The sequence below is a fragment of the Dromiciops gliroides genome, chromosome 4 (genome assembly GCF_019393635.1).
Source record: "Dromiciops gliroides isolate mDroGli1 chromosome 4, mDroGli1.pri, whole genome shotgun sequence".
Lineage (NCBI taxonomy): Eukaryota > Metazoa > Chordata > Mammalia > Microbiotheria > Microbiotheriidae > Dromiciops > Dromiciops gliroides.
The window spans coordinates 235,278,374-235,400,269 of NC_057864.1; the positions used below are offsets into that span (position 1 = coordinate 235,278,374).

The 121,896-nt window shown below is 39.2% G+C and overlaps 1 protein-coding gene across 8 annotated transcripts; it reads left to right on the top strand.

Annotated features, from left to right (window-relative positions):
- The first annotated feature begins 46,319 nt into the window (after window positions 1–46,319).
- NDEL1 (nudE neurodevelopment protein 1 like 1) lies at window positions 46,320–121,534 on the top strand. Of its 8 annotated transcripts, XR_006356229.1 has the most exons (12): window positions 46,343–46,713; window positions 59,013–59,065; window positions 85,713–85,810; window positions 91,304–91,457; window positions 93,297–93,445; window positions 98,266–98,402; window positions 100,380–100,553; window positions 102,426–102,517; window positions 104,732–104,883; window positions 118,670–118,737; window positions 119,585–119,660; window positions 120,377–121,534. XR_006356229.1 is itself a non-coding variant. In XM_044000017.1 (11 exons), the coding sequence occupies exons 2-11, from the start codon at window positions 59,063–59,065 to the stop codon at window positions 115,456–115,458; spliced, it is 1,026 nt and encodes a 341-aa protein (XP_043855952.1). In that variant the 5' UTR covers window positions 46,338–46,713; window positions 59,013–59,062; the 3' UTR covers window positions 115,459–115,473. The 8 variants fall into 8 exon arrangements, 6 of the variants coding, with proteins under 6 accessions (XP_043855948.1, XP_043855949.1, XP_043855952.1 ...); XM_044000017.1 differs by lacking the exons at window positions 118,670–118,737; window positions 119,585–119,660; window positions 120,377–121,534 and adding exons at window positions 111,579–111,613; window positions 115,427–115,473 and having other exon boundaries at window positions 46,338–46,713; XM_044000018.1 differs by adding an exon at window positions 111,579–111,613 and having other exon boundaries at window positions 118,670–121,534.
- Window positions 121,535–121,896: the final 362 nt, after the last annotated feature.

A 121,896-nucleotide genomic window follows, 5' to 3' on the forward strand; every position in this document is an offset into this window, starting at 1 on the left:
TGTACTCAGGTGGGGCAGGGTGTTCTAGAACAATGAATCTATGCTTTGCCATCTTTGAAAACAGAAACTGGTTGAAAGAGATGAATGTATAGAAATGGAAGGAGGACATGGAGAGTATTCTCTATGATATCAGGTGCAATAGGGCTGTTTGTGCCCAAATGGACATTTGGGAAAAGAATTATTGGGAAAAGAGATGGAGACATTCTTGGTTGGTTTTAGAGTTGAAATCAAAAGCAAGGAAAAATGAATGTTTATGGGACGCATTCCAATTTTCTGGATAGTTCTTGTAGAATGGCCTCGGCTTATTCTTTCAAGAGAAGGAACTAAGGCCTCATAGAAATGATAATAATTTTTTCCTTGAGATTTTACATATGAAATGTCCATTCAAATTGAATAGGTAAGGGGGAATAAATTTCCAACTTACAAATATCTTAATGAGAGCAAAGGCCTTCATTACTAAAATATCTATATATAAATGTGTATATGCATATATGTTCAGTAACAAGTAATACTCTTCTACATTCTTCAGAATGAGGAAGCATAGAATTTACAATTATAAAATTCTAAAAAGCAAAATCATATCTTTGTGCACTTAATAAAAAAGGGTCATAGAATTACAGAGACCAGGCAGTATGGAAAACATTTAATTAATTAAAGATTTGTTGGCCTTGCTCCATTTGGATATCTCTCATTCTTGCCACCTAACCAGCCAGACTCCTTTGCATAAATTTCTGGGACGATAATTTTCACACTGCTTCTTTAAGGCAAAGTTTTAATTGGGGATGTGCTGAAGCTTACTAGTATTCGGTGCCAAGTTTGTACTAAAGAGGGATATTTTATGCATAGCAATGGGATCCATATTGCTCTGATATTTGGATGACATTGAGCTTATTGCACCAAGCCTTGGAACAATACAGAGACTACGAATGAGATGCATTGTTACTAAAAATAGTTTAGCCTAACTATCCACATGGGACAAACCAAGAAGAAAAAGAGTGTCCATTGTCTAGGCTATGATATGCTCTTGGATGTGGCAGTTTTGACTTTGTTATCTTCTGAGTTTGTGTTTTGATCTTTCCTTTCATAATAGTAACTTTCTATATTCAGGATCTTGTTTTGCTGTTTGCTCACTTTTCCAGCCTATTTCTTGACTTTTAATTCTATGCTAAAGTGGGGCTCTGCTTCCAGAGTGGAGGAGGCATTGTCCCAAGCCTCAGGTTTTTTATACAACTGTTTTCACCTGTAAGTTTTTGGTTCTTCCAAGATGGTGTGATATAGGGAGAGGGATGTGCTCCTGGCCTGTGCTCTTTCCTTCACCTGACAAATTCAACCAGTTGCTAAATCTTGCCATTTGTTGCTCTGCAACATCTCTAATATATGACCCTTTCTTTCTATTAACAGAGCCACCACATTGGTTCAGGTCTTCATCACCTCTGGCTTAGACCAGGGCTTCTTAAACTTTTTCCATTCGCAGCCCTTTTTTGCCTGAGATATTTCTATGCAACCCTGGGTATATTTATATATATATATTCCTTTCCCCTCCCTACTGATGATGCTAGAGTACCAGCTTATTACTCATCTGGATAGGCATTTGCCAAATGAAGGAACTGAAATGTATGGAAGAAACTGATTGAGTCTCCTCATTTTTAAGTGTCTCAGACTCAAGAAGCTCTCGTTTCAGTTGCTGAAAGGAGAGGACTGAATTTACCAATGGACAGTTTATTTGCTTCATAAATATCCATATAATATCAAGAGATCTGGAGTAAAGTGCCCAGAACATTTGGAAAGACTTCATGTGAAGTATTTGTGGAAGAACCTGGACAAGAGTAATGTGGGGGGGGCAGCTAGGTGGCGCAGTGGATAGAGCACCGGCCCTGGATTTAGGAGGACCTGAGTTCAAATCCAGCCTCAGACACTTTACACACTTACTAGCTGTATGACCCTGGGCAAGTAACTTGACCCCAATTGCCTCACACACACACACAAAAAAGAGTAATGTGGGGGGCGGGGGGGGGGCGCAGCTAGGTGGCACAGTGGATAAAGCACCGGCCCTGGATTCAGGAGGACCTGAGTTCAAATCCAGCCTCAGGCACTTGACACTTACTAGCTGTGTGACCCTGGGCAAGTCACTTAACCCTCATTGCCCCATTTATATATAAATATAATAGGTATACATAACCTTTTACTGTTGCCAAATTTTTTGCAACCCCCACATTTGGTTATGCAACCTTATATGGAGTAGCGACCCACAGTTTAAGAAGCTTTGGCCTAGACTATCTCAATGGCCTCCTATTTGGTTTCCCCGCCTCAAGTCTCTCTTTACTCCAGTCTATCCTCCACAGACCTACCAAAGTGATTTTCCTTAAATGCAGCTGTGACCATGTGATATGTCTCTAGGATAAAATATAAACCCCTCTGATTAGCTTTTAAAGCCCTTCATAACCTTCACCCAACCTATCCCTTCAGTCGCAATGAATATTACTCCCCTTCCCACATCCTACAATCTAGCCAAACTGGTCTTCCCTTTGTTCTTCACACATGACATTCCATTTCCTGTTTCTTTGTCTTTGTACTGGCTGTCTCACATTCCAGGAATCCATTCTTTCATCACCACTTCATAGAATTTTCCTCTTCCTTCTGAATGCAGCTCAAGCAAAAACCTTCTATATGAAGCCTTTCCTGATCCCCCCAACTAGCTGGGCCCTCCTTCCATAACTACATTGTCTAACAGTTTTTCTATCAAAGCATTTAAGAAGTTGAGATGAAGTGTGTTGGACACAATGGAAATCTTCAGTTTGCTTTTTTTTAAATTTTTTTTTATTTTTAGGCAGGGCAATGAGGGTTAAGTGACTTGCCCAAGGTCACACAGCTAGAAAGTGTCAAGTGTCAGAGGTTGGATTTAAACTCAGGTCCTCCTGAATCCAGGGCCAGTGCTTTATCCACTGCTCCACCTAGCTGCCCCATTTTGCTTTTAATCTATTGACCAAAGAGGAACTATGCCTTAAGGAGACAGGGTTAGCTTCTGTTATGGGAGAAAGGGTGAGGTCAGACTCACTCACTAATAAGAGAGACATTGAGAGAAAGAGAGGAAGAAACAGAAGTAGACATACAGAAAAAAGTAGGTGGGAAGACTGGTCATTGATAAAGTTTTCAACTTGGAGAACTGTTTTTTTTTTTTAATAAACATTTTTATTTAAAGTTTTGAGATCCAAATTCTATCCCTCATTCCTTCCCTCCCCTTTCCTCTCCCCAAAGCAGCAAGCATTCAGATATAGGTTATTATGTAATTATGTAAAACATTACCATATTAGTCATTTTGTATGAGAAAACTCAAAGGAAAAAGGTAAAAATAGCACGCTTCAGTCTGTGTTCAATCAATATCAATTCTTTTCTTTGGAAGTGGATGGTATGCTTCATCATTAGTCCTTTGGGATTGTCTTAGATTCTTGTATTGCTGAGAAGAGTTAAGTCATTCACAGTTCTTCACCAAACAATATTGCTGTCACTGTGCACATTGTTCTCCTGATTCTGCTCACTTTACTGTATACCAGTTCATATAAATCTTTCCAGGCCTTTCTGAAATCATCCTGCTTGTCATTTCTTATAGTGTAATAATATTCCATTATAATCATATACCACAACTTGTTTAGCAATTTCCCAATTGATGTACATTCTGTTGTTTTCCAATTCTTAGCCACCACCAGGAGAGCTGCTATAAATAGTTTTGTATAAATAGGTCTTTTCCTTTTTGGGGATGTCTTTGGGATATAAACCTAGCAGTAATATTGCTGGATCAAAGGGCATGCACACTTTAAAGCCCTTTTGGGCATAGTTATTTGGAGAACGATTGCCAGATGGTGATTGACCTGTCCCTCCTCTCTGTCAACCTGAGAGTAAATGTTAAACCCAAAGCTTGCCTGTCCTTCAAAGTTTGTTTACATTTTTGTTCAAATAGCATTGAAAGGTGGCATAAGATAAGAGTTTGGTCACCCAATAGCAATTTCTGAAATAAACATATATACTGTGTGTGTGTGTGTGTATATATATATATATATATATATCTATATATCTATATATATATGTATATAGATATAGATATATATATATATATATTTTTTTTTTTTCCCTTGGAGGGTGGGATGGGATGCAAGAGAGAGGGGAAGCATCCAGGCTGTTACCTAGACAAAATTGACCCTCTGTCAGAAATTGCTGGGGATTTTCCTGGCTGGACTCTGGAGCCAAATGAAAGAGAATAAATTTTTTTCTTTTTAAAGTAATAAATATTTTTGTTTATCATTTTGAATTCCAATTCCTCCCTCCCTTCCCTTCCCCCTCCCTGAGGCAGCAAGCAGACATGGGTTATACACGTATGATTATGTAAAACATTACTATATTAATCATTTTGTGCAAAAAACTTGAATAAAAGAAAAAAATGAAAGAATAAAAAATAGCATGCTTCCATCTGTGTTCCATTAATATCAGTTGAAAGAGGATATTTATTGATTTACATTCTATAGCTTCTCAAAGCTGGGGAAAAGTGTAAATCCAATTTTTTCCCTGGCAAAGGGCAAGCTCATCAGTAGTTTCTCTTTTGTGTAGGGTGGGGTGAAATTATTATAACAGGCCATGTGACCTTCCTCATTGGTCAACTCTACATTTGTTTAAGGAGCAGTGATTAAAGAAAAGGTCATGCCCACCAAGAAAAGGTCGATGATATCCACATTCATCAGGACAAGGGGGAGGAATAAAGATCCTAATCTCTTCTATCCTGTAGCTGCCCAGCAGAATCTTTTCACTTGATACAAATAATTGCTCACAGAATCATAGTTCCTTTTTTGGGTCCATGCCACCAGCTCATCCAACTCAGAAGGCTGCCACTGCTCTCAACAGTGATGGGGAACGGTCTCTCCCAGAATCCAGGTTGCTACTGCAGGCTCTGAAACTGAGTCCCTAACATGAGACCAGAGGGAGAACATTCTCCTTACCTGCCTTCATCAGCAGAGCTCTTCCCTTCCATAGAGTAAGTAGACTCTGCTCGGATTCATTTCTCCGTGATTATTAATCTCTTCCCTTTCCTTTTCCCCATTCCTGCAATACTGAGTCCCAGACTACTGCTACCTACTTTTTTATTTCTATCCACCCTAAATCCTATCTTCCCCAATGTCCCATTCCTTATCCACCCAAACATTTCACCATGGCTTTTGGAATTCCCATTTGATAATAAATTTCCTTTCATTTTACAGATCTTCTTCTCATTTTCTGTTTTTCACTCAGACCCAGACCTTCCCAGACCATTCTTTCCGGTACAAGTTGTATCTGTTCTCATTCTTCTTGACTCACTAGACAGTACCTAAAGTGGAGGTTGAATACTTCGTTGTCCCTCCTTTTCACTTCCAGAGTCTCTATCTCTTTGGTGGTAGCTTCTGGCCAGTCCAGTGGTTGAAGCTTAGAATTGGGACATAATGAAATATCTGAAAGCCATACAGATTTAATAATATTGAAAGGATATTCACCAAAGACATAGCCCTGATTCAGGTAAAGACAGCATCTCCAACCTCACCCCAACTCTCCTCACTGTTTCCATATGGAAACACATCTGATCAGAGAGTATGTTGATCCATGTGATGGTAGGATAGTCATCAAATCTGAGGGGCACTCACTTTTCATGGGCAGGCCTTCTCATGTCCTATATGACTGGAAAGTTGGATCAACCAAATCTCAGGAACAGTTTCCCTGTCCACCAGGGAAAAACTAGCATGGACTAGCAGCAAAAACCATCGTCAGTATTGCTCCCAGCGCACACTGCTCCTTGGTAGTAAGGCCCTAAAGGTCTTCTAGAGGATCTTTTGCCACTTAGAACAGCCTTAGAACTAGACAATACTGACATTACGAATGTGAGAAGGGGCGGGGGGCAACTAGGTGGCACAGTGGATAGAGCACTGGCTCTGGATTCAGGAGGACCTGAGTTCAAATCCGGCCTCAGACACTTGACACTTACTAGCTTTGTGACTCTGGGCAAGTCATTTAACCCTCATTGCCCCGCAAAAAAACCCCCCAAAACAAAAACAAAACAAAAACAAAGAATGTGAGAAGGAAGGAGGGAGGGAGGGAAGGAAGGAAAGGAGGAAAAAAGGGAGAACAGCAGTACTTATTAGGTATTAATTATGTGCCAGGCACCATGCTAAGCAGTGAGGATACAAATACAAACAAAATGGAAGACATTCCCTGCCCTCGAGAAGTTTACTTCTAATGTTGGAAGACAACACACAAAAGGAGCTGAGAAGTGCTGTGGAGTCATGCTTTTGAAGTCCCAAATCCAAGAAAAAGGCTGTCAGGGGAATGAAGACCTGCTTGGGCACTTATACAACATGGAGTCACCAGAAGGAAGCTTTGTATGGGCAAGAACTAGAAGTTCTTCCTTTTGGAGGAACCAAGTCTTGGATCTTCCGTGTGGTTAGTAATGTTGAGGGTAATTCCCATGTATCTCCCAATATAATGTAATGATGATGACGGTTCCAGGACAGTCACTGAAGCCCCTCACAGATTGGGGCGATCTGTTGTAAGATTGTTTAGAGGTCGTCATGCTCTTGCATGTAGCCCTTCCCCTAATATTTCCTAGCCCACCATCCAGGACTTCCCCATCTCTGGTAGCCCCATCAATGATCCTCAGGAATTTGGTCCTCTTAGGCAAGGGTAAGGAAGATAGCAAAAGAGAGAAGGCAATAGGTTGGGACTGAAGGTCTCTGGTAGAGTAAAAACCTGTTCCTGAACATTGCCAGCAATACTACCTACTCACAGTGCCCATGATGCTGCCCACTCTGTGAGGCTGCATCAGCCTCCACTCTGTTGAGGCCTATGCTACTGCTGGCCTCCACTGCCAGTGTTTGCTGTACAGGCATGCATCAATATTTTGGACTATATCCAGAATCATTTGGGCTCCCCTTTTCCCCTGTGTCCCCCAAAACTTAAATGAGAAAACTTGGACCCTGATTTTTCCTAGGATTGATGGCCCATCCTTTGTCTCTCATTTGGGCCATTATCCAATTAAGGGTAGTCTGGTCCAGTCAACATTACATCATCAGTATTGTGGCAGAGGCCTTCAATGAGTGAGGTCCCTTTGAGGTCTCTTCCCATCAGACTGTGACAGTAAGGAGGCGTTCAGATAGCTCTAGATAAGGACAGTAAAGGTGTACTAGACTACCTCCTTGATGAAAAGAAATGACTCCTGACTCATCTTAGCCACAGGAATGAGAAAAAAAGACCTTAGCAAAGTCAATAAACCTAACCCACTTGCCCAGAGCCTGAGAGACCTGGTCTACTACATTGATAAGGTCAGAAACAACTTGAATAACTGGCTTAACAATTTTCTTCATCTCCCTGTAATCCATTGTAATACATAGGTATCATCTGCCTTCTTGACTCGACACACGGGGATATTGTAAAGGGAACTGGTATTATGGAGTATTCTGGATTCCTTCTTCTCCATTGCTATGGAGGAGATAGCATTTACCTTTTCTGGAATCTGGTATTGTACAGCATTTACTAAACAAGATGCCTCAGGTAACCACAAGTTTCCATTTGGCCCTACCCACAATAATTGGCATAGAGGGTGCCATTAAGCACTCAAAGAAGCCCTGATTCCCAAGAACTTATGGTGTCTCTTCTCTCAGTGCTCTAGTTCCTAAAATGCATCATGGAAGATAGAATGCCTCAGTGGGACCTTTGGAGTCACCCAGGCTGCTTGGTGTCCTGAAGCCCTTAATATCTGAAGGGGAAGAGGACTTTAGTGTGTGCCTTAGGTTTGGACAAAGGGTCCTCTGACTGATGGGTCTTTACTCCCCTCTGATAATGTGGTACAGTTTTACTACCCTGCCCACATGCTGGCCATCAGTTTCCTTATTAACTTATTTCATGAGTCACATCCAAAGCTCCTTAGGGGAGTGGGTACCTTCCTCCCATCTAGCAGAGCATTGGGTGTATTGATTCCATCTCCATCCTCAGAACACTTATCTGTGTGGTTAGCCACTGTGGCTGGTCCAATATCCCTTTCAGATTTCTTTTTCTTTTAAAATTTTATTCATTTGAACTTAAATACAAAAAGACAAAAAAAAGAACATTTCCATATATACAGCACAAGACAAGAGGATTCGATTTAAAACCACGAATTTCCATTTTACACTGTTTACCTTAAAAAAAGCTGTGTAATAAATACTACACATCATTTTTCAAAGCTGCCCTGCTTTTGTTTTCTTTCTAAATCTTTTGTTCTCTGCTATGTACTTTTTTTCACCTTTCCTCCCCAACCCACCCTAGAGAAGGCTACCATTAGACACAAATATATATATATATATATGTACATGCGTATGCACACATTTCTCTCTATATTTCCATATGTACATACATACATACATACACAAACACACACTATATGCATATGTATACATATCACCATACTATATATACTCCTATTTAACAGTTCTTTCTCTGGATGTGGATAGCATCTTCCTTCATAGGTCCTTTGTAATAGATTTGAGTGTTATAATACTCAAAACGACTCAGTCTTTCAGAATTCTTCTTAAAACAATGTTGCTCTTACTGTGTACAATCTTACCTTGGTTCTGCTCATTTAACTCTTCATTATTTCATGCAAGTCTTTCTACATTTTTCTAAAATCAACCTGCTCATCATTTCTTACAGCACAGCAGTATTCCATCACAATCATATACCACAATTTGTTTAGTCATTCCCTAACTGATGGGCTGCTATAAATATTTTAGTGAATCTGATAGGTATAAGATGATATCTCAAAGTTATTTTAAATTGCATTTCTCTGATCAATTTAGAACATTTCTTCATATGACTAAATATAATTTTGATTTATCAAAAAACTTCCTGTTCATATCCTTTGACCATTTATCAATTGAGAAATGACTCGTCATCAATTGATGTATGGTGATACAGTGTGGGAGGCCCATAGCTAAACTTTCAAGCCACTTGGGTGGGGCTTTACTCAGAAGACAGGATCTAATTGTCTCATGGTTGGCTAATCATAAGGGGTATTTGTGGAGGAGGGTATATAAATCCAAATTATCAAAGTCATCTTTTATTTTAATTAAATTTTTTCAATCAATGAAAATCTGTCTCATCTCTCTTCAAATTTCTACTCTGCCTCCCACCTCCATTAATTAAAAACAAAACCCCTGTTACAAACATATATAGTGATAAAAACCTGCCCACTCTTCAACTCTCCTATAGAAGAAGCTAAACCCCACCCCCACCTTATGAGGAGTCATCATCTTGTTCCCCTGTTATGGGTGGGGAGAGACTGAGTGAGGTACAGAGAAACAGAATGGGAAGAACTTCTTTGGGAGATTCCTGTAATTTATCTTGCAAAGACAATGAAGAACATAGTTATTGTTCAGTCATTTCAATTGTTTAACTCTTTGTGATCCCCTTTGGGGTTTTTCTTGGCAAAGATACTGAAGTGGTTTGCCATTGCCTCCTCTAGCTCATTTTACAAATGACAACTGAAGCAAACAGGGTTAAGTGACTTGCCCAGGGTCACAGTCTGAGGTCAGATGTGAACTCAGGAAAATGAGTCCTCCTGACTTCAGGCCCTTGTTATCCTAAATGGTATGGAATGGTGTTCTCAGATGTGAAGAGAAGTCTTTTGCAGTTACAGTAAGGTTTTGAGGTAAGTACTGTGACCTTAACTACTAAAACATAATTACCTATGACTATAATTATCTAAGTAAATTGCTAATAAATTGTACATTTTGTAACTAATATTTAATTTTATCCTATAAGAATATTGTGTTTAATGTATAGAGAAATATGAGTAATTACTATGAAGATAGAAGGTTATTCCAGTTTTTAAAATAAATAATATTTGATGAACTGGGGTAAGGCTCTGAGCTTAGTTGATTGAGAGATATGTCCAAATTTTATTAATTAATGAAAAAATATACAAACATGCCACTAGATCACCCTAGAGCCTGATATAACAGGATCAAATATGGGAACAAATCAATAAGTGGCAATCTGAGGGGGTGACCTATGTGTTTAATTTCTCACTCTCACCACACACATGTAATCCATTACCACATCCTGTTGCTTCTATCACCATAATGTCTCTTGAATTTTTTTCTTCTCCACTCATACTACTCCTACCTTATCACCTCTTCCTAGAGCATTCCTATTCCAGTTGATCCTCCACACTTATCAAATTAATTTCCCTAAAGTGTAGGTCTGATATATTAAACCTAACTTTTCAGTCTTCTTATATATTACTCCCCTCTTTGAACTCTGAAGTCAGCAAAGTGACCTACCCATTCTTCAATATGTGATAGTCCATCTTCCATCTCTGTGCCTCTGAACTGGCTTTCACCCCCCTATTCTTGGAATGTATTCCCTCACCTCTGGGATTTCTATTTTCCTTCAAGGATCTGCTTACATGCCATCTTCTACATTAAGTCTTTGCTGATCCTCCAACTCTTAGTGACCTCTCTCTCCTGTGTGTGTGTGTGTGTGTGTGTGTGTGTAGTGCCTGACATATTTGTTGTTGAGTCATTTTAGTAATGTCTGACTCTTCATGACCCAATTTTGGGGTTTCTTGGGAAAGATACTGGAGTTATTTGCGAATTCCTTCTCCAGTGCATTTTATAGATGAACTGAGGCAGAGAGGGTTAAGTGACTTGCCCAGGATCACACAGCTAGAAAGTGTTTGAGGCCATATTTGAATTCATGATGATTAGTCTTTCTGATTTTGAGCCCAGTGCTTTATCCACTGTAACACGTAGTTGCCCACCTGATACCTTGTAAACATTTAATCAAGGTTTACTGATTAAACCACCTTATGATTTAGTATGTGCAATATTGTAGATTTGCTCTACCAAATCTACTCTCAGGTGCAGCTGGCCACATTTCTTTTCTCATGATTCTAGGGGGTAACACCTGAGAGGTAATGAGGGCTGTCTAAAGTTATCAACTTAAACCTGAGTTTTCCTAATATCAACTGCCTCTGGTTGCTGCTTCAATGTTATTTAATCCACTGATATCTTCTTGATATCAAGTAATTAACATCTATTATCTTTTAAAAAGGGATATTTACTGAAATTAGAAATCAAAAACATCAGTACAATGAAATGGGAGCACTCTCTCCTCTATTCCAAGTTAACAAGGCTTCTAGCAATCATTTGCCCCACCAATCTCACTTCTGAGGGTGGCAGAGCTGCTGGATGGGGCACTCTCTTGCCTGAAAGGCATGGCTTCTCCTCTGCTGGGTGGATTCACCTTTAGGCTGGATCTTACAGGTCACTCCTCATGAATGGTCTAGAACTTCAAACTGCTCAGGCTGCAGTTTCTCCAATATACTCCTGTTACTGAGTGGTGGCAATTTCTCAGAGCCTTTGAAGCTTACAAAAGTCATTCTGTGTCCAGTACTTTCACCTAAGAACAAGGAAAAAATAAACAGACAGAAGGTAACATAGCTCACCAAGTGTTCAAAGCCATTTGTTACCAGTAGAGGATGGGCCTCCTCTACTCAAATATTACAGCATCTTTTTCTTCTCACTCAAACTCCAGTGAGTGTGATTTGGCCTTTTCACAGCTTCTGCACCCAAACTCAGTTCTGCCTTATTATCAACTATTAAGTTTTTTTCTTAGCCACACAAGTAAAGAAGCTTCCCTGTTGTCAGCCCATTCATGAACACCAGTACCACACAAAAATGCTTCTCCCCCTCCTTTTTGACTTGTTGATGTCCCTCTTTCAGCTGGAGAAATCTTCATTTCCTCCTTTTTCAAATAGTCTTCATAAGCTCTTTAATTAACCATCAATTCTTAAAAGGGCATTTAGAAAATGTTAGCTCTTAATGTGAATAACCAGGATATCATACTAGTAGCAAAGTTCCTGCTTTTCCTTTGCAAACCAGAGATGGCAGCAAAGACTGATAAGCTCCTGAACTGTTATTGCAGCCCTTGGCCAATGAGGTCTATTCTCTCCAACCAATCCAGAACACCTTGATTGAAGATTCTAAACAGTCACAGCTCCAAAGAAGCAACTTTTCAGACCCCCTGCTGAGTCTTCAACTCTTCAGGTTCCTTTTCTTGTCTTGCTGCCCACCATGACATCTACTGTTCTTTCTCAGCAAATGAGGGACTCCTAACTCTCTGTGACTCACCTTTCACTTAAACTGTCACAACTTTTCAAATTTCCCATATCAAATTTATAGTCCTTTAAAAATCTTATCTCTATCACCAAATTTTTTTTGATTTCCCATTTTCCCCACTTTTTGATTTCCTATTTTCTTTAATCATAAAACATCTATATGCAAATTAGGAGAGGTTCCCATCATGCCTCAGTTCTTGGGAAGTTCTCAACATGGTAGTTTATTTCTTTGGTGCTCTTGTAACTGTGTTTCTTCATACCTGTATTTCTCTAATTTTTAATTAATAAGGGCTTTTCCTCTGCCTATCAGAAGTTCAGGTAGTTCCACTAGCCATATTGTATCCTTATAACATTAAACTCTTATCAACTTATAACATTAAACTCTTTCCATTCTTGTGAGGCATTGTTCCATATTATTAACAAAGAGATCCCAGTCCTCAGATCCACATCATAGTTCATTTTCTCTTCAGAACTGTTCAAAGTCCCATCTGAAAGCTGTGTTTCTTCATATACATGTGATAGCAGTCTATCTTAAAACAAAGTTCTTTTTCTGCTCATATTAGCTATCAAAATGTTTATACATTACAGGGACAATAATCCATATCCTTTGACAATGAATACAAGTACCTCTTTTACACAAAAACACTTATGTCCCTTTCATTATTAATAGTTCCTTATAAAAAGAGAACACACACACACACGCACACGCACACATACATATATTCTTCCCCAAGTAAAAAATTTGGAGTTCTCTAAAAATTGAAATGTCAAGATAGAAGAGGTGTGAAACATCATATAACTGCCAAAATATGTCAAATATTAACATAATTTACATTTAAATAATATGGCATCAATTTTTTTCATTTCAGATGAGGAATATATAGACAAAAGGAAATATTCTCATTAATGACCATTTCTATGGATACATATTGTAATGATTGGAATGACGCCACCTACTGGACACTTACTATAGAAAAGCTCCACCATGAAGGAAGGTCTTTGAGGGCAAGACCATGCATCTTTTCTTTGGTGTCAGGAAGTGACGTTTGCTGGTGGGAGGAGGAAGGGGGAGCCGGGCGCTCTGCCTCTCTCTCTTTTTCCTGAGGATGCTGGTGGAGAAGGGAGCTAGAAATGTGCTCTCCCTTTAATAGATAGATGAATGTAGGCCTTTCTCTCTCTCTTTACCAAATTCTTATTCTCCTTAAATGCTTAAAAGCCTAACTCTTGCTAAAGCTTATAATTTATTGGTGACCACTCATTAGATATTTTAGACAGTTTAGCTAGAATTTTAGCCTTTAACAATATAATTATATTAGCAAATAAACAAATACGTAATTCACATGTAAAATACATATATGCAAATACAACAATAATACACACTTATCCCGACTTTTGATCAACCAATATAACACATCTTAACAAATGGCATAACATACAATGTCAGAAGGTAATCATATAGCAACATACATCATACATTTGCCACATAATTATGTTTGGTTATGGGAATTAAACCTGTCTAGAATTTCCTGGCGTATCATATGTCTAATAACTAACAATATTTCTTACCCTCTTATGCTCTTAGTTTCTAAATGTCTAGGTGCTTTATTACCAACATTATGTGATGGTAATTCTATACTCTTAGATAACTTAAGCTACTTATTATAGTCCCCTACTAATGTAGTCTGTTTTCTCTCTACAACTGGTTATACAGACGTACACACACACACACACACACACACACACACACACACACATATATATATATATATATATATATATGTGTATGGGCATGTTTATGAGTGTATATCCACATATATCCAGTGTAAATGGGAGTTACTCTCTCATTATCTCTTAAACTTTTATTCCAATTTGGTTCTCTCTTTCTCTCTCTCTCTCTCTCTCTCTCTCTCTCTCTCTTGTTGCAATATGGCTAGTGGAACTACCTGAACTTCTGATAGGTTCCAATGTTCAATTAAATCATCATCATTTGAACTGGATTCTTCCTCAGATCTAGAAACTGTTTTTTGTTTTACCCCAGTAATATCTTTTCATTTTAGTTCTCTTTATTCATTCTGGGATACATTGATTTTCATAAATTTTGGGGGGGTGGGGCAATGAGGGTTAAGTGACTTGCCTAGGGTCACACAGCTCATGTCAAGTGTCTGAGGCTGGATTTGAACTCAGGTCTTCCTGAATCCAGGGTTGGTGCTTTATCCACTGAGCCACCTAGCTGCCCCGGACACATTGATTTTCTTTTTTCTTTTTTTAATTTGACCATATATTTAAAAAGTGTACACAAGAGAAGTTCAAGGTTTAATGTCCAATCTTCTTTTTTTGTTTTTTGGATATAGAAATGTTCTTATGGACTGATGAACAAGTTCACAATAAGACAGTCTTCCCTTGCACCTAACTCAGAGAGTCTCTTTTTTCCATAAAAGTATTTTATTATTTTCCAGTTACATGTAAAGATAGTTTGCAGCATTTGTTTTTATAATATTTCTAGTTTCAATTTTTTCTCTCTCCCTCCCCTCCTTTCCCCCCAAGACAGGAAGCAATCAGATATAGGTTATGTATGTACAATCATATTAAACATATTTCTGCATTAGTCATGCTGTGGACACATTGATTTTTTTTTTTGGTGGGGCAATGGGGGTTAAGTGACTTGCCCAGGGTCACACAGCTAGTAAGTGTCAAGTGTCTGAGGCTGGATTTGAACTCAGGTACTCCTGAATCCAGGGCCAGTGCTTTACCCACTGCGCCACTTAGCTGCCCCCGACACATTGATTTTTAAGAGTCTGGTCTCTGCTTCAGTGTAGCAGCTTCTTCTGGTCTATCATTTGGTTTATGCTTCCACAGGCTATCTCATTTTGGTGTCTCCAATTCTAATTCTTGAAATTATATACAGGTTACATTTGGAGTTTTATGCACATTACTTTCAAGTTATTTCTTGATTTCAGATATGTCATCATTAAGATTTTTCAATTTTTTCAAATATTTCATGAACAACAAAGATTTTTTTTTCTTTCTCAAAACTTTGTAATCTTATTTTTCCTTTTGGAAACAAACTTTGACCTCACACACTATAAATTTGCAACACTAGTTCCAAACCAAGTGAACCTTTTTAGTGCATGTAACAAAATTAGGATCAAGTGGTCCACAATTATAACAGACAATTGTTCTTATTTTCTGATGATATCTTGATGGCCATGTTCCTATATCAACTAGTGGGGATTTAGTTGAGGATGAGGTCATTTTTATTGTGTTTGGGTTCCAGGATGACCTAAATCCCTGATTTCTGTTTCTGTTTCTCAAGGTTGACATCTCACATACTAAAACTACATTTCTCTTATTAATATATCCAATACTTTTATGTCCATCCAAACCATAGTTAAGAGAAAAGATGCTTTTTTGTTGTTTCATTGTTCATTCTGAGCTAGTGGTCTTCTGTCAAAAGGTCTGGATCTTTGTCACTTTGCTCTCCAGTAACTACAATTGGATTAGTATGGAATGTTGTTCTGTTTCATATCAGAACCTTCATTCATTTCTCCTTCTGAATTTTTGCAATCTGAAGTGATATCTTACTTGATTTCTACAGTACACTCAGGAAATGATGTAACAGAACTGGTATTAGAGCAGTTTTCACCTTGTTAATACTCATTATTATCAATAATACATCAATATTTGGTACCTTTCTTCATAGCCCTGATGAACTAGATATACCATTAAGTATTGGAAATATACCATGCCTCAGCACCCTTGCTCCATTTTAATGACATCTGTTTCTTTTGATCCTTTTAATCTTTAAAGTTAAAGCAACAAATGCAAATTTATAATTTACAAGTGCAAAAGATCTGTCATCTCTTTTCTGTATAGTATATTGAAAAAAATCACATCTATATTTTTAGATGTCTCACCTGCACAAAAGTGCTTTGTTTATTTCTATAAACATTCTTGCCAAATTATTTCAGGAGCTGCAGTTTTTATGTCCTGAATGATTCCCAAACTTCCTATTAATCTCTTTTCTCTGCTTCAGGTATTTTCCAAGGTTGTTATACTTCAGTTATGCTTCTAACCCAAACATTCCATATTTCCTCCCCAGAGAAAAATCCTAATTTAGGTCTATAGCTTGTGTGGAGAAGCTTATAAATATAGCCATTTATTTTGCTTCCAATGGTTTTTCTTCCAATTTAATTCTGATAAGTTGTCTCCTGATATTCCCTCATTAATGCCATTTTAACTCTATTTAGTACTTTCTCCTCTTCTCTGATAGGCTTTATAATCATATTCCATTTCCTCCCTGAAAACTGTATTCTACTAGGAATTTTTAATGGTCTATAGACCATTTAAATTACCATTCCTTTGGTAATTTGTAGAAAACAGAGAATATTTTATTTTTTCAAATCTCTTACTTATTACTTCATATTTCCCTACATTCTCTAACAGAGCCTTTTAAAATATCTTCAGTATCTTTATCACTTAAGTTAGATGCTACTCCCTTAGCTAATAATACTCTGTGTAGTTCTGTGCTATTAAGCACCAGTATTCTAAATATATTCATCATATTCAATATTACATCAATATTCAAAATCACAAGTTTTAATATATAAACCATTAATTTATATCACAGAAAGTGTGTCTTATACTTATCTATGTGCTCGTCTCTCCAGATGGAATACAAAGTCCTTGAGAAGAGGGCCTGTTACATTCTTTTCATTGTATCCCCAGTGGCATGCACATAGTAAGTGCTTAATAAATGCTTATTGATTGAGTAGTGGCAGCAAGGGGAGCAGAATTTTAATTATCTACTTCCCCCCAAATCTGGGTGTCAGGCAGAGCCATCCTTAGGAGGCTGTGGGGGCAAACATGATTTGCTAAGTGTATGCTATTAACTTTTATATAGGAGAGATCTGATAAAAATGAAAATTAAGGACACAACGGAAGGAGGGATATAGAAGGGAAGAGACACAAAAAACAGGTAAATTTTCATAAGTGAGTGTGCTAAAAAGAAACAACCCATAATGCACATTTTGTGATCCCCCAAAAGGACCATGAGTTCTTTTAGTATTGGATATAAAAGTATTATGCCCTGAGACTGGCAATTTTACCTCCAATGATGGCTGTTTCCCCTTCTCTGTAATAGACTAGCTGGAAAAGGAAATGGTAAACCACTCAAGTATCTTGCCAAGAAAACTCCAAGTGGGGTCACAGGGAGCCAGATAAGATGAAAACAACTCAACAACAAAATAACAGCCTGGTCTGCCTGGAACCAAGTTCCCTAACATTCCTCTCCCCAGCCCCCTCTACCAGTTTACAATCCAATCTGAGGACTTGCAAGAGGACTTCAAGTCAGGAACAAATTAGTTCCTGTACTATAGGTTGTGTTTCAATTTATCCAGTGGAAGCACCGTCTAAGACTCCTAGCAGCCAGGATGCTGTTCTGTCTTCAGGTCTTCAGAATTACAGAATGCTTATCGTGGGAGTCAAAGCTACTCTGTACCAGCTGCCTTCCGATGTCCCTGTAACAAAACCCACTGAAATGGGGCAAGGCTGCTTCCTTTACCTCAAACCAGACAGGGTCCCTGGGGCGGCTAATCCTCTGATACTAACTGGTAGTTAAGACCAACTTAAATAAGTTGTTGTTGTTCAGTCGTGTCCAACTCTTTGTGACCCCATTTGGGATTTTCTTGGCAAAGATACTGGAGCCATTTGGCAAAGATACTGGTTTGCCATTTCCTTCTCCTGCTCATTTTACAGATGAGGTACTGAGGCAAATAGGGTAAACTGACTTGCCCAGGGTCTCACAGCTAGTAAGTGTCTGAGATCGGATTTGAGCTCACATCTTCCTGACTCCAGGTACAGTGCTCTAACCATTGTACCATGTAGTTTCTCATTAATTACTTTTACTCAAAATTGATTAATTCTGTGACCAGAAGACACCTCTGTTCCTAGTTGGTTAGCTGGGTAACTTGATAGAGCTGAGGTCAGGGGAGGAGGTCATGCTAAATGCCCAATCAGGGCTCTTCTGTGTACCACCTCCTCAGTCCCAGCCTCCCTATGGAGAGAGTGCTGGATGCAGTCTATTTGATTATGGGCAAGTTAATGAACCTCTCTGAGCCTTTCTCAACTACAAGATTAATCCATGTGTAAGAATTTTTAGGGACTTATTATGTGCCAGGTATTCTCAGGAGGAACCAACATATATATAAATAGTTGCATAAAAATATATATATATATAGAGGGGGCAGCTAGATGGTGCAGTGGATAAAGCACCTGCTCTGGATTCAGGAGGACCTGAGTTCAAATCCGGCCTCAGACACTTGACACTTAACTAGCTGTGTGAACCTGGGCAAGTCACTTAACCCTCATTGCCCTGCAAAAAATTTTTTTTAAATATATATACATATAAAGAGGGGGCAGCTAGGTGGCACAGTGGATAGGACACCAGTCCTGGAATCAGGAGGAGCTGAGTTCAAATCTAGCCTCAGACACTTACTAGCTGTGTTACCGTGGGCAAGTCATTTAATCCCAATTGCCTCAAAAAACCCCAAAAAGATATCCAGAGGAGATGGAAGGAAAGACATTAGAGGGGATAAGGAAAGGTCTTCTGCAGGAGACCTGAACTGAATCTCTAAAGGAACCAGGAATCATAGGTGGCAGATGTGAAGTGACAGAACATTTCAGGTATGAGGAACAACACGTAAGCCAGTATGGCTGGACTATAGAGTATATATGAGAGGCATTAATCTTCCAAAAAGCCTGGAAAGGTAGGAAGAGCCCATGTTGTGAATTGTTTTAAATATCAAAGGAGGGCTTTATATTGCATCCTAGAAGTAAGTAGGTAGTCCCTGGAGATTATTGGGGAGGGGGAGAGAGGAAGACACAGATTATCAAGCAAAGGCTTGGCAGAGGTAACATCATAGGATTTGGAGGTGAAAGTCACCTTGGAGATGATCTCTCCTTGAGATGATAGCAGTGGAAAGAAGAGCAGGAATAGGACCAGGCCAGGGGTTTTCTGTTTAGGGGTTATTCCTGGAGGCTAAGAGGAACCCTTTATGAATAGCAACATCAGGATCTTGGAGAATAGTTGTATGAAGGACAACGTTAGGAAGAGATTTTCAATCTTCATTCAAACATTTAACCTTTAAAAACAGAATCAGAACAACACACTCAACACAATGACTCACTATAAATCGCAGTAATACTGCTATCACGGAAGAGTAGAAATTTAGAAAAAAAACATTGTTGGATCTAATTTGGATATTTTAAAAATTGTAAATAGTTTAGAGGTCATGCCTTACATAAGATCCCATTTTATTCTTTTTTTTTTGGAGGGGCAATGAGGGTTAAGTGACTTGCCCAGGGTCACACAGGTGGTAACTATCAAGTGTCTGAGGCTGGATTTGAACTCAGGTACTCCTGAATCCAAGGTCAGTGCTTTATCTACTGCACCACCTAGATGCCCCTTTTTTATTCTTTTTTTTTTTGAGGAAGATCCCATTTTAAAACCATGTTTGATGTACAAAAATATTTATAGCAGCTCTCTTTATGGTTGCAGAGAATTGGAAATGGAGGGAAGGCCCATCAATTGGGGAATGGCTGAACAAATTGTGGTATTTGAATGTAATGGAATACTATTGTGCTATAAGAAATGATGAGGGGGGCAGCTAGGTGGCCAAGTGGATAAAGCACTGGCCCTGGATTCAGGAGGACCTGAGTTCAAATGTGATCTCAGACGCTTGACACTTACCAGCTGTGTGACCTTGGGCAAGTCACTTAATCTTCTTTGCCCCTCAAAAAAAAAAAAAAGAAAGAAAGAAAGAAAAAGAAGAAAAAAAGAAATGATGAGCAGGTGGATTTCAGAAAAACCTGGAAAGACTTATGTGGACTAATGCTGAGCGAAGTGAGCAGAACCAGCAGAACATTGTACGCAGTAACAGCAACATTGTGGGATGATCAATTGTAATAGACTTAACTCTTCCCAGCAATACAATGATCCAATACAATTACAAAGGACTCATGATGGAAAATGCTCTCCACATCCAGAAAAAAGAACTGTAGAATCTGAATGCAGATTACACCATCTACTTTTTTGTGTGTTTTGTTTTTCTTTTTTGAGCTTTTTTCCTTTTGTTCTGATTCTTCTTTTAATGCAGAAATATGTTTAATGTGATTGTACATATATAACCTGTATCAGATTGCCTTCTCTCTTGGGGAGGGAGGAGGGAAGGGAGGGAAAGAGAAAAAAATTAGAACTAAAAATCTTAGGGGCAGCTCCTTGGTCCACAGTAAATGCTTAATAAATGTGAATTCAGGGACAGCTAAGTGGAGCAGTGGATAAAGCACCAGCCTGGATTCAGGAGGACCTGAGTTCAAATCTGACCTCAGACACTTGACACTTACTAGCCGTGTGACCCTGGGCAAGTCACTTAACCTTTATTGCCTAGCAAAAAATAAAAAAATCTTATAAAAACAAATGTTGAAAGCTACCTTACATATAACTGGAAAATAATAAAATACTTCTATGATTAAAATATCAAATTTTTTAAAAAGTTAAAAAAAATCAAGTTTGAGTAATAATTAGAACCACTGCTGAGGCTAAGGAACTGGGGCACTGTATATTTTCCCCCTCTTCTAAGGGATTCATCACACCTCTGGACTAATGTGCTCAATGAACAGGTTAAGTCTTGAACAAATGTCTTTTTTTCAAGTTCTTTGGTTCATTATATCTCCACTCCTGGACTCTGGAGAAAATTTAGCTCATGTCTAGGGACTCCCTAAAGGAGTAGGAATAGGAAGGTATTTAATGTATAATATAGGTCAGATATGGATTTGCTATTTCCTCTACCAAAAAAGATGCTTAATAAAAAAACTTAAGACCAGATTCAGTAACTTGTAACTACTGTTATACTTTCCTAGAAGGTTTATCAGATCATGGAACACCCAGATGGAGTAGAGAGTAATCACTGGACCAGGAGTTAGGAAGACCTGAGTTCAAATCTTGTTTTATCAACTTACTAGGTTTGTGACTACAGGTAAGTCATAACCTCTGACTGCTCAGTATCCTTATCTGTAAAATGACGATAATAAATAGAACTACTTCCCGGATTTGTTGTGAGGGTCAGATGAGTTAAAGCACTTTGCAAACCTGGAAGTGCTATAAGGAATTTGCAGGATTGCTAAAAAGGCATTTTACATTTCACCTCAGCTTTACCTTAACCATACAACTCTCTCCAGGTCCATGTCTTCCAAGCCAGGCCAGGGTGTTCCCTGTCAGATCAGTGGTATTCACTCCATTGCAGAAACTCTTCCTTATCCAATCAAGGTACCCAGTGTAGCCCAACCTCTTGAACTCACAGTGCTACCTCCAAACGTAGACATGTGGATCACTGTTCAGTCACCTTTGTTCAGGGAAGGAAACACAAGTCAGAAAAAAGTCAGCAAGGGGCAAATCTTAGTCTTGTGTAGGCACATGACAGGCTGCCAGGTGAGCAGCTCAAAAAACAAAACAAAACAAAAAAACCCCAACCCAACCCTGCTTATCTCATGGAAGAGTTGAGAGAAGAGAGTCAGCTGGAAGCTGACTCTCTTTTTTTTTTTTAAGTGAGGCAATTGGGGTTAAGTGACTTGCCCAGGGTCACAGCTAGTAAGTGTTAAGTGTCTGAGGCTGGATTTGAACTCAGGTACTCCTGAATCCAAGGCCGGTGCTCTATCCACTGCACCACCTAGCTGCCCCAGAAACATAATTTCTGATTGGAGGCAGAATCAAAGAAGACTTCATGAATGGAGTGGCATTTGAGATAGAACTTGAAAGCATATAGTATTTTAATAGGTAAAGATAGGTGTACCATTTTAGGTATAAGGTGGCAAGAAATGATGGTTTATGTTTAGGTACACAAAGACTGTTCATTTTCTAAAGTAAAATGCCATTGACCATTCCCATAGGGCAGAGTGACTCTAAGACTTGGGGTGAGTAAATGTTTAGGAATCTATATGACCTTGGGATTATGGTAGCTCATGGGAAAAGGAAGCAGATTATACAAATATGATCTTGATATTTATACCAGGTAGACTTCTGGATTTTTGACACAATCCAACTCACATAATAGAGACAAAACAAGAAAGAAAACTATAAATCAATATCTCTAGTGAATACAGATGCAAAAACTTTAAAGAAATAAAATACCAGTTAGAAGGTTACAACAATGGATTTAAAAGATTATAGGTTGAATGGGTTGGCTTCATACCAGGAATGTGGATTTGATTCAACATAAGAAAGACTATGCATATAATAAAACATGTTAATAATTAAAACTATGTGGTTATTTCAATAGATGCTTAAAAAGGCTTTTGATAAAATCCAATACACACTTCTATTAAAAATTCTAGAAGTCATAGGAATAAATGTTACTTTTCTTAATATAGTAAATAATATCTATCTAAACCCACAGACAAACATTTTATGTAATAGAGAAAAGTTAGAGGCCTAGATTGGAGATAAAGCAAGAATGCTAGTGCTATCACTACTACTATTTAACATAGTACTAAACATGCTAGTTATAACAATAAAGATGGGAAAAAGAAATAGAGGGGACAAGCATAGACAAAAAGAAAACAAAATTATCTTTTTTTTGCAGATGATGCAACGAGGTACATAGGAAACCCTATAGAGTATACTAAAATTTAATTAGAATAATAAAAACCTTCATCAAAGTTGCAGGATTTAAAAGGAATACACATAACTCATCAGTATTTCTATTTATAGCCAATAAAACTCAGAAAGAATAGCTAAGGAGAGAAATCTCATTCAAAAGAACTACAGAAGTTTAAAAATGTTATGCAGTCTATCTAGCAATATTTACCCAGAGACTCTATATGACTCTTAACTATAAAACATTCTTAGAAGAAATAAAGACAGCCCTAAATAACTAGAGAAAAATTACTGGCTCATGAGTAGGTTGAGCCAATATAATAAAAATTACAATGCTACTGGGCAGCTAGGTGGCGCAGTGGATAAAGCACCGGCCCTGGATTCAGGAGGACCTGAGTTCAAAGACAGCCTCAGACACTTAACACTTACTAGCTGTGTAACCCTGGGCAAGTCACTTAACCTTCATTGCCCTGAGGGAAAAAAAAAAATTACAACATTACTTAATTTACTTATTCAGTGCTACAGCAAACACCCAAAAGAATATTTTATAGAACTAAAACAACAACAGGAACAACAGAATTCATTTGGAGAAACAAAAGGTTCCAGCAGCAATAAGGAAAAGTAGGAAGGAAAGGTATCTGTAAGTACCAGTTCTTAAACTGTGCTGCAAAGTAGTAATCATTAAAACAACTTGGTAACAGTTGCTTTTTTTTTTTAAAGAGAAGTCAATCAGAATTAGGTTTACAGCAAGAAACAGAGTAACATTGTGTTTGGCAAAGATTACTAAGGGAAGGACTCATTGTTTGACAAGACTGGGGGAAAATTGGACAGCAATTTGGCAGAAATTAGATTTAAGCTGTACACCAAGAAAAACTCCAAATGCATACATGATACCTGTGTGTGTGTGTGTGTGTGTGTGTGTGTGTGTATGTGTGTGTGTGTGTATATAAATGGTCACATTGTAAACAAATTAGACAAGTAGGTGACAAAGGATTATACCAGAGAAAACAAATTTGATTAAATATAATTAGAAAGTTTTTGTACAATCAAATCTAACATAATAAAATTAGGAAACAGGTTAGTGGGGGGAAATCTTTGCAACAAATTTCTCTGTTAAATGTTTCATTTCTAAGCTATATTATGAATTGATTAAAATGTACAAGAATAAGAACTTTCTCTCTTTTTTTTTTGGTGAGGCAATTGGGGTTAAATGACTTGCCTAGGGTCACACAGCTAGTAAGTGTTAAGTAGAACCATTTCTTAATAGATAAATAATCAAAGGAAATGATAGTCAGTTTTTAAAACTAAATCTAAGTTATCGATAATCACATGGAAAAAATCACTAATAATTAAAGCAACTTTGAGGTTTTAGCCTCATACCTATCAGATTGGCAAAGATGACATAAGAGAAAAAGGATCAATGTTAGAGGAGCTACAGGAAAACAAGTATGTAAGATCATTGTTGGTGGAGTTGTGAATTGGTCCAGCCATTCTGGAAAGCAATTTGGAACTTTCTCCAGAAAGATACCAAATTGTGCATATCCTTTGATCCAGCATTGCTCCTAATAGATCTATACCTCAAAGAAATCAAAGAAAGATCAAAAGGATCTATATCTATGAAAATATTTATAGCATGGTAGCCCCAAATTCAAAACTGAAGGGGGCAGCTAGGTGGCGCAGTGGATAAAGCACTGGCCTTGGGCTCAGGAGGACCTGAGTTCAAATCCAGCCTCAGATACTTGACACTTACTAGCTGTGTGACCCTGGGCAAGTCACTTAACCCTCATTGCCCCACCAAAAAAACCAAACGAACAACAACAACAAAAAACAACTGAAGGGGTATCCTCCTTTTGGGGAATGGCTAAACAAATTGTGGTAATAGAATGTTATTGTATCAAGAAATTATCGGGGCAGCTAGATGGCGCAGTGGATAAAGCACTGGCCCTGGATTCAGGAGGACCTGAGTTCAAATCCCACCTCAGACACTTGACACTTACTAGCTGTGTGACCCTGGGCAAGTCACTTAACCCCAATTGCCCAGCAAAAAAAAAAAAAAGAAAAAGAAATTATGAAATGATCAATTTCAGAGGAAACTGGAAAGATCTTTATGAACCAATGCAAAACTAAGTAAACAGGACCAAGAGAATAAGTTATACAGCAAAAACAATACTATATAGAAAAACAATTTTGAAAAACTTTAGAACTCTGACCAACATAAGGATAAACATGAATCCAAAAGAACCACTTACCTCCTGCCAAAATGGCAATGAATTTAAAATAGAGAAAAAGACATATTTTCAGGAATGGTTAATGTGGAAATTTGTTTTGCTGGACTATGTAGCTATGTATCGATAACTTCGGGGTTTTTAAAATTTTGCTCCAACAGGGAGTAGTGGGAAGTACAGATTCGCTTGTTTAAATGCTTGTTAAAATGAAAATAAAAGTAACAAACTTAAAAAAAATAAGCAGGGGCCATAGCAATTGGGGGAGGGGGATGATAATAGTTGATCAAAGGCAATATAGGGAATGCCATGAAAGGTTAGGAAGAGAGAATGAGGCAAATCTCTCAAAAACTGCTTTGACCAAGGAAGTGTGATAGATCTATGCATGCTGACCCAGATCTCTGAAAAGGAGAGGTAGGGATAAGTTAAATTCAGCAGAATCAGGGGAAGCCTCCTTTGTAGAACCACACTCAAGGCTATACCTGTAGACTGCCTGTCCCGGCCGGGAATGAGATTTAACAGGATTGTACTTGTGGGAAGTTATAAAGAATATTCTCCATCGGCCAGCAGGTGGAGCTCTAGGACATGCTTTCTGGGACTTGACTACCAGAAAGCTGATAGTTGTGAAACATTAATTCACAAAAACGAATCCACTTGCTTTTGCCTAATTTCAGTGAAGAGGAAAGGCCACAGAGTTAACTCCAGCTTTTTAGCTTTGTGATCTCTCCTAGGGTAGGATTTCATAGTCTCTAGGGCTCTGTGCTAGATGGAAGTAGGCAGAGATTTCTTGGGGGCACTTTTCATGGCATCAAGTTATTATCAGTTTCACAGCTTTACATGGGTAACCTTGGGATAACAACAACAACAACAAGCATTAATGCTTTAAAGTTTGCAAAACATTTTACAAACATTATCTCTTTTTATGCTCATGATAACCCCAGAAATTAATTGGTATTAAAATCCCTGTTTTACAGATGAGGAAACTGAGGCAGAGAGAAATGAAATGACTTGCCCGGGGTTACACAACTAATAAGTGTCTGACCCTGAATTTGAGCTCAGGTCTTTCTGACTCCAGGTCACTGCTCTATACACTGCACCACCTAGCTACTTATATAGAAATTGGGAACATACTAAGGCCTCCCTATTCCCTCTGTAGGCTACATATTTATTACAAAATAACATCAGGGCAGAACTTTAATCTGTGATCCTTGGTATAATCTGAATAAGTAAATTTATCAATCTTTCTTTAACTATCATTTCCAAAGCAATGTTCTCCACTGAAAAGTTTTTACATCATTCTTTTTGAATGCCTAACCAGTTTCTAAAGGGAGAAGATTCAACAGCCCAGAAAGTACTCTTCTCTAAAGTTGATTGGCATAATGGCCAGATTAAGAGTGAGTTTAATGACTAATGTGGAAATATTTTTAGCATGATTGTACTGTATAACATATATCAGATTGCTTGCTGTCCTATGGAGGGAGGAGGAGGAGAGAGAAAAATTTGGAACTCGAAAATTTTACAAAAATGAATGTTGAATTACATGAAATTGGAAAAATACTATTAAGATGGGGGGGGGGCAGCTAAGTGGTGCAGTGGATAAAGCACCGGCCTGGATTCAGGAGGACCTGAGTTCAAACACGACCTCAGACACTTGACACTAGCTGTGTGACCCTGGGCAAGTCACTTAACCCCCATTGCCCCACAAAAAAAAAAAAAGATTGGGGGGGGGGGGAATAGTGAGTTTAACTCTTTCAAGGCTGAGAGGAGAATCCCTAAAAGGAGTGGTTGAAAGAGGGAATAGATTAAGGGAAATGATTGTCCAGGGTTCACCAAAAGTTATTACTGGTGCTTTGTTTGATGAAGTAAAAAACTGTCATCTAAACTTTGTATTCCTCTCTAATCTTTACCATGGAATTTTGTCTTAAACTCCATAAATTAAAAAAATGACTTGAGCAGAGAGATTTTCTAAAGTAGTTCAGGTCTAGGTCCCTTCAGATTTCTCTCTCTAAACAGAGAAGCTTAGAATTAGACAATTAATACATTTTTCTCTATATTTACCTAAAAAGTTCAGAGAACTGGAAAGAGGCCCTTTCTGCCTTACTGCATGGTGAGGCAACTGTGAGAGAAAAAAACATGAAGATGGGAATGAATGTGTGTGAAGTAGGCATATGCTAAGCAGTCTGATTGGGCTGGAGCAGAGGATACATGCCCTGAAGAGGCGGCAGAGAATGCTGAACAGATCATTTCTTATCTCTGGTCCTCAGTTTCTTCACTATGAAATGAAGATGATGAGCTTGAGGTCACTTCCCTCTATAAATTGATAATCCTATGACTAGATGATTTTTAGTCTCTTTTTTTTTGGCTCTAACATCTATGACTCTTTTTTCCTTCCTACCCAAACATTGAAATCTTACTCCATTAGAATAAAAATTAATGATGTAAGCCTCTGGTCTCCACCCTGTCAGCTAGTGGCTTTGTTTCTAAATACCCTTCTGCAACACTTCCTACTTCAAACCTACTTCCTGTCCTTGTTGCCCTTGCTATACAGGCTGTGAGTCTCATTCTTCCTGTTTGCATCCTCTTCTTGTTGTGTTTTGAGCTGATTCATGCTTCTGCATAACATTATTTGTCATGTTAAGTAGCCACAAGAGACAGGGATTGAGACCCAGGGCCACCTACATTCTGAGGAGAGGAGGATTTGGAAAGGGTTGGGGTCATAGGACACTTCCTGCAAAGGGGAGAATAATCCTAGTGCAACAGAATTCTGGGGTGCCAGTTAAGAGGGACCTTAGCGGTCATGTAATACAATCTTCCTATTTTACAGATGAAGAGAAGCAACTTGTTCAAAGTCACATAGTGACTTACTTAGTGTCAGAATTTATCATAGAATCTGGGTCTCCACACTGCCAGTCAATGGATGGCCTTTTCACCATACTACACACCACCAGAGCTCCAGAAGAATGAATTCTAGGCAAAGCATCAGTCAGCAGCTTGGGTAGCAATCATTTTTGGTACTTGTAATGGTTTTTGGTGGGGGGGGGGTTGTTTTTTTTTTTTTTTAGGCAATAGGGGTTAAGTGACTTGCCCAGGGTCACACAGCTAGTTAAGTGTCAAGTGTCTGAGGCCGGATTTTAACTCAGGTACTCCTGAATCCAGGGCTGGTGCTTTTAACCACTGTGCCATCTAGCTGCCTGGTACTTGTGATGTTAATAAAATGAAGAAACATAGAGTTCATAGCAGTAAGAACTAGGACCTTTGATTTCTAACGCAGTTTTGTGTATTTTCTGGTTCACCCTGAGTCAGGGGGAAGTCTGGCTACTTTCATTCTTACTGAATTCACTTTTTTTTGTGGGGCAATGAGGGTTAAGTGACTTGCCCAGGGTCACACAGCTAGTAAGTGTCAAGTGTCTGAGGTCAGACCTGAACTCAGGTTCTCCTGAATCCAGGGCCAGTGCTTTATCCACTGCACCACTTAGCTGTCCCTGAATTCACATTTATTAAGCATTTACTATGGACCAAGGAGTATCCTTTACACTAAAAAAATGAAAAAACAAGGTCCCTATCATCAAGGAGTTTAAAATATAATTGGGGGGGGGGGGAGGCGCAGCTAGGTGGCACAGTGGATAAAGCACTGGCCTCGGATTCAGGAGGACCTGAGTTCAAATCCAGCCTCAGACACTTGACACTTGCTAGCTGTGTGACTCTGGGCAAGTCACTTGACCCTCATTGCCCTGCAAAAAAAACCCAACAAAACCAAAACCAAAAAATATAATGGGGGGAGGTAAAGATTAGAGAGGAATACAAAGCTTAATGAGACAAATACATGTTGCAAGTATTCTGGGCTTCCTTTTTCAGAGCAAGAACAGATGCATTTCACCTTCAGAGTTCTAAAGGTGACAATGGGGGAGTCAGAATGTCTTTCCTAATGCCAATAGCTCACCCCCATGCATGTTTTACCCCAAGATTGTCAGTTGAGAATAGTTTAGTCAGCCAGCTTCAAGTAGTTTTTTTTTTTTAAAGAAAGTGATATTTACTAAAGTAGAAGAGTAAGCAGAGTTGGTACAAAATGTCCCCTCCCCAATCCAACCTCTCTACAAAAAAGTCCATGACATATTCTTCTGTAAGTACATATAGAATCCAGGAGAGATTGGTCTCAAACTTAAAGGACAAGAAACAAGGAGGTAACAGTTTCTGGTTGCTAAAAGGCCTTTACTCTCATTTGCAGGGTGCTCAAGAAGTTACTTGTAACCACAATGAATCTGTGCATAGTTTGTTCTTGGCTCCCAAGACAGACATTGCTACCAGCTGATTCTGGGACAACACTAGAACACTGATGATAGTATGATGCTAGGACATCTATAGGTTTGAAGTCCAATATCCTCTGGACCCTTTGAAGTTGGGAGGTCCTCCTCTCTGGTTAAACGGAGGAAGGACACCCAGGCAAGGTTAAATCCAAGGTTTCTCCTTCTCTCTACTCCCCCCACCCAGCCCCAAAGTTCCTGCTTAGGTGTTTTCACTCCATAAAATCTCTAATTTTTGGAATTTCTCCTTTCTAGCCAAATAGATGGTTATACAGGATTTTATAGAGAGACAGTAACAAAATTCCCTAGCCAATTATAACAGATCTTTTGTCTTACTCATTTCATTTCATCAACTGGCTTTCAAAGACTTTTCAGACTTAGTCCAAGTCCCATGAGTGATTGAGACATTTTGTCATCCAGTTAAGATATCAAGGCTAAAAGATATAGGGTGATTTCAATCCTACCCTTATACACACAATATTTTCTCTCTCCATAAATTATATATATTATATACACACACATATACACACAAATAAGTGTGATACAAGGTAGAATTATCATCTTTATGTGAACTGATTTCCAAATGGGAATATCCAGCTGTGATATACCTCTTGAGATCCAGTCCTGGATCTCTAACAACTTTTCTATCTGGAGGTACCATTAGTAGCTCAAATTCAGTATGTCCCAAATAGAATCCAATATCTCCAAATCCTCCAAATGTCCCTGGTTGAGATGATTTGAAGCTGTATCTATTCAGTCCTATTATCTGGACTGGCATTAGCATCTTCCTATTAGACATTTTGAAGTCGATATTGTATCTACATTACAAACTCATCACGTCTAACTCCAACCCTTTTCCTAAGCTTCCATATTTCCGTCAAGGCCACCACAATGCTTCTAATCACCCAGGTTTATAATGTTAGAATCAACCTTGCTTCTTTTGCTTTTGGGGGGAGCAGGGCAATGAGGGTCTATAAGACACCAAGATGTAGTAAAACAAAATGAGAAAACCAAAAAAAAAAAAATAGAAGAAAATGTAAAATTTCTCATTGAAAAAACAACTCACCTAGAGAATAGATCCAGGAGAGATAATATTTTTAAATTTTTTTTTAATTTTTAATTTTTTAAATAAAAGTATTTTATTATTTTCCAGTTACATGTAGAGATAGTTTTCAACATTTGTTTTTATAAGATTTCCAATTTCAAATTTTTCTCCCTTCCTTCCCCCCTCCCCTAGACAGCAGGTAATCTGATATAGGTTATATATATTTTTTAAATTTGAATACTTGATTTACTGTCAGAATCTGTGATACATGTACATTTCAGCTCACAAACACTGATCACAATGATATGTCATGGTGTCATTGGAATAAAACAAACAAGGTATTTAAATATATAGGGGGAGGGGCAGCTAGGTGGCGCAGTGGATAGAGCACTGGCCCTGGAGTCAGGAGAACCTATGTTCAAATCCAGCATCACACACTTAACACTTACTAGCTGTGTGACCCTAGGCAAGTCACTTAACCCCAATTGCCTCACCAAAACCCCCCCCCAAACCCAAACAAACAAAAAAAAATATAAGGGAAAAAGCAACAAGCAGTAAAACTTATGTACACTTACATCCCCACACATGTTGGGTTTTCTTTTTTGTTTTTTTAAATAAAAGTATTTTATTATTTTCCAGTTACATGTAGAAATAGTTTTCAACATTTGTTTATATAAGATTTCAAATTTCAAATTTTTCTCCCTCCCTCCCCTAGACAGCAGGTAATCTGATATATAATCTGATATCTGAAAAACCTCAAAACAGAAAACCAACAGCACCAAAAACAAAAGTATGATCCAATCAGCATCCATATTCTACGGTTCCTTTTTTTTCTGGATTTGGAGAGCCTTTTCCATCATGAGTCCTTTGGAGCTTTTTTGTACCATTGGGTTGGTGAGAAGAATCCAGTCTATCACAGTTGATCAACATATAATGTTGATGATACTGTGTATAATATTCTTCTGGTTCTGCTCATCTCACTCATCATCAGTTCATGCAAGTTCTTCCTTCCAGGTTTCTCTGAACTCCTCCTGCTCATCATTTCTTACAACACAATAGATTTCCATTACATACATATACCACAATTTGTTCAGCCATTCCCCAATTGATGGGCAACCCCTCAGTTTTCAATTCCTTGCCATCACAAAAAGAATAGCTATAAATATTTTTGTACATGTGGGTCCTTTTCCCTTTTTTATGATCTCTTTGGGAAAAAGACCCAAATGTGGTATTGCTGGGTCAAAGGGTATGCACAGTTTTATATCCCTTTGGGCACAGTTCCAAATTGCTCTCCAGAATGGTTGGATCAGTTCACAACTCCACCAACAATGCATTAGTGTTCCAATTTTTCCATAGCTTCTCCAGGAGAGATAATATAAGAATTATTGGTCTACCTGAAAGCTATGACCAAAAAAAAAAAAAAGCTTGGACATCATCTTTCAAGAAATTATCAATGAATTTACTTATATATGTATAACATTGAGAAGTCACTGTTGGGCCCACAAGGGCTAGAGTACTGCATCTATTCCTTATTTTGTACCTAGCCATATGGTTTGGACCAGGTTCAATCCTGGGGAGGGTAGCACCTAATGAAAGGGGTGGAGCTAGGCTTCTTCTTGTTCTAACACTCTTTAGCTCATTAAAAGCTCCACCCCCATGCTCTAGGGACAAATTTACTTATAATTTTGACTCTAGCTTATATTTATAGTTCCCTCCCAGAGGGAGGGTGGGGACTATGTACACTATGAATCAGGTGTGAAACAGGCAATTTATTCCTACCCACACAGGAAATGCTAAGTATAAAAGACTGACAACACACATCAACCAATTGGTTAAAACTTAAAACAGAATTCAGTAATTTGTAATTACTGTTACAATATACTGGCAGGCTGATACTTAAACCTCATCAGAATATGAAGTAGTTTACAGAAAAGTTCTTAAGTGTACAAATAACTCTCAGTATGTGTTTACTGGTAAAATAGCCAGGCTTGAGCAAATTCTCTTATTGGTGGTCATTATTTCCAAGAGTTCTGGAGTAGTTGCTGGGAACTCTCTCCCTTCCCTGCCTTCCAGCTTCCATTCATCTCCAATCCAATGAGATCCAGGATCTCTAGACATGTCACAATTGTCTCCAAGGTGGGTCCATCTCAAGATAGATGTTCATTTGCCTGAGATCAGAGAGGAACGGATAAAAAATGGGGAAAAGGCATTCAGAGTCCCAGATGCAAGCTAGCCTATTTCAATACCTCTACTGTCATGTGGGTATGGTCATCATTATGCTAGAGTGGAGAAAAGTCAATCCTTCCCTACCTTTAAAGTCCAGGGTTGGGTGGGGCAGCTCGGTGGCGCAGTGCATAAAGCACCGGCCCTGGATTCAGGAGGACCTGAGTTGAAATATGACCTCAGACACCTGACACTTACTAGCTGTGTGACCCTGGGCAAGTCACTTAACCCCCATTGTCCTGCAAAACAAAAAACAAACAAACAAACAAACAAAAAAAAGGTCCAGGGTTGGGACTTTGAAAGCTACAGGACTAATAGCATCCAGAGTGCTGGGGCAGCATTCAGACGGGAATAACCCTGGCCAAGGCAATTCAGAGTCTCTAGTACTCTGTCCTGAGATGTCATAAAAGACCCTGAAAATCCAAGTCTCTGAACTTCAAAGATCCAGGAAAGCCTAATTCTTGGGCCTCAGTATCTAGTTTGTGGTATACATATGGGGGGATCATTTGCTTTGGGATAGGATCCACAACTAAATGGTGTGAGCAGGGCCAGCCTGGTCCTACATGTGGTGTCTCAAATTAGGTCCCTCCTTCATGGGTTTCTTGGCCTGTTCCAAGGAATCCAGGTGAAGACCAAACAAGGCAAACCACCTTGCCCAAAAGAACAGCAAGGGGTGGAGTCTGACTCTGGCACAAAACACCCATTCAGAAGTTGAAGCTAGAGAAATGAGTGAATCAAAGGAAATACAGACTCCTATAAAAAGTTATAGATCTAGAGGTTCCTAGAGGAACAACTTTATAACGGCCCTGCTTCACACCTGTCAAAATGACAAACTTGACCAAAAAAGGAAAATGACAGATGTTGGAGGGAATATAGGGAACTGTTTCCCTGTTGTGGGAAAAACATGAACACTGATGTTCTGTTGGAGTTGTGAACTGGTCCAGACATTGTAAAAAGTAATTTGGAACCATGCACAAAACTTTACTAAAATGTGTGTATCCTTTGACCCCAAAATACCACTAATAGAGCTACATCCCCAAAGAGGAAAAGGATCCATATGTACAAAAATATTCATATCATTTGGCAAAGAACTGGAAATTGAGTTTGCCCATCAACTGGAAATGGCTGAACAAATCTCACCTTCTCCAGGAAGCCTTTATGGGTCCCCTTTCTCTCTGAGATCTACCTTGGATGTATATCTTGTTTGTACCTAATTGTTTACATGTTGTCTCCCTCATTTAAATAAAACTCCTCGAGGTCATGGGCTGGTTGGTTTTGCTTTTTAACTTTCTTTATATTCTCAGAATTTAGTATAGTGCCTGGCACATAGTAAACACCTAATAAATACTTTTTGATTAGAATTGACAGGAATATTCTTTTTTAATGTAATAAACATTTTTATTTATAGTTTTTGGTTCCAATTTTTATCTCTCCTTCCCTCCCTCCCTCCCGTCTCCTCTCCCTGTGGCAACAAGCAATCAGATATGGGTTATATGTATATGATTATGCAAAGTATTACCATATTTGTCAATGACAAAAATATTCTTGTGCTATAAGAAATAATAAAGGAGACAGTCTCAGAGAAACCTAAAAAGACTTATATGAACCAACCCAGAATACAGTGAGCAAAACTGGTAAATAATTAATAGAATAATTTATACAATAACAACCGCATTGTAAAGACAAGCAACATTAAAAAAATGTAAGAAGGCTGATCAGGGAAGATGGCAGCATGTTGGGATATAGAGAAGCCTGGATACCCTGTGGGGTTTAGAAATACACCAGTCTATGGGGCAGCTAGGTGGCGCAATGGGTAAAGCACTGGCCCTGGATTCAGGAGTACCTGAGTTCAAATCCAGCCTCATACACTTGACACTTACTAGCTGTGTGACCCTGGGCAAGTGACTTAACCCTCATTGCCCTGTAAAAAGAGAGAGAGAGAGAGAGAGAGAGAGAGAGAGAGAGAGAGAGAGAGAGAGAGAGAGAGAGAGAGAGAGAGAGAAATACACCAGTCTAAAAAGAAATAAGAAGAAATACCTGTATAATTCTCCACTCAGCTCTAAGAACCACAGAAGGACCTCCTGCAAACTTGTGGAGACCTTGAGATAGACAAGCTGGGTAGGTCAGAAGTGGAACATAATGAAGCCTAGGGAAGGGTTAGGGGGTAAAGTGGGGTCCATTCAGCCTCAGTTATATTTAACCCAGAAGTAGGAGAAATGCCTAGGCAAAGACTAACTTGGACATCTGAAAGTCTATGACAGCAGGAACCCAGGAAGAAGGAGCAGTCCCTTAGATACTGCAGGTGGGGCCTAGACCAGCATTAGCAACCAGAGCCCAGAGTCAGGAGAAAGCCCCTAGGCAAAGACAAACCTAAAACTGTTGGCAAATGACTAGTGCTGGAGAAGCCCTGTAGATCAGCAGCATGAGGAAAATGCCCTAAGCAGAGACTAATGTAGAGAGAGGTTTTGGTGCCTTAGAACAAGAGAGAACCCCTAGACACAGCTGAGAATTGGAGCAGTCCTAGAAACCCTTGAAAGAGGGACCTACTTTTAGACACCATACTGAAGACCAGGCAAGTTCTTCTCACACCATTCAGTTGTGGATCCTTTCCCAAGCAGAATGACAATCGACAGGAAGAGGAACCCACCCTGGATTCAGTGGTCAGAACACCTTGGAGTTGCCTGAGTCTTCTGTGTGGTCTTTTTTTCTTTTTTTCACTTCATCAGTGTTGTAGATCAGCCAAGGGCAGTGACGTATTGGCCCATGACATGGAGAAACATGCATGTAACACTAGTGGGGGCAGAAGGGAGAGGGGTGAGAGATTTGTGGCACCAGATCTTTCTAGCACAGGGGACACTGATTGCATGGAGGATAGGGCTCAAGCTTCAGAAATAGTAGTGACTATAGTCCTCCTGAATAGAGAGAAGTGGCATGAGCCCCATCAGTGGGTGGGGGGATGAGAGGAGGAAATTACTTAAATCCCAATATAGGAGGGTATCACTCATTCAGCCCAGGAAAGGGAGGCAGAGTCAGGCCCTAGCAGTGACAGTGCCTGGCACAAGGGAGCAGTTGCAGTATCCGTAGCTTTCAAAGTAAGTTGTTTGGGGATATAGGGAAGGAAGGAATGCAAGGATTGATATTTCTGGTCTTTTCAGATTCTCTCATAGTTGGGCACAATCAGGGTGATATTTCATTTCTTGTCTTTTTTTTGTTTGTTTTTATCTATCTATCCATTTATTTTGTTTTATTTTTCTGTATTAGTCATATGAAAAAAGAATCAGAACAAAAGGGAAAAACCTCAAAAAAGAGAAAAAACAACCAACAAATAGAAACAGTATGGTTCAATATGTATTTGGAATCCACTGTTCTTTTTTCTAGATGTGGGGAACATTTTCCATCATGAGTTCTTTGGAATTGTCTTGGGTCATTGCACTGCTGAAAAGAGCCAAGTCTATCATAGTTGATCATCACACAATGTTGCTATTACTATGTACAGTGTTCTCCTGGTTCTGTACACTTCACTCAGCATCAATCTACTTAAGTCTTCCCAGGTTTTTCTGAAATCTGCCTGCTCATCATTTCTTACAGCACAATAGTATTCCATTACATTCATATACCACAGCTTGTTCAGCCATTCTCCAATTTATGGCATTCTCTCAATTTCCATTTCTTTGCCAATTTCTTGTCTTTTGTTTCTGCTATCTTTCTAATTTTATTTTTATTTTCTGGGGCTGGCTATGCTGGGTTTCTTACATTCCTTGGATTAGGGTTGTCCAGTAATAGACTTAAGGACATTTAAGTGGAGGGGTTAAGCACATGGCCAGTTGGCAGCAGAAGGCCCCAAAACAGTGAAGTGAACCAGATTAAAATGTAATTGGGGAGTATTTAACAAAATTTTTAAAATACAAAAAAATAATGATAATACATGGTTTTGTAAGTCAATATATAGGGTGGCTAGGTGGTACAGTGGATAGAGCACTGGGCCAAGAGTCAGGAAGTCTTGAGAGTTCAAATTTGGCCTTGAAAGCTTACTAGCTGTGGGACCCTGATGTTTGCCTCATTTTCATCATTGTAAAATGAACTGGAGAAGGAAATGGCAAACCACTTCAGTATCTTTGCCAAGAAAACCCCAAGTGGGGTCAGGAAGAGTAGAACATGACTAAAGCACTGAACAACAAGAAGTCAATATATGGTCTGCAGGGATCCTTTTGTGTGGTTTCCATTTTAGTTTGACCACTCTTCTAGACATCCTTTAAGAACTTGCCACCAAGGGATGGGAATAGTAGGAAGACTTCTACAGACATGGGCAAGGCTCAATTTTCTTTCTTTCTTTCTTTCTTTCTTTCTTTCTTTCTTTCTTTCTTTCTTTCTTTCTTTCTTTCTCTCTCTCTCTCTCTCTCTCTCTCTCTCTCTCTCTCTCTCTCTCTCTCTCTCTCTCTCCCTCCCTCCCTCCCTCCCTCCCTCCCTCCCTCCCTTCCTTTCTTCCTTCCTTCCTTCCTTCCTTCCTTCCTTCCTTCCTTCCTTCCTTCCTTCCTTCCTTCCTTCCTTCCTTCCTTCCTTCCTTCCTCCTTCCCTCCCCTTTTTCCTCTTTTTGTAGTTTAGTTTTTATTTCATGATCATAAACTTAACGCTTAAGTTTAGCCAGACTTATGAAAGAAAAAGGGAAATGGAATCCAAAGAGAATCACAGCAAGTGAGAACACAAAGATTACAGGATATAAAAGAAGACATGGTTTCGGGAGGGCTGTCCCCAGCTACAGAGGCTAATGGTTTGGTAGTTAAGACAAAAACCAAAACCAAACAAAATTTCACAGTCAGCAATGGTGATCTTCTTGCTGGTCTTGTCATCTTGGGATCTGAAATGCTCCATGGCTTGCATGATGTTCATGCCTTCTTTCATTTGGCCAAAGACCAAGATGCCTGCCATCCAACCAGTCTTAGCAGTTCAGATGAAAAACTAGGAGTTGTTTTGAGACCAGCATTTGCCATTTTACTAAGACACTAGGACCAGTGTACTTCAGTATGAAATTCTAGTCATCTAAAGATAGACTTGCTACTAGTGCCATCATGATGTGTGAAATTACCACCCTAGCACATAGACCCAAAGAATGTGAAAGTATCTCTTGTATCCACATCTTTTTGCTCCAGAGTTCTCAGAGCATGGGAATTATCTGCTGTTTTTAGACCTTTGTCTTCAAATAGCTTGAAAGAAACTTTGTCATGGGGTTTATTAGTTGACACAGGTGTCAAAGTACATGATGGGGTTGGTCCTGGTCATGGATGGCTGCACTGGGGGCTGCAATAGAGACAGCAGGGAAGAGGGGAAAGAGAGGGGTGGCACTTGGCATACTGACCAAGTGAAGCTGAGAGTTCTAGGTAGCAGTGTCTGTGAATCTAGGCTTGCTTCCTCTAAGGCTCTATCCCACAAAGCCTTAAAGTAGAAACTTAAAAGGCATTGAAACTGTCCCAGAGAATTGATTGGCTAAGGTAACTAAGGCTCAGCTTCCTGATCTCTTTAGGAAAAAGGGACGAGTTGCTTCCTGAGACTTCTGTTTTTGTTTTTGCTTTGTTTTTTTGGTGGGGCAATGAGGGTTAAGTGACTTGCCCAGGGTCACACAGCTAGTAAGTGTCAAGTGTGTGAAGCCGAATTTGAACTCAGGTCCTCCTGAATCCAGGGCCGGTGCTTTATCCACTGCACCATCTAGCTGCCCCGAGACTTCTGAACAGTAGATTGGAGCAAGTTCAGATGAATCAATGCTATACCCTCCCTAGATATCCTTTTCCTGGTATGACTAAGTAAAGCTTTTGTTAACTTCTTAGCAGGGACTATGAAGTGTTTCATTTTGTTAGAATCCGGGCTCTAAGAAGGCCTTTTGCCCTATCTCACAGGGAACCAGGCCTCTTCCTCACTTCCTGGGCAACAGGTCCAAACCATGCTGCTATTTAAGTACTCTTCCCCCTGCCCCTTGTGTGTGCTCATACTCTTGCTTGCTTGCTATTGTCTGCTCAGTGCTTAGTACGGTATTTGGTACACAGTAAGTGCTTAATTAGTGTTCTACCTGCTCAGGATGTAGGGATGAGAAATGACATGAAAGCAGGTAAAATAATAGAAGATTAATACCATCTGCTGGAGAACTATGGTCAGAGAGAGATGCTGTATGGTATAGTGGAAGCAGAATAACAGGATAAAGAGAGGGAGTGATGATGACACCCTCCTCTGTTGGGAGCTACAGATAATTCTAGGCAATTTGACGGCCAATAGTCATGAAAGCCTTAGTAGGAGATACATTAAGAGCATGACTAAGGAATGTTCTGAGGAGTCATACTTGCTAGGGCCCTCCTAAAAAGGTTATGAGATTGCTCAGTAGGTAGGTGTTGTCTTTCCCCATAATGTCTTTTCCCACTACATGGGTTTTATTTGTCTGCCTGGTAGACAAACCTGTTCATTCTCTGAGTCTTGTAAACTATGCATGAGCTTGCAAGGGTTACACCCTGGGTGGTTTTCAAGCAGTAAAGTTCTCAGATCTGGGTGGGGACAAGTAGCCTGAAGATTGAGAAACCTTCCAAAGTATATTAGGGGGCTGGGGAAGACTTTTATTTCATGGTAGAGTCTCATGGGTGAGATACAAGGGTTATATAATCAATACCTATCAGCTTATTAAGGGACTGTCAGTCAGTGAAGTTCAGGTTTGAGTCTGGGATGAAATGAAACAATTGAATGAACAAAAGGAGGTTCACTTTGACCTAAAACAGAAAGGGTATGCAACAGAGACACAGTGGCACTTAGCTTTGTACAGACAAGGTCCCCTCTGTCTCCCTTTGGAAATCCATTTGGTCAACAGGGCAGGGCAGGGTAACTTGAGCATTCTTCAGACATACACCAAATTGGAAGGGCCCTGACTCCATGTGGTTGAGACTTTTCATGCCCTTGGATGACCAGAAAGCTGCATCATAGGAAAAAGGGGCCAATAAGTTCCCAGGGAAAGCTTTGTTGCCTTTTGGGAAAAGTTAGATGGCATGGTGGATAAAGTGCTAGATGTAGAATTAGACCTGAATTTGGATCCAGTCTCAGACACTTAGTAAGTAAACTGTGTCGCTCTGGGCAAATCACTTAACCTCCATTTGCTTCAGTTTTCTCATCAGTAAAACTAGGATAATAATAACACCTACCTTCCTAACACCTAACACAAGGTTGTTGTGAAGATAAACTGATATGGCTGTACAGGGCTTTGCAAACCTTTAAGTGCTATGTGTTAGTTATTATTATTAGGGAAAACTGATTCCTGTTGTGGGGAAGTGAGAGGGCAGGGTAAGAACTCTAGTCCTATCATATGTCATATCAGGCAGGACTGAATAAAGCAAGTTAAATGGATGCTGCTCTCTGGGACAATGTGGGACAATCTTGTGGGAACTGTAGGGATTGAGTGAACTACACTGACTCCAAGCTCAGAAAAAAAAATACTGGAAAAATGCAGGGAAACCTGAGTTACATCCCAGTCTTAGAAATGTATTAGTTGTGTGAACTTAAGCAAGTTGCCTTATCTCTGTTTACCTGAGTTTCCTGATCTATAAAGAAGAAAAAAATAATGGTACCCTCCTCCCAGGGTTGTTGTGAGGCTCAAAATGATATAACAACTGTGAAGTGCTTAACACAGTGATTGGCATATGGTAAGCACTATATAGATGTTAACTATTACTATCATTTCTTTAATTGGATTCTATATTGGATTTTTATGTGATAGTATAAAATGCCAAAGGGGTTAAGATTAATGATTTTTTAATATAAGATAACTTGGAAATGCATTAGGTTGAATTGATATCGTCTGAATGGTAGTAAATTTTGTTTCATGCTTTAAAGATATGATTTTGTTTATGTTATTGTATTTCTAAATTCTTTTACATTGTGAAAATTGGGAAATTATTGTATTGTAATGCTGTTAGAAAAATGACTTTCCCTTTTAATCTGAATGCTGTTAGATTATGAATTGAACTGTTAAAAGAATATGGTAGATATATTTAAAACATATATTTAATGGGGTATATTTTGTTTTAAGACAAATAATAACAATAACAGTAATAATTTACTCTGTGTGTGTGGGAAATTTTATACACCCTATAAGATATCCTTATCTGTGAGGACCCTTGTGTCACAAGATCTTATCAGCCCTACTGACTGAATGTTTCAAAATCTAAAATTCTGAAGTTTGAAAACCTAGATTTGAGAAAATAGGATCCCTTGTCTCACTCGTTGTCAAGTTTACTATTACTATTTACTAATCCACTGTGAGCCCTCTTTGTAGTTTCAGTTGGTAGCCTTGATTATGTAATTCTGATGATGAATATATGGAAAACCTTATAGATACAGCTCACTACAGGTGAGCTTTCATTTGAAATTTTCTGGCTTTCACTTATAAAAACTATGATAATGTATAGGGTGGTTTTAAGATATAACTTCAAAACATGAACATGAGTCAACTATCAGGTATTTGTTGTATGTCTAAAACCCAGAATGTGGTTAGTTTTAATTTATAAGTAAAGGATAAATTAAATGTAAATGTTAAGGAAACTTAAGGAAATAGATAGTATTTAAGCTCTAAACTGTGATTAGTGAAATTTTGCTATTGAAGTAAAAACTCTTGGGACTATAAATTAATAGTGTTTCGAATTTTGATTACAGAGATGATTGTCTGAATTGTCATGAAGCCAATAGCAGAAAATGGAATGTGCTGCAGTCCGAGAACTGCTACAGGTGGTGATGTCTGTCCCTTGGAAAAATTGAGGGGACAACCTTGGTATGGCTTAAGGCAGAAGCCTCTTGATTCAGTTTCCCTATTGTGCTATTTTCTTTCTGAATAGGAAATTTCCCCCACCTGGTTAATCCTGAGCTTGGTTTTTGATAGCCTGTGAATAATGTGGAGTTTTAATACATGTTGACTGTCAGATATGAGTGGTGTTTGGAATAAAAAAAAGCTAAGGGAATTTTTCTCCTGTTATGTCTGTGCCCTTGAGGTGACAAGTCTTGACACTGTTAAAACTATGTCCCTACTTTTCCTTTCAAAGCAAATTTCTATAATCAGGGAAGGTAAGCAGTAGTTTTATAAGTATAATACTAAATTTATTAATTAATAGATTGATAACAGAACATTTCTGAGTTACTATAATACAATGCAAGCATGAAAAATCTTGCCTTTTTTTTTTTTTTTTTTTTTTTGCGGGGCAATGGGAGTTAAGTGACTTGCCCAGGGTCACACAGCTAGTAAGTGTCACCTGTCTGAGGCTGGATTTGAACTCAGGTACTCCTGAATCCAGAGCCAGTGCTTTACCCACTGCACTATCTAGCTGCCCCCAAAACCTTGCAATTTTAACAAGTATTTGTGGTCAAAATATAATATATAATAATTCCTCCTACAGGGGAAATTAGACAAAGTAATAAGACAAAGAGGTAATGTAAAGTTTTCTAATTAAATGGGATAGTAAAATTTGAGAAAGCAATAGGATTAGACTGTTTTCTCTAAGAATTATACACACACACATATATATATATATGATTGTCTTCCAAATATATCTAGTATAGAAATTTATTTATGTTTTATGATTTAGATTATGTTTTAGTAATCAGTTTTCAAAATTGGAATAAGGATTTTATGTGTAAAATTGTATTGATAATTGTAAAGCGGGTGTAATTATTTTTCCATTTTAAAGTATTTGTCTGATAATTTTGAAAGACAGAAGTATTCATGTTAGGTACTCATTTTAAAAATATTCTTATATCAAGTACAGGGTTTAGGTAAAGATAAAAACAGTAAATGGTATATAAAAATGCTTTCATTCTCTAAAGTCTCAGGTGAATTATGGGTTTCTAATTTGATATTCTTTTTATAGCTCTGTGGTTAATAGGATCAGAATCATAAGGCTTGAGCTGGCTTAGAACATCAATTTTAAGAGATTGTACTAAATTGTATTATTGTAGTCTTGTTTGTTGTTTGATCATTCAGTTGTGTCCAATTTTTCATGACCCCATGGACCATACTGTTCATGGGATTTTCTTGGCAAGGATATTGGAGTGCTTTGCCATTTCCTTGTCCAGTGGATTACAGCAAACAGAGGCACTTAGACTTGCTCAGGGTCACACAACTAGAAAGTGTCTGAGGCTGGATTTGAGCTCAGGTCTTCCTGACTCCAGGCCCAGTGCTCTGAACCACCTAGCTACATCTTTCAGTCTTGTTACTGGCAAATTTTAGCAGAATTATTTAGGAATCTATACAAGTGATTTGGAATAAGAGAAGCAAAGCCCTCAGAGCTGTTCTGAAAATAAGGCCGGGGCTGCTAGGTGGCGCAGTGGATGAAGCACCAACCCTGGATTCAGGAGTGCCTGAGTTCAAATCCGGCCTCAGACGCTTGAAACTAACTAGCTGTGTGACCCAGGGCAAGTCACTTAACCCCCTTTGCCCCACAAACAAACAAACAAACAAACAAAAAACATTTAGGGGGCAGCTAGGTGGTGCAGTGGATAGAGCACCGGCCCTGGAGTCAGGAGTACCTGAGTTCAAATCCAGACTCAGACACTTAACACTTACTAGCTGTGTGACCCTGGGCAAGTCACTTAACCCCAATTGCCTCACTAAAAAAAAAGAAAAGAAAAGAAGGCCTATTCCAGAATGTCCAAGAGAAGATATTTCCAGGGACCAGATGACTACATGGAACACCTGGAACTTAAGACAATATGTGATTCTTAAATGGACATTAGGAGTGGGGTACTAGGATACAAGAAGACTTGATGTTATTTAATATTGATGATCATAATTGTATTGCTCTGGCCTTTTGTTTCATGGTGCTTCAACATGCTATGTTATGTTATGTTGATGACATAAATCTCCCCTCTCAAAATTAGTCCATTGTGAGCCCTTTTTGTAGTTTCAGTTGGTAGCCTGTATTATGTAATGCTTATTATGAATATATGGAAAACCTTATAGATGTGGCTTGTAGATAAGCAATTCATAGGGGAAGGGGGCCAGCCTCCTCCCCCAGGAATCAAAGGAGGGGAGTTGTGGGAATTGAATGAACCACACTGACTCCATCTTGTGACTCAATTCTGGATCTAGCTCAGTTCCCTTTCTATTTAGTTATGGGTCTAGTCTGATGTCTGTCTTGTGAGAAAACTATTCAGTTGTGGGAATGGTGAGAAAACTTTATTGCATTATTTGAAACTAGCCCTGTGTAGCTAGGAAGCTGAACCACCTCTGCCTGTTGATTAGAGATCTTTAACTAAAGACCTAGGTTATGCTGACCAGAAACCCAGTCAGATTCTCGGTTTGATGGAGAAGTTTTCTCACAATTCTACATTTCAAGCAACCCATATGCCTTAACTGAAAATTGACCTATACTGGTCAATCAGCTACTATTTCATTGTTCCTTTGAATATAGACATTTGCAGGGAGAACTGGGACACCTCTTTTTCTGACTTCAGGGAATTATACCTGTTCATTCTCCTTCCCAATTTGGAAAGCCCCTAATCTTTCCTTCAATTAGAAATCAGATTATCCTGTTAATTGTTTTAATGCATAAAGATCTGTCCCCCCCCCCCCAGTGACAAGCTGAGTACACCTGGTCCCAATTTGTTATGCGATAGGCATGCATTGCTTAATAAATCAATATGCTTGGGAGCTTGAACTTTTGTTTCCTCTGTTATTTCAGATTTCACCCATCACAATCTGGAGGAGGCCAAATTTTCCTGACTTTGTGAATGATGTGTGCTCATCTTCAGTAGTATAACTTCTTCATGCCACTTTCAAGTGGATGATTCCTGAAATTTCTTTTACCAGTTCTTATCTTTCACCTACAATACTGTAACCAATCGTTGTCTAATGGATGCTTTGTTCTCTCTACTCAAATCCAATATTCTCTTGATAACTGGCTTTGCCACTTACTAGCTGTGTGGCTTTGGTAAAGTCGTGTCTCTCAAAGTCTCAGTTTCTTCCTTTATAGAATTAGGGGGCTGGACTCTTAGACCTAAAAGTTCATTCCAGCTGTAAATTCTATGTCCCAAATTAAAACCATCATCTTCCATCCTGAAAGTTATCCTTCTCAGCTTCCTGATTTCTTTTCAACTAGTCACTATTGTGTCACCCAGATTTAAAACCTTGTCAGTCATTGGACTTCTTCCTCTTCCTGTCATTAAAAGCCCCCATATTCTTGCTGTATCCTTCCTCTACCACTTTTTCTCTCATTACACCTCATCTTGAATTCTGTCCAGTCAACCTGGTCTCATTGTCCTCTGACACACCAAACTCATTCTTATATATTGCTTCCCCTGCTACTACTTATACTACTGTGTGGTTCAGAGGAAAGAGCATTGGAATTAAAACAAAGGCCAGGTTTCCTCATCTGTAAAATGTAGAGGTCGTTTAGCTGCGTGATGAGGAAACTCTGACCCCTGTACCTACCTTAGAGCCAGAAACAAAGTAGACGTTTAACAAATAATTGCCTTATTTTTATTTCCCAGTCCTACTGAAAGGTGACAGCTAATTCACTCATTCAATTCAATTTATTAAGTACCCACTATATTCGAAGTTAATATTTTGCATAGTGAAATTGCAAGATTCCCCACTGCTCTGGATAGGTTACAACATATCTTAGGAAGGTAAGAAGATATTTTTGAGAAGTTGAGACTGACGTTATATGTCATTGTCTAACCTAGAAGCAAGGCAGTCCCCTGAAAAATTCCGTAACTACCATAGATATCAGCACTTATAAGGAAAACTGTTGTTCTGATATTCTCAGCGAAATAACTTAATTTACATATTAGCCCCATAAAAGTATTTTACCTTGGGTTCAATGGAGAGAAACATCTTTAAGGTCTAAGTCATCTTTGATCCTAAAATCTTTTCCCACACCCTTTCCCCCCCTTTTCATTTTATCTAAGTAGTCACCACATTCTGCTGTTGCTTTCCTTTAACATGTCCCTTGCATCCATTTCTCCTATTCTAATAATCCCAATGCACGAATAAATCTAGAGTCCCTCTGTTCTCTCTCCAGCTTTTCTAAATCAGGTTAAAATCAGCTTCAAGGGCAGTTTTGAAAGTGAAAAGAAACTATAAAAGAATGCAGGATGAGGGGAATGTTTTTAGATGGGAGGAGGGGCGCACATTCAGGTTCCTGCGATTTGTAGGGAAATACAGAATGGGCTAGCTGGAACAGACCACCCCGTCCAGCGGTTCTCGTAATGTGGTCCAGGGGTGACTCCTGGAGGTCCCTGAGATCCATTCAGGGTGTCCGCTAGGTCAAAACAATTTTCGTAATAACACGAAGACGTTTTAATTTCGAATACAGTAAATATCACAGCGATAATTCACAAAAAACAAGCTCTTTTTTGGGGATTTGTCACTGTCATTTTTAAGAGTGTACAGAGATCTTAAAATTAAAAAAAAAAGTTGAAGAACCACTGATCTAGTCTAACCCCCTCATTTTACAGATGAGGGAACTGAGGCCCGGGAATTGAAAAAGGACTCTGTCAAGGTTACACACAGCAGGTGAGCCAGGAGGGAGGATGGGAGCTCGACCTGACGGAGCTCGTCCACCATGCCCACGCAGCGGAGGCCAACTCTTGCTTAGGAGGAGCTCCGGGTTGAGGGACTAGGGAGAAGGGTGGAGGAAGCGGGCGGGGCCCCGGCGCTAAGGTTGGGTCCCTGAGGCAGCCCTCCGCGCTTGCGCAAGAACTCCGCTTTGCTCTCCCACTCCTGCGTGGCTACCGTAGAGAACGCCGCGGCTGGCCGGCCCGTAGCTGTCCTAAATACCAGCCCTCACCTTCCCCCTCCCCTCCTTATGACGCCATCCTTCCCCTCCTCCCCTCGGTACTGGGAGCCAGGCCGCTCCGAACCCACACCCCCTCCCCGCGCTGCGTCACAGAGAGGCTTGTGACGGCCCCGCCCGCCTGAAATATCGCGCGCGGAGGTCGGTGCTGCGCGTGACGCGGCACTAGGGAGGAGGGCGAGAGCGAGAGCGAGCTCGCTGGAGAAGGCTAGAGAGGAGGCGAAATCGAGGCGCTGAGGAGTAACTCGGTCTGGTCCGGTCCAGTCTGGTCCGCGAAAATGTCCGTTTGACACGGTCCAGGTGAGACCGACGCGCCGAAGGGACCGGAAGGGCCCAGGCTGGGCAGGGTTGTTTGGGCCTTGGCTGAATTCCGCTTTAGCCGGCCCGCGGCCTCGGGACTTCGGGCGGGGTCGGGCCGGGCCGGGCCGGCTAGGCTCCGTTCCCCTGGGGCTGCCGGCCCAGCTAGCCCACCTGCAGGGGCCGCGCCCGGGCCGGCCTGGCGCTGTCAGTCAGTCAGTCCTGCGCAGCCGCTGCGGGAGTGGCCGCGCCCACCCCATCCTCTGCACCCCTCTTGGGAGATGGAGGCCGGTGTGGGAGGGCCGCGCGCCGGGGACCATCCGGGACGTGGCACGGCGGGCACCGGGGCTCCGGCGATGCGAGGAGGAGCCGAGCTGAGGCACGGAGGGTGGGGATGCGGATGTGGCGGCGCCACCACTCTCCCAGGCTCTTTTCCCTAGGGGAAGGTCCCGGGGTCCGTGAAATGTCACCCAGGTGTTTGGGGGTTGCTCCTCGAGTTTGACAGATGAAGCATTGACAGAGCACCCTTGTTTTTTTCTAGAACTGGAAGGGACCTCAGGCTGCCTAGTCCCACTCCCCTCATTTTACAGATGAGGAAACTAAGGCCCAGGGAGGTTAAGTGATTTGCCCAAGGACACACAGGTAGTATCAGAGGTAGGATTTGGCCTTGGTCTTTTGACTCCAGAGCTAGTGCTCTTCCCACTATACTAAGCTGCAGGTTACATATTCTTTTTCCCAAGTATGAAATTGAATGATGATACTATTTTACAATTTGGTGACTCTTCCAAAACACTTTGACATATTCTGTTTATGCCTTTAAGTCTCAACTAAAATCCCCTCCCCACCCCCCCACCCCCGACAGAAAGTCTTCCCCTCTTAATTCTGTTGCCTTCCCTGTGTTAATTATTTCCTCTTTATCCTGTATAAAGCTTGCTTTGTATATATTTGTTTGCATGTTGTCCTCTCCCCCCCTCCCCCCCATTTAGATTGTAAGCTCCTTGAGGGTAGGGGCTGTCTTTCTCCCTCTTTTTGTATCCTCAGCGCTTAGCATAGCCTGACACTAGTAGGCACTTCATAAATGTTTATTGAATTGAATTTGAACCTGAAAGTAGAGATGGGACTAAAAACTAGGTCCTCAGATCCTTGGTTGCTCTGCCTTTCTCAGCTGATTAAATGATCAGCTAATTCAGTTAGATTCAGTCTAATTAGCTTTCTTCTTTTCTGACTTAAACTCTGGGGGAAAATTGATGTCAAATTAGGGAACTTTTAAAAATAAATAAAAATTTAGAATCTTTGTTTTAACAAGAAGGTTTAGAAGAATATTTGACAGACTTGTTGGCTGCTAGAGTATAGTTAGTGACTAGAGAGCTACAATAGCATAATAGCTTTTCTAAGTACTGTACTCATACAAAAAATAGATTTAAGATAGGATGAGGTGATTTGATAAGCTGATTGTTTTAGAGAGACTGACTACTGAATTGATTTCTTAATCATTTGCTATACCTGTATGCCATGTACAATTTAATATTGCTTGATGTAAGAATTATCAGGCTGGGTCAGATTTGTGATAATACATCCTGTCCAGTCTTCTGTCTGATCATGGCGTTTAGGGATCTAACCTTGAGCTTTAGGCTTAACTGATCCAGACTTTATCGACCCACCTCCACCCCCACCCCCAAGGTACTGTACCTCTTTTATGCACCTTTCTGAGTTACTGAACCAGATTAGCCATTTGGGTTCATAGATCTGTAGCGACTGATCTCTAATTTTTCTTTATTAAGTTGTTGCCATCAAGAACAAAGTGTCCTGCTTTACATCAGCTTCTTTTTCTCTTATCCTGTTTCCACATGCTTCAGATCATGAAGGCTTTTTTTTTAAAAAGGATTTGTTTACAAGGGAAAAGAGAACATAGAAATTCATAAATAATTCAGGACAAGGTAATTAGAAATATGTTAATTCCAGACTGACACCTAAACTTTCTAACCTAAACCTTAAATAAAATTCTCCAGGTCTAGTTGTCCCTTGACCCTCTTGTAGCCTGGTAATCTCATGTTGCAATGGCTGGCTCTCTCATGACTGCATAAAAGAATAGTGTCTTTGCTACTAGAATGCCCCTAAGCTGATTTTGAGATTCTTCACCTGGGTGTGCTGAATCAAGCCCTTTTGCCCATTATATACCCCCTAGTTCAGAGAGAACCAGGCAATCAGGAAGTGACTTAGAATTTTTGGTGGTTCTTCCAACATTCCTATATAATCACTTTCTATGTGCTCCCCCTCCAAATAAATATAAGCAGGTAAATACTGCATCACCTCAAAAATCAGAATGATTCAACCCAATAAATAAGTTACTTCAAAGTTTACAAAAGGCAGCTTTTTTTCTTAAACCATGGTACCAGAGAACAGTTTATGGGAGTTCCCTCATGCCAGCCTCAAAAATTTAGACACCATTCTTCCCTAATCCTTGTATCCTTTGGCAATTCTTGAGTATCTAATAACTAAGGTTCATTACAGCTTTAACATGCTGTGTTCTTTTTTTTCCTATTATCTTTTGAGAATACAAAATCAAAGAATGTTGGAGCTGGAAAGGAATTTAGAGATTATCTAGTCCAGACTCCCCACACCCTTATTTTAGTGTTGGTCTTTTTGGCTGCAGTAGCACATTGGAGCTTCAGAAAGCACAATGATTCTAATACCTTTCTTGGGTTACAGTTGATAGTTTAGAACCCACCACCTTAAATAAATGGAATTTGCATTATTTTCCTTGCTTTCCCTACTGTGAAACTCATTTTCCATTGTTCTGCCTATTCTGACGACATCCAAAGACCTACCTGCAGTCTATTGCTTCCTTGAAAAGTTTAGTTTTATCTGCATATTAGTAAAAAATTTAAAGTAAGATCTATCTGAGCACTGACTTCTGGGGGAATTTCATTTCTCCATATAGGAAAGTGTGCATTTATCCCAAACTGATGTTTCCTGACATTAATTCAGTTCTTTAATTTTAACAATCTCACATTTTCCACCTTCCCCTCCATCATAGGATCTTAGATTTAGAGCTGGAAGAAGGTGCCCTTAGAGATCGTGGTGGCCAACTACTCTCATTTTACAGATGAAGAAACTGGAGCCTAGAGAGGTTGAGTGAATTGTCCTACTAGGTCATGCAGCTAATAAATGTTTGGAGTGGGATTTGAAGCCAGGTCTTCCTGATTGTATTTACTATCCAGCATTCTATCTACTGCACCCTGGTGACTTTTATCTTTAAGCATCTATAGCATATATAAAAAGTATTTCTGGATAACATTAGAAGGAAAGGAAGGCCTGGAAAGGACTCTTACAGAAGTAGGACTTGAAGGAAATCAGGGATTTCAAGACGATGGGACAGCCAGTGAAAAGGCATTCAGTCCATCAATTGAGGAATGACAGAAGAAGCTGTGGTATATGATTGTGGTGGAATGGTCTTGTGCTTAAGGAAATGACAAACAGGATGATCCCAGAAAAACCTAGAAAGACTCATGAACTGATGTATGGTGAAGTGAGCAAAACTGGGAGGACACTGTGCATGGTGATAGCAGTATTGTTCAATGAGCAATTGTGAATGACTTTATTTTCAGCAATGCAAAGATCCAAGACAATCCCAAGGGACTAATGAGGAAGCTTACTATCCACCCCCATAGAAAGAACTGATAAAAAGAGCACTTGTAGAGGACAGCTAGGTGGCTCAGTGGATAAAGCACTGGCCCTGGATTCAGGAGGACCTGAGTTCAAATCCAGCCATAGACACTTGACACTAGCTGTGTGACCCTGGGCAAGTCACTTTACCCTCATTGCCCCGCAAAAAAACCAAAAACAAAACCAAAAAAACCCCCCACCAAAACCCCCCCCAAAAAGAGCACTTGTGGATTGTACATATTGTGGAGGGGGGAGGAAAGGGACGAAGGGAGGGAGAAAAATTTGGAACTCTAAATCTTATGAAAATGAATGTTGAAAACTACCCTTATATGTAACTGGAAAAATAAAATAAATGTTTGTTGCATTAAAAGAAAAGAAAAGAAAAGGCATTCAGACAGGAGATGGAATATTATATATGAGGAACATCAAGTAGTCTAGTGTGTCTGGACCATAGAGTGTGGAGAGAAGTAATATCTAAGGAAGACTGGGAAGGTAGGAAAGAGCTATGTTGTGAAAAACTTTAAATGCCAAACTGAAGTGTTTTTTTTTTAATTAATAAAATCTTTTATTTTTTTCCCATTACATGTAAAGATAGTTCTCAACTTTACAAGCTTTCCAATTTCAGATTTTTCTCCCTCCCTCCCCCCTCCCCTAGACAGCAGGTAATCTGATATAGGTTTTATATATATATATATATATATATATATATATATATATATACACATACATACACACACATAATAGCATTAAACATATTTCTGCATTAGTCATGTTATAAGAGAAAAATCAGAGCAATGACGAAAAACCTCAAAATAGAAAAACATCAGCACCAAAAACAAAAGAAATAGTATGGTTCATTCAGCATCTATACTCCACAGTTCTTTTTTTTCTCCTGGATTTGGACATCCTCTTCTATCATGAGTTCCCTGGAACTCTTCTGTACCATTGCTTGGTGAGAAGAATATAGTCCATCACAGTAGATCAACACTCAATGTTGATGATACTGTGTACAATGTTCTTCTGGTTCTGCTCATCTCACTCATCATCAGCCCACGCAAGACCCTCCAGGTTTCTCTGAACTTCTCCTGCTCATCGTTTCTTACAGCACAATAGTATTCCATTGTATTCATATACCACAACTTGTCCAGCTGTTCTCTTTAATGATTTAAAGCATTTCCTTCATATCACTCAAACTCCTTTTATGTTCCAGGCACTCTGGTAGAGATAAAAATACAAGTATGTATTAAGAGCTGGGGTGATAGTTCCTTGCCTTTAAGGAGCTTACATTCTATGTGAAGAATGTATGTTCATGTGTATTGGATGTACTAACAAAGAAAATACAGTGATTGGAGTGGGGTGGGAGATAGAAATTGTGAGGACAACTAGAATCAGGAAAAGCCTTCTCAAGGAGCTTTCATTTGAGAAAAGAGCTAGGGGTTCTAAGAGGAGAGGTGAGGAAGAGAGCATTGTAATACCTGTAGGCATAAGGGACAGTCTGTGCAAAAACATGGAGTTGGAAGATAGAATATTGCATATGGGGAAATAGTAAGAAGGTCAGTTTGAATGGAACATAGTTTATGAGAGATTGTAGTGGGCAATCAGCCTGGAAAGGTTTAATTTTTATTATGTACCCTTTTTACGTTTAGTTTAGGTATTCATTTGGAGCTTATGTGGAGGTATGTGGTATATAAAGTACTGGGCATATGAACCTAATTCCTGCAAAACTGCTTTTTAATTTTCTCAGAGTTCCTGTCCTACAGGGACCTCTGTCGGTAGTGTTCTTGAGTTTATTGAACACTGGGCTATTTGTTTCTAGGTCTTATATTGTCTTTTCCGCTGATCTACTGTAAACATTTTTTTTTTTTTTTGGCGGGGCAGTGGGGGTTAAGTGACTTGCCCAGGGTTACACAGCTAGTGTGAAGTGTCTGAGGTCGGTTTTGAACTCAGGTACTCCTGACTCCAGGGCCGGTGCTTTATCCACTGCACCACCTAGCTGCCCCCTACTTTAAACATTTTTAATCAGTACCAGATAGTTTTATAAAGTTTCTTTTCCACTAACCTATGTTTCATATAACACAAAACTTACTGGATTTCTTTCCCATCTTCTGCCTCTGTTTCTCTCTACCTCTTCCTATCTGGAGGCATTTGTAGATATCTGAGTTAGTGGTTCTCTTGTCAGATTGGGTAGTAATAATTGTATTCTTTTGAATAGTTACTATAGTAGCCTTATTATTCCACGTCAAATTTCTTTCAAAAGACAATATAGGTTAAAGGCTGAAAAATAAATACTGAGTATAAACCATAGTTAGGTTTTATCCAAGCTAGGTTTTTGAGGGAGAGTGTATGATCTATGTTTGGATCAGTATGTTATTCTGTGAAGGGCAATGTGTTTGTAAGTGTTGGATGAAAAGTCAGAAGACTTAAGTTTTGGTTCTTGCTTTTTAGCTTTGTGGCCCCAAGCAAATCACTCAGCCTCTATTTTTCTCCCTTGCTCTATCTGTAAAATGTTGAGCTTGATGATCTCTAATCAAGTTTTGAAATTCTGTGATGATATGTTAGTGGTATTTACTTTTCTTTGTATATATCTTTTCCCTGATTTTTCAGTTCATTTTAGCATGTGTAAGGTCCCACCTATTGGTAGATTTTTGTTGTTGTTGTTGTTGTTTTTTTATGTTTAATGTTTGTTAAACACATACTATATGTCAGACTCTATGGTAGGTATTAGGGAAATGAAGACAAAAATGACAGCCCTTGTCCTCAAGGAGTTTATGTTCTATCAAGGGAAACAAGATGAACATATAAAAGGATGTACAAAATATATATGAAGTACTTTCAGGGAAGAATGAGACACCGGCAATGCAGAATTAGAAAAGGCTTCATAAAAGATGATATTTGAATTGAACTTTGAAGAAAATGAGAGATTCTAAGAAGCATGAGTGCCGTTCCTGTCTTAAGAGAGAGAGTATCTTGTGTAAGGCAAAAGAAGGCTGGACATTTTGACTGGACTGTAAAATTTGTGAAGGGGATTAACATATCTCTTGGATCTGTCCACTGCCTCGAGTCTTCACTTGTCCAATCTATCCTTTACAGAGCTTCCAGTGACATTATTACAGCTCAAATCTGACTTTCACTCCTCAATTCAGTAAACTTGAATGGCTCCCTGTTATCTCTAGAATAAAATATAAGCTTCTCTGTTTAACATTTAAAGCTCTTTATAACTGGGCTCCAGCTGACTTTTCCAGCTTTATGGTGCATTGGATAGAGTCCCAGTCCCAGAGTCAGGAAGACCTGAGCTGAAATCCAACCTCAGACACTGTGTGACTCTGGACAAGTCTCACTTTTTTTTTTTTTTTAGTGAGGCAATTGGGGTTAAGTGACTTGCCCAGGGTCACACAGCTAGTAAATGTTAAGTGTTTGAGGCCGGATTTGAACTCAGCTACTCCTGACTCCAGGGCTGGTACTCTATCCACTGCGCCACCTAGCTGCCCCTGACAAGTCTCACTTAACCTTGTTTGCCTCAGTTTCTTCCTCTGTAAAATGAGCTAGAGAAGGAGATGGCAAACCACTTCATTATCTTTGGCCCAAGAAAACCCTAATGAGGTCATGAAGAGTTGGACATGAATAAAACGACTTAACAACAACAGCAATGCATGGGATTAATGTATTGGAGCTATATAGTACTCTGAATGATTACTCTAAATGTAGTATGTGGGATTAGACAAACTGGAAAATGAAAGGCTAGGAGCCTATTCTGATATAACCTAGACACTGCTTAGGGCAGTGAGTGTGGAGAATCAAAAGATCCTAACTCTAGAATTGGAAGGGTCCTCAGAGAAGGAAACTGAGGCCCAAGGTTATGTGACTTGCCCCTTACTTACTGAGTGGGGAAATGTTATTTGGAGAGCTTTAGTATCAACATTGATCCTGGAACAGGCTCCGTGTCACCTCTTAGTCACTTTACTATACCTGATACTGATATATGCTTCTGCTTGTCATTACCGCCTTGCCATGTAAACTAAAGATTTGGTATCTCCCAATACATGGATCAGATTGTGGAGATCTAAGACTTCGTTATTCTGAAAGGAGGAGGAAGAGTTTAGGATTTCTGCTCTTGTTCTCTTTAGGATTTTTTTCTGTATGGTGATTTTGTCATTGTTCTGTGTGACTGTTTTGGTTTTGCTTTTTTTTTTTTTTTTTACCATAATAAGATTGTCCAGTAAAAGTCCTAAAAGCACTTAAATGTCAGAAGGTCTTCTTGTAGAGCCATAGGATCTTACCCATCGTAAAGTGGTATGTGGTAGAACCAATGTCTTACCAGGTTACTACTTAAAAGGCAACAAACCTGTCTCTAGGACTTGATTGGCTTAAACTAAGCCTCCCTTTATACAGCTTCCTGGTAGCTTCTGGTAATGTTTTTTTGTTTGTTTTGGTTTGGTTTTTTGGGGGCAGGGCAATGGGGGTTAAGTGACTTGCCCAAGGTCACACGGCTAGTAAACGTCAAGTGTCTGAGGCCAGATTTGAACTCAGGTCTTCCTGAATCCACTGCTTTATCCACTGTGCCACCTAGCTGCCCCCCTCTGGTAATGTTGACAAGACTTCCTGACCACCCCAAGACATAAAAGTTCCACCCATGTGTGGGGTTTGGGCTCTTAAGACTTAGTGGTTGTCCTAAGATACAGTCTCCTGTTGACCAGTCTCCATATGGAAATGGGGTGAGATGTCTTCCTGAGCTAAGTGCTACCATATCTTTTTAAGTTAAAAAAAATATCGATTTATTTATTTATTTTGCTACTATATCTTTTTTTTTTGAGATTCTTTCTATGCTATGACCAATTAAATCTCCCTTTTCAACTGTTAATTTTGTCCCATCACCAAACTAGAATTAACAGGGTCTCTAAAGAGACCAAAATGACATCACCATGTTAGAGTCAAGGTACAGTGTGTCTGACTGGCTGATCAGACCAATACAGGCTCAGAAGGCCTGTATAAGGTTAGGGAGATCATACAGTGCTGCATCCAGCACATTATTGCATCAGTGCCCCAGTGTCCTGATTAGAAAAAAAAACCCACTCGTCAGCTTCTATGGTTCTTGTAATGGCTCTAACCTGGTTGTTTTATTCAGCAGAAAGCAGCAGGTTGGGCACAAAGTCCACATGAACATTTGGAGTGAAGATGTCTCTAAATTTGCGTACCTCATGTTTCTTTTGAGCTACTGCAATTCTGCTTCACTCATAGAACATAGCACCTTCTTTGATGTGGGTATGCTATGCTGGGTAGTCCTTTGCCAGCATCTCCCATGTCACACAATGAATTCCAAAGTTCTTTAGACAGGAGTGTCCTTGTATCACTTCTTCTGACATCCATGTGAGTGCTCACCTTGTGTGAGTTCTCTTTAAGATAGTCTTTTAGGCAAACATAGGTCCGGCACTAAAACATGTGGCCAGCCCATTGGAGTTGTGCTCTTTGTAGTAGAGTTTGAATACTTGGCAGTTCAGTGATTCGGTCCTTATCTTGTCAGGTGATCAGAATCTTCCTAAGACAATTCAGATGGAAGCTATTCAGTTTCCTGGAATAGCACTGTCCAGGTCTCGTAGGCATACAACAACGAGGTCAACACAGGGGCTCTGTGGACCTTCAGTTTGGTGGCAGTCTAATATCTCTCCTTTGGAGCCTCCCAAACACTGAGTTAGCTCTGGCAATGCATGTGTTAACCTAATCATCTATGTGTACACTCCTAGAAAATATACTACCAAAAAAAAAAAGAAAGAAAAAAGAAAATATACTACCAAGGTAAGTGAACACAGCATTCGTGGATAGTGTGGTACTGCATGGTGGAGAAGCTCCATTTTGTTGGTGTTAATTATTAGTCCAAAATTACTACAAGCAGCAGAGAATCGATCCATAGTTGCATTTTAGCCTCATTGGCTGGATTGAATGCACAATCATCTACAGAGAAAAAAGTCATATACCAACATTTTGCTTTAGTTTTGGCTTGTAGCCTTTTCAAGTTAAATAATTTAACCTGTTTGGTAGCTGACTTTGATGCTGTTTTTGTCTTTGTTGAAGGTATCTGACAGCATTGCTGAAATTAGCATGGGAGCAAGCATATACCCTTGCTTTACTGCACTGGTGACTGGGAAAGTGCAAGAGCATCATCCCTTAACTAGAACCCCTACAGGCATGTTGTCATGAAACTGTCATATAATACTGGCAAACTTCTCTGGGCACCCAAACTTTACTATAACTTTCCACAAGCCCTCATGACTGACAGTATCAAAGGCCTTGGGCAGATCAATGAACTGTTCTGCTCCAGGCACTTCTGGAGCTGTTGGGCAGCAAACACCTCATTAACCATTTCTTGGTCTTTTCTGAAGACACACTTGCTCTCAGGTAGATGATCATCTTCCAAGTGAAGGATCAGCCTGTTTTTAAAAAATATTTTATCTTTCCCCAGTTACATGTAAAAATAATTTTAAATATTCATTTAAAATTTTTTGGAGTTCCAATCTTTCTCTTTCCCTTCCTTTCCTTCCCCGTCTCTGGGATAGTAAACAATTTGATATAGGTCATACATGTTCAATCATGCAAAACATATTACCATATTAGTTATGTTGTAAGAGAAGACACAGACCCAAAGGTAAAAAAAAAAAAACCATGAAAAAAATACAGAAAGGGAAAATAGTATGCTTTGATCTGCATTCAGACTACATTAGTTCATTTCCTAGGGGTGTATAGCATTTTCCATCCTGAGTCCAATTCGAAAATTCAATTCAAAAATTTTCTTGGATCATTGTATTACTAGGAATAGCTAAGTCTTTCTTTCACAGTTGATAATTGTACAGTATTGCTGTGCACAATGTTCTCCTAGTTCTGCTCACTTCATTTTGCATCAGTTTATGTAAGTCTTTCCAGGTTTTTCTCAAATCATCCATCCTGCTCATCATTTCTTATAGTACAACTTGTTCAGCCATTCCCCAATTGTTGGACATCCCCTCAATTTTGTATAAATAGGTGAAGGATCAGCCTATTAAGGAGGACTCTGGCAAGAATCTTGCCAGCAATGACTGAAAGAAGCCTCCCCACCTTCCTCATCCATTTCTTTTACTTTTGTAGAGATGTACAATGGAGGCATCCTTGAACTTCTGGGGTAATAGCCTCCTCTTGCCATATATCCCCAAAATTTCAGTCAGCTTTTATACGAGCCTTGTTAATCTCAGGAGGAATAGAATTGGCACCAGGTACTTTGCCACATGAGAGGAACCTAATGGCATTCAAAACCTCTTTGGTTGGAAGTTCAGCCAGGGAGGGAGGGATTGATTTCAATTTGAGGTATACAGTCAATGGCTTTAATACTGATTGATGACATTGAGAAGACTTTGGAAATGTTCAACCCATCTCTCCAGGATCATGTCCTTAACACATGCGGCTCCATCAGCACTGAGGAGTTGAGTTGTACCATAGGTCTTTGGCCCATAAGTAGCCTTCAGGGCATCTTAAAAGTACTTTGAATTGTTACTTTCAGTGTAAAACTGAATTTCTTCTGCTTTCTTACTGAGTCTAGAATCTGCATCTCACACTACTTTTGATGTAGTTAAAAGCTGCCTTCTTAGAGATGGATGAACTATCCTGCTGGTAAACCCTGTGGAGTTTCCACTTTTTATTTAGCACCTTCTGAATTTCCCATCATTTTAATCAAACCAGTCTCGATGTTTGTGAGAATTCTGGCCCAGATGAGTAAATGTCCTGCTGTACACCAAATTTCTGAAAGCTGCCTGCTCTTTTTCTGCTCCATTTTTGCCAGCTATGTGTTGGCTCAACTTTCCCTCCAAGTTAGCAACAAACTGTTCTTGCTTGGGGAAGTGCTCTAATCTGTCGACATTAAGTCTTCTGTTAGTCATCTTGTCTTGGGGCCCCTGCTTTTGTTGAATGTGATTATTTAGGTGATGTGTGGTGCAAAGTATTTTGTTGAAAGGATCAGTCCAATACTTTGCACCACACATAGCTTTCATCACTCTCACATCCTGTGTTTCTCTATTAAATGTCAGTGTTTGCTGTGAGGGTGCATCCACAAAGTTTTATTGTGTTTAGGTAAATAGAAGACAGTGTTAGTGGTGAGGAGGTTATGAAATGCGCAAATCTTCAGTAGTGACTGTTGTTGTTGCTGTTTCTTACTGCATTCCCCCCAAGGACTCCCTGCTTTGTCTGGTAGTCTGTGCCTACTCTTGCATTAAAGGTACCTAGAATTCTCCGCTTGTCCTTTTTTAGCACATTGATGATAAGGATCTTTAGGTCTTCCTCAAAATTTTCTTTGACCTCATCAGGGCTTGTCATGGTAGGAGAATATGCACTAATGATGGTGGCATGGCACTTTTCTACAAGTGACAATCACCTTATCACGAGCTTGTAGTTCACTCCTTTTGGTAGGTATACAAGCTTATTGACTAGCTTAGTTTTGATTGCAAAACTTAGGCCAGCTTCATGGCACTCACTTTCAGTGTGGCCACTCTAGAAAAACAGGTATCCAGCTCTGACTTCAGTAAGCTGGCCTTCATTTGCCAGCCTTGTTTCATTCATGGCTACTATTTGGATGTGATACTTGCTGAGTTCTCTTGCAACAAAAGCTGTTCGTCTTTCAGGTCTACTGGATTTCGTGTTGTCCATAAGCGTGCGCACATTCCACGTATTGATGGTGAGTGGAATCATCTTTGCAAAAGTTTTTGTGCCTTTTTTTGTGTTTCGACTGTAGGGTGGGATCCCCGCCTGCCATAGTAAGCAGGCCAGGGTTGGGTGAAGCAGCCAGTTTTTAGGGCCCATTTTGTAGCCCCTTTCTCACAGCAGGAGGTGAGCAATAGTCATTTAAAAAGGCTGTTCAGACACTCAGGTGGCTGCCAAATCCTGCTGCTGCTTCAGTTCAGTGGGAAGACAACCCTATGGCCTGGGCTGCCTGTGTGCAGGGCTTTGACTACAGCTTCCATTGTATCTGCACCTGCTGCTTCCTCACTTGCGTGTTGCCACAGGTCTTTGAGATGGGTAAAAGTAGTAACATGGTATGGGTAATGTCTTTTGCTTCACACATAAATTAGATTTAAGTGAGGCAGAGTTGCTCGACTTCGTAGGCCTCACTCTCTCTTCCAGAGTCATCAGAGTCCAGTGGCAAGACAAAAGTCAAGACGACTGATGTGTCAGGATGCAGTGGATGACCTTGGGGTCTTCGATGTCTAACCAAGCTCTAAGTGCTCCACAGTGCCCACTACTGCCGCCTTCATGGCCCATTGGAACAAATTGTTCTCACCCATCCATTCCACCAGGGGATGTCTTCACATGCTTGGGGTAGACCTCTCCCTAATTCACCAAAGGGTTTGAGACCCTTTGGTTACCCCCAACCTGGTTTAGCCCATCTGCTGAAACAGTTTACCAGGTTGTGGCCACTGTGCATGCTACAGCTTCTTGGAGCCACAGGTGAGAGTTGGGTGAATCAGATGGACACTAAAGGTGGAAACAGATCTGAAAAGGGCTTCTCAGCCCTCATACCAGAGTTACTAGTCTTTCTTCAACATACCCTACACCCCACTTCAGTTATTCATTACTAATGTTAAATCTGTTTCTTTTCTTTTCTCACCATCTTTGTGAAAGGATAAGAAGGAAAGAGCAGAAAAAATATAGGATATGATGGAGGAAAAAATAATTAACATAATTGTGAATATGAATTGAACGAACTCGCCCATAAATCAGGAGTGTAACAGAATCAACAATAAGTTGTTTATAGGAAACAAACTTGAAAAATATTCTGAGTTTTAATTAGGGGCTGGAACTGTATTTATTATTGCTTCAGATGAGTAAAAAAAAGCAATTATGATATGATACAGCAGTAGTAAAAATAGAAATGCTTAAAAGAGATAAGTAGGAAAAAGGCATAATATATGGCAGAAATTCCCCCCAGGATCAAATATAAAATCCTATTTAGCTTTTAAAGCCCTTCATAACCTGACCTTTTCCTACATTTCCAGTCTGATTACACTTTGCTCCCTTCCATGTAACTGTGATCTAATGTCACTGGCCTCCATACTGTTCATCCCACATGACACTGTCTCAAACTCATAAGCATTTTCACTGACTGTCCTCTACTCCTTTAACTTTTTCTATTCTCATCTCTGCCTCCTAGCTTCCTTCAAGAAACTTTTCCTAATCTCCTGTATTGCTAGCGTCCTTCCTCTGAGATTATTTCCAGGTTGTTTTGCCCAGGTCCTGATTAGTGTGAATAATGAATTGTGCAAAGTAGTTGCATATTTGAATTTGCATTTTTCAAAGTTATGAATATCTGTAAAAAATGTTAATTGATTCTAGCCCAATGGAAATATTCAATGAAAATTTTAAAAAGTTAAAAAAATTTTTCTTAACATAACAGCAAAGGATAATAAAAATATATTTCAAGTTTATTACAGATGAGATAATAAAGTAATTATAGAAAGCAAAAAAATTTTTTTTTTGGTGAGGCAGTTGGAGTTAAGTGACTTGCCCAGGGTCACACAACTAGTAAGTGTCAAGTGTCTGAGGTCAGATTTGAACTCAGTTCCTCCTGTATCCAAGGCCGGTACTTATCCACTGCGCCACCTAGCTGCCCCAGAAAGCAAAATTTAACAAAATAATTACTGAATATTAGACTCAAAGGGAGGAAACAAGTAGTTTATTCAGCATCTACTATGTGTCAGGCACTGTGTTAAGAGCTTTACAAATATTATCTTATTTGATCTTCACAACAACTTTGAGAGGTAAGGTGCTAAAGATAAGCTTATACTGATGATATAATGAAAATATCTTTATTGTTTAAAACATTTTGGCGATGTAGTGGAAACTGTTTTCTATTTCTTTAATTTTCATACATATGCTGGTAGGTGCAGAGAGCTTTATCTACATCTTGGCAAATCTGCATGCTCCATAAACCATGTTACTAAGGGGCATTATCAAACAAATAATGTTTTAAACTTGATCCTGTTGTCCTTGAAGTATTTTTCAGCAGCACTGGAAAATAGCGTTAGTCACTTGTGCTTTCTAGACCATCAAAGAACTGGAAGTGATAGATGGTTGTAGCTTCTCAGAGTGTAAGGATTTCAAGACATAAATATGTATAGGTTTTAATTTAAAATCTGCTTCTGTATCACCTCCTAATAAAAGTGTTGGGTGATCCTTAGACACTTTAAATTAAGGTCAAGTTTTTCTTTCTTAGAAATGTAAGTTCTGGAAAGCATCCTTTTCCAGAATAAATCTGTTTCATCCACTGAATTAAAAATGTATTTATTAACATATTATTCTTTCATTATTTTCTGCAAAAAATTGAGACATAACTGCCACATCCTCATCTGCACTCTGGCCACCTTTCTGGTAGTTTTATACTTCATTTCTGTTTTCTTTCACTGTCTTGTACTTGATGCTTTTGTCTGAATGGGTGCTAAAAGGAATGTGTTTTTCATTACAGTTTTCAATCCATACAGCTAAAAGACATGACATTTCTATCAGTGTAACATTCCTATTCTTTGTAGTTGTTTGCAAACTACAAAAAAGTGATGTAACTTTGCCCTCTTATTTTAACCTGCATATTTTAAAACATTCTGTACCATAGATTCAGACATTCCAACATTTTATCCTATTTTAGTATTACTATAGGACCATATTCATACCATTCAGTTATATCAAATTTTTGTTCTAATGTAATAGCAAGCTGTGTGTGTGTGTGTGTGTGTGTGTGTGTGTGTGTGTGTGTGTGTGTGTGTGATGGCAGTGTTTTCATCTGAAGTATTTTTCCTTTTGGTCATTTTATTAAAGGGTCCCCCTGACCCTCAGGTTGCCAGGTTCCCAAGGTTTATCCATGGTGCCTAACACATAGTAGGCACTTAATGTTTATTGACTGATTGCTCTAAAACTGGCATTTTTTATTGATGTCTTTTTTTTTGAAACATTATCACAGATTTCCTTAGTATCCCTTCCCCTCCCAGAGGGCCACCCCATATAAAAATAGTATTGTTTTAAAGACAAGAAAAAGAAAGAAAAAGAGGAAAAAATAACAATTGATCAATACGTTGAAAGTCTGAAAACGTGTGATGTGTAACACTTATGGACGTCCCACATTCTCTTGATATCTTTTCTTTAAGGGTTCTTTTAAAAAAAATGAATACAATTCTTGTTATAGTATGCCGTAGCATATATCACATCCACACTCAACTATCAGCAAGTACAGATTGACAGCTTAATGGCATGTTAAAGCCCCTTACTACCTTTCATGTATTGAATTAATTGAATTTTGACTCACATTAAATGTGACCTGGTATTATTTTATAATTCTTACTAAATTGAATTTTGCATTATTTGAATTTACATTAATTGTGATCTAGCTGTATATATCTTGCCTATACATAGTTTGCATATTGTCTTTCCCTTTAGACTGTTAGTTCCTTGAGAGCAGGTACTATTTTTTGGTCTTTATATCCCCAGTGTTTGACACAGTATCAGGGACATGGTAGATAATTAATAAATGCTGTTTGACTGAAATATTTTAAGATAAAGCTAATTGAACTATAGGGAGAAACAAAGCACAATTACAAAACTTGAGGACTTCAGTGTGTTCTTTTTTAGACCTAGACAAAACTAATAAAGATGCAAACAAGAAAAATTTAAGGACCTGAGTAGAATTTTAGAGATATTAGCTATGATAGATCTTTAGTGATTATTGAATAGGAATCAGAAGTATGCACATTCCTCAACTTTACATTGCATACTTTACAAATTTGACCATTTGTTAGTGCATTACAAACAAATGCAGAAAAACAGTGCTGCCTACTACACAGCAAAAATTACAATTAAGGGAATTTGAAGAAAGGATTCAAAATTAAATGTAGCCTAATATCCTAAAGAGTGTGGGTCAAAGAACAAAATATAGAAACAAATAATTTTATCAAAATGAGAACAATGAGACGATATACCAAAACTTTTGGAGGCAGCAAAACAAGATAATTTAACAAACTGATGTTAAAAAGAAAAAGAAAAATGAAAAGATGATTTACAGCTGATGAAGAAATGAAATTATTTTCAAAAATTGTATATGTTGTGTTCTTGGTTCTGCTTACTTCACTTTGCATCAATTTAAGTGTTTCTTTGCTTCTCCAGTTTTGTCATATTCACCCTTTCTTATGGCACAGTAATATTCCATTCCATACCACAGTTTATTTATCCATACCCCAGTCAGTAGCATCTACTTTATTTCTAGTTCTTTGCTACCACAAAAACAGCTGCTATAAATATTTTGGTGTAAAAGGAGCTTTTCTTTTTGTTATTTTCCTCCTTGGGGAATATGCCTAGTAGTGGAATCTCTGGAACAAAGGGTATGCATATGCCATTTTTGTTGCTTAATTCCAAACTGCTTTCCAGAATGTTTATACCAATCTACAACTTCACTAGCCATGCATTAATGTACTTGTCTTTTGATAGCTCCTCCAAAGTTGACTGTACCCATCATTTTGGGGTTTTTTTTGCCAGTAGTTTGTCAGTTTCAGAATTGTTTTGCTATGTATTTCTCTTATTAGTGTTTTGGAGCATTCCGTTTAAAGTTTGCAGTTCTTTTGAGAACTGTTTATATCCTTGGGCCACTTGTCTATTGGAGAATGGCTTTTGGTTTTACATATTTCTCTTAGTCGTCTATTAGGGCAGCTAGGTGGCACAGTGGATAGAGCATGTCCCTGGAGTTAGAGGACCCAAGTTCAAATTCGGCCTCGACACTTGACACTACTGTGTCACTTAACTTGATTGCCTCAAACATTTGGGGCTATCTCCATTTGTCCTGATGTCCAGTTGCCACTGGACGCATATGGCTCTGGAGGACAGAGTGAGGCTGATGACTTTGCACAGCCTTGCTTCACTTAAATCCAATTTACTGAAAGTCATGATAATCACCTCCAAATGTAATGGTTCTCTTCCAGAATGAAGGACAAACAAGCAACAACAACGGTTATTTAGAAGTCTTGGATATTGGACTCTTATCCAAGTGATACAAAAGGTTTTTCCCTATGGTTGACCACTTCTGTTTTTGTGCTGAATGCATTAATTTTGTTTATACAAAAGCTTTTTATTTAATGTAACCAAAATTATTTATTTTATCTTTTGTAATTGCCCCTATCCCTTGTTTTGTTAAGTGTTTACCCACTAACCATACCTATGAAATGTTTATGATCTTCTGATTTTTAATAGTATGATTAATTTTTCTTTTTTTTGTGAGGCAATTGGGGTTAAGTGACTTGCCCAGGGTCACACAATTAGTAAGTGTTAAGTGTCTGAGGCTGTATTTGAACTCAGGTCCTCCTGACTCCAGGGCTGGTGCTCTATCCACTGTGCCACCTAGCTGCCCCATGATTAATTTTTAATGGTACGAATATTTAGGTGAGTTTATTGTGGATCATGGTGGAAGGTGTTGGTATAAGCTTAATTTCTGTCTGACTGCTTACCTTTTCTCAGTAGTTCTTTTCTTTCTTTTTTTTTTTTTTTTTTTGGTGTGTGTGGGGGAATGAGGGTTAAGTGACTTGCCCAGGATCACACAGCTGGTAAGTATCAGGTGTCTGAGGTTTGAACTCAGGCCCTCCTGAATCCAGGGCTGGTGCTTTATCCACTGTGCCACCTAGCTGTCCCCTCAGTAGTTCTTTTCAAATAAATAAGTTCCTTCCTAGGTAATTTTTATAGTTTATTAACTGTTAGTTTATTTGATTTTTTTAAAACAGAGAAAGACTAAATTTAAAAAAAAAAGAATTTATAGCAAATAAGAGGAAATTATTAAACTTTTTATGTAATTGTTTCCCAACAAAACTGAAAGCTGAAATGGTTAAGTAGCTATAAAAATGTTAAATACCTACATTAACAAGCAAAGAAATAGAGAATCTAAGAAACTTGATATAAAAAATATTGTGTTAAGACCCATGTGGATTTATAATAATCAAATCATATGTGAGCAACAATTCCAATATTGTACTAACTTGTTTGCAAAGAGAGCAAAAGATGATACCCTCCTATTTGTCTCCTTATACCCAAACATGGGAAAACTAAGCAAAAAAAGAAAATTATAGAGCAATGAGTAATGAATATTTGTGAAAAAAGTTGAATAAAATATTAGCAAAGCTGATCTATCAACATATTGAAAATTATACAGTATAGCTAGGGTAGATTTTATATCAAGAATGTAGGGTTGGTTCAGCCTTAAGGAAACTCTAAACATGATACTTTGCTAATTAAAAAAACTATATAAATCACATGATTATATCAATAGATGCTAAAAAGCTTTTGACAAAATATGCCACCCATTTATGTATATTTAAAAACCTAAAGAGTATAGGAATAAATGGAATTTTCCTTAATATGGTAAACAGCATTTATATTGTAACAATTGGAATGATGCCACCTGCTGGAGACTTACTGTAGGAAAGCTCCGCCATGAGGAGAAGGCACCTCAGGGCAAGATGTGTCTTTTCTTTGGTGTCACTGAAGTTTGCTTGTGGGAGGAAGAAGGGGCGAGGCTGGCTCTCTTGCTCTCTTTCATGAGGATTATGGTGGAGAGCGGAACAAAAGATGCGCTCTCCCTTTGATAGATAGATGAATCTAGGCCTTTCTCGCTTCACCAAATTCTTAATCTCCTTAATAAATGCTTAAAAGTCTAACTCTTGCTAAAGCTTATAATTTATTGGTGACCACTCATTAGATATTTTAGACAGACTAGCTAGAATTTTAGCCCCTTACATATAAAAACTAGAACTAAAAACTAGGAATATGTGTAATAAAGAAATGCTAGGACTGTTAATTTTTATCACTTACCTGATGTTATCCTAAAATGGTGGCTTTTGTAACAAGACAAGATAGACATTATAGGAGTAAAAATAAAAATATTATTTTTTACAATCTAGTTTACTTAGAGAACCCTAGAGATTTGACTAAAAATTGATTAAAATAATTTTAGTAAAGAAGCAGTATATAAAATTCATAAAAATGTTTTTCTTCATATTATTAATAACTCATTTTAAGATCATAGAGAGAAATTTAAAATCATCTCAAAATGAAAAAATATCTGGGAATTTATCAAATCACACTCAGGATTTCTGTGAATTCAATACTAAATGTTCTTTACTGAATAAAACTTAAATATTAATTGCTCCTGGTTGGAATATGTTAATATGACTATCTAAATTAATTTATGAATTTAGTGTCATGCCAATCATACTACCTAAGGGTTACTTTATAGAACTTGAAAAAATTGAATTCATATGGAGGAACAAACAGTCAAGAATCTCAAGGGAAACAACAAGAAAAAGTATGAATGAAGGGGGCCTGGCAATACCAGATCTCAAACTATATATATATATATATTTTTTTTTTTTTTTTGTTTGTTTGTTTTGTTTTTGTTTTGTTTTTTGTTTGCTTGTTTGTTTTTTGCAGGGCAATGAGGGTTAAGTGACTTGCCCAGGGTCACACAGCTAGTAAGTGTCAAGTGTCTGAGGCGGGCTTTGAACTCAGGTCCTCCTGAATCCAGAGCCAGTGCTTTATCCACTACATCACCTAGCTGCCTCCTCTCAAACTATATTTTTAAAAATTCACTGTGAAAAAAAAACCTTAGTACTCTGCATTTTGGCATAATCCTGTTAGAGACAAATTTGTTAATTAAATTATTTAAGTCTTAGTATCTCAGCAAAGAGACATAGAGATATTTAGAAATGAAGCGAGATTAAGTATCTTTTGGAAAGTCTCTCTAACCTAGGCCTTTTTCTTTGTAAAACCTGCAGTTTTCAAAACCAAATACTAAATTCTATAAACAAAATTAAACTGGAGTATGAAGATTAGGAAAAGTTTTGATTTAGAAAAAATAAAACAACTTTTGGTGTACCCTGGAGAATCATCATCTTCAAACTATGCAATTTTTTTTAAACCATTCATTCCCTCTAAAAAGAGTCTTCTTTCAGTCTGGTCAAAGGTAAATTCAGGAATACTTTTATTAATTCAGTTAATCAAAGGCTTCTTTCTCTGAGTTGAATAATACCAGGAGTCCTTCCTGGAATGATTTGTCCTCTTCCTTTAAAAATGGCTAGGCTTTTAGGGGCAGCTAGGTGGCACAGTGGATAGAGCACCAGCCCTGGATTCAGAAGGAACTGAGTTTAAATCCGGCCTCAGACACTTAACACTTACTAGCTATGTGACCCTGGGCAAGTCAATTAACCCCAATTGCCTCACCAAAAAAAAAAAAAAAAAAAGAGTGATGTGATAAAATAAAAACTTACTACCATTTGTAAAGATGACATGCCTCACAAGAAGTTCTGTTTCCTGCCTCAGAAGTAAAACAGCAGACACAAGAGGAAGGTGAAAAGATAACCCTACTAAGCCCATCCACCTCACAGCCTTTGGAGGTGGGTGTGTGCTACAAGGTCATGTGCTACATGACCCACATTGTTCAGAAATTGAACAGGACTGGCTCCTAGGTGAACAGGAAGGAACTTATTGAAATGGACACCATTAGAAATCTATATACCTCCTCCCATGGTCATTGTAGGCATTATGGGCTATGAACAAATTCCTGTGGCCTCCATATAGTCATACCACATTTGTTGAGCACATCATGTGAGAGATGATTCTATAAGAACTGGTAGAAATTGAAGAGGGCCTTCATCAAGAATTGCAAAGAAATAGCAGCCATGAATACAAGAAAACAGTGGGTCAAAGACTTGAGCAGTATGAAAGAACAATGTCAGGTTATCTGGTCATTGCCTATACCTACTTGCATTTGTTCCCTCAAGACAGAAGAAACCTCACCTCTGGAGATCCATGTGCTGGTGTTTATGAAAAACTGGACTGGGCCCAATGCTAGAGCAGCAGGTCCCTGTTTCTACTATTTGTGCTAAGGAGGCATTGATTGTTGTCATTAGGATAACAAAGGACAAGGGTTGCAAAGGGATATCTAAGCCACTGGAACACTCAAAAGTTCTGTAATGCTCCCTGAGACCTGTGCAAAGTGGCTTTTAATGGAGGTTGGCATCCTGCCCATCTGTGCCCCGACTGGTCAGAATGGCTATCACTACCACACTGAAGATCATTAAAAAGAACCAGAAGATTGGCTAGTGATACCATATTAAGGGCAATTGAAAACAACATAGCCCCAGATTATGATCTGTCTGATAAGAGGGTTTGTCATTATAACAGAATGACTGGTGATTTTATCATGCTAAAAGGCTGCATTTTAGGGAACAAAAAATATTTTCTCACCCTGTGAAAGTGCCAATACAGCTGAAACATACTGTAAAGATTGACTTGAAATTTATCAATACCACCTGCAAATTTGACCATGACTGCTTCTAGATCATAAGAGAATAAAGTGTTCATGGGACCTACTTAAGAAGGACTATGTTGCTGAAGAGAAGGCTGCTTAATAAAATGTCTAGCTAGCCAGCTGGGAGCTTATGAACTGAGTAAAATTGAAATTATTTTTAAAAAATGATATAGAAAGGGTTCATTGGTATTCATTGTTCCAAAACTGATATTCCATGGAAGCCTGATAAATAAGTTTCCTCATTCAGATTAGACCGGGGACCAAGACTAAAGTGTTATCTTAATATCATTTTGCAATATGTAGTCTTGTCATTGTCTGAGGTCTCCAGAGAATTGACAACTCAGTCTCCATAACGAGTGAGTAAGTTTTATTAGGGGAGTTGTATATTAAAACACCGGGCAGGTGGAATGGCCAGGGCAGGGAGATAGAAGGGCCCCAGCCTGATAAGGGTCTTGATTTTTATAGTTCCTCTGGTCCTGCCTCCATCCTACTCAGGTCCTGCCTCCTTCCTATCCCTTCCCCTCTGGGTAGAGCAAGTAGCAGAGGTTACTAGCTGACAGCTCCAGGTAAGTAGAGCACATGCTCAGGGCTGGGGATTTCCCTTAACCTGGACACCTCTGGGGATTGGAGGACTTTATTATATGTTATCTTAGGGGATGCTCTTCCCCAAACTATGTTACCGTAAGGGATGCTCTTCCCCCTCCCCCCCAACCCAACCATATCACTTTCCTCTTAATATTCCCAGTGAAAAGGGGTTTTGGAGGGAGTTCTGTCAGGTGGCCCCTGGTTGAGAAATCATCTGGAGGTGGAATTTTTGGAGTCTCTCAGACATGAAGTGAGAGAGACAGTTTAGAAGTAGGGGTCCGAATAGGAGGAGGCCAGCAACACATAGGATGGGAACAATCAAGGAGTCAGTAAGGTGAAGAGCCAAGAGCACCAACGGGTCCCAGTCCTGAGGGGGTTGAACAGCCTTGCTCATAGAGTCTAATAGTAGAGTGTTGACAACTCTCATCAAGGATATCCTGGACCTTATGAGAGCTGTTGATGTTAAAACTGCACTCCTCACCCAGGAAGGCACACATACCACCTTGCACCACTAAGAGGGAATCGAGGGTCCATAGGTTCTAGAGAACAATGGATACAAGGGAGTCAGTTTGAGGCCTAGGAGAAGATGGTCATCATGACAGAAGGAGGCATAGGCTTCAGTGGTGGCCATTAGGCTACTGGTCCCAGTCCCATCCCGGCTGATATTCCACCTGTAATGAGAAAAGGGACAAAATGGAGGGCCCAGTGCCTGTGGGGAGCCTAGGACTGTGGGTTCTCTTACAGGAAGAGGGACTGGGTAGGACCCAGGAAGAGTACACATAGGTGGGGCAGCAAAGACCAGAGTGTACCTTCCAATCCACAGAAGAGGGAGGTGATGGTGGAGGTGGGACCCACACAGAGAAAAGATCCTGGAGCTACTTGGGAAGTATAGAATAAAGAAGACACTGACCTCCAGCCCAGGCCTGACCTTCATTCTTTAGGCGCAAGTTTAACTTTTGTGATGTCGATCAGAATTCAACCCTGGGAGAGCTGAAGGGGCCTAGGAGGGGTTGGGGGTAGGATTACTGGAAGTGCTCTGATCCCCAAGGTAGCCCCCTGTAGTGATTCCTAGGCCATTTGGGTTGAACCAGTCAGCTTGAGCCAGTTTTAGACAGTCCTGGGTAGAGGCAGTAGATTAATCTGATGGAATTTGCTTTTTCACCTAGGGGACGTCCTGTGTAGAACCTCCAACCTCCACTATTAGGGGTCTGGGTAGTATTAGTGCCCAATATCTGGGAAGTGGTATGGGAAACATGGATGATTGAATCCTCACCCCTTCCACTGGTACAGGTTGGGTTTGGTGGAGCCAGACAGTTAAATTGCATTTTTCATGGGGTACTTTGCTGACGTAAAAGCCTGGTAGATTCATTAACATAGTAGCAAAACAATTTATGGCAAGTTGTCATGGTATGTTTTGCTATTGTACAAGGGCCCCTCTAAGGGGACTGGGCTAAAGGAAATATTGAGGTATTGGGAGCCTAGGAGGAACTGCCCCTCTCCATGTCATATCCTCAAAGGAGATGGTTATGCTCTCCCTTGTTCCAGTCAGGGACACTTGGGTATAGCCCTTGAATACAAGGGATTCATCAAAGGGGATTCAGTAGCAGAAACTGGAATGACAAGGGTGCCCCAAGAGGAGGTATTCAAAGGGAGAAAGGTAAGCTGCTTGATGGTCCCAAGACAGCCTACATGAGGAAGGATTGAAGAGGGGTATTGCCGTTTCAGCCAAAGGGAAATAGGGGTGCTGGGGTAATCCAGCACCAAATTAGGAGGCTGGGGATGGCCAAGAGACCCACCCAGCAGTCTCCACAAACAAGCGATCCAGTATTTATTTATGCAGTGTTAGATTTAAAAAGGTCTTCCTAGAGATTTATACTAAAAGGTGGGTGGACCTGATTAATCACATGACCTAACTCTGCTAACAAGTCTAAAGCTGAAAGGCAGTGTTAGGATAGTATGGCCCATTTTTTTCCCAATAGAAATAAAAATCTTTTTGTAATTTCTAGTTAACGCAAACCAAATCACTGAACTTTCGTAAAACCACATGGCAAATAATAATAATAATAATAATAATAATAATAATAATAATAATAATAAATTTCCTATTCTACTACAAAAGGTTTTAAAAGTGGCAGTATATAACAAATGTTAGCTATAATGAATCCTATTATATTTAGGAACCAGTTCTTAATAGATTCCTCCTTCCCCCTAGAACCAAAACTGCCATGTGGAACCAGAGGGGCTTTAGAACACATGGCATCCTCCATTTCTGATGCTAGCCCCCTCTAACTTTGTGTATTGGCTTTCAAATCAAGCTACAAAATTTTCATTTTCTGTCTTTCTACTTAAAATCAAATTTCCTCACACCCTTTCAACATGCTTAAACCATCTGAAACTGGTGCAATGGCACCAGAGAAACTTTTCCAGATAGGCAGGGCTGAGAGCATATGGACTGGCTACTGCCTGCCTGCAGTGTGCAGGGTATGATGTGTCCCCCATTTGTCCTGAATCCTTCACCTTCCATATTTTCCTTCAAGCCTTTATTTCTCTTTCTTAATCTTACAAACCCATTACTCAAACTGCCTACTGCCCTTTACATTTCAAACAGATCTCAGACTGCACATACTATTACTAAGCCAATATCTTTTTTTATTTTTTTTTATTTTTTAGTGAGGCAATTGGGGTTAAGTGACTTGCCCAGGGTCACACAGCTAGTAAGTGTTAAGTGTCTGAGGCCAGATTTGAACTCAGGTACTCCTAACTCCAGGGCCGGTGCTCTATCCACTGCGCCATCTAGCTGCCCCCAACTAAGCTAATATCTTACTAAAGCCCTATATTTCCAAAGTTAGAGTTGATTTCCAACTGCGATAGACTTAACTCCTCTCAGCAATACAGTGAGACACTGCCAAAAGACTCATGGTGGAAAATGCTCTCCACATTCAGAAAAAGAACTATGGAGTCTGAATGCAGATTGAAACATACTGTTTTCACTTTTGTTGCTTTTTGTTTGTTGTTGTTTATTCTTTTTTGCATTTTTTCTTTTTCTGATTCTTCTCTTACAACATGACTAATGTGGGAAAATGTTTAACATGATTGTAATGTATAACATCAGATTGCTTGCTGTCTTTGGGAGAGGGGGAGGGAAGAGAGTGGGAGAAAAATTTGGAACTCAAAAAAAAAATTGGAAAAAAAAAAGAAAAAGAAAAAACTTAAAAAACAATAAACAAAAATCCAAAGTTAGAGTTGATTTCAATCCAGAGAATTCTCTTCATTAATCTGCCTATCACAAAATGCTGATGTTTTCTAAGAATTATTGATTGCCTACTTAATGGTTTTTTTGAAAACTAAAATTCATACTTGCACTTCTCATATCACTGTTCTGCACATTTTAATATCTGGAGAGTTAACACAATAATTTAGAGATCAAGAGAGCTGTGTTTCTCTCAAATCCTTCACCAACATTACTTATAAAAACAGCTTTTACGGTGTTAATGCATTTTAAACAAATCACTGAGGTTCAAAAATGCTCATTTAAGGCTGTTATAAAAGCCCCAATCAAAAAGTCTTACAATAGAAAAACTTATTTTTATAGTTTTAAACACATTGCTCTGATATCAAATATATTTGGGGGGGGGCAAAGACAGTTCTCTAGATTTAATTTAAACGTAAACTCCAAACTTTAACGAAATCAGAATTCTTCTAATCTTAAAAAAAAAGAAAAAACTTCTCAGCTTTCCCTTATTAGCCCCTGCTCCTCTGGATCTTATCAAATTGGAGCTGCTGCTACCTCTAAACATATTCCTAGTGTTGTCAATCAAAGGCTCCAGGCAGATGTAGTATTGCTTTCTTTGGGGGTAGTTGTTAGGGTCTCTGACGCAGATAGGTCTGCGTGGGTGGCTCTTCCTGGGATGCCTCAGACCTGGGGATTTACTGCATCCCAAACATGGGTAGGAATATGAGGGGGCCTACTCCCTTGGAGAATCAGGACACCCACAGTTAGGAGATCCCCAATTAATACAAAGTGAGTTCTCATCTTTATCATGATGTCCTTTCCCATCAAGGTGACAGGACAAGAGGGAAGGACCAAAAAGCTGTTCTGGAACAGATGGCCCTCAAACTGACAGGGAAGTCAGTGTCAGGCCCTTGATCCCAACCACACAATGTGGGAAGGGCTTTGTGGGGCTTGAAAACTGAGATGGGACAGAGTAAGTGGCTCTTGTATCAAAAAGAAAGGTGATGCCCTTACTTGCCATGTCCAGTACAACCCTGGGTTGGGCCATGGTGATGGAAAGGGTGGGACTGTGGCCATTCCTCAGCCCCTTCAGTCTGAGTTCTGAAGGGACTGGAGTGCTGGGAGCTGGACAGCCGCAGGGGCAGTCTTGTTTCCAATGGCCCTCCCATCCACATTTGGGGCAGGGTGGCTTCCATCTCTGCAGGCAGTCCCTAGACCAGTGACTCTTCTTACCACATTTGAAACAGGAGCTGGTGTCCTGGGAATTCCCTTTCTGGTTGCTGGAGATGGCAGCAGCAATTCTTTGGACCTGTTTTCTGTTTATGGACCCGAGCCTTATGGTTCTTCTCCTCAGCTCAGGCCAGGTCCCTCTAAAAGTTGCATCAAGTAGTTATGATGGAGAGGTTGGGGGTCCTGTGTCCAGTTTCTGTAATTTTCTATAGATAGCAGGGGCTGACTGACCAATGAGTGCATATGAAGTATGGTTATCCCCTCTGGGTCCTCAGGATTTAGGTTAGTATATTTTTGCATGGCCTCAAACAAACCTGCTATGAAACAAGGCAGGATTTTCATTCCTTCCTTGTGTAACTTCCTTCAGTTTCTCATAGTTAACTTGTTTTCTTATACCCTGTTTCATGCCTTCTATGAGGCACCTAATCATATGGTCCCTACTATCTCTGTCCTTAGCCCTTTCCCTGGTAGTTCCAGCTGGGGCCGGTCAGGGGGACCGTGATGGCTCCAGGGGGATACCTGTCTCTCACATCTGTCTCTGTCATGTCATCCCCATATATTTGGACTATCCCAAATCCTCCACTGTTCATCAGTAGTGCAGCAAGAGGAAATAATCATGTGTAGGTTTGCCCAGGATAAGTCAAATTGGAGTGCCGCTGACTTAAACCCCTCAATGAATTTGGTGGGGTTTTCAGAGTACCTCCCCAATTTTTCTTTGATCTGCAAGCAGTCTGACATAGAGAAGGTGGTATGGACTTACACCATCCCCTCTCCTGTGGCCACTTCCCTGAGAGGACAGATAACCTGGGGGCCTTTCTCTGGGGCAGCATAGGATGAACCAACAGTGTGCCTGGGACTGGGCCCAGGGTCAGGGGACTCAGATTAGGGTCTGGAGTGGGGTGGGGGGTGGGGTCAGAGTTGAAAGAGAAGGGTAGAGAGGAGCTGGAGGGCTAAGGGGCAGGTTGAGGGGGACCCTGAGGATAAGATGGTGGGAAATCCAGGCCTGTGAAGGGGGTGGGTGAGGAAGAAGCAGGAGTAGGAGTGAGAATAGGGGGTTTTAAAAAGGGATTGTCCAGGGGGCAGTTAGGTGGCACAGTGGATAAAGCACTGGCCCTGGATTCAGGAGGATCTGAGTTCAAATCCAGTCTCAGACACTTGACACTGTGTGACCCTGGGAAAGTAACAACCCTCATTGTCCCACCATAAAAAGGGGGGGGGTTGTCCAGCAAATTGGGCACTGGAGGCAAGGATTTGGACCCTGGCACAGTAAATCCTGCATTGCTCTTTAAGCCTAGGGTTTTGTGCCAGGGGCATGAAGGCCAGAACATAGGGGATCTCCATCCATTTGCCCTCTCTTTAGCAAAACAGGTCTAATTGTAGAACAGGCCATACTTCTCCAGATTCCAACAAGTCTACTGGGGCCACGTGATGTTACAATAAAAAAAGTTTCTTTTTCAGCTCACGTGACTTAAATTTGCCTCACTTGGCTAAGAAGCAGCCTCACAATCGCAGTCTCATGGAATGGACGGAGCTTGTCCCATAGTGGGAAGGGAAGGGAAGTAAAAGCAAAAGGAAATAAAGGGCACTGAAGCCCTCAGGCATAGCAGCAGTGTCCCACTGAGACCTGGAACTTGAGGCTCTGGTGGGGCATCTCCCATCTGATGGAGTTCATCTGGCTGTGAAGGCCACCCTGTCCCTCAGCCTTGACCGACCACCATGGGAAGGTGAGAGAGAGAAGGAGGGTAACTACTTACCTTAGGATGGAGAGAGTCCGAGTTGAGGACCATCCCCGTATGGGACACCAGAAATGCTGTTGTGGTCTGAGGTCTTGTCTAAAGAATTGACAACTTGGTCAATCTCCATAACGAGTGAAGTATGGCCTGGGTGGTAGAATGGCTAGGGCAAGGGTGAGGAAGGATCCCATGAGGATAAGGGTCCCGATTTTTATAGTCCCTTGGTCCTGCCCCCTTCCTATTCAGGTCCCCCCTCCTTTCTATCCCCTCCCCTATGGGTGGGGCCAAAGCACATTCTCTCTGAGCATGCTCCATCCCAGAATGCATCCCTTTTGCCCAATGCAACATACATTAGATGTTAATTACGTGTTAAGTAGCAGAGGTTACTAGTGGGCATCTCCAGGTAAGGAGAGTGCATGCTCAGGGATTCTCCTTAACTGAGCTGTCTCTAAACTACATTACCCTAGGGGATTCTGTTCCCCAAACTGTGTTACCCCGAGGGATGCCATTCCCTGCCCCCACCTTATCAATCTAAAGAGGGAATGGGGGTTTGGAGTGTGGGCTAGTAGGATGATTATAGCAGTAATCACAAAAATTATTTAGTACTGCTTAAAAATCACCAAAACAAATTACATAAACAGGACTTAGACACAACTAAATATATCAGCATAGTGTTCCATAACCCTAAGGACTCCAACCATTCAGCTAAAGACTCCCTATTAGACAAAAACCACTGGAAAAGCAGGAAAATATGCTCTCAGAAGTTAGATTTAGGCAAACATCTCATGTTTTATACCTTATTAAGCTCCAAATGGATAGATATGTTGTCTACATAAAAATCATATATAAACTAGAGGAGCAGGGAAGGATGGGGGAAAGGGAGGAGTTTTGACCAAACAATGGATAGAGATAATCATAAGATATAAAATGGACAAGTTGGGTTGCATAAAATTGAAAAACTTCTGCACAAGAAAAATCAGTAGTTAAAACCAGAAGGGAACTCGTTAACTGGAAAAATGATTTGTACATAGGGATCCTTTCCCTCTGTTTTTTACCTCTTTGAGGTATATTCCTAGTAATGGTATCAATGAGTCAAAAGGCATGCACACTTTAGTAACTTCTGAAATTCACAGCTTCACCAACAGTGCTTTAGTGTATCTGTCTTAAATACCCTCCAAAACTCTGTATAGTAGTACTTTTTGTTGTAGCAACTGATGTCGGAGAAATGGCTAAACTTATTGTGAATAAAATAAATAATATAGCATAGTAAGAAATGCTGAACATGACACATTCAGAGAAACCAAAGACAACTTGTATGAACTGGTATAGAGTGAAATGAGCAGTACTAGAAGAATAAATTACATGATGACTATAATAATATGAAGGAAAATATCTTTGAAAGACTAAAAATCTTTGATCGATGTAATGACCAGTCGTGACTTCAGAAGACCTAGTTGAAGCATGCTCCCCACCTCTTGGAAGAGAGGTGTTGAGCCAGAAGTTTAAAATGAGACAATACATTTATAGACATAGGTTAATATAGGGTTTTCCCCCTCCTATAATAACTGATGCTTTTTGGGGGACATTGAGTAATGTAGAAAAGAAAGGAGAAATGATAAAAAACATAGAAGGGGACATAGAAAATCAAGGCAGTTTCATAACTATTTCGATACATTTTTAGAAATATATTAAAAAAGCAGAATGTAATCGACACATTTTCATATACCAAAAAAATCAGATAGGTATATGTTAAGATTTTGGGGGAGGGGGCCCAGGGTCACACAGCTAATAAGTGTCAAGTGTTTGAGGCTGGATTTGAACTCAGGTCCTCCTGACTCCAGGGCCAGTGCTCTATCCACTGCGCCACCTAGCTACCCCATAACAAGCATTTATCATGTGCCAGAAACTGTGATTAATATTTCATTATCATCTTTGTATTTTCTCAAATAGTTTGATACCTGGCTTGCAGTTCTATCCATTCCAGTCCCTCCTTTTATGCTTGGGAATTCTAATATACAAATTGGAGTGTCTACAAACACCTCGATCTTCCAGTTTCGTAGGTTAAGAAAGCCTGCTTTTCTCCCTTTTTATTTTCATGATGCTTACAATAAGTGGCAATACTGAATGAGTTAGATTTCTCTGGCTTTTGAGACCAGTTGAAAATTGAGAAGTAAGCAGGTTAAGGCAGTTAGAAATGAAATAGAGATCTGTTTAAGGCACAAGATTGCATAGTTGAGATGTAAGAAGCTAAAAAGAAGATACTGCCTGTATTGGGGCTAATATAGTGTCCAACCTTTATGATTCATATTTGAGCTTTGAAGAGCCTTTCTCTTTTATTTGTTAATCAAGTATTTATTGAGCACCTTTTTGCACAGTTCTTTTATTGGTATTAATGGAATTTCAGGTTTGAGGAACAAGAGGAAAGATAGCATCAAGAACGAATATGGAGTTTGAACTTTATTCATGTCATGCATTTAAGCACATATTATGGTTTTTTGTTTTTTTTTGCGGGGCAATGGGGGTTAAGTGACTTGCCCAGGGTCACACAGCTAGTAAGTGTCAAGTGTCTGAGGCCGGATTTGAACTCAGGTACTCCTGACTCCAGGGCTCTATCCATTACGCCACCTAGCTGCCCCCCACATATTATGTTTAAGGCACTGTGCTAAGTGCCAGGGATACAGAGATAAAATAAGTCATCGCTCACTTTAAGGAGTTTATATTCTGTTGGGGAGAAACAACATTCACATAGATAATACAAAATACATACAAAGTAATTTTTGATGGGAGAGGTAACTAACATCTGAAGGGATTATGAAAGGGATTATGGTAATGGAGAACCACTGATTTTTTTTTTTAAGATGGGAAGTTATATACTGGAATTACTGTTAAATTAATCTTATGGCATTGTATAGGCTGCATTAGTGAAAGCAGAGTCTAAAGTGAGGAAAATTGGTGCTATTGCAGTGTATGAATTAATGGTCTGGATTAAGTGTTTAGTAAGAGAAGGGAAAGAAGGATGGATGAGAAACATCTTAAAGGAAAAATGGAAAGAATGTCATGAATGACTTTTCCTTCCCCTTCACTCCTTCTCTTCTACAAAGATTATTCTGAGGTTTAGAGCCTGAGTGCCTAGTGGCACCGTTGATGAAAACAGGGAAGTTTTGAGGTGGGTAAAAGCTGATTTGATGGGAGATTACTACTACCACCACCACCACCACCACCATCATCATTGTCATCATTTTGGTCTAAATTTTCTATAAAAGAAGGTCCCTTTCAGTTCCAAATTGTATGAGTGCTTTAGTTTTTGACATGTTGAAGTTCAGTTGCCAGGCAGTGGGAGTTGCTTTATGGAAGTTTATGGTGAGGTTGGAGTTTAAGATACTTATTTCAAAGGATCAAAGAACTTAGAGCTAGAAGACATCTTAGAGATTATTTTGTCAAGCTCCTTCTTTTGGAGAGGAGAAAACTTGGGCCTTGAAAGCTTGGATAACTTCAACAACATTGTGTGTTGATCAACTGTGATAGACTTGACTCTTCTCAGCAATCCAAGATAGTTCCAAAAGACTCATGGAAAATGCTTTCCAAATCCAGAAAAAAAGAACTGTGGAATCTAGATGCAGATTGAACCATACTATTTCTATTTTTTTGTTTTTCTTTTTTGAGGTTTTTCCCTTTTGCTCTGATTCTTCTTTCACAGCGTGACTAATGCAGAAATATGTTTAATATAATTGTACATATATAACCTATATCAGATTGCTTGCTGTCTTGGGGAGGAGGGAGGGAGAAAAATGTGAAACTAGAAATCTTATAAAAACAAATGTTGAAAACTATCTCTACGTGTAACTAGAAAATAATAAAATACTTTTATGATAGAGAAAAAGCTTGGATAACTTACCTTAGATAAACACAGGTAAACTAGGTGGGAGTATGGGGAGGTAGATAAAGTGAAGTCCATTTTGGCTGGTATGTAAAGCATACAGAGGAATGTTAAGGATAGAAATTTGAACTGTACTTACAGTTGAACACAGGAAATGAGTAGTTTAATGGAGTGATAGTATCTTATGTCCACATAGCCTGCCTTCCAGTAAGCCAATTTTTCTAGACTTTCCTGCTTTAAATGTTGGGTTGTTTTTTTTTTTAATTTGAGAATTAGCAATCTCCAAGTCTTATTCCTGTGTCACATTGTGATATGGAAGTAACACTGATTTCTTAGTGTCTATGACAATGTAAACTGTGGCAGATTTTATTCTATTATAAAGGCTTGGTGTTGTATTCCAGCAACAGACTGTGCTTTCCGAGTATTAGCCTAGTTAAGTATGAAGATGCTTATCATCTGTAGGCTGACCACTTGGCATTGAATTCTTTGGCTATGAAACAAAGGAAAATACAAAGTCATTCTGATGTGCTAGTCTCTGTTCTCACTTATATTGCACTACTAGGGGAAACAACATGTAAGATTTTCCATGTGCATTTATCTTCTAAAGTAATGTTGCTCTTGGCTGCCATATCTCTTTGCTTAGCAAGGAGTGATGATAGAAGATTTCCATAATGGGACAAAGGGTGCTAAGTATCAGTTTTTTGATCATCCATAAATGCTAACTTAACTGTTGGTATTCTGAATCCTTATCCATCAACCAAGTATTAGATATAACTAAAATAACTTGTGGGCCAGTTCTCTGGGGTGTCCATCTAGTTGCATATCATAGTCTGGAAAATAGACATTCTTCATCCAATTTTTTTTCTTGCGTGACTAGTGAGGCTGAATTTGTGAGTGATTATGGATCTGATTTAGGAGTCTACAGTGTTCCTGGGCTCAATGCCATCAACATATTGTTATTCTGCAAACAGAATTATCTGGAGGACTTCACCATTTGTAGGTTATAGGGAATCCCTTCTTCCATTTGGACTCTACACTGGACTTCCTCCATGATGGAGGCATATGGTTACCATATGTCTCACTGTTTTATGCCTTGCTTGAAATTAATAATCATACCATCATTGAATGAAATTTTCTCTATCATTATATCTTTCCAAAAATCTTTATGATTTTGACATATGAATTGGAAACACCTTCTTGGAGAGCTTTTCAAGTTCTGTTTTTTACCACAGAAATCAAATGTTTTATCATAGTTAAAAAAAATAGGCATAATGGAATCTTGTATTTTTCATACCTTTCATTCAGTCACATGAGTGTAATTGTAGCTTGCTCTAAAACATTATTCATACAAGCCTGTCTGTTCATTTGAACTTAGATTAATTGTAGTGAGTAGTCTTACTCCTGTAGAACAGATGATGTAACACAGGACTTCTTAAACTTTTCCCACTCATGACCCCTTTTCGCCGGAGAAATTTTTATGTGATCCTGGGTATATAAGTATATAAAATAGGTATACAAATCAAATATTTACTGCCAAATTTTTCACAACCCCCACATTCAGTTACACGACTCCATATGGGGTCCCAATCCATAGTTTAAGGAGCTTTTATGTAACAGACCCCTTTTTTCAAAGAAGTGAGAGACTGAAGGTATAGAATGTTGATCATTTTGTGTATTGCTTTGGCCTGTCTTTGTTTACAGACTTTTGCTTTTGTTAAAGCTAAAATTCTAGCTAAACTATCTAAAATATCTAATGAGTGGTCGCCAATAAATTATAAGCTTTAGCAAGAGTTAGGCTTTTAAGCATTTATTAAGGAGAATAAGAATTTGGTAAAGAGAGAGAGAAAGGCCTACATTCATCTATCTATTAAAGGGAGAGCACATTTCTAGCTCCCTTCTCCACCGGAGTCCTCAGGAAAAAGCCCCAGTCAGAGCGCCAGGCTCTCCCCTTCTTCCTCCCACCAGCAGACGTCACTTCCTTACGCCAAAAAAAAAGACTCCTGGTCTTGCCCTCAAAGACCTTCACTTCACGGCGGAGCTTTTCTACAGTTAGTCTCCAGCAGGTGGCATCATTCCAATCGTTACACTTTTCAACATTTCTTGTCTTATATAGTCATCGGTTTACCTAATTTTCAGGGAGCTCACTATTTTGGTACATTTGAACACTTTAAGCTATTTTTTTTCCTTCTAGTTCTTTCTTCCAGGTCTTTTATTTCATTAAAAAAATTTATTATTGGGTATTCATATAGTCCTTGTGGAGAATCCATGTTTTCCTTTGAATTTTTGCTTGATACTTCTTGTGGATTAGGTTGAATTTTTTGTTGTCTTTGGCTTTGTAATAATTCTAATTCTAGTGGTTGGTATCTCTTTTTTTTACATATATTTCCAGCCTTGGTTCCTGAAGAAAGCCTTTGTGCCAAGGGCTGGTTTATCCACTGGTGTGTTTTTGGATAGATTAGTCAGTTTGCTTGCTTATTCTGGACTTACCTGCTGACCTTTACCCCTCAGAAGTGTCTGTGATAAGAATGCTAGTAGGCTTTAGGTCCTCCTGGATCTTTGAGATTTAAAACATTGGATTTTCAGAGCTTTCTGTGGCATATTAGGATAGATTACTATGGAACTCAGAACCCCTAGGCCTGAGGTGTTCCCAACTGAGTGCTGCTTCACCTGTACTGGTTGTTAAGGCTCTAGGTGGCTTGGTTCATGCTGTGGGTTTATCTACCTTAGGACTTTGTTTTAGAAACTCTCTGCTCTTGCTATCTCAATATACAGAACCTTTCAGACTATTGGCATCTCTGGCATACCTCTAGTTAGGCTAAAAGACTTCTTGGTTGCTTGCATTGGTACTGGTTTTTCTAGTGGGCACCTTTTCTATTGCCCATGGGCTTTTGGATTTCTGTATGGTGCTGGGATGGATTAAGTCACTCATTGTAGTTACTAATTTTATTTCTTGTTCGTTATTTGGTCTGATACAATATTTAGATTTTTGTTAGATTAGATATGTGGGAGCTGGGCTTCCAGCATTCTGATCAGGCAGCTGTCTTAGCCAGAAGTCTTTTTTTGGGGGGGGGGAGGCTAAAAGGAAGGAAGGGGGAAGAGAAGGCATATTGGGAATCATTTTTTTTTTCCTAAGGATACTCTCATTGTGTATGTAGATTTTTTATAACATTTTAATAGAACTGGGAAGTATGTATAAGGGTCAGTAATTATTAATATTCTCTGTTTCTTTTTTTTATACTCATAAAGATGTAACTTCTTTGCATATACTTGATCTAGTCTAACGATTCTTTCCATCTTTGTTTTCTTTACTATTTCTGCTTGGTTAAGAAGCATATTCAGGATGTTTTTTTTGGGGGGGGGTTTGGTGAGGCAATTGGGGTTAAGTGACTTGCCCAGGGTCACACAGCTAGTAAATGTTTTCGTGTCTGAGGCCGGATCTGAACTCAGGTCCTCCTAACTCCAAGGCTGGTGCTCTATCCACTGTACCACCTAGCTGCCCCTCAGGACTTTCTTTTAACTTAATTTTTCCTCCATTGCATCTTATTTTATGATGTAATTACTCCTCATAGTCTTCCAATCAGTTAGTCAGCAAGCATTTATTAAGTTCCTTCTATGTACTTGGTGCTATGCTAAGTGTTGGGGAAACCAAAACTAAAATGGAATAGCCCCAACCTTCAGTTAGTTTGCTTCAGGGAAATAGCATGTAAGATTTTACAGATAGTTCTATGTTCTAAACTATTGGTGTCAAACTCAAATAGAAATGGGGGGGGGTGCTACTAAACAGTACATGAATATCATAGCCACATGTTGACTTAGAAAATCACATATCAACATTATCTATGTTCTATTGTATTTTATTTATTTTGTTAAATCTTTCTCAATTATATTTTATTCAGGTTACATCACCCTAGGAGTATTTCCAGTCTTATTTTTGACATTCCTATTCCAAATCATTATTACATTTGGCTTCCATATCCCTTTGCTTTATAAATAAATAATTTATTGGCTGAGGTGGTTTTTAGGTGGTCTCATTATGGCCATTAATTCATATAGGTTAAGTTCCTATTGAGTAGGCATTGTTTCATTCATTGTATTTGTATTACCATTGCCTAGCATAATACATGGCACATAGTAAATGCCTATTGATTGAAAGGTTAAATTTCCTCAGAAAATAAATGTCAGTGTTAGTGTCTATTCTTTTATCCATTTCCTATTTTGGTGCATCAACAGCCAGTTTAAATAGGTTGGATTTGTCTCAACTATATTTTTCCATATTATTCCATTTCATATATTTTGTAGTCAGGTCATTCTGATCTTTTAAAAAATTGTTCTTCACACATGGTACTCAATTTCCCATCTCTGTGCTTTTGCACTGGCTGTCTCCCATGCCAGACAGCACTACCTTCTCATGTTAGCCTCTTAAAATATACTTGGTTTCTTTCAAAATTAACCTCAACTGACACCTTCTACATGAAAGCCTTTCCTCATACCCCTAAGCTGATTCACCCCTTTCCTTTCATTATCTTGTATCTATTTTGCATATATCTAATGCACACATTTTCTCCCCTGATAGACAATAAGCAGGGCAAAGTCTGTCTGTTTTTTGCCTTTATGTTTATTACAGTGCCGGCCATGAAATAGATATTTAATAACTAACTACTTGTTGATAAATCAGAGATCTTTTCCATTCTCATGGTTTTTTAAGGACTTCATTTTTATGAAAACCTTTTAAGTAGGTTTCTCCAGTTCTTACCTCTTACCTAAGCCTCAGGTCCATATTGCCAACTGCCTCTTAGACAGTTGTATTTGATATGTTGTGGTATCCCCTCAAAGGACACACCAGAACTTATTTTCCCTTCCAGATAGTCTCCCCTTCCAACTTCCCTATGATTGTATTGGTGGTGCTGCTATTCTTTTGTCCTTCAAGTTTGAATACTCTACTCCTTCTGCTTTCATCCCTTATATCCAGGTAGTGAACCAGAGCCTATCAGTTCTTCCTCTTATTATTGATGTTTACCATAAATTTAGTTGTTCAGTTGCTAGAAAAGATAACAAGACAAAGTTAAATTGAGGATATTTTATAATTGTAATTTTTAATTGGTAACCCCACTTAGACCTCTTCAATATGCCTTGTAACTAAGCTGCAGCTAAATTTGAGACTCTTAATTTTCTGAATTGACCTTAATTACTGACTGTTGCCTGTTGTAAGTTAATTTGTGTCTTTACCTTAAGACTGTGCCTCCAGGTTTGATTGATTTGATTGGGAATTTCAGAAAGTTCGAGTCCCAGATTAGGCTCAGTCAGGTCAATGATTAAAATTGTTTCCTTCTGTCTAGCTATCAGATTGGGTAAAAAATACCTTGATTCAAGTCCATCTTCTGATACGTACTGGTTTGTGACCTTGGGCACAAGTTACTTAATGACCCAGTCACCTGTTTAAGACTGTATGTTACAGAAATGTTGCTGGTCCGCCTTGGTAGAGGGAATGTTTTCATGGTGAGTTCCCCATACCAGTGAAAGCACAAGTGCAAAAAAAAAAAAAAAAGACAAGAGAGAGCTTGGTCAAAACTAGCTTTACTAAAGTAAAGAGAAGGCTTATGTGGAGGAACACATTGTGAAGTGCAGACAAACATTTTACTGCAAATAGTTTCTGGGGTGCTAGAAGTAAAACCCAAGGAAGCAATGAACTGTTATTTACTATAATTGTGTGTAGCTGTCCATGAATTGCTCCTTGGGTGGCAGATGGTTGCAGAGGCAAGTGCTCTTCAAGTATTTAACAGTATTGCTGTTCTAGCAAGAGCTACGATGGTATTCTTTTGTTACTACTTCTGACCCAAAAAGCAATAGTTTCAGGGATTCTTGTTCTGCCATAGTATAGTGTTGTGAGGTCCATTAATCACCACAGCCTGTTGACTACAGCTGAAAGGACTTCATGTGCCTTGTTTTATGACAGTTGTTGATCTTGTGGTCTCTGAATGGCACTAGGCAGAAGGAAGCAAAATTAAAAACTAGGTGACACAACCTAAAGAAGTTACAGAATTCCACTTGCCTAGAATTTTTGACATTCAGTTTTCCCCAGAGCATGAGTTGTACTGTTCTAGAATTTATAAAAATGTGTTTGTTGTGGGCAGCTAGGTGGCGCAGTGGATAGAGCACCGGCCCTGGAGTCAGGAGTACCTGAATTCAAATCCGGCCTCAGACATTTAACACTTACTAGCTGTGTGACCCTGGGCAAGTCACTTAACCCCAACTGCCTCACTAAAAAAAAGAAAAAACAAACAAAAATGTGTTTGTTTACATGGTTCCTATTTCTCATGTAATATGTTATTGTCTTTACAGACTATTTTGACCATGGATGGTGAAGAAATACCAGACTTTTCAAGTTTAAAGGAGGAAACTGCTTATTGGAAGGAACTTTCCTTGAAATACAAACAAAGGTAAGTGTTGAAAAGATCAATAGGTAGTAGTTAACAATTAGAATATTTGCCTAAGTCCTGTTTTTACTTTTATTTTAAAATAGCATATTAATTCTAAAGTTAAATTTCCAAAGTTGGGAGGGAGGAGGGTTGTGGTCAGTATCCTAGCTTCTTAAACTGTGGGTGCGACCCCATATGGGGTTACGTAACTGAATGTGAGGGTCATGAAAAATTTGGCAACAGTAAAAGGTTATGTATTTCTGTCTTAAACATCTGTATACCTGGGGTCATGTAAAAATTTCTCAGGCGAAAAGGGGTATGAGTGGAAAAAGTTTAAGAAGCCCTGGTCTTTTTTACATAGTAACATAATATGTTTTTAGTCGGGTGCTTCTATTACTTGTTGGGGGCTTGTATTCTGACTTTGCTATTTATTATTCGTATGACCTTGGACAAGGCCCTTAATTTGGGCTCAGTTTCCTCTTCTATAAAATGAGGAGGATTGGATTAGATGTCCTTCAAGGAACTTTCCAGCTCTAAATCTGTGATTCTCTGAGTAATAATAATAATAAAGAAAATATTAAAATTGGTTGAAAAAGCACTGTTTATAGTTGCTCTATAATTTTTGTGCTTTCTTGTCATTTCTTGTTTGTTAAGTGAATGTTGAATAATGGACATTGCTACATTTTCCTTTTTGCTTTTGTTATTAATATATTTTGTTTTGACACAGCAGACACATCCTAATTATTCAAACAGAGCCTCATAAAACTCTTTCTGGGGCAGCTAGGTGGTGCAGTGGATAGAGCACTGGCCCTGGAGTCAGGAGTACCTTAGTTCAAATCCGGCCTCAGACACTTAACACTTACTAGCTGTGTGACCCTGGGCACTTAACCCCAGTTGCCTCACTAAAAAAAAAAAACCCCAAACCAACCAAAACCAAAAAAACCCCACCTCTTTTCTGAAAGGTTGAGTAAAATCTCCTAATTAAGTGACTGCCACATTCCACTTTTGTAGCTTATACATTTGTTAACAATCAAGAATGATGTGTTTGAAAGTTTGCTTTCCAACAATATCCATTATAATTGATGTGAATTTTGTTGCCTTTTAATGTCTTTATTTACGTTGTTGTAGTCTTTACATTTATTATTTGTTTTTGCTTTGCTTTACTCATACAAGTGCCCATGTTTCTTTATCTTTTTCATATTTATCACTCCTTACAGTACCATAATATTCCATTACATTCACACACCACAATTTATTGAGCCATTCTCTAATTTTTGGACAGACTGGTTTGTTTCCAAATGTTTATTATTATTATAGATAGTGCTGCTATGAGTGGTTGGGTTTTTTTGGTATATGTGTTTTTTCTTGCTTGTAGTTGCATTTTCACTGAGAGCTGGCTTTATATCTACATTACATGGTAGATCTCATCCAGTAAGTCTGTTTAATGATCTTCTAGTAAGTTGACCAGTTGTTCACCGCTTTTGAATCCTTTGAACCCCTGTTTTACTGTTCTGATCCTGCCAGTCCTCACTATACCATCTACTTTTTCCTCTTGCTTCTTCAATACTAAACATTGCTAAAAGTTATATAACCATGTCAGCTGGACCCACTAAAAATTGTTGTTCTCTCACCTCAACTGGGCCTTCATTCCACTCAATGTCTGTTTCAAACTAATTCTCTCCTCAAACCCCCTATGGTGCTATCCCATTTTTTTCATCACGATCACCACCCACCCTATAACTATCCTGTCCTTAGAGAAATTAAAGCCTTCCTTTGTAACAAATAGACCAGAAAAATAAATTCATGTTAGTCAGCCCTGCAAATACATGATTCATTCTGCACCTTTAGTTCATTAGTCTCTCTGCCAAGAAGGAGGGAGACTGGGGCAGCTAGATGGCGCAGTGGATAGAGCACCGGCCCTGGATTCAGGAGTACCTGAGTTCAAATCAAGCCTCAGACACTTAACACTTACTAGCTGTGTGACCCTGGGAAATCACTTAACCCCAATTGCCCCACCAAAAAAAAAAAAAAAGGAGGAGGGAGACTTGCTTCATTATCAGTCTTATAGCATCATGATTGGTCATTGCTTTGATCAAGATTCTGAACTGTAAAAAAAATTTCTCTATTATTATGAACTTCACAAACCTAAATACAAAAGTTTTCTCAAAGGAAAGAAAAAAGTGGGCTGCTTAGGAAAGCATAAATATCTGTCTACTACTACAGCTTTGTAGTATGTTCCAAATTTAATATGGCATTTCCAACACTTCCCTGATTGTGTTTCCTTCTGAATTTTCTTCTGCTTTTTTCTGTTTATTTTTTTAATGATTCATTAATGATCTTTTCTTAATTTTTTAAATCTGTCACCACTATCCTTAATGACTTCCCTGACCAAAAGAAAACAAAAGGTTTCCCTTGTAACAAATAAGTATAGTCACACAAAACAGGATTCATACATTGGTAGTGCCTGAAAATTTATGTCTCCATCTGTACCTGTAGTAACTTAAGTGGTGTAGTGGATAGTGGGAGTTGGAGTAAGAAAGGCCTGAGTTCAAATGCAGTCTCAGATTCATACTAGCTGTATGACCCTGGGCAAGTCACTTAACCTCTGTTTGCTTCAGTTTCCTCAACTGTATATAGGATATAAATAGGATACTTTTACTAGATTTTTCTGAATCAGGTCTTTTCATCATTCTTATGGCACAGTAATGTTTCACATTGTAATGGTATTCACATGCCATAATTTGTTTAGCCATTTTCTATTTAATGGACACCTATTTTGTTTCCAGTTCTTTGCTTTATAGGCTTGTCTTGACTGTTGTGTTTGTGTTTAAAAGGCAAACTCTGGTCTTTTTATCAAGAGTCCTTGATTTTTCCCAGTAGCGTTTTACTGTTTTGGAAGAGAAGTTATTCTTGGTTTTAAACCTTTTCCTTTGTCTTTTGGAATATTGATCTTCAGGGTTTCCTTACCTTTATGTGATCCTGACTGTCATTCCTTGCTACTCAGACTTTTTCTCGCTGGATGCTCACTGTACTTTTCTTTGACCTGGAAGTGTTGTATGTTGGCTAGGATATTCCTTAGCTGTTTTAAACTGCAATTTCTTTCAGGAGTTCACCTGTGGAGTCTTTCTAGTTTTAGATAGTCCTCTTATTATTATAGATTTGTACAAGTTTTCTTTTATGGGAATTATAATTTTTTTGTTTGCTGGTGGTTTTAAATTATTCTACTGATTTTTAAATGATCTCTCTTCAACCTATTTTTCAGGTCAGTTTTTGATTTCAGCCCTTTGACCTCCTTTTGGTATTTCTTGTTGTCTCATTTGAGTATTGGCTTCTGTTCACTCCTTTTTATTTTTCTGGGAGTCCACCAAGATTTTCCACCTTTTCCAAGTTGTTTTTTCTCCTAGTGTTTTCCTTAAGTACTCTAAGTTCACTTTTAAAATCTTTCTGTTTTACCTTCTGGTTCTAGAATATCAGGGCGATTTTCCTTGATAATTTCTTGAAAGATAATGTGTAGGCTTTTCTAAATTATGTTTTTCAGGTAGTCCAATACTTTTTTTTCTCCTCCCCAACCACAGTCCAATAATTCTTAAATGATCTCTCCTGGATCTATTTTCTAGGTCAATTGTTTTTCCAATGAGATATTTCGTATTTTCTTCATTTTTTCATTTTTAGATTTTGTTTTATTGTTTCTTGGCGTCACAGGGAGTCATTAGCTTCCACTGCCCAATTCTAATTTTTTAAGAATTATTTTCTTCATTGAGCTCTGTACCTCCTTTTCCATTTGGCCAATTCTACTTTTTAAGGAATTCTTCTCTTCAGTGGACTTTTGTGCCTCTTTTACCATTTGGCATATTCTGTTTTTTAAGGTGTTATTTTCTTCAGCATTTTTTGGGTGTGTGTGTGTGTGTGTGTGTGTGTGTGTGTGTGTCTCCTTTGCCAAGCTTCTGACTTTTTTCATGATTTTCTTGCATCACTCTCATTTCTTTTCCTAATTTTTCCTCTTATTTGATTTTTAAAATCCATTTTGAGATCTTCCAGGAATTCTTTTGGGCCTGAGACCAATTCACTTTATTTTTTTTCTTTGAGGCTTTTGATGTAGCACTTTTGATTTTATTGTACTCTGCCCCGAAGGGTGTAAGGGGCACTGACACAGGCCTTAAGTTTTCTTCCTGTTGCTCTCAGAGCAAATTCTGGGGGGGCGGGGTCTGTAAGTTTACAGTTGTTTCAAGGTGGTATGATCTAAAGAGAGGTGTGGTGACTGTTCTTTTCTGTTCTGTGAATGACCACAAACACTTTTCCACCCTGGAACTATGACTAAGGTTCCCACTCCCTGTGGTGTGCTAGTGCTCCTTCTTGCCTTGGGACTGCAACCCAGGACTGTGTGACAGTTCTGTATCCAGTGCTTGCAAAGCAACTCCTTTAATCTCCTTCTCACCAGTTATCTGATCCCCTTCCCTTCTGTGGGCTGAGAGCTCCAGAAGCTGCTAATGACTCAGTTGATTCAGTTACCCCTAAAGCATGCTGCTCTTTATCTGACTCCTGGCCTGTGTTGGTGCAGCCTGTGCTGGATTGTGTTCCACTCTCACCCTGATGTGACCTTTCTTGCTGACCTTCTAAGTTGTCTTGGGCTGGACAATTATTTCACCCCATTCTTTGGTGGGTTCTGTTGCTCCAGAATTTGTTTTGAAGTGTTATTTAAAGTTGTATGGAAGGCAATTTGGGTGAATTCCTTCGTCCTCTCCACCATCTTGGCTCCACCCCATAGTCACATTTCTTAGGGAGCCTTATAACTCTTTAGTTAACTCTCAGAGCTTTCTTCTCCAGATTTGTCACTTTTGTTTGTTTTGAGTTTACATTGTGGTTTCCTTCCTTGATTTCACCATTTGGATTTTCAGTCTTAATAGTTTCTCAGTAAATCTGTTGTTTTATTTTTTTCACAGATATTTCCAAATAGGTTTCCATCATCTTCTGATCTTCACCAATTTCATTTCTTCCTTCATTTCCATTGGTACAATTATTTTACACATTTATGTTCTTGCGTTCCAGTGATGTTGTAATTTATTATATTTTTTCTTATATGTTTGCTGTAGGTTATTTCAATCCATAGCATAGGCAACCTGTTGGGAGCTTTTCTTTATTTGCTTATTTATTTGATCCTTTCACTTTTTAAAAAGAAATTCTTTTCTTTGAAGATTTTTTTTGTTGGTAACTTCACATTTTCCCCCCCTGCTATTTCTGTTGCTATTTTTGTGGAGGATATGGGTTCTCTTGTTCTATTTCATTCTACCGCTTTCATTTCTAATGTGCTTCTATTGTCATTCATATAATTGTTTTCTCATCTTTACTAGGTTTAATCCCTCCTTGAAGGCAGGGTCTTAATTAGTCTTTGTCTCTCCCCAGTGCCCAAATATATTGCATAGACTATGTTTATCGAGGGCATGTTGTTTTTACTTGAATAAAATTGTCCTCAACTGGTTAAATCTTTGTGACTTTTCTCTCTCTTTTCTCAAATAGTTTTCAGGAAGCACAGGAAGAGCTGGTGGAATTCCAAGAAGGAAGCAGAGAATTAGAAGCAGAGTTGGAGGCTCAGCTAGTACAGGCTGAACAAAGAAATCGAGACTTACAGGCTGATAACCAAAGATTGAAGTACGAAGTGGAAGCATTAAAGGTATTTGAGAGCCTTAGTATAAGATCAATTTTATATAGTTAGTTATTTTTTGTTTTAGTGAGAAACATAATATATTATACATTTTAAAACTGAGATATCTAATCAATAAATGAAAATGAATGAATAAATGAATTTGTTGCCTGTAAGGGACAGGTAGGTGGCACAATGGATAGAACTCCAAGCCTGGAGTTAGGAAGACCAGAGTTCAAATCTGGCCTCAGACACTTACTAGCAATGTGGCCCTGGGCAAGTCACTTAATCCTGTTTGCCTCAGTTTCCTTATCTATAAAATGACCTGGAGAAAGAAATGGCAAATCATGTAAGTATCTTGGCCAAGAAAACCCCAAATGGGGTCACAAAGAGTGACTAAAACCACTGAACAACAACAGTTTATTTAGTGCATTTATTATGTATTTGTTACATGCTTTACATCCAAAGCACCGTGCTTTTAAATACTGTTTTCATTATCCTATCTTATTCAGGTAGAAAGTAAAGAAAAATTAAAGGGAAAGGAGAAAAACTCCAGTTTGATCAATGTGGAGAGTTCCATCCACTAACAAAGTGCAGGCAAAGTCTGTGACTTAGTGATTGAAGCTTAGAGAGTTGTTTGGCCATAAGACCACAGATGAAGCAGCTGAAAGGGCTTCCAGTCTAACTTCCTCATTTTAACTCAGAGAGAGTTTTAATGATTGGTCCAGGGTTACACAGCTAGCGAGTCACCTAGGCAGGAGATGAACCTAGTCCGTCTCATCTCCAAGTCTAGGACTCTTATCATCTACACTGCCTTTATAATAGAGCCTAGGGAAAGAAACTGGGAATTGATTTTTTTGGGGGGGGTGGGGCATTTGGGGTTAAGTGACTTGCCCAGGGTCACATAGCTAGTAAGTGTTAAGTGTCTGAGGCCGGATTTGAACTCAGGTCCTCCTGAATCCAGGGCCAGTGTTCTATCCACTGCACCACCTAGCTGCCCCATGGAAATTGATTTTTTAAATAGTTTTTCCTCCCATGGTATGAAGAGTTTTTGTACTGTATTTTTAAAAGACTGCATGGTTTATTGGATAAATGACTGCCCTTGGAATCAAGAGGAAGTGGGCCCATTATTGTTTTTGAGCCATACTAGCTCTGTGAGTAGAGGCAGTGCCCCCAGGCATCTTTCTAAAATATAAATTATAGTTAAGGTTGGTTGAGAGTATTCATACTATGAGTTCCCTATACTAATGAAATCTTAGGTCTGAACTAAAACAGTTTGACAGATCTTATATTTTAGAAATGGAATTTTTCATTTTGGAGGTAGGTATCAATTTCCTAGCGATACCTATACAAAGGCTCCTTATATTTATGTTCTGAGTCCTTTGTTTTGAAAGAAGTTCAGTTTTTTGGTGGTAGTCTATCTTCTGGATTTACCAGGACTGGATGAAGTTAAACCTGTGTTTAGATTCAGCCTATAGATTGAATCAGTATAAAGTTTTCTATCAGTCATCTATAATTGCTGTCATTTAGGAGGTTGTCAATATCCCAAGTTTTTGAGGTAATGGAATCATGTTACTTAACTTTGACTCTTCAGAAAACTCATTATCAGGCTTCTGTGGGTGTCAGTTTGAGTGGGTGTCAGGGGACTTGGTAGCAATGTTGGTGGATCTGATTTACTTGGAATTTATATTTAAATTTTTATGAATCAGTGCACATACAAAATGTATATATGATTCTGCTTTTAAATATTGGAAATGTGACATACCATGCTGTCAAAATTGTGTTCAAAATTTTTTTCCCCAAACAAATTGTCTGAAAACTAAATACCTTTGACAGAGTACTAGTCTCTACACTTACTCTTACTTTTAGGAGAAACTAGAACATCAGTATGCACAGAGTTATAAGCAGGTGTCAGTTTTGGAAGATGATCTGAGTCAGACACGAGCTATTAAAGAACAATTACATAAGTATGTAAGAGAACTGGAACAGGCCAATGATGACCTAGAGCGAGCAAAAAGGTAGGTAATATACATTTTAATTACCCCTCCCCCCCAAATATAGATACCGTAGATAAAATCTTAACCTGTGGTCCTTTTTTTCCTACTAAATAGAAGAGTTGCAACATCTGCTCATTTATCTTACTCAAATCCAACAATCTGTGCATAGACTCCCCCAAAAAAAGAAGAAAAGAAAAGAAAAATAACAATTTAAATAGGGTCCACAATTGCATTTTTTATTAATGAGTATATTTCTTTGTGAGCAGGTAACACCTGGTTTGACTGGTTCAGCCCCATTCTCCAGGGTACATATTTGTAGGCTTAACTGACCCAATAATCTGGCATCTACAGCCCTTCTGCTCCTCCCCCTCTTTTAGCAACAATTCCCTCCCCTTTTGCACTACTGTCTTGAAATGGATATGAAATGGGAACTCGGAATTTGCTGACCTCTTAACAGAGAACATATCTCTTGTAGTGAATGCATGTCTGTGTACTGAGTGTGATTCTAGAATTTCCTCCATCATACCCATAATCAGCCTATTCATTTTGCTTAATATGGTAGAGCTAATGATGACAACTTTAGTAGGCTTTCTTAGCATTCTAGGTCACACTCTTTTTTATTTTTTATTTATGCTTCATAGTGAAGCAGGAAAAAGAGATAGTTATGTAGTGGAGTTATAACCCTCTTAATATTTTTTTTATATTACTTAAAATTTCCAGTGTATCTCTCTTTTCTTCTCTTCCTAGAAAGCCACTTCTTATAATAAAGAATTAAAAGAGAAAAAAAAATTCAGCAAAACTAACCAACAAATAAAAAAAATAATCGTAGCCATAGCTTTTCGTCTCTGCCTCCATCTCAGAATTAGGGTTAAAATTGTTATCAGGGGCAGCTAGATGGTGCAGTGGATAAAGCACCGGCTCTGGATTCAAGAGTACCTGAGTTCAAATCTGGCCTCAGACACTTGACACTTACTAACTGTGTGACCCTGGGCAAGTCACTTAACCCCCATTGCCCCTCAAAAAAAAATTATCAGACTCATAACAGTCGTATTTGATACAAAGATTTTTTTCTCTTTCTTTCTCATCTTAGTTGAATTTATTTTGTTTATGCAAAAGCTTTCCAATTTCATTTAATTGAAATTATCTTTTTGTCTTTTGTTATTGTCTCTTTCCCTTGTTTGGTTAAGAGTTTGCCCCCTGGACCAGGGATTAGTAATTTTTTGTGACATAGACCCCTTTGAAGCCTATGAACCTTTTTTTACCATAATATTTTTCTTTTTTTTCTGTTTAGAATTTTATTTCCCCAAATTATATGTAAAATACAAATTTTGACATCAATTTTTAAAAAAACTTTGTGTTCCAAATTCTCTTCCTCCCTCTCCCCGCCAAGAACTCAAGCAATTCAATATAAGCTATACATGAGCAGTCATGCAAAACATTTCTATATGAGCCAGGTTATGAAAGAAAACAGACAAAAACAAAACTTCAGATAAAGAAACTAACAAAAAAAATATGCTTCAATCTGTATTCAGATATCATCAGTTCACTCTCTGTAGATGGATTGCATTTGTCATAAGACCTTCAGAGTTGTCTTGGATTATTGCCTTGCTGAAAATAACCAAGTCATTCACAGCAGATCATCTCACAATATTGCTGTTATTTTGTATACAGTACATTTCACTTTGCATCAATTCATGCAGGTTCTTCTAGGTCTTCTAGAATATTTTAAAATACACACAAAATGCATAAGATTACAAAGGAAACCAATTATACTTAAATAAAAGTGGAGGGTTCCCCTCCCCCCATTCAAGTTCAGGAACACTCTGAAATCTATGTGGGAATCTGTGAATCTGTGGATCTGAGACTAAGAACCCCTACCATAGACATAGCTGTGAAAAATAACTGATTTATTTCTCTTCTAACTTTTTTTTAATAGCATAATCATTTATATCCAGGTCACACATAGTAATTTTCAGTTTATTGTGGTATATGTAAAGAATTAAAATTTGGCCCCTACATATATGATATAAAGTATTGATCTCAACCTAATTTCTACTAGCTTGCTTTTTACTTTGCCTAACAATTCACTTCAGTTAGGGAGTTTTTTCCTAGGTAACTTATCACACCCTGGTTATTGAATTCATTTATTTCTGATTCTTTTTTAAAGGAAGGATTAAAAAAATTTTCAAAGAAAAGGATAGAAGGTGGAGATTAGATCCTCCTGGTTAATGCAAAAAAAAAAATCTAGGTTTGCATTTTAGTCAGTGGAGACAACTATTTTGAGTGGAGAAGTCAATTAAGAGAATGGAATAATCCAAGGAAACATATCAGGCAGCTCTAAGAGTTACAACTCAGCCAATTTTCAGAAGTGGCCAGGGTGAGAGAGGTTCTGGTTCAGTTTGGGCAATTTTTCCAGCATTTTCATCAGCAGGGGAAACCTGGGTCTTTTATTAGGGTTGAAGACCCAACAAGATCTCACTGACTTCTTTCCCCAGGCTGATTTATGCCAGGACTACTCAATTCATTCCCCGGTTCCATTCTGCCAGATCAGATCCTCTGCAGCTTGGGTCCTAAAAGGCCACTCTCTTGCTTGTAGCTCATATCAAACGATTCCAAAGGAATAAACATCAGCTGGGCTGGAAAAGAGCAGCTTGTCTTCACCTTTCCCAGAGATTATCTCCCAAAGTTTCTGGGGCCAGAAACATAGTTATATTGTGGCAGATTCAGTTTGTTCTACCTGCCCTCCTGGATCCCAGACAGCCCTAAGTCTGTGATGACAACTTTGGTACTGTCATAGAAGATATTCTTGGATTTCAGGTCTTTGTGTATTGTACTTGGTGTACAGATACTCCATATCTTTGATAATTTTCTATGTGGTTTTGTTTATCCAGGTTTATATTGAGGATTCCTCACAAATGAGTGAAGCATTTGTCCTTTACAGAAACTGGTGATGATGGTGAGGGCGGGGCTTAGGAATTCATGCATACCCCCATGAAGAGTGTGATGTTCTATTGTACACAGCGTCAACAACATTGTGTGTTGATCAGCTGTGATAGACTTGACTCTTCTCAGCAGTACAATGGTCCAAGGTAGTTCCAAAGGACTCATGATGGAGAGTGCTCTTCAAACCCAGAAAAGAGAACTGTGGAGTCTAGATGCAGATTGAACCATACTTTTTCTGGGTTTTTTGTTTGTTTGTTTTGTTTTTCTTTTTGAGGTTTTTCCCTTTTGCTCTGATTCTTCTTTCACAGCATGACTAATGCAGAAATTATTTAATATGATTGTACATATATAACCTATATCAGATTGCTTGCTGTCTTGGGGAGAGGGGAGGGAGGGGAGGGAGGGAGAAAAATTTGAAACTAGAAATCTTATAGTGTGATCTTCTTGTGCCACAACTGCCTGTTAATTCATCACCTCCATTTTAAACAACTTAAGATGGTCCTGGTTGTTGCCATCAATATCCAGAAGACAGACTGTTACCTCCTTGTGCTACCCGCCCCAGTAGATTCCCACCCCCCCTGTCCCTGTCCCAAGGCCCACTTCTTCCTGCTCAAAGGGATTGTGCCACTCCTGCAAGTAGACACTGGTTTTGCCGACTTTGCAAGAGATCATCCCTTTCCACAGCTTCCAGGAGTTAGAACGATCATCTCATCCTTGTTGTCTTCCATCTCTGATTTACTTGTTCTTTTACCTTTGCTTCATGGCTCTCAGCAATAGTGACTTTCAGTTGGTCCTTGACCTGCATCTCTTCGGCTGCATCAGGAACTTGGGGTAGAGTGAAAACATTTGCCACCAAATCCACAAATCAATTTCCCTCGCCTAAACTCAGAATTGACTTTCTTTTCTGATTTGCTTCCTCATGTTATGAAATAAATGTAGTTGGGAGCACGGACCAAGTATAGGCCTGCCATTGTGTTGTTCAGGGAAACCAGTCAATTACTAATCAAGTCTTAGACATACGTGAGGCTTAGAAACTACAGTGGGCATCTGACACTTCTCTTATGAGTCAATCAGATATACCTTCTGAGCTATGTTCATTTTAAAGTGTCTAGCTATATGAATACTCACACCACCTGCAAACACATATAAGTTCAATGTCCCCAGAATAGGGGTGGAGGAGGGGGAAAGTGAAGAATGCAAAAAGATCTCAGAAATTCTTCTTCTCAAGGAATTTACAATTGAATTGAGAGAGAAAATATGAGAAAAAATTTGCAATTCAAGTCAGTAAATAAACCATATGTCAAGGGTGGTAGTAGTCACTTGCCTTTACATAATGCTTGAAGGCTTACAGAGTACTTTTTCACAACAGTACCGTGAGATTAGTAGTTATTTGTTATTACCCCCTTTTTACAGGTGAGAAAACAGAGGTTCTGAAAAGCTCAGTGACTTTCCTTTGATCATGTGCAGTGCTTCACTCCAAGTCTCATAACTACTTGCATTGCTTTATCTGCTATATCCTAGCTTCTTAAAAACTAGGGCGCAACCCCATCTGTGGTCACTTAACTGAATATGGGGGGTCATGAAAAATTTGGCAACTGTAAAAGGTTATGTATACATACTTTATATATCTATATACCCGGCGTTGCATAATAATTTCTTGGACCAAAAGGGTTCCCAGGTAGAAAAAAGTTTAAGAAAGCCTGTACTATACTATGCTACCTTATGACAGATAGTAAGGGCTATCTGAATTTAGAGGCAGAGGGGGAGAAATCATTTTGGGTGGAGTAATCAAGAAGGTAAAAAAAAGGGAATAATTTTGTTTTGTCTTAACTATTTGCATATGTTGCATGTAAACACTTTATTTCATGAAAATCTAACATTTTGGCCTTTATTTTTAGGGCTACAATAGTATCACTGGAAGACTTTGAACAAAGGCTAAATCAAGCTATTGAACGAAATGCATTTTTGGAAAGTGAACTTGATGAAAAGGAATCGTTGCTGGTGTCCGTACAGAGGCTAAAGGATGAAGCAAGAGGTACAGTTTGTTCTCTCCTGCAGTGATTGGTCTGCAACACTTAATTCACATTCTATGTGGCTTCTGTGTGATGAGAACTAAATTAGACTAGCAGGCAGGAAGACCTGAGTTTGAATCCTGGCTCAGAGATTTACTAGCTGTGTGATCTTGGGCAAATCACTGAACTTAACTCAGTCTCAGGTTCCTTATATGTAAAGTGGGGATAATAATAGTGCCCACCTCACACAGTTGTTGTAAAGCTCTTTGCATATCTTAAAGAGCTATATATAAACATTAACTGCTGTTATTTTTATTATTATATTTGCTACTGATTCTTCCTGATCCTGACATTTTCCTAAGAGTATCTGGTGAGAGAATATGAATTAATTCTTAGTGGGAGAAGAGTTAGTGAACATAGAGAGTTAAAGGATAAAGAAAAAGCCAATGGATCCAACAGAAAGAACTGTAGACATTAGAAGAGAACCAGGAAGTATCATTGTCATTGAAGTAAAGGAGAAAAATTAAGGAACAAAGTGAATGTCAAATGTCCTAGAGAAGTCATCAAGGAGGATTTTAAAAAGATCTAGTATTGCCTAAAGAAGGATCATGGTTGACACTAAGAACTCCTTGGGCCAGAGAATTTGAAGTCTTGAGATTTCAATCCAGTGGAGGGGTTCAGGGCTTTTGTTATAATTTTTAGGAAGCCATTAAAAATATTTGCTATTTTAAGGGGCAGCTAGGTGGTGCAGTGGATAGAGCACCAGCCCTGGATTCAGGAGAACCTGAGTTCAAATGTGACCTCAGACACTTGACACTTACTAGCTGTGTGACCCTGGGCAAGTCACTTAACCCTCATTGCCCTGCAAAAACAAAACAAAAATTTGCTATTTCAATAAAATCATTGCTTCCTGCTTGCTCTTTTTTTCATTAGCTATTTTTTTTTCTTTCCCTGTTGGTATGTTAAGAGAATATATCATCTGCTAGTAGTAGAGCATAAATTCCATTACTCTTTCAGAAAAGCAATTAAGAAGAGAGAGAGTATATTAAATTTCTTTTCAGCCAATCATCTGATGTACTTTTGGTTCATTCTGATTTTTTTTTTAATCTGGGTATGCAGTGGCACAAGTAATTATTCTCAAGACTTCAAACATAGTAGTCCCTTAAAATTTTTGAATGAATGAAAAAAATCATTTAAGTGTTTACTGTGTGTAAAGCACTGTATTAAGCAATAGAGATGCTTAAACAACTTCTCCTTTCAAAGAGTTCATATCCTAATAGGGGAACACAACCTATATAGAAGGTTTCAGCTAGAAGTTAGATCAAAAGGCTTAGTGCTCCTTAATATGTAATAAGGCAGCTGGGAACACTTAATCTTTAGTATTGTTCCCATTAAATTAATAAAACCCTATCAGTTTCTGATATCAAATCATTTATGTGATGATGTCCAAGTGTTAAGAACCTTTCCCCCCTCGGGTCTTTAGTAACTGTGGCGGCCGAGGAGGTGACTGCTTCAGCACCTACATGGGCCACATTTCCACAAGGGTTGCTCTTTTTAAGGCAGATTAGAAGTAGTGGCATGAGGTAAGTAGTGCTGTTTCTAGGGCTCTTAGGCTTGCCTGCCTGGTAGGAATGGTTGGTCACCAGTGGATATTGATAGGAATGGGCATGGCAGGCTCCTCCATGGGCCTTGCTCATCTGGATGATGGTTGTGGGACCATTCTGGAAGCAGAGCTGAATAAATGTTTTTAAAGTTCTAAGACATCATTCTCTTAGGCATTGGAGTCATTATATTAACCCAGTAGACACCTTCTTGTATATACATGAGAAATTAAATGATTTAGAAAATGTATAATTGAGACACTGTTGAAAGAATGTATATTCATGGTGGAGAATATGTAGTAGCCCATTCAGGTATGGCTTCCTATGCTTTTGTCTCTGTTTGTCTCTGTTGCTTCCAATAAGTGCTACTACCTAAAATATATATTTTTTAAATTGTAGATTTAAGACAAGAGCTAGCAGTACGTGAAAGGCAGCAAGAAGTAACCAGAAAGTCAGCTCCTAGCTCTCCAACTCTAGATTGTGAAAAAATGGATTCTGCTGTACAGGCATCCCTTTCCTTGCCAGCCACTCCTGTGGGGAAAGGGACAGAGAACAGCTTTCCTTCACCAAAAGGTTTGTAATTTCTTTTTTCTTCCCAGAAGTGGAATGCCACCTCAGAATAGTTTGATGATTAAGCAGGATATTTGGGGATACCAGGGGATCAGGCCTATGATATCCTTGGCATAGTGATACTCCTATGGGAACTCCTGATTGGAAAACTCCTTTTACCAGTGTAGATTGATACCTGCTCTGCCATTTGTAATCTTAGAGAGTTGCTTTGGGCACTTAGAGGTTAATGGGCTTTCCAGGATCACACAGCCAGGCTCCATCAGAGGTAGGGCTTATAGCCAGAGCTTGGAAGCCAGCTCTCTGTCAAGTATGTCATGTTTAAACGAGCCTTTATTAAAAGGGTGGAGAACACTTCTAGTCAGTCGGTCAACCAGCATTAAGTGCCTAGTATGGGCCAGGGGCTGTGTTAAGCGCTAGGTCTACAAAGAAAGGCAAAAACCAAACCAAACCAGAAAAAACCCAGCCCCTGCTCTTGAAGACCTCACAACAACTATGTACAAACAAGATACAGACAGGAAATTTTGGAGTTAGTCTCAGAGGATAGGAGCTAAGAGTAAGTAAGACTGGGGGAAAAACCTCTTGCAGAAGGTTGGAATTTAGCTGAGATTTGAAGAAAGTCAGGAGGTGGCGATGAGGAGGTACAGTCTTCCAGGCCCTGGGGACAGTGAAAATGCTCAGAGTCTAGAGAAGTTCATGAGCGAGAAAGAGCAAGGAGGCCAGTGTATGTGGAGAAGAATAAAGAATAAGACTGGAAACTGGCAGGGCCAGATTATGCCTTCAGAATCTTTAAAAGCCAAAAAGAGGGAGTATGAAGCAGGCATATAAATCATTTCTTGGGTGGATGACCTGCCAAAAGGAAACATTGGAGAAATGTACAAATTAAATATTTTGAGAGAAAAATATATGACATTTAACTAACTTGTTTTTTAATTAAGCATAGAGTACATAAAATTTTATTAAAAGCCAAATTAAATAATAAAAACATAATTTAGTTGCAGGTAGAGAAACATCCAGGGAAAAGAGAGGGATATATTCAAACCAAAAAGAGTGACTGAATGGGGAAAAGACATCTAAGCAAAGAAAAGCAGAGAGAGACTTTTAGGATAGGGGAGAAGTAGAATGGGAAAGGTATTAAGAGTGAAGTAGAAGGGGCAGCTAGGTGGTGTAGTGGATAAAGCACTGGCCCTGGATTCAGGAGGACCTGAGTTCAATTCCAGCCTCAGACACTTGACACTTATTAGCTGTATGACCCTGAGCAAGTCACTTAACCCTCATTACCCCACCAAAAAAAAAAAAAAAGTGAAGTAGAAGAATTAAGAAAGAAAAGAGAGAGGAGCAGATATCTCACCTTGCCCATATCCTGTATTTCACCCTGCCAAAGGCTTTTGTTCTGACTTGTCTCACCACTGATTTCCTTCTCACTCCCAAAGACTCACCAGAAATGAGCCTGTAGCTTTTTGAAAGTCTGTTTATGGGGAGCAGAAAACGCTTCAGTTATTATATTTCATGAGCAAAATTCATTTTTGCAATTAGTACTTGTATATTATGGTTATTACCATAGATAAGAGCACAGGCTAAATATATATTTATAAATAGTTTCCACAGCTACAGAATCTATTCTCTGTATCTTGATATTAATTTTTACTTTCAGTGGAGAGCAGAGTTTGTGGTAAATGTGGAATTGGTTATGGCTTCTTGCCAGTGCTAAATCCATTTTGCTCTATTGCCTCTGAAGGAGAAGACATGAGGGAGAGCAGGGATATGTGTACATCTAAGACTAACTTAATCATAAAAAAGTAGGGGTAGAAGTTATGAAACAAGTTATGCTTATGATGAGTCAATGTAATATGCAAAACTTATTTTTATTTCCTCAAGGTATACCAAATGGTTTTGGTACCAGCCCACTAACTCCTTCTGCAAGGATATCGGCATTAAACATTGTGGGGGATCTCTTGAGGAAAGTAGGGGTGAGTACTCATTTATCCCTTTAAGTTTGTTACTATCTGGTTACTCTGTATTATGTTGGAAGCAAATAATAGAAATGAATCCTTCTTACTATTAAGAAAATGTCTAGGGGGCAGCTAGGTGGCGCAGTGGATAAAACACTGGCCTTGGATTCAGGAGGGCCTGAGTTCTAATCCAGCCTCAGACACTTGACACTTACTAGCTGTGTGACCCTGAGCAAATTACATAACCCTCATTGCCCCGCAAAAAAAAGAAAAAGAAAAAAAGAAAAGAAAAAAGAAAAAGAAAATGTCTAAACTGAGAAACCATAGGATATTTAGAATATCTGGACTTTTTAATAGAAAACCAACTCCACATTTCTGTTTTTTTTTTTTTTTTAAGCAAGGCATGATCAATCTATCTTACCTTGCCTCCCCATCTCCCTTGATGCTGGTTCACAATAAACCTCTAAGGGTAAATGGAAAAGGGGAAGGAGTTCAGATTCTAGTCTCAACCTCATTACTTGTTGAAAGTTCTTTCTCTCTCTCTCTCTCTCTCTCTCTCTCTCTCTCTCTCTCTCTCTCTCTTTTTTTTTTGGTGATGCAATTGGGGTTAAGTGACTTGCCTAGGGTCACACAGCTAGTAAGTGTTAAGTGTCTGAGGTCAGATTTGAACCCAGGTCCTCCTGACCTGAGCCAGTGCTCTATCTACTGGAAAGTTCCCTTAAAAATATGGAGTGGTGGGGCAGCTAGGTAGCACAATGGATAGAGCACCGGCCCTGAAGTCAGGAATACCTGGGTTCAAATCCAGCCTCAGACACTTAACACTTACTAGCTGTGTGACCCTGGGCAAGTCACTTAACCCCAATTGCCTCACTTTAAAAAAAAAATATATGGAGTGGAAACTAAATGACGTAGCTATTCTCAGCAAAACAATGATCCAAGAGAATTTCAAAAGACTCAGGATGAAAAATACTCTCCACATCCAGAGAAAGAACTGTGGTCTGAATGCAGATGGGGGCATACTATTTTTTACTTTGAAAGTAAATTTTTTTTCTTTATCTTCTAAAATAGCATGACTAATATGGAAATAGGTTTTGCATGATTCCATATGTATAACCTTATAATGCTTACTGTCTCAGGGAGGGGAAAGGTGAGGGAGGAAAGGAGAAAATTTGGAACTCAAATTTTTTTAAAAATCAGTGTTAAAAATTGTCTTTTACATGTAATTGGGGGAAAAGTAAAATATTATTAAATATGGTGTGGAAGTTCAAATTAATTTCTCAATCCAATTGTTTAATTATTTTTATGAATAAGATACATTTCTCACAAATAGTTGCGAGTACTTTGTGTTTATATGATTGTCAACTATTACACTATGCATGTGTCCCTAGTCCCTTATAGTCATATTGTTTATTACCAGAATTATTCTTTCTTTTCTTCCCCCTGCACCTTATTTGCCCACCTACTAAATGGGAGTAATGCGATGGATCATGTAGTTAACATGCTAATTTAACCTTTAGCCTCTTCAGTTTGATAGAAAGTCCTGTGGGGCTTTTAGGAGGCTATATAAACACTCACCAGTATTTACCTTTTTGTGAACATTTTATTTATAGACAAGAAGTGTAAGATAGAGATTATGCAATAAAGCCTAACAATAATAGCAAAACTTTGTTAGTTTTGTGCAAAATAGATACTTTTTATTTCAGAAGTACTTTAAAGAGCACCAGATTTGGAGGCAGCAGACTTAGGTTTAAATTCCAGCTCTCTGTATAATCTAAAGAGCTAACTAAATTTAGAAGATCTCAAAGGAGATATTTGGATATTGTTAAAATTTGTGTTATCATTCCCATGTAAGAAGTAGGTATTTGGTTGAGTTGAAAACTAGAGAGAGAAGTAGGAAACCTGAAATCCATCCCTGGCTTTACTACTTTTGTGTTAGAATTTTTATTAACTCTTAGGGTAAGGTAATATTGTCCTTCTTCAGAGAATTCTTAAGTAATAATTCACTGAGCTTATAAAGTGTTTTGACCTCCTTACAAAGAAACTTATTTTGTTAGCTGACTATTGTTTGATTATAGCTCTAGTTTTCTAAGTAATTTAGATAGCCTGTAACCTTTATTTTAAAATGAGGGAGTGGGGTCAATTATGTATGAGGATACAGAAATGGTTTGAAATACAGAGTCTTATATGCAGATATTGTTTTGACAAACAAATTATTCTTTGTTCTTTATTTAGGCCTTAGAATCCAAGTTAGCTGCTTGCAGGAATTTTGCAAAGGATCAAGCATCACGGAAATCATATATTTCAGGGAATGTTAATTGTGGCCTGGTGAATAGCAACAGCACAAAGTTCTCTCGTTCAGGGCATACATCTTTCTTTGATAAAGGGTAAGTTCTAAGGAACATGGGAATTAATTTTTTGGGGTAAGACATCAGGAAAAGTTGCTAAATGATTAAGTATGTTTAATGAAATTTGATGCACTTGAACATATATAAATACACTTACTTAGTTACATAAGTCCAGAAAGCATAAACCAATGGAAACTTGTTAAATTTAATCCCAGTCCCCTGAGATTTGCATTATGTGACATCAACCAGGTTAGAATAGAATTCTTATTCCCTTTAGGGTCTCTGCCCAAACCTTGGAAACCATGTGCAAGGTAACAGACTCCTTTAAGCAATGAAATGTTCCATTTGCCTTACTTGGCAATAGGGATCACTCTCCTTTTGTTGACCCAGAAAGGAAAAATCTTTGGGCTAACTGAAAGAAGTAAATACTTCTAAAGGCACCTCTGATTCAGTAGCTTTTGAGCCATTTCCTCTCTATCACTAATATAAGTAACGTGGTAAAAAGTGAAAACTTTTAGAGTTGGTTAGCGATAACTGAAAGACGCCAGTTTTTGAAGGACCACCCTTTCGGGGAGGAGACCATGACCGACAGCCGTGCGTCTGCTAAGCGCTCTACTTCCCGGGTGTGAGCTTAAAGGCAAGGAGAGAACGGAAGTGGTTCCTTTTTCTCTCCTCGCTCACTCTCTCACCCTGCACACACACAGGCTGACTCAGCTTTGACGCGTGGTCCTTGGTGATCGGCCTGGTCTGGGAGATATATAAGGGAAAGGTTAAAGGGGAGTTGTATGCTCTTATATCCAATTTTAAATCTCACAGTAACATAGGGAGTTCTTTTATCCCATTTTCCCTGTGAAAGCAAAGCATTTAGTTACTAGATTTCATAGACTTTTAAGGGAGCCTAGACTTTTTGTTTCCCTAATTAGCTATGACAAATATATGAAAGGTGTTAATCCCAGATTATTTAAGACCACTGTAAAAGTAGCTTTTATTCTACTTTATAAACATATATAATTGAGTATCTTCATTATCTTTGCCTTAAAAAATTTGACTCTGGATCCAGGCATGTATTACTACAAATTAAAAGCATGCATCATTAGATCTAAAAACCCTAACCATGTGTTGGATATTGCTTAAATCTTAAGTAATTTTTTCTCCAGCTCCTGGAGTTTCTTGGTGTTTACACTCTCCCTGATAAGATGTGGGTAATTTTTTAGACGGACTTGAAGAGTGGCCGTATTTTATTCTGATTTCAAGGAAACAGATAAAATAAAATTTTGTGTGAAGGCGCCTGTTTACCTCAAAAGTGCTATACAGAAAATAAAGGGAATCCTTTATATAGTATTTGCATGTTGGAAACAATATCTAGAAGATAAATTAGATTTTTATCTAGTAACTTCAGATTGTCTCTAATAAATTAGTTATTTTCTCTCTGTTTTGAGTTGTGTTTTCTAGGAAATACATCAAACCTGTTAATACCATTCCAGGGGAACTGAGATAAACCACAATTTCACTGATAAAATGCAGTGTAATCTCAGAGACAAGCTAATATGTATTCCCATAAAGATGGAGTTAAATTAGATGCAATCCAGAATCCTCTTTTGTTCCAGTTTCATTTGTAGTTCAGAATATCTGAAGTTTTTCCTAGTTGTAGAAAGCCTATTAACAACTTGATGATGGGGATAGGGGGAGAAGTGGGTAGATGATGGAAGGATAAAGGAAGATCTTGAACTGGAACTCAGTATATTTTCACATAGAAACAATGTATGAAGTGTTGGTTTAGGGTGATCAGTACGATACTAATTGCATGTACTAGCATAGTATATTATGATACTACTGTAATTGTGTTATGGACTAAAGATATTTTTGTGGATTGACCTAGGAATTTAGCCACTAGTTAAAATACTTACTGTGGGGGCAGCTAGGTAGCACAGTGGATAGAGCACTGGCCCTGGAGTCAGGAGGACATGAGTTCAAATCCGGCCTCAGACACTTAACACTTACTAGCTGTGTGACCCTAGGCAAGTCACTTAACCCCAATTGCCTCACCAAAAAAAAAAACAAACCCAACAACTTACTTACTGTGGGAAAATGTATTCTTGTCTTTAAACATCTGATCTATAGATACATTTTTGGAGCTCTAACCCTTCTGTAGGTTGGGAACATTATTTGCTTATGATGCCCTGTTCCTGTTTCAGGTCACTGAATTATGGCTAAGAAAATAAGACTAGTTAGAAACATGAAGGAAGAGAAATTTTTGTTAGTCAGATGGTCATCATGTTTCCTGGTGGGCCAGGAGGCATCATGTGGAGGCCAGATGGTGGTCTGATACTTCTTTTGATCCCAAGGGACACCCTCTCTCTGGCTTCAGTTAACCTGAGGTTCATTTATTGCCATTTAATATATGTCAGCATATGCCAGCTTGGGAACAGTATTTTTTTTTAAACTTTTTTATTTGAATTGCTTGTGTTTAAAAAAAAAAACACCAAGAGATCTTATTGTGTTCAAATCCTAGTGCAAGAAAGTATTGAATTATCAAAATAATCTTTATCATCTTATCCAGAGATGACCCTTGATGCCTCTTTCTGTAGGTGGTACTCTGATGAGACTGAATGATCTCTAAGGCCTGCCATTCTGCAACATTTCTCTGTCTCTCTTTTTTTTTTGCAGGCAATAGGGGGTTAAGTGACTTGCCCAGGGTCACACAGCTAGTAAGTGTCAAGTGTCTGAGGCCGGATTTGAACTCAGGTCCTCCTGAATCCAGGGCCCGTGCTTTAACCACTGCGCCATCTAGCTGCCCCTTCTGCAACATTTCTAACACGCTAGCTTCCATGCTCTGTTGTCCAGGCCTTCTCTCTCTTTACCCTCTCCCCACAAGGTAGCTCCAAAGTAATTCTCTGGCAGCTGTTCAGATTCCTTTCTTTATTCTTGTTCATGAGTCAGGTACCTTTTTAACAACTTGCTTCTTTGACCTATTCTCATGTGTTGTGAGCTGGAACTGTGGACATACAGAAGCTCTTCAAACCTAGCGCAATGTCTGACATGTTATTTGATAAATGCTTTTTGACTGATATCTCGAGGGGCAGTCTTTAGAGAAAAAAGCTTATAAGTAGATTGGGTTGATCTCTGGAAATTAGATTCTTACTTGTCTCAGTCAACATGAGACAAATATGTAACACTGTCAGGCCTTATTATTATTGTTACTTGGTGAATTTTTTAAACTATATTAAATTGTAGCATTAGTTGATTAGAATTTTATTGTCATTTTTTCTTTTCTCTGTGACAACTCTTTAAATGGATCAGCTAGTGATGTATACTCTTCTGTCCAGTCTACTCTTCTGTTCTTGTTTGGATGAAGGAACTATTGAACAGGAATTCATCTTGTCATTTGCCATATCCAAAGATATGGTCTCAAGTCTCTACTTCTGCCATTGCTTTGCTGTGTATTCAAATCACTTTATCTTTCTGGGAGTCACATTACTCATCTAGCAAACTGAATGATCTCTATAGTGTGTGACTCTAGCTCAGGCTTTGTTCTCCAAAAGCGGGTAGAAGTAGGGAAGGAGAGGGATTCAAAAAGAAAACAAGGAGTGAATTATTTTGATGGGGAAAATTGTGTTGGTTGTTAACAACCTCTTGCTTAAGGATACCTTATTTAACATTCACAACACTGGCCCATAGTCAAAAGATTACAATGCTTCTGCAAATTAAGAGAAGTTTGGTAAAGGAGTTGAATTAAGCACAACCATTTAAAGAAAGTTTTAGTGTAAACTCAAAAATGTCCATAAAGAAGAAATATTAAATTGAAGATAATTCCAGAGGGAAGGCAAGTCACTTTCTTACCTTCTGCTTCCTTAAACTTGATGAGCCCTAGGATCTCTTCCATCTTTGACATTCAGCAATTCTATAACGTGTGTGTGTGTGTGTGTGTGTGTGTGTTTGTTTTAAAGCATTGTCCACATATCTTCGCAAAGATACTGGAGTGGTTTGTGATTTCCTTCCCTAGCTCATTTTACAGATGAGAAAACTGAGGCAAATAGGGTTGTGACTTGTCCAGGATCACACAGCTAGTAAGTGTCTGAGGCTAGATTTGATCTTGGGAAGATGAGAGCCTCCAGTCCCACATTCAGCATACCACCTAGCTGTCCCCCACATCCCTCCCTATCCCTAATTCTAGGAGACCCAAAAGTCTTAAAAGCATTTCCAGTATGCTGAGACACCTTCTATTTCCCACTGGCAGTCAACAGCATTCTGGTACAGCATTTTCTATTAAGTATTTGATTTAAGGAATATTTTTTTAAAATTAGAATTTTTTTTTTGAAAATATGTATCTTTGGGGCAGCTAGGTGGCACAGTGGATAGAGCGCTGGCCCTGGAGTCAAGAGGACCTGAGTTCAAATCCAGCCTCAGACACTTGACACTTACTAGTTATGTGATTCTAGGCAAGTCACTTAACCCTGATTGCCCCGCAAAGAAAAAAAAATGTATTCTTATTGTTAAATATACAATTTAAAAACATTTTTCTTGATTCTCAAATGATTTTTGTGACATCTGAGTGCTAGAGTTTTTCTGAAAGTATTTCAGATTGCATTTCTGAAATTATGTATCAATGGGAAATTTTTTTTAAAAACTGGTTTTCAGATACATTACTTACTCGTTTCACAAAAAAAGCATGTGTGAAGTCTAAGTTGTCTGGTCTAAATGATCTAGAAGTAGGATATAATAGTTACACCCTGATAAGTAGGGCATTTGGCTAATTGAATGTTCTGGTTAATTAAGGCATAACCAGGAAGCCCTTTTAATTTCAGCCTGTGCTATTAAACATTTGTAAAAACAACTTAATGTACTTTTCTGCCACAGGATGGTATGTGGATGAAAATGGAACTTTTTATTTGATGACTCAGTACTATATGAGTGCTTCAGGGACTTCTTCATGAAGCTTGTCATTTTGCAATATGGTTAAATACAGGAGGTTTAGGATAGTAGGCTGTGTTTATGCTGGTCCTAGAATACATCCTGTTGACTTTTTTTTTTTTTTTTTTTGGTGAGGCAGTTGGGGTTAAGTGACTTGCCCAGGGTCACACAGCTAGTTAAGTGTTAAGTGTCTGAGGTCAGATTTGAACTCAGATCCTCCTGAATCCAGGGCCAGTGCTCTATCCACTGCGCCACCTAGTTGCCCCGGAATACATCCTGGAAATAAACTTAAACGTCTCCATTAGCTTATAGAGTCGAAAAATTCTAGTTATTTGAAGGTTCTGGCTAATGAAGGCTTCACTATTATTAATTCGGAAATCCACAGAATGTGTATTGCCACATTCACATTAATAAATTGTAAAGAATTAATCATGATTTAGAAGCCCCAGCGCCTTCTCACTGGCACAGTACTCCACCCACCTTGCACCCACGCCTATGGTGGGCCTGGCCAAATTATAATGATGGGAAGATGGGAAGCCCGGAGAGGGCAGTCAGGTGACCTTTGGCAGGCAGAAGCTGGGAGGCTGACGGTTCTACAACTGTCTGTTAATTCTGTCAATCAGGGCTGCCAGCCAATTAGCTTCCAGCTGTGTGTTTGTCTGCCCTGTTTCCTGGGAGAGAGGGGGTTGCTGGTAAGGAGAAGGGAGGAGATTGGTCATTCTGGCATTTGAGCTGGAGAGAGATGGGATGCAGCTGTGTGCTCTGCTGAGCCCTGGGTGGTGGTGTGATCATAGGTCATATAATTTTTCTTTCCCCCATTCCCTTTTTTTCCTTGTCCTTAATTCTACTAATCTTACTTGTGTTTTCAAGTTCATTCTTGTTAATATATCCTGTTCTGTTTTGAAAGAAGCTGTTCATCTCCTTCCTTGCCCCAATATTGCAGCAAGCCACCTAACTAACATTCCCCAATTAAAATTTGACCCCTACAAAATGTTCCCTCAGTGGCCCCTTCCTGCCAATAGCTCTTAGTTTTTCCCCGTTGTATCACTTAACTAAAAGCGCACATGCTCTGCCACTGTGTTCTCCTTCAAAAACAAATTGCCAGGTGTTCCAGGCTTTCACTTCCATAGTGACACTAGCCTTAAAACATCCCTGGAGCTTTGCTCTGCCCTTGGCTTGGATGATACAACTGCTCAATGATCTACACAATTAAAACAGTTGCCTATGACACACACACAAATAAATGGCCATATCCATTGTATAAATGTGTTTGGCTTAACTGTATTTGTTACAAGGGAGAGCATTTTGGGGGGAGGGAGGGAGTTGTTGGGACTTGGGAGAGGATGGTTATAGTGGTGCCCCCCCACCAAAAGGAAAGTGTGAAACATTTTAAAAAGACACACAAAGGAGCTGAAGGAAGTTCAGAAAGAGATACGTTAGCAGAGCAGTTTTGGAACTACTGTATTATGATATGCTTTCATATGCTGTGTTGATTATATTCTTTGAAAACTCAAGCTATACATAATAGAGATTTGTGGTTTCACTTAGAATCATTTTCTGTTTTCTTTGACTCTGAAAATGATTGTTTGTCAAGTTGATAATAACACAAAAGACAATTTAATTAAAATAAAAATAAAACAAAATCAGATGACCATTTGATACCTGTTAAAGTGTGATGCTAGAAAGGAAGGACAACAGTCTTTAAACAATCTAATTTCTTGTGGGCCTTGTGCCCATTTGCATATGTTAATTTTTCATGAATAGTGTGAAAATAGTCTATGTGTTGCTACTTACATAAATTGTTTCCTTTTTTCTTTTCTTAGGCAAGAAAAAGTCATATTCCCCACCTTGTTCATGGGTAATTGAATTATTTTGCTGTGGTTGGGTGCATTGTTTGAATCCTGGTGCCTGATAGAGAAATTAACCAAAATTCAGCATACTAACTGCATGGGCCTGACTCAGCTCAATTCAACAGATAAGACTTGCTCTGGGCCAGTACCATTCTGGGGATACAAAGACAAAAACTGCCCTTAAGGGACTCCTCTTCTTTTCTCAGTTTTAACCAGCTGGTTACATGCTGCTGGGTACATTCTACTTTTAAAAAGACCTGAAGGAGCTGCAGTTCTGGTTCTCATGCCACTGAATGGCTCTTGTTTCCTCTTACTCACCCCATAAATCCACTCTGTTGCTAAATCTTGTCATTTCTGCAAGCATCTTTTTTTTTGGGGGGGGGCAGCGGGGCAGTGAGGGTTAAGTGACTTGCCCAGGGTCACCCAGCTAGTAAGTGCCAAGTGTTTGAGGCTGGGTTTGAACTCAGGTCCTCCTGAATCCAGGGCTGGTGCTTTATCCACTGCGCCACCTGGCTGCCTCCACAAGCATCTCTTATATGTCCCCTTTTTTTCTACTCACATGGCTACCACCCCAGTGAAGGCCCTTATTACCTTATACCTAGACTAGTGCAAAAAAACCTTTCTAACTGGTCACTGGGCCTCCAGTCTGTCCCTATAACCAGTCACTCTTCCACTTAATTGCCAAAGTCATATTTCTAAAGTGTCAGTCTGATCAGTCACTCCCTAACACTGCCATGATCAAATATGAGGTCCTCTCTTTGACATCTAAAACTCTTCATTACCTGAATAACCCCCTTCACTCTTTCCAGTCTTCTTATACTTTAGTCCCCTTCACACACTGTACAATTGAGCAACACTGGCCTACTTGGAAATCCTTAACAGAGTACCCCGTATCCCATCTCCCTTCCTTTGATGTTCCCCCATGCCTGGAATGCTCTGACCTCCTCACCCCCCTCTTTGTTTCCCTTATTTCTAAACTCAGCTTTCCCAATGCTGCCAACTGCTACTGCCTTCTCCTTTCAGATTACTATCATCTACTATGTATGTATGTATGTAGCTAGTTACATATGTTGTCTTCCCCATTAGAATACAAAATTTTTGAGATCAGGGATTGTACTTTTTGGGGTTTTTTTGCATCTCTAGTGCTTAGTGCAGCACATGGCTCATATTTAAGTTCGTAATGAATGCTTGTTGGTGGACTGGGTGACTGATTAGGAGTTTTTTCTTTCTTTTCAGGAATCAGCAACCATTTAAAAATTTTCTGCCTATGTTTTACCATAGGTGAATGGGGTTTTGTTTTTTAGTGGTTTGGCAATTTAGACCTAGATTTAACTCATTCCTCCAATGGAAACCTTGCCCTAGGAGTAAAGTCCATGGTTCTATTTTCAAATCTCCTTTCCCCTTCGCCTAGCTGCTTTTCCATTTGTCCTTTAGACAGAGCATACATTATTTCTCTAGATTCTCACAAAACCCCGTGAGTTAGGTAGTGACAAGTTTTGGCACTAGTGACTGGTCAGGGCTCTAGGTAATGTGGAGCCAGGAATCACTTCATCATAATCTAATGCGATTTTGTGGATTTCAAATTGTTACCTGGTATTTTTTGTATTCCCAAATCATGATTTGTATCTGTTCTCTTATTCTCCATGCTTACTTTAGGAGGCCTCAGAGGGGACCTCAGAGTGAGTGAGAGTGACACATAGGGAAACAGATATGTCTTCTCTAGTGATTTCCCAGTTTCAGAACAGCAGGGATGTTGACAAGATGGAAACCATGGCTGTTCCTGAGCAGCAGCTTCTCTTCCCCCATTAAACTCCACTCAGAGCAGTGGTGCTCAGCTTCAATGTACTCTCGACCTCTTAGAGTCAGGAGGAAGCATCTTGTAAAGAGTGAAGTACTCCGGAAATGTAGCTGGGAGTCCTAGCCAGACAGTACTTTGATTATGTCTGGACCACATCCATTCCAGTTTCCATTGTCTTTTCCCAGTTGAAACTGTTCTGGCTGAGACCTGAAGCAGCTTTTTTTGTGGTTACAGACCTAAAGTTCTCTTCTGCTTTTCTGCTTTCTTTTACTCTATTCGATTCATGCAACATTGTACTGTGGAAAGAATGCTGAGAGACCTAGGTCCTACTCCAGTCTCTGATACTGCAGGATTTTGGTTAAAAAAGTATAGAAACACAACTCTTATAGAGTTTTATAGGTTCTTAAAGAGTAGTCCAAGAGCCCTGGGGATCCTCAATACCATTTCAAAAGTCCCTGAGGTCAGAACAGATTTTGTAATAATACCAAGACTTTATTTGCCTATTAAAATACTCATTGCTTTTTAGAGGCTGCTAGGTGGAATCGGGAAGACCTGAATCCCAAACTGGCCTCAGACGTATACTCATTGTACCCATAATGTACTCAACCCATAAGCCTTAGTTTCCTCAACCTTAAAATGGGGATAACAATAGCTAATTCTCAGGTTTCCCTCTCCTCCCCTGTGTGTGAAACCAGATTTGTTTTTGGAAAATACTTATTTTTCATAAAAGTTATTTATGTTAACATGAAATGGGTATATTGTTATTTTAATGAATTAATAAATATTTTAAACATTTATCAGATTTAGTTTCCCATAGATAAAACCTGCATAAACAGAGCTCAATAATTATTAAGTGTTAAGGGTCCTGAGACCAAAAAATATAAGAACCTCTGTCTAGTGGAAAGTCTGCTGGACTTAAGAGTAACTAGGGTGGGGCAGCTAGGTGGGGCAGTGGATAAAGCACCAGCCCTGGATTCAGGAGTACCTGAGTTCAAATCCGGCCTCAGACACTTGACACTTACTAGTTGTGTGACCCTGGGCAAGTCACTTAACCCCCATTGCGCCACCAAAAAAAAAGAGTAACTAGGGAATCAAGCCAGGCCAGCCTCTGACCATTACCAGCTCTGGAACAATGGGGACCCACTTCTCTGACCCTCAGTTTCTTGTCAAATGGCAATACTAACTGGAGTACCTACCTCACTGGCTCGTTGTGAGGCTCAAATAACACACATGGTAAAGTGTTTTTCCGGTCTTAAAGCCTTATACAAGTGTCAGCTATTTTTCAGTTGGTGACCCCTCTGAGGCTGTACTTATGCCCAACTTTCTTTCCTTTTATCATTTGATTTCTCCTTACCCATGTCCATCCCCCAGCACAGTCTAGATTTCAGTGATCTCTTATTTGAATCTTTGATCCCTGCCAGGATTGCCACTGTGGTTGTTGAATAATCCTGTGACGGAAGTATTTTTCAGTTTGGGGAAAGTGCAGGAGGCCTGGGTTGTAGCCCTGTTTGACCTTGGGTTAGTCACTTCTCTTAGTGCCTCAGGTTTTTGTTTTTTTCCCTGTAAAATGAATCTGAGCTAGATAGTCTAGCTCTGATGCTTCTATGACGACCTTAGTAGTACTTGCTATACATCCTAGATTCGGCACAGTAGTCCTCTAGAGAAAGGATCCCCTTTTGCCAGAAATCAGCAAACAGTTTTTTAAATCTCTGCCCTTGTTACTCAGAATGGGCATTTATTTTTTAGTATCTTGGGAACTAGACTTTTATAAGTCCTGGATTTAACTCCTCTCCTCTTACTGGAAACTTAAAGTCCCAGGTAGTAGTCTCCCCAGGGGCAAAGTATGTCCATGTGTCTGCTTTCATCTACTTCCCTCCAGTTCTTTTTCCCCCGCCCCTCACCTTCAATACCTGTCTTTTCAATTGGCATTCAGATAGAGAAATAGAGTCTGTGTTATTTGTCATCTGATCCTCAAAATAATTTCCGAGGTAAAGAGTTACAAGTATTTATCTCCATTTTCCAGATTTGAAAGCCTCAGACTCAGAGATGAATTGACACGACTAGTAGATGGTAGAGCTGAGACCCTGTCAATGCCTGGTCTTTTTTATTCCAAGTTAAGTGCTCTTTCCATTCACTTCCTACACTGTGTAGAAAAGGAATTGAGGTGACTTTAAGGTACTTGGTATCACAGGGGTGAAAGAAAGGGGGTTCAGTATTACACATCATTTGTCTCCTTCTCTGAAATTATCTGCAGCAGCAAAAATCTGTTGAGTTTCAAAGCAGCTGTTCATGGAGACTCCTTTAAGGGACACTGGATCTGCCAAAGGGCACAGGTGAGGCACATGGCAGCCTACAGTGAGCATTAGTAGTAGTAGTCACTCTGGCAGTCAGTGAATGCTTCATAGAACAGCTGGGACTTGAAGTGAACCATGAAGTATGCTCGCAAGAGGCTTCTCTTTGCTCTCCTTGCCTTCTCTCTCTCAAATCCAGTACATCATCTACTCAGCAGCCACAGAGAGTAGAACCTGCTAAAGTGCAAGCCTGACCATGTCTTCTCCCCTCCATTCCCTCTCCCTCTACCCCCCCATGTACTCAGTAAATTCCAGTAGCTCCCTCTTACCTCAAGGAGCAAATATAAAATATACAACCTGGGGCAGCTAGGTGGCACAATGGATAAAGCACTGGCCCTGGATTCAGGAGGACCTGAGTTCAAATCTGGCCTCAGACACTTGACACTTACTAGCTGTGTGACCCTGGGCAAGTCACTTAACCTTCATTGCCCCCCCGCCCAAATACACAACTTGGCTCCTTCCTGCTTTCCCAGTCTACTTATCACATATTCTACAATCCATGCAATACTGCCCTTCTTGCTGTTCTTGAGCACAATGTTCCAACTTCCATCTGTGTCCCTTTGCACTGGCTGGGTCTCATGCTTAAGCTGCTTCCTCCTTCCTGCCTCCTGGCTTCCCCTTAAAGCTTCCTTCAAGCCTCAGCTTATATCCCGTTTCCTGGCAGAGGCCTTTCCTTATCTTCCCCACTCGGGATGCCTTTTCCTTTGAGATTTACACTGTATATCTCACCTGTGTCCATTTGTTTGCATGTTGTCTCCCCTTTTAGTAAGTGAATCTCTTAAGGACCAGTGCTGTTTTTAGCCTTTTCTTTGTATTCTTAGCACTTAGCAAGATACCTGGCACATAGTAAAGCACTTCACTGCTTGCTGACTGACAAGGTCTTTTCTCTAAGTCAGACATCTTTAGCTCAACCCTTCATCTTGAGGCTCTTTTCCAGCTTGTTCACTCTTTTCTGGGTCTCTCCTGCTTACTTCCTGAATTAGTATCTTTCTGAATTGTAGTGCCTAGAATGGGATCTTTCCTGGATCACTTTTTCTCCATAACCTTTGATAAGTCTTTGATACTAAGCCTCTCTAAGATTGCAGTAGCTTTTTTGGTGACGTGGTCATTTAGTTCACTTTCCAGCCTGATGGTCACATCCCTTCTATAATCTTTCTATCTTCTGCTTATTGGATTTCAAATAGCCATTCCCAGATTGTCTGTGTCTTTTAAGCCAAAGTATGGTGAATAAAAATAAGCAAGCCCCCTATTTGGGTGGGTCTCCCTGCACCTGGTACTTGGCATTCCTTAGTTGAGTATTCAGCACTTTGAAGCATCATCTGCATTTGGGCATTCATTTCATACTACTGGCAATATGCCCCTTTTTTGCTTTGCTTATAGTCAGTGAATGAGTTACTTATATTCAAGCTGAATTTGCACTTTGATGTTTTTGTTTTGTTTTTAATTCTAGGTACTTTCACCCCTGTTCCTACTCATCGAACCCTTTCTTGTAATAAAAACAATTCATGACCCTGCCTCTTCATAGTAGTCCATTTGGTTAATCGCCCTATATGCTTATTCTCATACCAAGCTGCACGGTCTGCATTTCTCTGCATGAAGCATTTCTCTTTGCTAAAGTCACTCTGGATATAGTTTTGTAATCTAGTAAATCTTAATATTAGATCCTGATATTACTCCCACTGTATGTTCATTGTCTTGACGCACTCAGTTTCCACACTGAAGTCATTGACCCCTTAATTCACCTTTGAAGTTATACTTTTTTTCTTAAATGTAGCTCTCAACTGTATATTTTGCTTCCTAGAGTGTTTAGAGTAAAAACATAAGTATATGATATTGAAATGCTCTCTGAACTTTTGGGGATCTTATTTACTCCTAATACCTTTATGTAGAGATTTTTCTACTTCTCAGGGGAGACCCTTAGACTTGTGGGGGTAGGAAAGCGAATCCTTCTGAGCATCAAAGTCCTTCCTGCATTCACCCAGCTTCCTCCTGCCTTGATCCTTGAAGTGTTTGAAACCTGCTCCAGGCCTAACTGTTTTGGGGGTTAGGAAGGAGATAGCAGAAAAGGAGTAATTGTGGCTTCTTGTGGACTTGGGGCAAGAGATGGAAATTTAGAAAAAAAATTAATTTGGAGAATTTTTTTGTTCTTCCCCCATGCTAGAAAAGAGCCATACTGATCTTCCTTCCTCCAACCAGTTTTAAAACAAATTCAGACTACCACCTCTCTAAAATGTTAAATTTTCATTTTGAGCAGAATAGATCATTCTATATAGATTTCTTTTTAAACTACACATTGACTTTAGTTAAATTTCTGGGACTTGTGCAATCTGTGCCTGCAAAGGAGTATGGAATTCCTCTTTCTCAAACCCTGGAGTCTGCTATTTCTTTTTGTGCCTTGGCCCCTTGTTCACTAGGGAATGAAGGGAAGGAAAGAGAAAGCCCCTTGCAGTTTGAACTGAGACTCCCAGGTGGCATCTGGGGTTTTTTCCTAGATAGGAGGAAAAGTTCCTTCTATAATAGAGCTGTTTATTGTGTTAAAACATTGAAGCAGTCCCCATGGTCTGGAACATTTCTGGAACATTTGTTCCCTGACCTGACTCTGCTAGGTTCTGGAATTGTTTCTCCATCTCTGTATTGGAGATGTGGCTCTGAAGGAGCTGCTGTAGCCCTGCTGCAGTTATTGTGCATCATTAACCCAGAGGGTGTGCGCTCCAGGGACCAGTAACTAAGTTCTCCGAGTTCTCTTTGTTTATTCTAGTCTCCAGTGGCTAGAACGGGAACTAATCCTTAAACAAAACAGTTAGGGAACCACTGCTAGAGAGGAGAGGCAGGTTTAGGGATGAAAGAGAATATCATGATGTTTACATGATTTTTAAAAGGTGCTATGTCTTTGTTTCTCTTCTGTCACATTACAGGACGGTAAATGGCCTTGACCAGGTTCCTCCAACTGGTCTGGGCTCCTCCAGACCATCATCTGCTCCAGGTATGCTGCCTTTGAGCGTGTGAGCACCCAGTGTCCAGGTGGAGGACTCGGCCCTCCACTGATGAACAAGGATATACCTACGCCTCACCTGTCTGTGCCCACACCTGCAAGGCCCAGCTCATGCCCTTATATCCACCTGCCTTCCCATAGCCAGCAGATGGCATGCCAACTGCATGCCATGGCAAACACCGTGCCCACTGCCCTGCAGGACTCTGCTCGATGTTAACCCTGGTTATTTTCTCTTCTCACCATTGTGCCCATTGGTTTCACATGGTTGCACTTTCGTGGGTCACAAGCTGATACCTATATTACTTGGTTTCTCTGGATACAGAAGCTCTTCCTCACCCCACTCAGCCCCTGCAGCCCTTCTTTGCTGTTTCAGTAGGAGTCATTTGAGTGTAGGACCAGTGCAAATCTTGGAGTTCCCTAAAAGACCACATTGACATGTGTCCTTCATCACAGCAGCATCACTCCTCCTGCTCCCCTCCCCCCAAAAGGGTCTTTTATAACCAAAAGACTTTAGTAATTTGGGGCCTCAATTCTGTCCCGTATTCATGATAGTCACGGACACAGGGCACATGTTTCCTGTACCTTCTGAAGTCTTTTGAGCAGTTAGCATTTCTCTAGGCTCCCATCACCCAGAGCAGCATTTAGTCTTGGCTCATGGACAGCAATGGACAGGGTCCCCAGGATGTCCTAGGGGCTGTGTTCTGGAGGACTTTGCAGCTGTGAGCGTGTCTCCTTCTTTCTGTGCCTCAGACTTGGTGGGGTTGACCACCCCCTCACCAGCTTTCCAGATCCTTCAGTTAAAAACACTATCTTCAGAGCACTTTTGTTTTATTCTCAGTGGGCCTAACCAGTTGAATTGGGAGGAGTTGAGTGGCCCGTCTCCGGGGGCAAAGAGAAGACTGCCCCTCAGAAGGGTAGGACTTTACATGTTTTTCCTGTGCATCCTTTGATTATTCACATGCTGCATTTACTGTTTACATTTTTTTTTGTATATAGGTTTGTAAACATACTTGCCTGAGATATTTGTGCATAACTTGGGCTTTGTAGCTTTATTTATTCAGAATCCATTTCGCATGTTTAATGATTTAGGGTGGTGTCCTACAGGGCAGCTGTATAAGATCATCATGTGGTTTAAAAAACAACAAAACACTTCTCATCAAAATAAAGATCTTTTTTGTGGAAACAGTGAATTTTACAGAAAAGGAAGATTGAAGTTGATTTATTGCCTATATGAGAGAAAGCAAAAGTGGGAGAATACTAATGATTCAAGAAGTCCAGATTCCTGACCCAATAAATCAGAAAGAAGCTACTGTTTCTGCGTGGGGGCTTCCCTAAGGGTGTTAGGGCAGGTATAGAAGGAAGAGGCCTGGATTCTGCTTCCAGGGGCATATCCTTTGTTGCCCTTTTCCCACCTATGCCAATCAGAAGCAGGTGGAGGGTGACCACGAAACCTTGTGAGCAGATTCCTACCATCTGCTTGTTAGGGTTGGTTTATGGGGTAAATAGGGTGGATCCCACCATAATTTTTCATCAAGTGAGGTGTTACCCACTTTTGTCATTCTGTCATTTGAGGTCATTTCAAACTAGGCTTCTTAGATTCCAACTCAAGAATTTTCACCTCATCTCTCAGGCTTGCTGAGTGACACCAGGTATTTGATAGCAGTGACAAGAACAGCGTCAGAAACCTGCAGACTGGATGCTCACAGCTCTCGCACAGCAGGCTTCGAATACTACCTTTGTTACAACAGATGAACTCAGCATTAAGAGCAAGCAGAAACTAAAATACGAAATAAGTAAGCAATATCAAGTGCTAATTCACATTTGTAAAAATAATAAAACATTATGCAAGTAGTCTCTGCTTTTAGACATACTGCATTCTTTTGGAGTCTGGGTTTAAACAAGCTCTCCGCAAGCCAGAATCCTGGCATCATATGCATTAGGTATCTTCCTCTGTAGGAGCAAGGGAAGGTGGCACGCTATTAAGGCATTGATGAGAAATGAGGCCGACCTATTTTCATGGATGGAATCCTATTCATTTAAAGTTGCATCCTAGCTAGTGGAGGTATTGTCTTCCAACTTAAAATCTTATGGGTTCAGGGGCAGCTAGATGGTGCAGTGGTTAAAGCACCGGCCCTGGATTCAGGAGTACCTGAGTTCAAATCCGGCCTCAGACACTTAACACTTACTAGCTGTGTGACCCTGGGCAAGTCACTTAACCCCCATTGCCCCGCAAAAAAAAAAAACAACTTATGGGTTCAATCCTATTTTAGATATTTACTAGGTGCTACCATGGACAAATGACTTCTCAGAGTAGTTGTGAAGAAAGCACTTTGTAAACATCAACATACATACATGTAAATTATTATTAGGCTTGGTCATCACAGTACAGTGGAAACAACTATTTGAAATCAGAAGACATGGGTTCTAAATTAATTGTGTGACTTTGGGCAAGCCACTTCTCTGGACCCTCAGGTTCTTCATCTGTAAAATTGAGAAGATTGGACTAGATAATTTCTAAGGGTCTTTCCTGGTCTAAAACTTATTATTTCTGAGGTTACTTCCACCTTTGATATTCAGGGATTCCTAATAGCCTTTTATAGTGTTGCCTGTGCTCATGATATAGCTAAGGCCTCTTTATTTTCCAAGAGTAGAAATGATAGACAAAGACCTGTTGCCTCTAATAGTCATTTCTTCTTCCCCTCCTGCTTCATACTGCTATTTCTCTCCATATGGTTGGATTCTGCCCTTCTGCTCAGGTTAACTGTCATAGACATGTGTTCATTCCCGGCTGCGTGGGCTCTTTTTAAAAATACAGCATTCAGTTTGATCAGCTGTATTGTTCATCTGGGCATAGTTCTATTCACTGACGTAATGCAAGAGCAAACGGATGTTATGAGCGCTGGATTGGAAGGTAGAGGTACTTAACTATCTTTACAACGCCTGGGCTATTTTCCTCATCTGTATAATGAGGGGGGTGGGCTAGATGACTTTTAAGGCCCTTTGTTTCACATAGCTTTAAAGCTGTGTGAATCTGGTATTTGTGGTCCAAGAACACCCTGCTTGGCAAGGGGTAAACTAAAAGATGCTGTCTTAGCTGGAGTTACTTATTTAATAATGAGTTTAAGTTGACCACATTTTGCCTTGGCAGCC

What these genes read in the sequence shown, in the direction of transcription:
- NDEL1 (XM_044000013.1), top strand. An exon ending in GACCTAGAGCGAGCAAAAAG is followed by an intron (nt 93,446 to 98,265) that starts GTAGGTAATATA and finishes CTTTATTTTTAG; the next exon opens with GGCTACAATAGTATCACTGG. An exon ending in CAGCTTTCCTTCACCAAAAG is followed by an intron (nt 100,554 to 102,425) that starts GTTTGTAATTTC and finishes TATTTCCTCAAG; the next exon opens with GTATACCAAATGGTTTTGGT.